At 40.7% G+C, this 121,896-nt stretch overlaps 2 protein-coding genes across 3 annotated transcripts; one reads left to right on the plus strand and one right to left on the minus strand.

Annotated features, from left to right (window-relative positions):
- Positions 1-36,906: 36,906 nt before the first annotated feature.
- Positions 36,907-49,049, plus strand: LOC140480438 (pro-neuropeptide Y-like). Of its 2 annotated transcripts, none has more exons than XM_072575305.1 (4): positions 36,907-37,101; positions 37,801-37,979; positions 46,852-46,932; positions 48,821-49,049. In XM_072575305.1, the coding sequence occupies exons 2-4, from the start codon at positions 37,801-37,803 to the stop codon at positions 48,843-48,845; spliced, it is 285 nt and encodes a 94-aa protein (XP_072431406.1). In that variant the 5' UTR covers positions 36,907-37,101; the 3' UTR covers positions 48,846-49,049. The 2 variants fall into 2 exon arrangements, with proteins under 2 accessions (XP_072431406.1, XP_072431407.1); XM_072575306.1 differs by lacking the exon at positions 36,907-37,101 and adding an exon at positions 37,504-37,628.
- A 21,586-nt stretch (positions 49,050-70,635) lies between these two features.
- gpnmb (glycoprotein (transmembrane) nmb) lies at positions 70,636-114,672 on the minus strand. The gene is made up of 11 exons (XM_072575307.1): positions 114,511-114,672; positions 103,128-103,280; positions 99,367-99,510; positions 96,541-96,714; positions 96,298-96,462; positions 89,632-90,276; positions 84,091-84,219; positions 81,458-81,560; positions 78,920-79,122; positions 72,734-72,824; positions 70,636-71,369 (listed from the first exon to the last, which is right to left on the minus strand). The coding sequence occupies exons 1-11, from the start codon at positions 114,581-114,583 to the stop codon at positions 71,204-71,206; spliced, it is 2,046 nt and encodes a 681-aa protein (XP_072431408.1). The 5' UTR covers positions 114,584-114,672; the 3' UTR covers positions 70,636-71,203.
- Between the last annotated feature and the right edge of the window lie 7,224 nt (positions 114,673-121,896).

Here is a 121,896-nt window from a genome sequence, read left to right on the forward strand (position 1 = left end):
TTGACCTCCCCCCATCACTGTTCTGGTTTCCATCGTCACAAATGTCTCTGCTCCGGCTGCTCCCCCCACCCCCAGCATTGTCTCCTTCAGCCCTTCATGCAGTTACCCTTCCAATGTTCCCCCAACTCTTTAACAATCTTGGACACCTCAAACTGTATTTGCCCCAGCTTGTTAACCAACTTTGGCCAGCAGCCCTAAGACATGATGTACAAGTCCCCTGAGCGCTGTCCTTGCAGATCCATAGCTGATGATACATGACCTCTGACTGCTAGTGCTGGTGCTACAGGATGGATTGTTGCCCACTCTCTGGTACACAGTTGGAATGAGGTCCCCTGACAGCAAGTGTCCCACATGGATGACAAGCAATGGCCAAGGCCTTAGGCTGAGCATGGAATGTGGCCGTGACTGATGATACTGGGTTTGCTGATGGACAACAAGATGGGCTGCTCTGATGACCTAACTGGAAGGATTGCTGAACAAAAAAAAACGCTGGCGTGGATTATCAGGAACATCACATTTTTTTCAATGGAGTAAGATTAAACATAGAGATAGCATCATTTAAATTTTTCAGATTATAAGTGGAACAGACAAGGTCATTCTGAGCAAAATGGTCACATTCACCATGAGTTTACATGCCAGGAGTCAAAATCTAAAACATATTCGTTCAGGGGATGTAGGCTTTGCTCGCTGCTCCAGCATTTATTGCCCATCCCTAACTGCCCATAAGGCAGTTAAGATTTAGCCACATTACTGTGGGTCTGGAGTCACATGTAGGCCAGACTAAATAAGGACAGCAGATTCCTTCCCAAAAAGGACATTAGTGAACCAGAGGTCGGGTTTTTCCTGACAATCATTGTGATGGCCATCATTAGAATCTTAATTCCAGATTTTAATTGAATTCAAATTCTACCATCTGTCATTGGAGGATTTGAACACAACTGTCCAAATGTTATTTAACCTGGTTCTCTGGTTGATAGGGTTGAAAATTCATGGTGAAATAGACTTGTTGGTTTCCTTTTTACAGTATAGCAAAACTGTCAGAAAATAAAAAGCTCCCGATTTTGAAAAAATATAGACTTTTAAGAACATTATTAATCTAAAATCCTAAGGCAAGAATATATCTGGTGGTTTTGGGCTGCAGTCAGGGAAGTTCCTGTACCTCCCAAGAAATAACACAATAATTAAATGAGAATCTGCAAATACTCCTAGTTAGACCACATTGTGGTACCTTCCATCACATAGATGACCCACCTCATCATTAAGATCTATTTCAGCAGACTGTGAATAGTTTCTTGTTTATTTTGTTTTCTATATTGCTTCAGATTCACACTGAGAAAATCCTGAGTGTTTCAGAAGGCAGCTAATTATGCAGCTTTTGAAGGCTTTCTCACCAGTTAGGTTATCTGCCAATTGGTGCTTATTTTGATGCAAAGAGTCATGTTCATATAATTTTACAACAAATCTTTCATTAGTCTAATGCTCCTTATATGTAATGTCAGTAGGACATTGCTTGTCAGTATGATTCGAGCATTCATAGATAGTCTGACAATATTAACACTTCACAACCACATTACAGATTTCAAAAATTGTCAATTTCTGGAGTGTTACTAACAATAATATACTCTTTTTTATGGCGGACTGCATTTATTTGCTGTATACACATGAAAATGTTATTTTTCAATTCGTTTTATGTTCACGTTCATAAATTTTAATAAAACACATTTTGCAAAACACATCTCAAAAAATTACGAGACATGGAATAATTTTTGAAATAGTTCAATACATAATTTTTACGAAAGAATTTCAATAATTATGAAGTAGATCTAACAGTAAAACACATGTTAATCCCTAAATTTAAGATTAAAGTGTAGCTATTTACTGTCTTAAATTCTGACAAGTTGAGAACTGAATGTTTTGTGGTTTTTATTAATAAACAGATAATATTTCTCTTTTGGAAGTTATGTTTGCTGGTAGTAATTATGATTGAAAAGCACCAGAGCTCTTTGGGAACTCAGCAATACCATTTATCAAATTGTGTGCATGCCGTGTGGGGTCACTGTCACTTTCCCATTGGGTCTTTTACTTAATATGAGTTTGCTGGAACCAGAAAGCTGTAAAATGAAAGACTAAACTACAGAGACTCACCAGCGTTACAGAGAGACATGATAGTTTGGCAAGGTAATTTGGTACACTTTCCTTTTTTGGTCAGTGCATTGAGTAGGATTTGGGAGATCATGTTGAGACTGTACAGGACATTGGTTAGGCCACTTTTGGAATACTGCATTCAATTTTGTTCTCCCTGCTATATGAAAGATGTTGTTAACTTGAAAGGGTTCAGAAAAGATTGACAAGGATGTTGCCAGAGTTGGTGAATTTGAACTACAGCAAGAGGCTGAATAGGCTGGGGCTGTTTTCCCTGGAGCATCAGAGGCTGAGGGGTGACCTTACAGAGGTTTATAAAATCATGGGGGGCAAAGTCATGGTCTTTTCCCAGGGTAGGGGAGACCAGAACTAGAGGGCTTAGGTTTAAGGTGAAAGAGTACAGATTTAAAAGGGACCTAATGGGAAATTCTTTCATGCAGATGGTGGTGCGTATATGAAATGAACTACCAGCAGAAGTGTCGGAGGCTGGTACGATTACAACATTTAAAAGTCATCTGGATAGCTGTTTGAATAGGAAGGGTTTAGAGGGAAGTGGTCACATGCTGGCAAATAGAACTAGATTAATTTAGGATTTCTGGTCAGCATGGACGAGTTGGACTGAAGGGTCTGTTTCTGTGCTGTACATCTTTATGACTCTATAGTAAACATGATTTTTCACCTCGTGTGTTTCCTTCAAGATTCTTGGGGATAAATAGTTAATCTGCTTGTGTCTTACAGTCATAGTCATAGAAATGTACAGCAAAGAGACCCTTCCATCCAACACATCCATGCTGACCAGATATCCTAAATTAATGTAGTTCCATTTGCCAGCACTTGGCCAATATCCCTCTGAATCCTCCCAATCATACACCATGCAGGTGCCTTTAAATGCCTTTAATTATACCAGCCTCCACCACTTCATCTGGCTGCCCATTCCACACATGCACCATTCTCTGCATGAAAAAGTTTCCCCTTAGGTCTCTTTTATATCTTTCCGTTCTCATCCTAAACCTTTGCTGTCTAGTTCTGGACTCCCCCACCCCAGGGAAAAAACTCTGTCTATTTATCCTATCCACGCCTCTCATAATTTTATAAACCTCTATAAGGTCACCCCTCAGCCTCCGACGCTCCAGGGAAAATAGCCCCAGCCTATTCAGCTTTTCCTTAAAGCTCAAACCCTCCTTGTAAATCTTTTCTGAACCCTTCCAAGTTTCACAACATCCTTCCTTTAGGAGGGAAACCAGAATTGCACTCAATATTCCAGAAGTGGTGTGTGTGGAACTTTATATGCCAACTGTTCATTATGGGGAATGTGGGTGTATCTCCATTCTTAGTTGAAAGTGTGGTGCTGGAAAAGCACAGCAGGTCAGGCAATGGCTCATTCCTGATTAACAGTTTATACCCGAAACATTGATTCTCCTGTTCCTCGGATGCTGTTTGACTGGCTGCACTTTTCCAGCACCACGCTCTCGACTCTGATCTCCAGCATCTGCAGTCCTCACTTTCTCCTAGTACCTCCATTTTTAGGCCACTACAGGTGCATGAGTGTGATCAATAGCTTTAGTTATTGGTTTGTCCCCGTTCACTGTCGAATATTCTAGAAGTACCAAATTATAGTTAGATGTGCAATTCTTACAGGTGCAAAATAGATCCACTGAGAGCTGCTTTTGGTGATCAATGGCTAATATCTGCAAAACTTTTGATATTCATTCAAGATTTGTGAATAAACGTTCTTTCACATTCGTTAAATCTAGATGAATCTACTTAAAATTGGCGAGAATCCTGTAAACATGAAAGCGATAAGGGGAATAATCTATAATTCTTTCTTATCTCTGTTTTAAATGTCTCACTCCATATTCTGGTTCTAGATTCTCCTACAAGGGGTAAAACTATTCTGAGTCTACCCTGTCAAGTTCCCAAACAATCTTGGACGGTTCAATAAGCCTCGTCTCATTCTTCTAAATTTGAAGACAGGCTCAACCTATTCAACCTCTCCCCATAGTCCCTCCATTCTGACGGGAATCTTAGAGTCATAGAGTCATAGAGATGTACAGCATGGAAAGAGACCCTTCGGTCCAATCTGTCCATGCTGTGCAGATATCACATCCCAATCTAGTCCCACCTGCCAGCACCCAGCCCATATCCCTCCAAACCCTTCCTATTCATATACTCATCCAAATGCCTCTTAAATATTGCAATTGTACGAGTCTCCACCACATCTTCTGGCACCTCATTCCATACACGTACCATCCTCTGTGTGAAAAAGTTGCCCTTAGGTCTCTTTTGTATCTTTAACCTCTCACCCTAAACCTATGCCCTCTAGTTCTGGACTCCCCGACCCTAGGGAAAAGACTTTGTCTATTTATCCTATCCATGCTCTTCATAATTTCGTAAAACTCTATAAGGTCACCCCTCAGCCTCCAACGCTACAGGGAAAACATCCCCAGCCTCTCCCTATAGCTCAAATCCACTAACCCTAGCAACATCCTTGTAAATCTTTTCTGAACCCTTTCAAGTTTCAAAACATCTTTCCGATAGGAAGGAGACCAGAATTACATGCAATATTCCAACAGTGGCCTAACCAATGTCCTATGCAGCTGCAAAATGACCTCCCAACTCCTGGACTCAATACTCTGACCAATAAAGGAAAGCATACCAAACGCATTCTTCACTATCGTATTTACCTGTGACTCCACTTTCAAGGAGCTATGAACCTGCACTCCAAGGTCTCTTTGTTCAGTAACACTCCCTAGGACCTAACCATTAAGTGTTTATGTCCTGCTAAGATTTGCTTTTCCAAAATTCAGCATTTCACATTTATCTGAATTAAACTCCATCTGTCACTTCTCAGCTCTTTGGCCCATCTGGTCCAGGTTCTGTTGTAATCTGAGGTAACCTTGTTCGCTGTCCACTAGACCTCCAATTTTGGTGTCATCTGCAAACTTACTAACTGTACCTCTTATGCTCGCATCCAGATCATTTATGTAAATGACAAAAAGTAGAGGACCCAGCACCGATCCTTGTGGCACTCCACTGGTCACAGGCCTCCAGTCTGAAAAACAACCCTCCACCACCACCCTCTGTCTTCTACCTTTGAGCCAATTCTGTATCCAAATGGCTAGTTCTCCCTGTATTCCATGAGATCTAACCTTGGTAATCAGTCTCCCATGGGGAACCTTGACGAATGTCCATATAGATCACATCTACTGCTCTGCCCTCATCAATCTTCTTTGTTACTTCTTCAAAAAACTCAATCAAGTTTGTGAGACATGATTTCCCACACACAAAGCCATGTTGACTATCCCTAATCAGTCCTTGCCTTTCCAAATACATGTACATCCCATCCCTCAGGATTCCCTTCAACAACTTGCCCACCACTGAGGTCAGGCTCACTGGTCTATAATTCCCTGGCTTGTCTTTACCGCCCTTCTTAAACCTTCTTTGGACTGCCTTCAATGTCAGTATATCTTTCCTTAGATAAGTGGTCCAAAACTGTTCATAGTATTCCAGCTGTAATCTGACTAGCACCTTGTAGTTTTAGCAAAATCTCCCTACCTTTATATTCCATTCCCTTTGGAATAACGGCCTCTGCATCATTTGCCGTCTGCATTGCCCACGGATATTGAATGCTAGGTCTTTCTGATTTGTGGAGAGGACTCCCAAATCCCTGTAAATCATAGCTTTCTGCAGTCTTTTAAATATTCAGCTCCTCCATTCTTTTTGTTAAAGTGCTTAGCCTCACATTTCCCCACGTTTCCCCACATTATCTGCCAAGTTTGGCCCACTCCTTTAACTTGTCTGTATCCCTCTTCATACTCTTTGTTACTTTCTCACCTCTTTCTTTTTCAATTTATGGAAGTTTCCCTAATCTTAAGAAGAACAAGTTCCAGAACTTCCTAACAGAAATATTGATGCATAATTGTTTACTGTATTTGTCGTAAACTCTCCTGATGTTCACATGGAAGACATTGGTTTTGAAGGCTACTTCTCTATCAGCTCGTTTTAAAAAGAATTGCTATGGCTACGGAAATACTTACTAGTTCAACATTAAACCTTTCTGACACACAGGACAATCCGTATGTCACTAATACAAATTTCAAAAAGCAAAACTTAAAATAAACAAAACTAAGTCATTGTACATCAGTGGTTTTAGTTTCATTTAAATTCCGAAATTAATTCTGACAATGGTGACAGTACAGTGACAACAGTTGAAACAAATCACATAAAAGAATAATGGTTTGAATACAATTGTTCTTCTGGATGATATTAAAGAGTTAATGACTGAGAAATGACTCACTCAGTCCATGTTACATGACAAGGCTTAGATTACGATGCTGACATTTGGCAAGTATGTTAGGCTGCAGGCTCACTGCATGACAATTAAAAGCATTTGACCCCTGTTGTTTTGTGAGACACTCTCAGGCTTTTAATCTCCTATTGCAAAGGATACTTCAACTGTAGCAGGCAACAACTTCTGATGCACCAAATCATGTAAGAACAAGGCAAGTTAAATAGGAAGATATTATTTGCTGACATAAACTCTATTCAAGAGTAAGAGGATGGTCGGTGTGAAGTACTGGTGCAACATTGGTTGGTGAAATATTGATTCTGGATTGCTGGTGCTGGAAGAGCACAGCAGTTCAGGTGGCATCAGGTAGCTTCGAAATCGATGTTTTGGGCAAAAAGACCTTAATCAGGAATAAAGGCAGTGAGCCTGAAGCGTGGAGAGATAAGCTAGAGGAGGGTGGGGGTGGGGAGAAAGTAGCATAGAGTACAATGGGTGAGTGGGGGAGGGGATGAAGGTGATAGGTCAAGGAGGAGAGAGTGGAGTGGATAGGTGGAAAAGAAGATAGGCAGGTAGGACAAGTCCGGGCAAGTCAAGGGGACAGTTACTGAGCTGGAAGTTTAGAACTAGGGTGAGGTGGGGGAAGGGGAAATGAGGAAACTGTTGAAGTCTACATTGATACCCTGGGGTTGAAGTGTTCCGAGGCGGAAGATGAGGCGTTCTTCCTCCAGACGTCGGGTGGTGAGGGAGCGGCGGTGAAGGAGGCCCACGACCTCCATGTCCTCGGCAGAGTGGGAGGGGGAGTTGAAATGTTGGGCCACGGGGCGGTTTGGTTGATTGGTGCGGGTGTCCCGGAGATGTTCCCTAAAGCGCTCTGCTAGGAGGCGCCCAGTCTCCCCAATGTAGAGGAGACCGCATCGGGAGCAACGGATACAATAAATGATATTAGTGGATGTGCAAGTAAAACTTTGGATGTGGAAGGTTCCTTTAGGGCCTTGGATAGAGGTGAGGGAGGAGGTGTGGGCGCAGGTTTTACAGTTCCTGCGGTGGCAGGGGAAAGTGCCAGGATTGGAGGGTGGGTTGTTTGGGAGCGTGGACCTGACCAGGTAGTCACGGAGGGAACGGTCTTTGCGGAAGGCAAAAAGGGGTGGGGAGGGAAATATATCCCTGGTAGTGGGGTCTGTTTGGAGGTGGCGGAAATGTCGGTGGATGATTTGGTTTATGCGAAGGTTTGTAGGGTGGAAGGTGAGCACCAGGGGCGTTCTGTCCTTGTTACGGTTGGAGGGGTGGGCTCTGAGGGCGGAGGTGCGGGATGTGGACGAGATGCGTTGGAGGGCATCTTTAACCACGTGGGAAGGGAATTTGTGGTCTCTACAGAAGGAGGCCATCTGGTGTGCTCTGTGGTGGAACTGGTCCTCCTGGGAACAGATCCGGCGGAGGCGGAGAAATTGGGAATACGGGATGGCATTTTTGCAAGAGGTAGGGTGGGAAGAGGTGTAATCCAGGTAGCTGTGGGAGTCGGTGGGTTTGTAAAAAATGTCAGTGTCAAGTCGGTCGTCATTAATGGAGATGGAGAGGTCCAGGAAGTGGAGGGAGGACACCTCCCCCAAACATGCCCCCAAACAACATACCCTCCAATCCTGGCACTTTCCCCTGCCACCGCAGGAACTGTAAAACCTGCGCCCACACCTCCTCCCTCACCTCTATCCAAGGCCCTAAAGGAGCCTTCCACATCCATCAAGGTTTTACTTGCACATCCACTAATATCATTTATTGTATCCGTTGCTCCCGATGCGGTCTCCTCTACATTGGGGAGACTGGGCGCCTCCTAGCAGAGCGCTTTAGGGAACATCTCTGGGACACCCGCACCAATCAACCAAACCGCCCCGTTTGCCCAACATTTCAACTCCCCCTCCCACTCTGCCGAGGACATGGAGGTCGTGGGCCTCCTTCACCGCCGCTCCCTCACCACCAGACGCCTGGAGGAAGAACGCCTCATCTTCCGCCTCGGAACACTTCAACCCCAGGGCATCAATGTAGACTTCAACAGTTTCCTCATTTCCCCTTCCCCCACCTCACCCTAGTTCTAAACTTCCAGCTCAGTAACTCTCCCCTTGACTTGCCCGGACTTGTCCTGCCTGCCTATCTTCTTTTCCACCTATCCACTCCACCCTCTCCTCCTTGACCTATCATCCCCTCCCCCACTCCCCTTCATCCCCTCCCCCACTCACCCATTGTACTCTATGCTACTTTCTCCCCACCCCCACCCTCCTCTAGCTTATCTTTCCACGCTTCAGGCTCACTGCCTTTATTCCTGATGAAGCGCTTTTGCCCGAAACGTCGATTTCGAAGCTACTTGGATGCTGCCTGAACTGCTGTGCTCTTCCAGCACCACTAATCCAGAATCTGGTTTCCAGCATCTGCAGTCATTGTTTTTACCTTGGTGAAATATTGAGTTAACACTACCTACCATTACTAGTGTTAATTCTTAAAATTGGAAAGACTTGGTATAAAAATTATAACTTGCCATTTTTTAAAAACTTAAACAATATAGATTGATAGTTGATCCATAAAGCTCATTAATTGTTTATTTATTCTCATCAATCCTTAATAGAGCTCTTTAAAAATAGCTGTACTACAAATGCTTGAGCCTGATGAAGCCTGATTGCAGGGATCAACAAGCTGCATCCCAAAGCTGCCTGAAGAATGCCCCAAATGAGATCGGGTCAAGCCTCTTTTCAGGAGCCCAGAGGCGCTTCGGACATTCAGATTCTTGCATAGACGAATGAGTAGTTTAATGTTTTTATTAGAAACCCTGAGGAAAACTGAAATGCAGAGACATCAGCTCTGCTCCCAGCTTTAACTGTGAAGGTTTTCAGGACATCCTGAGGTTGTGAAAGTCTTTCTGTTGAGTAACAAATGGAGCCTTGGGCCTTACCCAATGCAATTAAAGCCCATTATCAGAAATGACTTCCTCATTTGATTAAATATTAGGATTGACCACCCAACCTGTTAATTTGGGTAGGGTGGGTTGGTGTCAGTTATAGAGTCATCAAGTCATAGAGATGTACAGCACGGAAACAGACACTTCGGTCCAACTTGTACAGGCTGACCAGGTATCCTAAATTAATTGAGTCCCATTTTCCAGCCATGTCCCTCCATACCCTTCCCATACTTACACCCACCCAGATGTCTTTTAAATGTTGTTATTCTACCAGCCTCCACCACTTCCTCTGGCAGCTCATTCCATACGTGCACCACCCTCTGTGTGCAAAAGTTGCCTCTTAGGTCCATTTTAAAATTTTCCCCTCTCACCCTAAACCTATGCCCTCCAGTTCTGGACTGCCCCACTCCAGGGAAAAGACCTTGTTTATTTACTCTATCCATGCCCCTCATGATTTTATAAACTTCTATAAGGTCACCCCTCAGCCTCTGACGCTCCAGGGAAAACAGCCCCAGCCTAGTTAATCTCTCCCTATAGCTCCAACCCTTGTAAATCTTTTCTGAACCCTTTCAAGGTTCACAACATCCTATCGGAGAGAGACCAGAATTGCACACAATATTCCAAAAGTGGCCTAACCAATGTCCTGTACAGCCGTAACATGACCTCCCAACTTCTATACTCAGTGCTTTGACCAATAAAGGAAAGCATACCAAATGCTTTCTTACTAGTCTATCTACCTGAGACTCCACCTTCAAGGAACTATGAACCTGCACTCCAAGGTCTCTTTGTTCAGTTCTTTCAAGAAAGTGTTTAAACTTACATTTTTTCTTCCAGCACATGTTCTTCAATCCAAGTATTGCAAATTTTATGCTAAAACATGGCTGTTTAAACTAATGTTGTGCTTGGTGCAAATGCCATGTCCAAGTAGAGTGAGCATGCGGCGTGTCATAACCCTATGTCACAGAAACCATAGAAGGAATTGGAGCAGCCAGGCTCTACTGGAAGTGTGAGTAATGGAATTTAAGACTCAGCTTTGATCTCTCTGGTCTGCTGTTGAGGATGAGTAATAGGAATCAGAGGGAGGTGGGGTGTTACCGTATAGTAGCTCCAGCCCTTAGTGTGGTCTCCTGGCTTCAGGCAGGACAACAGCCGCACTGGAATGTGGCTGGAGAGGGCAGGTGCGCTGGCAATCCCAGGGTAAGCCTGTTTGTGCGCTAATGTTCATGAACACACTGCCACATCCTGCTGCCTATCATGGCTAGCCAATTTCATGCACTGTGCCTACATATGTGAAGGGGTCTTGTTCAGGATAGTTACTCTATTGAACTGAAGTGGGGCTGCAAAAGAAGAGTCTGGACATAATATAACATTTGGTATTTCCTGCAAGGAGAGGAGCAGCTGTGAAATAAATCTAGACAATGCCAATAATGCTCTTAACCTGCTGTTGGGGACCAGAGATTCAGAGTTAGAGCTGGAAGCTGAGTCTGTGCTACAAGTCTGTCCAAGCTGTTGAATAATCATACGAACAGATATAGGGTCTTTTCCCTAGCTGCTGGATGAAATCCAAATTCCCACTCTTGGCACCACCATCAGCTCCACCCACATTTCTCCGTGTCGCCAAATGATCTCAAATAAGGAATAGCAAGATAATGCCTACTGTTGGTTCAGAGGAGGAGTAGGACATACTGCTTGTATTGAAAAAGCAACACTCAAAGCTGGTGCCGAATCCTGGGCATTGTGACCTTGATGCACCTGTATAGTACAACCTGCCTGGAAAGCATATAAGACAACACTTTACACTGTAGCTCAGTACATGTGACAACAACCAATAAATCAATAACGCTTGCTAGATTGGGTGGCTATTCTGGAATTATGTTTTTTTGCAATTAAAGCATGAAAATTAGCAGTTCTGCTGGCATTTGCTCTGCTTCTTTGTTTCATTGGTTTAGGTGATGGCAAATTGAACATCACATTGATGAAGTCTCAGATACATTGCTGACATCACTGTGGCATTATTATTTGACATTTTTTGAAGCGTGCATGTGGGCATTGGATGATTACTTGGATAAAAATAATGTGGAGGGCTATGGGGAGAAAGCAGGAGAATGGTAGTTGGTAATGATGTTTATTTAACGATCTGGTGCAGGCATGATGGGCCAAATGGCCTGGTTCTGCCCCATAACACTACTGTGCTTCTGTGATTTGTAGCAATTTGCAGCACAAATGTTACACAATCTGAACAGTGAAGAATAAAGTCCAGTTCATATTTATCACCACAAGATATGCTATTCCAGTGATTTCTGGTCCAGAATCTCTGTTCTTTTGGCAGAGTTATTGCTCCTTTTACAGATTACAAATTTTCCAGGGTATATATTTTCTGACAAATCTAGATAATAAAGGAAGCGTTCTTATGAATAAATTTAAATCATTGTGACGCTAACATTCCTATCTGATCTTACCATCTGACCACCAATACATTTTGCTCTTGCCCACCAATCCCAGTTGGACAAGTCATGAGGCAGCCATTACAAATGTAATTTAAAGAAATCCTTAACCATTGTCAGGGTTCAATTGAATAAACTTTTGGATACTGATTAATTACAGTCTTTCTTTACCTTACTGAATTTGAAAGTGATTGTAAATGATATCATTGGTTCTGAACTTGCAGCAGGTATTGCAGTTATTTCTCAATGGAAGCCTTTCTAGAAATTCCACTGTTGAAGAGGAAGAGAAAGACAAACTAAGAGGGAGCAAAAGAAAACTACAAAGAGAGAAGAGAAAATAAGAAATGAGGCATTCTGAAAGGAATCAGTATCTTTTGCACTGGGTTTGTTGGTCTCTGGACATACCAGAAGCTCTCAAAGAAATAGCAGTAAGGAAGTTTCAATTTTCTTGCAAGGTAACAATAGAGTTGTGCTACATCCAACACAGAGATCTTTGACCAAATGCTACCACCAAATCAGCATTTCCTGCTGTAGTCAAGGTCACTGCAAACCTGAATTTGCCTGATAATCTTCAGTCTATGCTTATCACTCACCAGGACATTCAGTGGCATTTCTTTAACTGAATTGTAGGATAAGCATTGCTTCCTGAGCTGGAAGGTTCATTTTCAGACATTTTGTCACCATACTAGGTAACATTTTCAGTGAGCCTCCGGATAAATCACTGCTGGTGTTTCCTGTGTTCTATTTATATGTTTGGGATTCCTTGGGTTGGCAGTGTCATTTCCTGTGATACTGTCATTTCCTGTGGTAGTGTCCTTCCTTATCCAATGTAGTGTTTGTTACAGTTCTTGCACGGTATTTTGTAATTGTCCAATACATTAGACAAACAGACAGAAAACTAGCCACTAGGATACGTGAACATCAACTAGCCACAAAACGACATGACCCTCTCTCACTAGTATCCTTACATACAGATAAGGAAGGACACCACTTCAACTGAGACAACACATCCATCATAGGACAAGCCAGACAGTTACACGGATGAGAATTCCTAGAAGCATGGCATTCCAACCGGAACTCTATCAATGAACATATTGACTTGGACCCCATTTACCACCGACTGAGAAAAAGAACAGGAAATGATGTCACCACAGGAAATGACATCACCAACCCAAGGAACCCCCACCCCCACCCCAAACATATAAATAGAAAGCAGGAAACACCAGCAGTGCTTTGCCTAGAGGCTCATTGAAGATATTACCTAGTATGGTGATGAAAGATCTGAAAAAAAAAAGAACCTTCCAGCTCAGTGAGCAAATCTACATCCAGAATCTCAACCTGAGCTACAAATCTTCTCAAAACTTGCTAAATTCTGCTGTGAGTAACTTATCTATTGTCCACTGTCTGTAAGGCACAAATTAGCAATATGATAGCCCACTTGTCTGTATGAGCGTAGTCCAAAAACACTCCAGAAGTTTTACTGCATTGAACCAACACAATCCACTTGACATCCACCTTACAAATTCACCGCCACCACAACTGCTGCACCACAGCTGTAATGTGTACCATACACAAGATGCATGGCAGGAACTTACCAATTGTTCAACAGCATCTTCCCAAACCTGTGGCCTCCACCATCTTGAATAACCGAGGTAGAAGAAGCAAGGAGACCACAGCGTCTGCAGGCTCAGCCTGAAGTTACACACCATCCAGACATGGACATATATTGCCGTTGCCTTATCATTTCTGGGTTAAAATCCTAGAGCTCCCTCCAAATGAGACTGTAAACACCTTCATCACAGGCCAAGAAGGCAATTCACCACCAATCCCCTCAATTAGAGATGAGCATTAAATAATGGCCACATTCCATGAACACATTAATGAATTAAAAATTAAAGGGCATGTTACATTCCAATTGCAGTGCTGCGGTTCAGCAAACATTTAGGAAAGCAATAATTTGAATGTCCCTCCTTGCAGGAGAAGGGAGGCTGAACTGAAGTTGTCAGAGATTAGAGGGAGCAGGATGGTAATGTACACCCAGTTGATCTACTGTGAGGGAGATCTTGTTCCAGGAGAGTACAGATATTAGTATCGACTTGTCATGAAAGAACAAATCCTCTGTCTATAGGCTCTGATGTGACGGTCTTGCCTCCTTGGAGCTGGATCTCCATGTCATAGGAACATAGAAACATAGTACAGCACAGCACAGTACAGGCACTTCAGTCCTCAAATTGTGCCGAACTTTTATCCTACTCTAAGATCAGACTAACTTACATACCCTTCATTGTACTATTATCCATGTGCCTATCCAAGAGTCACTTAAATGACCCTAATGTATCTGACTCTCCTACCACTGCTGTCAGTGCACTGCATGCACCCACCACTCTCTGTGTAAAGTACCTACCTCAGACATCTCCCCTAAACCTTCTTCCAATCACCTTAAAATTATGCCCCCTCATGATAGCAATTTCTGCCCTGGGAAAAAGTCTCTGGCTATCCACTCTATCTATGCATCTTATAATCTTGTACACCTCTATCAAGTCACCTCTCATCCTTCTTCATTCCAATGAGAAAAGCCCTATCTCTCTCAACCTTTCTTCATTAGACATGCCCTCCAGTCCAGACAATGTTGTGGGAAATTTCCTCTGCACCCTCTCTAAAAGCTTCCACATCTTTCCTATAATGAGGCAACCGGAACTGAACACAATATTCCAAGTGTGGTCTAACCAGGGTTTACAGAGCTGTAGCGTAACCTCACGGCTCTTAAATTCAATCCCCCTGCCAATGAAAGCCAACACACCATACACCTTTTTTTTGTAAATATATTTATTGGCAATTTTTTTTAACTTTACAAACATATAAAGTTGATGAAAAAATATGACCAATAGCAAATATAAGTATAACAAAAAGAAAAGAACACAAATTACAATACAACTACTGTCTACTAACTACTAACATACCCTATAATACAAAACAAACCCTAACATTGTGCACAGCAACATCAATAAATAAGTAAATAGCTAATAGATCAAAAAAAGAAAGAAAAGCAAAAAAAAAACACAATACAGAACAGCTATGCTCCACACAAAGCTCCCAAACAAAGGAACGGTACCATTGTATATATACCCGTATTAACTCAGGAGCCCCTCCAGGGCCCAGGGCTTGACAAACGTAACCATCCTGGTTAAACAAATGCCCTAATTAAGATAGCTGACAAATCTATGTCCAAATAACTCAAGTAGGGCTGCCATGTCTTATAAAAATGGTCTGTTGTGTAGTCCACCATTTTTGTAAAAAAAGTCCAAGGGAATATGCTCCATAATTAATTTCTGCCATCCCAGCAAGCCTGGCGGGTTCTCAGACACGCAGTTCATCAGATATTCTTCTGTAAGCAAGAATATTAAATAGTTTCTTCCCATGCCTGTCTAAAGATGGTAAATCTGACAGACCTAAGAGGAGAGATATCGGGTCTACTTTGACTTCAGTCCTCAATAACCTCCCTATCTCTCCCACCACAGTGCTCCAATAAACACACATGTCCAAAAGCAATGGGTAAGAGTACCTACACTTATTTTTCATTTGTGGCACATTGAAGATGCCCCTTTTTTAAACTTCACCAGACAATCCAGTGCCAGATGAGCCCTGTGCAGAACGTTTACTGGGTAGCGCATGTCCTATTACTGATTGCGATCTCTTGAGCCTTCTCCCATATGTTCTCCCATCTTTCAGAAGAGATCTCCACTCCTAGCTCTTGGTCCCAGACCTCATATAACCGGTTAAAGTCCTGCCAGGCCCTGCCAGCCAGCAGGCGATAGAGGGCACTAACCGAAAGAGCACTTGTGGAACGTAGCAACAACCTCTCTGTATTGGGCTTATAGGGCTTAGGGAGAAATGTAGTCTTCTTCTGGATGAAATTCCTAACCTGAAAAAAACGGAAAAGATCTCTGCTGGGCAATCCGTATTTACGGCTCAGTTGCTCAAAAGACATCATAACCTCCCTCTCAAACAAGTCTCCCAAACTAGAAACTCCTCTCGCTGCCCATAGTTTGAACCGTGAGTCCATCATCCCTGGTTGGAACCCTGGCATGCCAACTATAGGTGTAGAACAACCCTCACTCTGACACATCGCCTTCCACGCCTTGACTGCACTAATGTCATTGGGGTTCCGGCAGTGTTCAATAACTGTCCTCATCTTATCCATGAACAATAGGTTAATAAGAGGGCACTTTGCTTGGGCGGCCTCAATATCCAGCCATATTGAGTTTGGATCGTTATCTACCCAATCACAGACAAACAACAGCAGGGAACGCAATTGATACCTCCTGATGTCTGTGAAATCAACTCCTCCCCCTCCTTGAGGCAACTGCAATTGAGTAAGTTTGATGAGGGGCCGCCGAAGATGCCAAACAAAGGAATCAAACCATCCGCTGCATTGACATGAGAAACATTATAGGGAGCATATACATGGGATAAAGCAAACGAGGAAGAATATTCATTTTAATGAGATATTCGGCCCAGCCATGAAATTGGAAGCGCCTCCCATCTCTTGAAATCCCGCCTAATATTGTCAAGCAAATGACCAGAGTCTGAAATAACAGATCAAACTTGGGGATAATAAAAATGCCTAGGTATCGGAACCCTGCCCGTGACCACTTAAAAGGGAACTTAGAGCCACCTTCAACTTCTGGCACATCCTTAAGGTTCCCCAAAGACATAGCCTCCGATTTTGCAAAGTTAATCTTATATCCTGAAATAGACTCAAATGAATTGATACATTGTGTCAAATGGGGTGCAGAGGTCATTGGGTCTGATAAAAACAGAAGGACATCTGCACACAGTGTAATCTTGTGTGCCCTCAATCCCACTTCCGGAGCGGTTATGTGGATATTCTGACGAATGGCCTCTGCCAGTGGCTCTATCACTAATGTAAACAACAACGGTGAGAGGGGGCAGCCTATCCCTACCAATCCTAAAATTCCCAGACTTCACACCATTGGTGATGACCGCGGCCAGAGGGTGGTGATATAAAACCTCCACGCCCCGAGCAAAGACCCCACCCAACCCAAACTGTTCTAAGACATAAAAAAGGTACAGCCATTCCACCCAGTCAAATGCTTTCTCTGCATCGAAGGAAATCACCAACCCCTGAATCGATTGTTGTTGACAAACTTGGACCATATTCAGCAACCTTCTAATATTCTTAGAGGACCTGTAGCCCCTTAGGACTGTCTGTCTGCTCCTCTTTAACAATATGGGGTAACATCTTTTCCAATCTCAGCACCAGGATATTCGACAGAATGTTGAAATCTGAATTTAATAGTGAGATGGGCCTGTATGAGGCACAATCCTCAGGAACCTTCCCCTTCTTAAGAATTAGGAAAATATTAGCTTCTCTCAAAGATGGTGGCAGGCATTCATGCATATAGGATTGATTGTACATCTCTAATATCGGCCCTGACAGAATCCCTATAAACTCCTTATAAAACTCACCCAGGAGACCATTAGGGCAGGGCGCTTTCCCACTCTGAAGTTGCCTAGCTTCCTCCTGTATTTCCTGAGCTGTCAAGGGGCCATTAAAGAGAGAGGCCTGTTCTAAGGTTACTCCTGGAAGGTCCAGGTTCTTAAAAAAGGTCTTCATTTTAGCCTCCTGTCCTCGCAACCTTCAGACTGATACAATTCAGAGTAGAAACTCCGAAAAGCCTCATTAATCTTTTCAGCATCGTATGTAAGGACCCCAGCACTGTCTCTGATTGCAATAATGGATTGGGGAGCATGCTTTTTCCTAGTCAGGTATGCTAAATACTTCCCTGGCCTATCCCCATACTTGAACAGCCTCTGTCTAGCAAAAGCAAGTTCTTTCTTTGTGTTTTGTGTCAGTATTGAATTCAAGGCAGCCCTGAGGGCTGTGATCCGCTGTCGCTTAGTCACCGAAGGCCACGCAAAATGTGCCGCCTCGGTGTCTTTCAATTGCGTCTCAAGTAGACGCTGCTGTTCCTCCTTCTGTCATTTCCGGCTAGCCGAATAGAAAATAGCTAATCCCCTCGCAAAGGCCTTAGCAGTCTCACATAGCATGGATGGACTACTAGCCGTGCCTGAGTTGTTAGTCAAGAATTCCTGAAACTCCTTCAAAAGGTATTCCACAAACTTGGAATCCTTAAAGAGAAAAAGGTCCAAATGCCAGTGCCGCAAACCTAGCCCCTCACTCTTGGCCTTAACTTCCAAATAAACTGCCGCGTGATCAGAGATAGCAATATTCCCAATTTTGCAACTCATAATTGAATCCAGAAGGGCTGAGGGAGCCAGAAAGAGATCAATCCTCGTGTGACATTTATGTGGGTTTGAAAAAAAGGTGAAGTCCCTGCCGATTGGGTGAAGCCATCTCCAAATATCCAGCAACCCCAACTCCTCACATAAGTCAGCCACCTGCTTGGCCTGCGAAGATATAGTTGGGGGCCCACTAGCCATCCTGTCCACTGTCAGATCCAAAAGACAATTAAAATCCCCCCCCTATAATAATGTGCTGTGTTCCAAAGGCACTCAGCTTAGAGAAAGCAGTTATCAAAAATTTGAGGGAATGCACCAGAGGACAGTAGGCATTTAAAATGCCATATTCCTCTCCATGTATCAGGGCTTTAGGTATTATAAACCATCCCTGCTCATCTTTCACCTGCTCTAATAATGTGAATGGAAGATTTTTCTGGATAAGCACTGCCGCTCCCCTACTTTTAGTAGTGAAGGATGAAAAGCATACACAGTCATAACCCACTTCTGTTGTAACTTCAGGTGTTCCCCATCACCAAGATGGGTTTCCTGCAACAAAGCGATATCAACCCTTTGCCTCTTAAGGCTAGAAAACACTTTTTTCCCTTTTTAATAGGTGAATTACTTTCCTTGTTATTCCAGGTGCACCATTTAATAAGACACTGAGCCATATCCCCTTTCAGAGACCCTTGGAGCCCTGGGATGGGGAGCCCTGTTTACAAAGCGCCGAGCACAAGTAAATAAAGACTCATAGAGTCGAAGAATTATGTATACAAAAACTATTACTACCAAACGAACTACAAAGAAAACCAAATATAAAGCCTTGAATAGAAGATTCTTCCCCCTGCCCTGCAAGCACCCTACCCATCCCCTCCTTCACAGCTCCTTCAAACCCCACTGTGCCCCAGCCTTAGGCCAGGAGAAAAATAAGGAGATGATCCTTAAATCAACAGAAAAAAGACAAAGTCAGGATGAGCACTCCACCCATCATGTCATCCCTGCTTGTGACTAAAAGAGAAACAGAACAAACAAAAAAAAAGGAGTCACAAAATTTCCCATCAGAAAATCCAGTTATATAACAAAAAGATCAACTTATTCCATGTTTTCATCCCCTTTTCCAAAACATGGGGAAAGAAGGAAAAGAGAACAAACAGTAACTGTATTCTTCAGGCCTGTCTGTCTATTTTAAAGTGTCTACAAAGTTTTTAGTCTTATCCACTGAGTGAAATATATAAACTGAGTTGTCGTGGCTGAAACGGAGCCCTGTGGGGTATCTCATGACGTACTGAATACCCAGGTTCCTCAGCCTCTTTTTAACTTCGTCGAAGGATTTCCTCTTTCAAATTAAAGCTGCTGAGAAATCCTGGAAATACATGATTTTTGACCCCTAGTACAGCAGTGCCTGTGGATCATTTCCCAGTAATCGAGAGGCTTCTAGTACTTTTTGCTTGACCTTATATGAATGGAAGCGCGCTAGGACCGGGCGGGGATGCTGCACCGGCCCTGACCTGTGCACTGTAACCTGATATGCCCTTTCAATCTGTAGCCTGCTGGACTTGATGTGAAGGCCCAAAAACTTCGGCAGCCAACTTTCAAAGAAGCGCACTGGCTGCTCACCTTCCTCACCTTCAGGGAGCTCGACAATTCGTAGATTTATCCTCTGACCTCGATTTTCGAGGTCGTTGATATGGTTTCGCAAGGCCCGCACCTCTCACTCCAGCACCTGGATCCGACTGGATGAGGACTCCATCACAGCTTCCGAGGCCTTAGTTCGACCCTCCACCTCCTCCAGTCTCTTCCCGAGGCCCTGGATCTCCTGCTTGTGCTTCTGCAGCATGGATGCAGTAGGTTGGACCTGGGCACAAATCTCCCCACGGATCTCCTCAATCGCAGCCCCAACTTTCAAGGTAAGTCTCTCCATTGCCACAGCCATTTCCTGTGAGTCTGTCAGGTCCCTGGGGGGTTCAGGAGAGGCTGCTGCTGCTGCAGTCTCTGGTGTACCCAGTGCTGCAGGGGATTATCATCCCTGCTTCTGTTTGCTCACTCCTGTTCCCTTTGGCATCCTTCCCACTCCCAAATATTAACAAATATGTGAAGTGTAAGGTCTTAAACTAGTAATTCCACCACATAATGGGATGGCAAAAAACACCCAGTATGCCTTGGCTATTAGGCAGAGCTGTCCACAGCAGTTCTACAGAATCGCCGCCATCTTGCTGAGTCCCATGCGCCTTCTTAACAACCCTATCAACTTGGGCGGTAACATTGAAGGATCTCTGGACATGAACCTCAAGATCCCTCTGTACCTCCGCACTGCCTTTAACCTTGTATTCTGTATTCAAATTCGACTTTCCAAAGTGAATCACTTCACACTTTTCCAGGTTGAATTCCATCTGCCACTTATCAGCCCAGTTCTGAGTCCTGTCAATGTCCCGTTGCAACCTTCTACAGCCCTCCAGACTATCTATCACTCCATCAACTTTCATGTCATCAGCAAATTTACTAACCCACCCTTCCGCTTCCTTATCCAAGTCATTTATAAAAATCACGAAGAGTAGAGGTCTCAGAACTGATCCCTGCGGAACACCACTGTGTCAATCCTCTTTGTTCTGTCAAAATCCACGTGGCCCAGGGGAAGGCTGCTGGTTTGGCAATGCTGCTGCTCCACCTACAGTTGGTACTGTTGGAGCTACTCCTCTAGTTTCTCACCTAAGTGCAATATGGACCCGTATTAGCTTTTCCCAGGCAGTGATGGGAGATTGGCACCAGCAAGATACAGCAAGCCTGAGAAGAGTGAGGTGCACGACAGATGGATTGATTTAAAAGAAGTTGCTGAGAAATAAGTGGACTATCTCAGAAGAATTCAAAGGAACAGTCTCTCATTGGGACATGGTTGGAGTTATTCAGTTTCACTATCTTAAGGTTTCCCAGTATCATTATTACTTTCACAGAAGAAGTATTCCCAACTCTCCGTTGTCTCACTGAGCCTCGAGATTCTGAACAGCTCAAGAGCTAGCTTTTAAAGCCAGGTGTTGGGATAAATCCTGAGTTAATTGCCTCTTTCCAGCTGCATGGAGGTCCCCTGCTTCCCTGCAAAATCTGCTGGGTTAAACCTGGAAGGAGTATGGTCATTTTTGACCCAATATCACTGTTTGACGCTTTCAGTCCCATGCCTGGATCTGAGCCCAACTTCCCTCAATAGGAAAAGTTCTGTCCCTTCCCCAGCTGAACAGAGTTCATTCGCCGGTTTGGGCTTAGAAAAATGCATCTCCACTTTAAGCTTCAGGTCCAGTCTTCTGACTCAGGCAGTTGAGTTGTCTACAGGGCTCACATTTTAACATGATAGCTCACATCACCATATGTATGAGAGAAGTCTAGAAATTGAGGTGCATACCCTATCAACTCTAATGATTGCTCATTGGTCTTTCTCCATCCATGCTCTCTGGGACCAGAATGACCATCCAGATTTTGAGAGCAATTGGTTCAAAGCAGCTGCACTGGAATATTCCCTGGGAAGAAAGTCTCTGGCTATTCATTCTATCTATGCATCTTATCATTGTGAGTCCAATGACCCCAGCATTTCCTTTGATCCATGCCTGCTTTTACTGATGACAATAAAAGGTGCATACGATTGATTAAGAAATAGAACTCATACGCACAAATATTACTAAACATAACATAAAATGTTTTTCTGGTTCAGAGTGGGTGAATAATCTCCATCTGAATATTCTCAGCCATCTGCCATCATCATTTTTTTCTGCACTTTAAAAAGTGAGGTTAAAGTTACACCAAAAGTCAAATTTCAGTAAAGATGAATACAAAACCATGTTGAGTATAATGATATTCAATCATGCTAAGTTGTTCTGTAGAAATATGAGTGTTTATTTACATAATAAACACTGAATACTCAAATGAACAACTAATTTTAAATGTTATAATGCAAAGCATTAAAAAAAAATCACCCAATGTTTACTGTGATGAAAGAAAGATGTATCTCATTGATAGAGTGGACATTTGCTACTGAAATATTTCATGTGTGTCTGTTCTCTTCTGGATAATTGTTGATTAACATAGAAACTAAGGTGCAGAAGTTTTGATACCAATTTTAAACCGAAAGAACTGCGGATGCTGGAATTCAGAAACAAAAACAGAAATTGCTGTAAAAGCTCAGCAGGTCTGACAGCTTCTGTGGAGAGAAATCAGAGTTAACATTTTGGGTTCAGTGATCCTACCTCAGACCTTCCTCAGAGTGTACGAAACGTTAACTCTGATTTCTCTCCACAGAAGCTGACAGACCTGCTGAATCTTTCCAGCAATTGCTGTTTTTGGTTGTTTGTGTAGAGGTTTTGATTGTATAGCATTCCTGCTTCTTCCAGTGCAATCCACTAGTTATCTTGTTAGGCACTTCTGGTGCTCTGCCTTGCCACTTTAGATTATCATTACTTGTTGTCTTGGACAGTTCTAACTTCATTGATAGGATCTGACACTCAGTCCTGCTAAATAAGTCACAATGAATTAACTTCTCAGGCTGGGCTCAGTGGCAGTAATCTCACGTCTGAGTCAGGAGGTTTTTGGTTAAAGGTCAATTTCTGGACATCAAAGCCGATACTTCATTGAGAGAGTACTGCTCTAACGAAGGAGCTGCCTTTCAACTGGACATTAAGGCATTAACTGGATCTTTATCATTAATAAGCAGATCATCTGATCATTTATCCCACTTGTGGTTACTTGTCATATGCAAACAGGCTGTCACTATTCCTACATTACAAGACAAGCACTAGGGGAGAAGTGTTTAATTGGCTGTACAATATTTGCGATGCCCTATGGTCATAATAAGTGTTATACAAATGCAGCTTTTTTTCCTTTCTCACTAAAATTGTATCCATTGTTACACAACTCGATGCAGTTACGCTATTTTTGAAGATTCATTTTTGTTTACCAATAGCTCAGCAGTTTTCTTGCAATACACCCTCTTCCCAACTTATTCCTTTCACATCCTAATGATCTCTTTGTCAAATCACTCGAATAATTCTCCACCTTTCCTGACAGAACACACTACAGTTGTGGCTTTCTTTGAAAAATGCAGGCCTCCATGGGATGAAGCTGGCCTAAGAAGGACACACATTTTCTCATTTTCCAGTGAGGTTACACTTAATACTGTTCAAATTCATTGTTCTGCTATTATTGAGTAAACTGTTCTGTCTCGCAGATGGATGCCCAAGATAAATTTTTAACAAATTGAAAGTACATGAGATTAAAACATATCAGACTAGATTTCACACAGAGGAGTCAAAAGTACTGAACATAAAATCACAGGACATATCAAAGCAATCTTCCACTTATTTTGGTGGAGTAGCAAATCTCTAAATTTTTGTAGATGAGAAACAATGTCTGTTTTTCTGCTTTGCCATTCAATTTTAACATCAAACACCATCTTACGCAAAGTGGACAATCTCAATCACAGATGTCACAAACATTTCTGATGCAGGACGTGAAACCATTCATATGGGCACAGTATGAAAAGTTCGCCTGAGCTGAATATTGTTGCATGGAATTGTGAAATTCAATTGAGCTATTTGCATAAATTCTTGTTTTTCATCTAAGCTGAGACTTGCAGCAGCTGATACTCTTCAGGATTGGTCCTCCAGGATTTACAAGGCCAGCTCAATTAAATATCCATGGGTGGATCAGGACCACAGCTCACATGAGCCATGCATAGGGCCTTTAATTTCATAGTCTGTAAAAAGCCAAAAATAACTGAAGGTTATAGCAGCTGCTTGGAGTTAGTAGGAAAGTGACTGGTATCAGTGAATTGACTATCAGGGAACTACACTATTCGGTTTAAGATGAGATTTTGTGCTCATTTTGAAGTCATTTTCCAAGTGAAGGATTGAATTTCTGAAGGACACAAGTTTTGTATTAGATCTTTGCAAAATTACAAAAGTTAAAACTAAAAGGAATTGCAGAGGCTGATGAATGATGAGAAGCAAAGGAGTAGGAAAAAAACTGCTGGATTATTTGCACCCCTTGTTGATATGACAGAATAGTGGGGACATGGAGTGGGAGTAGGAACATTGCAAGGTTGGCAAAGTGACCCTTTGGGTAGAAGTGATAGGATACCTACTTTGTAAATATAAACACAAACACAATTTAATTACATTGAGGTATATATTTATCTTTACCACTTGGATATTAGGCACAGCCTCAGGGAAACATGTGAAGGAAAATTGGGTAAAGGGGAATCACTTATTTGTAATGGAATGTGCTTGATTGTCTTACCATCAATATAAATATAAGGAAAATTGGATGGGCTCAACAATCAGCACATAATCCTCCTACCCATCTTCCTTCTCTGTCCACTGCCCGGTGGTAAAGATGAAAATCTATTTACATGTTCCCCTTTAAAAACATAGAAAGGAATGATTGTCAGTTAGGCAGTGTCTGCTTTTTCTCAGGATGTCTCAAAGTGTTTTATAGCCAATGAAATACTTTTTGAAGTATAGTCACTAACTTACGAAGTGCAGCAGCCAATGTGCAGATTTCACAAGTAGCAATGTGATCATTTATTTTTAATATGTCGGTTGAGGGATAAATATTGGCCAAAAAGAACCTGTTCATTGATTACTGCTTTGGGATGTTTAAAATTCACTCAGCAGAGCAGTTGTGGCCTTCGTTTAACAACTCATCTCAAAAACATCACCTCACATTGCTCTTCCTCAACCACCCACAAAGGTAGTGCAGAACCCCCTCAATCTTCCACTGAAGTGAGACTCTAAATGTGGTACTTAGGTTCTTAAAGTAGGAACTTGAAGTAAATCCACAGCCTGTTATCTCAGAGTCAGTGTTACTACCCACAAAAATCACCTCAACAGACCCAGTTACATTAAAGCTGCTCTTAGGACTTAAGGGATATTTAACTAGTCCGTGAAATACTGTTTGCTTTGGTGATACTCTCAGTAAATAACAGTGCCGTCCTATATATGTCACCACATACCTGCAGAGCAATATCCACCAGCTATTAAATGGTGGTCAATATTGGGAAAGTATCAAAGAAACAGTTAAATACAGGAAGTTCCTAGGAGCTTCGTAAGTAGGAATTTCCAAAAAAAAAGGATTTTCCAAAACTTTGTTCTGAACTGGAAAGTGATCAGAATGGAGACCAAGCAATTATGAGGCTACTTTCAGGAGAAGATCCAACATGCCGGCTGGGTATGTACTCCCATGTTAGATCACCAATCTAATTCCACAATATGCCTGTGCTCTATTTGATGTGGAATAAGTATTAAATGGTATAAATTTTAAAAATGTCTGCTACATCTTTAAACCTCAGTTTTCCCATGAAAATACTAGTCTTTTATTTGTGTTGTAATTTCTCCATAAAGTACACAGCCCTGATTTCAATTCCATTCTATCCTATCCAATCACCCTTTGAACTCTGATATCCAATTTACTTGTAGCTTTAGAGTCAAAGAGATGTACAGCATGAAAACAGATCCTTCGGTCCAACCTGTCCATGTCGACCCAATCTAGTTCCACCTGCCAGCACCCGGCCCATATCTCTCCAAATCCTTCCTATTCAAATACCCTTCCAGATGCCTTTTAAATGTTGCAATTGTACTAGCCTCTACCACTTCCTCTGGCAACTCATTCCATACATGTACCACCCTCAGCGTGAAAACATTGCCCCTTATGTCTCTTTTATATCTTTCCCCTCTCACCCTAAACCTATGTCTTCTTGTCTGGACCCCCCACCCCAAGGAAAAGACTTTGTCTATTTATCCTATCCATGTCCCTCATGATTTTAAAAACCTCTCTAAGGTCACCCCTCAGCCTCCAATACTCCAGGGAAAACAGCCCTAGCCTATTCAAACTCTCCCTATAGCTCAAATCCTCCAACCCTGGCAACACCCTTGTAAATCTTTTCTGAACACTTTCAAGTTTCACAACATCCTTCTGATAAGAAGGAGACCAGAATTGCATACAATATTCCAAAAGTGGCCTAACCCATGTCCTGTCCAGCTGCAATATGAACTCCCAACTCCTGTACCCAATACTCTGACCAATAAAGGAAAGCATACCAAACGCCTTCTTCACTATCCTGCGACTCCACTTTCAAGGAGGTATGAAGCTGCACTCCAAGGTCTCTTTGTTCAGCAACACTCCCTAGGACCTTACCATTAAGTGTATATGTCCTGCTAAGATTTGCTTTCCCAAAATGCAGCACCTCACATTTATCTGAATTAAACTCCATCTGCCACTTCTCAGCCCATTGGTCCATCTGATCAAGATCCAGTTGTAATCCGAGGTAACCCTCTTCACTGTCTACTACACCTCCAATTTTGGTGTCATCTGCAAACTTATTAACTATACCTCTTAAGCTCACATCCAAATCATTTATATAAATGACAAAAAGTAGTGGACCCAGCACAGATCCTTGTGGCGCTCCACTGGTCACAAGCCTCCAGTCTGAAAAAACAACCCTCCACCAATGCCCTTTGTCTTCCACCTTTGAGCCAGTTCTGTATCCAAATGGCTACTTCTCCCTGTATTCCATGAGATCTAACCTTGCTAACCAGTCTCCCATGGGGAACCTTGTTGAAAGTCTTACTGAAGTCCATATAGATCACATCTACCACTCTGCCCTCATCAATCCTCTTTGTTACTTCTTTAAAAAACCCTATCAAAGTTTCTGAGATATGATTTCCCACACACAAAGCCATGTTGACTATCCCTAACTAGTCCTTGCCTTTCCGAATACATGTACTTCCTGTCCCTCAGGATTCCCTCCAACAACTTGCCTACCACCGACATCAGGCTCACTGGTCTATAGTTCTCTGGCTTGTCTTACCACCTTTTTAAAACAGTGGCACCACATTAGGCAACGTCCAGTCTTCTGGCACCTCACCTGTGACTATCGATGATACAAATATCTCAGCAAAAAGCCCAGCAATCACTTCCCACCTCCCATAGAGTTCGAGGGTACACCAGATCAGGTCCTGGCGATTAGGTACCTTTCTTCCCCAATAAGTTTTGTATCTAATGGTGGGCATTAATGGGACCATTGCCTTAGAATAGATTGTAGTGAATTTCCACAACTATTGTCAAAACCTACAAGACCCTTAGGATGACATTACATTCAACCCATTGAAAGTGATATTATTTTTCTTGTCAAATGTTTATGGAAAATCTTGCTTTAAATTAATGAAACAACACACTCACTAAAAATAATAAAAATGAATGAAAAATAATTCAGAAATATATTTTTTATTTGTTTTTTCATTATGCTTTTGAACTACTGTACAAAATAACACTAAAAGCAGTTCAATCTCATATTTGATTCAATTTTACTGTTTGGGAACCCACTCATCAATTTTATGATACTTATCTTGGGCTGTAAAACTAAACGGCATTGTCCTTGACCAGTCTAAAAAGACAGTAAACTGTATTTGATGAAATTAACTGCATACATAATGCATTATCACAATGCTTGTTGCTAGGCAAAGATTAGGTCAAGGTGCAATAGCCATATCTCCATAAGCTGCCTCAACTACTTCTCCCAGAGTATGTCCTAAGGCAGGTCACTAATAAAATCAGCTTTGCTGATGGTGTGGACACAAATACACACACTTTTATTCAGTCCCAGATGGTGCTTCACTACACACAATGTAATATGTGCACAGCTTTTACAGTTCACTCATTGTACTAACACTAATCTTTAATCTGACTTTTAAAAAAAGATTATAGACACTTTTCTCACAAGATCATTGCATTTGCACCAGATTGTAACCCTAGAGGCAAAATGCAGATTTCAGGTTATTTTTAAAAGCCAACAGATTCATCAAACTTTTCACTTAACCATTTCCTTCCTCCCTTGATGCTGCCATACTATGGAACAACACTTTGATGTAAATGAGAGAAATATTAACAGACCACTGTCAATTGGCCAGTTTAAGTTTACCAATTTTAATTGTTAAAGCCATATAACAGGAGGAGAAATCAAATTTATAACTCCATTGTTGGAACAGACAGTTCAGTGCATACTTCCAAAAATGATAAAATAAATGCAAATTTCCTGAAGAAAACTGGAACACATTGCAACATAAGCATCTCGGCATGATACCTACCTGTGCATATTGGCAATATTATGTTAAGAGTCTGATACCTAACAGCAAAACAAAAATTAAAGGGACAGAAATAGAATAAAAAGGAATGAAATACATTGAAAGAGAAGTAGAAATGCCACCATCCAGACTCCCTGCTGTTACTGATCTGACCTGTTGACCATTAAAAAGATCACAATGTGCTTCAAATTGTTGCTGAGCCAATAGTTAATGCTACCAATCTATTGAACAGAATCATGTTGAAATGAAAACCAAGTCTGAAAATTAACCCTGATACTCAATAAAGGATTGTGACAATCTCGAGGACAGAGGCACCCTGCGGTTTTCTGCCCTTATTCTCAGTGGAATACACCTCTTGACATTAGTCTGTCATTTGTTGTTAAAAGACAAGTAAATGGAATACAATTTAAAAATAAAATTTGAAGTTTTTGGAGATGTAGAATAGATCCTATTTCTTTGGTTTGTTTCTCTCAAACCTGTTTTGGACCCATCTTTGGGATCTATACCTTTGGTTGCCTGGCCTCTACCTAGTCTGGTCAACCTTACTTGTTCTCCACCTTCTTCTCAAAACCTACCTCCTTTTTATCAAACTTTTAGTCATAACTGCTGCTAATGTTTCCTTCTGCAGTTTCGCATCAATGTTGCTTCTGCTTCTGTCATGTATCTTGTAATGCCTTCCTTCATGAGAACATAATATAAATGCAAATTGTTATAATATGTTGCTCCATTTCCAGAGATATGACAATTACAAATATCAACAAGTGAAAGGAATAATTTTGGGTTATATTCATCACAATATCTAACACTGTACTGCATTCTTCAAGTGACAAATCATGGAACCCTGACATAGAGGGACTAGTACTACTGCTACTTGCTTGTCTTTTTGTACCTATTGACGTGTAAGGCAACACATTTCTTCCAATGCTGCCTGTAAAAGTGCAGGATGTTTGAATTTGATCAAAGTATCATCTTGCCTTATATCCAATTTTTAAATGGTTATCCACAGTTGACATTTATAGATGTAGTTGGTAAGAGGCCTGTCCCGATTCTGGCTTGGCTGTGAAATCAAAAGCAATTTTACTTGGACATCTCATTATCCTGACACATGATGCTCCTCCTTGGGCATTCCTTGCAATGGGTTAAAGGTCACCTTAAGTAAATAATCTATAGGACATCTATCAAAAATGGACTCTGGAGAGTCTGAGCTTTTTGTTTTACATTCATCAGGACAATTCAGAATCTTACCTTTTACAAACCTTCATTCCTCTCAGGTAGATAGCCTCCCCACAGAAGAACTCAGGGAAGTAGAAAAGTGCATATCAGGGTCACATTGGTTATCGAAGAGAAGCCTCTTAATTAACCCTCAAAGCCTATGTTGTGCATGTGCATTGTGCACCGGGGTAGTGTTTGGGAAGGGGGTGTAGTGGGAGTTTATGGTGTGGCTGGTTGTTCAGATCAACCGTAAGAATTCCTCCTGGGGAACGAAGATACTTTCCGAAAATTCTGGACAATTGTAGTGGCAGGATTTAAACTGATACCTTCAAACCAGACTGTTGCGGGTTAGTCATTAAATGTTAATGGGACATAACAATGAGCAATTGAACTAAAGTGGAAAAATACATGGAAAACAGGCCTAATGCAAAAACAGTCTGTTTTGACTGAGAGGTGACCATGTGATACTAAGTTGAAAGATCTGTCCTGTTAGGGTGTCACACAGAGCCACCTGGAGATGTTTTCCTGTATAATGGAATGTCTGGAAAAGTACTGAAAGTACCATGAAATTGTCATATAGCACGTAATCTTAGATTCAGTATTGTATTAATATTAGCGACTTTGGCGAATGCATAGGAATTCACCTCAGGCTGGGATTTGGGGCTGTAAAAAGGCAATGAAACTCGCTGACAACTTAATACATGTGTTAGATGCTGTCTGACTTCATCTTGGACTGGGATCATGAATAGTGCCAGGAATCCTGAGTTTTCCAGACTGGCCATTATAAAGCATGGTCCCTGATGGGCAGAAGGGCATGAGACTCATCAATATATATTTACTGCTTTATATAATATATTAATTGCAGTATATATGAATTTACTGTGACATAGATATATTTCCTGCTTAATATACATGTACCGTTTAATTTATAAATTTACTGCTTAATGTATTTACTGATTAATATCCACGCAATACATATATATATCAGTGCTAATAAATGTGTTAATTTTGATCACTTGACCCATAGAGTTTTTTTTGTCACATCCCACTGAATCCACTATGAACCTTAACGACAATTGAGTGCAACATTGAGTTCAAACATTCTTGCCAGCGAGATCTAATCCAATGTGATGGAATCAGCTGCTGGAATAATTGGAGCTATTCAGAATGATAAATGCTTGAGCTGAAAGTGATAGGTGCTAAACTATTGCTGACAGCATGTAAACTGGAAGGAATGTTAATGCAGGTGAAGACAAGATTGGGTTTGAAGTTTTGCAGCAGCTTACCGAACTCTTACGAACCACTATTTATCTACGATTTACTTTTTAAAATATTGTATAATTTTTAAAAATTCACTTCCAAAATGTGTGAACAAAACTTGATAATATATATCACTTATGAGTAAGATGGTTCATTTTGAGACAGAAATACCAAGTAGTGCCCTTGTGTTCGGCTCATTCACACAATTTTAAATTACAGGCATGGTAATATTCATAGTTATTTACACCAACTATGCACGCTTAACATCCCTGTTTGTCTATATTTTCATGAATTTAGAATCAATTTAACATCAAAACAATTAAACAAGACATGTGATTACATATGATACTTCTCCAATTATTTATATGCAACCATATTCAGACAGAGATGCTCACACACAATTATCAAAAATAAGCAAACATCTTTATTCCCTGTTCATACCAAATATGGGCATCTTTATACACCTTCACACATCACTTATACTTTCGCATCTTCGTTGTCATCACCAGTTAGACATTTCACTGGCACACACTTAGGAACCACATTATGCTGTCACTGCCAATCGACTCCCAGCAATTCCATGTTTGATGTTGTGCTGTGAGAAAGCCTAAATTAACTGATATTTTTTGTGAATCAGAGATTTGGCTACTAAAAACCGTTGTGTGGTTTCTCTACTCAAAGATTTGGGTTTTGAGCTCTGAGCACAAGTGCAATAGACCAAACTGCCTCCTCCTATGCTGAATCATTCTACCAGATACTTCCCAAAGAATGACTCATCAGTATTTTCTTTCAAGTGAGATGGCAATGAATGCTGAGGAGACGGTTAACATGAGAAGCTAGCAATGAAGCACAGGCTGGATTGCTATTCTGAAAACATTGAGATCAGCCAAAAGCTCCAGGTTGAGATATATCCAAAACACTGCTGCTTGTATCTGAACTCATGCTTAGACCATTCATCCACTGAACAACACACTACAACTGTACAACTGTAGCCTTGTCTGTTTTCAATTCCCACTTAGCATTTCATCTCCCTATCTGTAGAGCCTCCTCTAACCCAAAACCTATGAAGATCAATTCATCAATGTTAATCACATCATCAATAATGGCCGAGGCTCCAGCTCCCTAAGACCTAAGTTCTAGTATTTCTTAACTAAAGCTTTGTGACTTTCCAACATCTCTTTTCCTTAAGACTGATGGTTTTGTCCAAGCTTTGGATCACCTATCATCTTATATTGCTTGACATCAAATTTTCTTTGATAACACTCCAGTGCTTGGAGATATTGTTACACTAAAGGTGCTACATAAACATGTGTTGTTGTTTTATTGTGATCATGACATCTCCTCATTATACAGGTAGAATATGCAAACTAGGCAGATGGTACTGTTATTGAGGCAATAATGCCTACCAACTTGCCCCCCATAATCAGCCTGTTCAGATATGTTATGACCCATCCCTGGAGAAGGTGGGACTTGGTCCCAGGCTGTCTGCTCTAATTAACCTTCTTTATCTTGCTCAAAGGCAGCTACTGTATTTAATCAGTGATTTTTCTGGACCACCCCTCCATCACAAGTGTTGTCAGGAAATCAATTTGAGATCTGAGATGTTTGCTTTCATACTGGGGTAAATGAAAGTAATCTTAGATAATGTGCAAGACGGTATAGCTGGGGGGTGGTGGTGGTGTGGAGAAGGTGAAGAGAACAGACAAAAATTAAACAATTTTTAAAAAGGTCATTTAAAGATTTAATTACTGGCTTGGGTCTTTTAGGGAGCAGCAATCAACTTTGCTGCTCTGCTCCTAGTTTTCTGTGGCCAGACACCACAGTGAATGTTTAGCTGGATCATCTAATGCAGACTTCTTCAGAAATGCACTTCACTTTAGAAAATTAGGATGAGTGGAGACAAGGGTCCCACTTTCTTACAACATTAGCTGCTTATGTGGAGTTTAAATGTTCAAAGGTGATTTTATGATAAATGGATGAGTGAATAGTTGAGGGTTGGGGGAAGACAGGATGAGTAAGTGGATGAGGTCAGTGGGTGGGATGACAGGTGGTGTGAGAGTGAGGTGGTGGTTGAGGTGGTAGATAGGTATGGTGGCGGGTGGGTCTAGTGGCGGATGAGATGGTGGGTGAGGTGGTGGGGAGGGGGAGTAGAGTGGTGGTGGTTCTTGTGTAATCACAGAATTATGAAGGTGCAGTCAGAGGCCATTAGGCACATTGTGCCCACACCAGCTCTATGATTCAGTCCACTCTAATATCCAGACTGTCTCTATTGCCCAGTCTGTCTCTGTCACCCAGTCTGTCTCTATTACCCAATCCGGCTGTGTTACCCAGTCCAGCTCTGTTACCAATTCTGTCTCTGTCACCCAGTCTGTCTCTATTACCCAATCCAGCTGTGTTACCCAGTCCAGCTCTGTTACCAATTCTGTCTCTGTCACCCAGTCTGTCTCTATTACCCAATCCAGCTGTGTTACCCAGTCCAGCTCTGTTACCAATTCTGTCTCTGTTACCGAGACTGTCTCTATTACCCAATCCGGCTGTGTCACCCAGTCCATCTCTGTTACCCAGATAATCTCAATTACCCAGGGGGAGGTGGGTGCTACAGATGCTGAAAATTAAAGTCAAGATTAGAGTGGTGCTGGAAAAGCACAGCAGGTCAGGCAGCATCCGGGGAGCAGGAACCTCGACATTTCAGGCATCAGCAGCAAGTTGATGAAGGGGTGTCCAAATAATCGCCTCCTTGAATTGAAGCTGTTTTCGCCACATTTCCAGGCTTTTTATTGCCTGGTTGCAATGTTGGCAGATGAGGGTAGGATGGCAGGAGGGTTAGATGGCAGGAGGGTAGGATGGCAGGAGGGTGGGTAGCTGAGGTAGGTGGTGTTGGTAAGGGGTTGAGTGGGTGGTTGGGTCAGGGAAGAGTCTAGGAGGTTTGGGCTAAGTTAGGGTAGAGAGTTGGTCAGGTTGAGGGGCAATCGGAGCCTCTAGGAGTACAGTTAGGGGTCAGGAAGTAGCTGGAGGTTCCAGGCAGAAGTTCAGGGTCAGTGTGAGTGACTGCCGCGGTGAACTCTAACGCAGATCCCCAGCGCTGAGACAAGTGTGTAATCATCGAGCTCGGTGCCTGGGGACTGTCCACCTCAGCCAGAGACATCTTTCACAGAGTTTCAAGGGAGGGGTGGGGGGGGGGGGGGTATCAGGATTTAAACTCCCCCGGTAAAGGCGACACGGTTCAGCGTGTACCGCGCCGGTTCTCCGCTCTCCAACCGTATATAGACTGAAAGCTCCGATTTCCTGGGAGTCTCTGTCAAAAGTTGGGCTTCAAGGGTGCACTTTCTATTTTCCTCATCCTCATCCTCCCTGTCACTTGGGAATATTTTTAATTTACCCCCGAATGCCAGATAAAAACAGCAAGTCTTTTTTCCCCCTTTTGCACAAAAATCCATTTCGTAACGCCTGTCAGCGTTTTTATTTCTTGCCAAGAATAATCCCCAAACTAATATAATACCGGACTCGCCTTGTGTTTCAAATGTGCATTTACTTTCCTCCATATCTGCAAAAGGTTCCCTCTGACAAAGCGTCAGTCCGTTCACAAATTCTCTCTGTGTGGAGAACTCTCTTCGAACCTCATTCCTTGGGTGATCATTTTCAATTTAAGATCATCTTCCTGCAACTCCCCCAACCAGAGGACAGAGTCTTTTCCAGTCTCTCTATCAATCCTGTTCATAGTGTTAATAACTTGAATTTTAGCTCCTGACAGACTTCCTTGCGAGAGAGAATAATCTTATTCCTCACCTTTCGTTCTAAATAAGCCGTGACCCATGGTTTTGGGGTCCTCAGTATTAGCCTGTGAGCTGCGGAATGTCCTTGTTCTGTAGACACTCATCAATCTACATGTTTGGTGGGAAGATGCAATCAGAAGCAGATTTGAGAGAAGAGTTGCAGAAGATGCTAACATATTTGTATTTCTACCCCTTCAGCCCCTCTATTTCCGACTTGCCCTTTCTTCCAAATATTGAAAATCGGCGCCTGTCATGATCATCAGCTTTTTAACAAATTGCAAGATGCTTTTTAAAATGTATCTCTTTAAAGTAATGATGTCTGAAAGTGCTACTCTTAATGTCAATATGAACCACAGGGGAACACGTGTCCATCCCACTTTAGGGTCCTGACTGACTGACGTCTTTTGACATGAATTGCTGAACTGAGCAATTACGTCTACATTACCTAGTTCAGTGTTTTCCTCTCTCTCTCTCTCTCTCTCTGTAGCTCGCTCTCTAGTTCGCCCACCATTACTTCAGAAAGTCTGGATAGTGTAAAAGCACATCTCACTGCTTAGGCAATGATAACATTTGTGTGCTAGCGTGAAGCAGGAACAGCAAACGCAGTGTACCCCCTCCCACCTCATGTGATTCAGAGATCAGATGTAATTTTCAATAAAACTTTCACACCTTAAATATCCATTAAGCAGAGGGAGCAAGAAGATCCATTTTATCTGCTTTCATTTGTAAACTGGACAGTACGTTCTGAATACTAAATGATTGTGCTCCAACAGCGTTGAATTCCTGTCACCCGCGATCAGGAATATCTGGCGTCCCTCTAGTACTCCAGACATTGAGTTTTAAAGAAGCAAAAGCCTCTACGAAAATGAGGGATGGGGTAATAATCTAGATTGTGGGAGTCCTTGAAAGAATCTTGCATGGTTAATGTTTAAAATGTAACTGGGTTGTGCGGACCCCTACCTCCCACAGTCCGCCGGGAAACAAAAGGATGTGTCAAGTATTGACAGCGGGAGGTTTGCACTGTGGAGCTTTGAGCTCACTGTCATGAGAGTGGAGAGCACTTTTTCTGACGTGTTTCTTGATCTCGAATTTTGTACTAGAGTTACGACAGACATTCCTGCTCACGGGTGACAAAAGTGCAAAGCTTTTGGAGCACAATCGTTCAGTATTGAGAATGATTCTGTTTATGAGGATTTCCCCTGTCGGCGCCGGGTTTGTAGTGATACCTGCAGCAGTATTTGGGTCTTCGCGATCTCCTTTATCCTCCCTCACTGGCACACTCACTCACACACACACCAGCAGTGAACACAAAACTATCACATTATTCAAAGTCAAAGGCAAACCTCACTTCTTGGAAGAAATGCATTTAAACTGAAAAAAATTGATTAATTTTTAAGAATTAAGCAGGGCTGACCATCCAGCCAAAAAGAGCATTTTACTAATAAGAGACTTGCGCCTCTCATATTTAGACCAGGCAGAATGCACCTTTCCAGACTGTAAATACAATACTGGGGCTCTTCCGAGGGTCTCGAATTATTTCAAAGATTTATTTCCAAAGATCTTAGATTACTTAGATTCGTGGGCGGCACGGTGGCACAGTGGTTAGCACTGCTGCCCGGGTTCAGTTCCCGCCTCAGGCGACTGACTGTGTGGAGTTTGCACATTCTCCCCGTGTCTGCGTGGGTTTCCTCCGGGTGCTCCGGTTTCCTCCCACAGTCCAAAGATGTGCAGGTTAGGTGAATTGGCCAGGCTAAATTGCCCGTAGTGTTAGGTTAGGGGTATGGGTGGGTTGCGCTTCGGAGGGTCAGTGTGGACTTGTTGGGCCGAAGGGCCTGTGTCCACACTGTAAGTAATCTAATCTCCTGGTAGATGTTTTGAAGGTGCTGCAGTAGAGCAATGTGTAACGGCCCCCAAATCTGAAACATTATTAACCAAATTGTTATAAGGATCGTTCGTTTTAAACATGCGCCAGTGATACTGTGTTTTATTAAAATCGTTGTTCCTGACAACCGTGAAACATAAAAACAGAATAGAAAAGGATGTGAACGTGTAGAGAAATACGTGCAAATCACCCGAGAAATTTACACTTGAATGTATTGCAGGGGCTCCGAGCTCCCAGATGGGTGATTTTCTGCTTGACACACAGATCAGCAAATATACAGCGTGAGCCATGAAGCAATTTAGCCTTATCTCAGTCGAAGGCACGAGGAGGCTTGCAGACTAAGTGTTCGAGTGTAGAGTGTTATTAATAGATAATAATTGAGAATTGCTAAAGCTTGTTTTAAATACCATTGTGTCGCGAATTCTCCCTTGGGATATTAAAGGGGGAAGGGGTCACAGTAGATAGGACCGAAAGTTTCCTTTGAGTTGGAAGGAAGCAATCAGTGTTATCAATGATATATCAGCAAGTTAGTGACAGGGCTCCAACACCGCCGCTGCTGACGTCGTTTCGCCTTTGCAGGAATGTGATAACGAATTCTGGTCAATTAAGCGTGACCAGGAACCTCCCTCAATTCCTCCAAGGGAACACATAAAAAGCATGACATGTCAGTAGCTTCTCAGACTCAAAAAGACGGCGACCAGCCAGAGACGCACACAGAACAGCGAGAGTTCCTCGTCTGGTTCCCAACAGCTTCCTCTGACCATCTGCTGGACCCGAGATGTGAGTAACATGAACCCGGAACAAGGCTAACACCAAATCGGCTTGTCTCACTGAGGCAGGCTCTCTGTGTAATGTATAGATTACATATGTTATATGCGGAAAATATTCTAGGGGAAAGCGTTGCGTGAAAATCGACCGAGTTTGACCAATTGTGATTTTAGATAGCTGAATGCAACTTAAACTAAGAAATGATCAGCTCGGTGGTGATTTCAGACTAATTTCAGAATAAATGCATGCTTTATCAAACATAGCAGTGAACGTTGGACTTTAGCAAAGTTTCTTGCACCGATATCAAACAGCTTAACCAAAGGATAATGAATAATATAAAACTGGCATCGAGCGAAAATGGGAAGCGCCCGAGGTTGTGTTCCCAGCTGCTGCGCAGAATCATCCAAAGGGATGAGCTTGCGTGTCGGTGTGTTTTGGGAGAATTGCTATGAGCAGGCAATCTGAGTCTGTTTTCAATTTCTCTGCACATAGCGACTTGTGTCACCGTGTCTGTGAGAGACCCCTCAGTGATCGTTCTGGTAAACGGCTGCACTTGGTGCGATGTTTTGTAACGCTGGGGAGTGTCAACCATTACATTTCTCCCCAGTTTAAGAACTGGATTGTTTTTGTTTTAATGCGTATGTCTCAGAAACAGTAGCTTGTCTGGAAGAAAAATGCGCTGCTCAGTTCATTTATTTTTTGTCCTTCCAGATGCAAGGCAACATGAAGTTTTGGCTGGGAGTTGCATTTTGCTTGCTGATCTGCATAGGAACTTTTACCGAGGCTTACCCGCCCAAGCCCGACAACCCAGGAGAAGGCGCTTCTGCTGAGGACCTGGCCAAATACTACTCCGCACTGAGGCACTACATTAACCTCATCACCAGGCAGAGGTGAGGCTACATGCTCCATATCCAATACATTTGGTGACATGAACCCGGGGTATTGCTGGCTGTACCAACATTCAAAGCAAGGGAAGCTAGAGGGAAAAAATAGTTCCAAGACAGTGTAGGGCACCTTTTATAGAGTCAAAACGTTTCAAATTCTGTATTTTTACGAATATTATTTAAGTTAGCTGCTAATAAGCACTCCGGGTTTCAACATTTTAAAATCTCACCCTGAGATAGAGCATAAATGATTGCTGACATTGGGCTCAGCGCCGGATTGGTAACAGTTCAAATGGCACATGGCAACTTCACCACTTCAGTTTAGTCAGTCCATCTCACCATATTGCCCTAATCCTGGTATGATAGAGCTGGATCCAGTTAGGAACGAGATCACTTGCAATACTGTGTTTTCTTAAAAAAAAACTATACACAACATTTCGGGTTATTACAGCAGGATGTCGTTTGTGTGCAGAGACATCTAAGTGTTTATGATATAAATACACGTGTGAAGCGGAATCTGGGAGCATTTCTATGACAATAACTGACTGTCTTAAAGACTGCAGTTTGATGTGATTATCCTCATTAGAGCAGCAAATGTATTCGGTTAGGTAAGTAAGATCCGATAATGTTACTGAGATCAGAACTTCCCATGAAATAATTTATGTCAATTCTCTGATGCGAGAGTTACTTTAAGATTATGTAATGAATTGATGTGAGCCCAGAGAAGCTCCACCTAAAATATTAAGTTGCAGAACACTGTCCCAGTTAAAGGGAAAGACTAAATGCACCGGATTTCTGCTCTGGCTACATTTACAGCATCTTGGTATCCGGTATAAGCGGAGTCCGAGTCAATCAAATCCTTTGGTGGAGTCTGGAAATTTCGATATTAACCAATTCCAACAATAACAGACGAGATTGAACTAACATTGGACAGCACTACACCGAATGAAAGCAGCACTGAATGGCTTTGTTTAAACTCTGTACTAGCAACTTTCAGGAAATCGATATCCCACTCACAAATGGAACACAACTTAATTCTGCCTTTGTGTAGCTTTGACCGAGAGGATACAGTGGGTAAAATATCTGCTGTTTCCAGACTGAATGTCTCACTGCTATAGACGGATTTCAGGCGGTCCTCCTCAAAGGCAGCAAGCCTCAGGAGTTTCGTTCGACTGCCATAATTCTGATTTAAAAATCACACACCACCAGGTTATAATCCAACAGGTTAGTTTGGAAGCACTAGCTTTCGGAGCGTCGCTCCTTCACGTACCCCACAGCCACCTGATGAAGGAGCGGCGCTCCGAAAGCTAGTGCTTCCAAATAAACCCGTTGGACTATAACCTGGTGGTGTGTGATTTTTAACTTTGTACAGCCCAAAATGTGGCCGAACTGTCAGAGTTTGGGTAATGGGGTGTCATTTTCACCAGAATGCCTCTGTCTGCCGTGGTAATGAAAGGTTGCAGAAAGATACTGCTCAATGTTACTGTCATTGAAAAGCATGAAAACAGCAGCACGCACACCACGGACTTTTATGATTTAGATTGAGAGGTGGGATGTTTGCTCTGGAGCAGCCACATTCACTGCAGGACCAAAGGGAACAGTAACCCGCACCCGGTTCAGCGTCAGGGGCAGCGTGTAACCCCTGAAGCGCAGTCCATGGAAAGCGAGCAAGTGGCATGTCATTTACAAAGAGTCCGAGCAACAAGTGAGATAAAGCGCCGCTTTCTAATGGTGTTGGCTGTGAGGGGGAGTTGGATGGAATTAGTGAGGAGAACGTGGCGATTTTTAATCTCCACTTGAAAAGAGAAGGAAACCTCCGTTTTGCTGGTTTTGTGTCTGAAAAGACAGATGAGAGTTGACACACGATCTGAAATGAAAGACCTGCCCCATGACCAAAGGCAAAACTGAAGCCGATACGAATTGATTTTAATTTTACAAAAGCAACAGAGTGCGGATGCTGAAAATCTGAAATAAGTGGAAATTGCTTTTTTTTGGAAAAAAAGCAATGCGGCAGGGCTGATAGCATCTGTGCGGAGAGAGAAATAGAGTTAACGTTTCAGGTCTGCGATTCGTCTAACCGTTTGTTGTCACTTTCTCAGGCCGCCCGGTCCCTGAACCCCCTCCCTGTCCCTCTGTCCAGTTGCTGTTCTCATTAAGTGCCAGGCGGAGCGGAGCGGGGGGTTTAATCGTACATTGCCACCTAGCGATCAAACTCAGGTGCTCGGAACAAATTACTGCAGATTGTTCTGAAAACAACAAATGCTGGAGATCACGGCGGGTCAGAACGTCCATAGACGGCATCAGGTGGACTTCTCTGACTGAATGAATGTTTTAACAATGTCGAACAGTAAATGTGCAGATCCTCGTGAATTTAGAATTAAACATTCTTACAAAAGGAGTACAGGGTAAATGAAGATTTCTTGTATGCGTGTTTTGACAATGCAAGTTCGTGGGTATGGTGTATATACAGAGAGCTAAGTTTATTTGCAGGGTTTTGACCAGAGCGCGAAGGCAGCTAATGGCAGCTATCGGAATGTTATTGTAACCGTATCTTGGCAGAAAACTTGATCAGTTATTTGCTTTTAGTCAACGCGAATTATCGAAGCAAAAGCATTTTAACAGAATGAGTCACTGAGGATAGATTGGCAGCCTACGGGGGTGGGGGTGGGGGGAAGCGTCTAACGCTAAAGGGGAATGGAAGCTGTTAACCCGGCATTTCTCAACCACTTCCTGAAGGAGCTGCCGAAATAGCACACAGTCCTACTCTTCCCTCATACCTCGTTCACCGATTTCTTTTCACGTTTGTGTCCAATTATCTTTAGCTAGTTATAATTCACTGTTTCCGCCACACCTCTGTGGGATGTATTCCAAAGCTAAACACTTATTATTGAAACGAAGTCTGCTTAACCTCTTATCTTGGCATTTCTTTTAACCGCTTTGTCTTTGAAAGTTAAATTGGTAACTCAAATGCACCTATTAATTTCTCTATTTACTATATCAAAATCCCTCATAATTTGCCAATATTAACGTTCCTCTAATGGGAACAAGTCTCATTCCCTCATCCCTGGTATCATTCTGTTAAATTTCTGCTACACCCTTTCCAAGACCTTGGCACCTTCCTAAAGTATGATCCCCAGAATTGGACACAGTAGCAATTTAGAGGTTTACAATAATTTTCTTGTGTTTATACTTTGCCTTTTATGTTTAAACCCAATACCCTATTATGTTTATTCAAGTAGCTTTACCAATTTCTCCTTCCATTTTCCATGATTTGTGTGTGTGAGCTCAGATGTTTCAGCTATGAAGACTGACCAGATAGACTGCAGTTGTCTCCCTCCGAGATGAGAAAGGTGAGGGGTGATCTGGTTAAGAGGTCCAAAATTAGAGGGTAGGTAGGAAGAATTCTTTCCACTTAGTAGAAGCTTCAATAAGCAGAAGGCATAGCTTTAAGATAAGAGATAATAGATTTAGAAGGGATTTGAGGAAAGGTTTTTTTACCTGTAGCTTGATGGGTATTTATAACTCACTGCCTGTAAAGTGATAGAGACAGGAACCATGACAATATTTCAGAAGTGTTTATATAAATACTTGAAATGCCAGAGCATACAAGGCTACAGGCCTCGTTCTGTAAAATGGAACTGGAATAGTTTGGTGCCTGATGACTGGCATGGACATGATGGGCCAGATGTTGTCTTTGTGCTTAAATCTCTGACACTAACCCTTCAATCGCTTTGCTCCTTTCCCAAAAGGAGAAAATATACAGATAGCGGTGTTTCTTTTGTACAAAATAACTAGGAAATCAGTGTGGCTTATTCCTGGGGAATAAAGTTTTGATCATTTTGTTTATTGTCCATCAGCTCGTTTGATATTTCCACTAATAGTTTCTTAAAGTAAACAACACATAATATAATTGCCTCTATGAAGTCATGACTAGGCTCTCAAAATAATTATTAATACTCCTCCAGTGAAAATGAGTTGCATTAGTAATTTTCTAGTATCAGAAATTGCTTATGTAACTTAAATAGAATTCCAGTTACCTCTGGTTCAGTGCATAAAGTATTTAAATTAATCTGCCTTGATCTTCTTTATCCACAAATCACTTGGTTCATGAATTGGAAATCTCTCATTATTTACTCAATACAATTCTGAGAAATCTGCAGCTAGAAAAGCCAGGAGATGGGATCCACCAATCTCACTATAAGCTGACAGTGCAACGTAACCAACAAGAACCAAAGCCTACATCAGTAGCAGTGAAAGTATAATCCACATGAAATGTTTCCAGGATGTCAACTGATCACATACTGTGCTGTATATGCCAAGCATTTTCAATGTATTACAATTGTCATTTTGAAGTTAACCAATTTATTGTTTTTTGGGGGAGAATCTACTAAATGTTCTTATGTTAAGACATAAGTTCTGTTTCTTTCAGTCCTGAAAGAAATATGTTACAAGATAATAACAGATGAGGTTTTAATGATGCAGATAGACACTACAGGCTCTCCATAAAGCATTCAATTGTGAAATGATTCTATGGTTTTCATCCCTGAGTATCTGAATGCCCATTCAATGTCTTGATCACTCTGTGGAAATAAATATCTTTGAACATCAGTCCTTTTCACAAGTTTGAACCTGCATCCAATTGTTCTGCATTCACAAATAAATCCATTTAAAAATCCAGCTCTACCTTTCCCATCAGATTAGCCCAAAAACATTTGCTATCAGGCTACCTGATCCTCGGCACCAGCAATCAGGTTGTATCTTTTCTTCGCATTGCCTCAACACTCACTTGTCGTCTTTGTGCTTCATTGAGCAGAACTGGACACTATATTCTTGGAATAAAGCCAAAATGCTACAGACCTCAGCCAATCAGGCGGCACCGTAGAGAATCAAACAAATGTTAAGGTTTTGGGTTGAAAACCCTTCATCAGATCAGGGAGTCAAGATGTGATCTGACCCTGAGCACTGTACAGTGTGATTATGGCATTCTCTAATTCATTTTCTGTTGTTTTTCTTGTGGTATCCAATATTCTGTTGATTTTTAATGATTATCACTCTCTACATTATTTGTGTATGTTGAGGGTGAAATCAGTTGACAGTAATCGTGCAAAATGGGCTAATAATGAATTGACAGATTACCCCATGACAATTTTCTTTTCCATTTTGTGCTACTGACATCACCAACTTTAACTTTAACTCGGAGTGAGTCTACCATCACATGATATCTATTTTAACTTCGCCCATGACTTTTAAACTCTATTTGTGGAATATGTGTCACTGTCAATTATTCCTCCAACTCCTGTTCAGTATTTACTTTTCAAATATAAGCTGCCATTCTCGAGTCGTGTGTATATATTTTCTCTAACTCCTGCTATTTTTGAGTTATCTTATTTTGATTCCCTTGGTGTCCTAGACTCTGACTAATATGTATTGAGTTTTGAATCCAAGTGATTGTTGTGAATTAGAAACAGCAGTAATGTCAATGAAGGTCTCTGATCTACAACCCTCAATAGTTTTTTTAGAACTTCAGACAATGAGGAAGACATGTACACATTTCCCATGTCTTTGCAACATACTGTTTGCAAGCTTTAAAAGCTTGAATCAGTATGCATCAAAAAGTGAAATCCTTGCCTGAGGAAGATATTGGAGTCACAAAGGGGAAATGTGTGCATGCGCGCACACACACCTTGTGCTGTCATTTGCTGAACAGAGCCCTCCCAACATCGAACATTGCAGTAAAGGCCCTTTGGTTCCACAGGGCCGATGTGAAGCCCATCTGACCTACACTATTCCATTCTTGTCCATGTCTATATCCAATGACCATTTAAATGCCCTTAAATTTGGCGAGTCTACTACTGTTGCAGGCAGTGCATTCCATGCCTCTACTTCTCTCTGTCAAGAAACTACCTCTGACATCTGACCTATATATATAATCACTCCTCAATTTAAATCTATGTCCCCTCGTGCTAGCCATCACCAACCAAGGAAAAAGGCTCTCACTGTCCAACCTATCTAACCCTCTGATTTATCTTGTGTCTCATAAGTCACCTCTCAGCCTTCTCTCTAACAAAAACAGCCTCAAGTCCCTCAAACTTTCCTCTTAAGGCCTTCCCTCATGCGGGGCAACATCCTAGTAAATCTTCTCTGAACCCTTTCCAAAGTTCCATATCCTTCCTATGTGGTGACCAGAAATGTATGCAATACTCCAAATCTGGCTGCACCACAGATTTGTACAGCTGCAACATGTTTATTGAAGCCAATGAGAAGCAGATGCCATATGTAACAAACAAAGCTCTGAATTCTTGATTCTACACAAGGTTTCTGTTGCATGACAAAGCCCTTTTAACTGTGTACAACTTTAGTTCTTTGACTTTGTTTATACCAGACCTGATGCAGGTAATGAATGTTGTTGAGAAACAACAGTTATAATTTAATATCAGCTACTTGTAAATATTCAGTCTTTTTCTGAGAATCTGGATGCAAGGTAGTAAACAGAAGTACATGATTAAGTTTCTTGAGTCTGTTCTACCTTTCCATGAAATGACAGCTGACATAAATCCTAATTCCAAACACTTTCCTTGGCACTATATCCCTTAATATCCACTACTAGCAAAAATCCATCAAGCTTGTGTTTAACATTATTTGTTAAGCTAAAGTTTGCTGTTTCTTTGTAGGACAGAGTTTTATACTTCCCTTTTGGATGAAAATGTTTCCTAACATCTCTTCTGAATGGCTTATCTCTGATTTAAAAATTACATTCTTTGCGGTAGAATAACCCAGAAGTGGAAAAGAAATCTACCACATTTTCCTTTCTCAACCCCCCCCCCCCCCCCCCCCAAAAACCTCAATCAACCCAAATTCCAGGGAAAACATGCCTAGTTATGTAATCTACATTTATTTAATAATGCAATACTATTGCTGAGTGCTGTAGAGTGTGCATAATGGTTTACAAGGATGACACCAGAATTGCAAACTTGTATCCATCATTAAAGGATGGACAGGTCGGGTCACTGTTCCCTTCAAACGAGAAGGTGAGGGGTAACTGTACTGATAGATCAGACACACAGAAAACATTTATCATTTGGAGTATAGAGAAAAACTAGAGGCTATTATATAAGTTCACCACTGATAGGAAATTCAGAACAAATATCTTTACCCACAATATACTCAGTGAGCATATTCTCACCAGGAGTTGTTGAGGGAACTGCTATGGGTACATATCTGGCTTCTCCATAAATCTAAATGTAGGGTTATATTGATAGTTAGATGAGGAGGAGCAAGAGAAGGCAAGAATGGAACACCGACACTGGCATGGACCATTTGGACTGTGTCACCTTGTGCTTTATGGTCTATGTATTTTTCAGTGCAGATGAGTGAGTCTGGTGAGTCTATACTGAGATCTTTGAGACCAGTGTATTTTGTCTTAGTGTCCAGAATTGTAGAGAGCATTCTAGTTGTGGTCTAACCAGCGGTTTGTATAACTGGAACAAAATTTCCTCCCCTTCATATTCTAGCCATCTAAATGCATGGCTAATATCATTTTAACATTTTTGTTTTTTTTATATATCTGGTCGTAAATGTATACACCTAAATTCTTTTAACGTCCACTTGTCCTAGCTATTCACCATTTTTAGAAAGTAAGGTGATGTTTCAGGTGAGGCAGTTTTTGAGCATGGACCAATTTATTAAGCAGATGATTCCTGGCCAATTCTGATGTAGTGTTACACTAACTTTCAGATTCTGATTGACTTCCTGTACACTATTTGGTTTTTATTTCTAACAATGGTTCATTTTATTGTGTTTTTCTTAACCTGATTTGGATCTGTTTAAATGAATCAGAATTTAGAGTCATAAGAGATGTACAGCATGGAAACAGACCCTTCGGTCCGACCCATCCATACCGACCAGATATCCCAACCCAATCTAGTCCCACCTGACAGCATCTGGCCCATATCCCTTCAAACCCTCCTTATTCATATACCCATCCAGATGCCTCTTAAATGTTGCAATTGTACTAGCCTCCACCACTTCCTCTGGCAGCTCATTCCACACATGTACCACCGTCTGCATGAAATATTTGCCCCTTAGGTCTCTTTTATATCTTTTCCCTCTCACCTCAAACCTATGCCCTCTAGTTCTGGACTCTCCCACCCCAGGGAAAAGACTTTGCCTATTTATTTTATCCATGCCCCTCATGATTTTATAAACCTCTGTAAGGTCATCCCTCAGCCTCCAACACTCCAGGGAAAACAGTCCTAGCCTATTCAACCTCTCTCTATAGCTCAAATCCTCCAACTTTGGCAACATCCTTATAAATCTTTCTGAACCCTTTCCAGTTTCACAACATCTTTCCGATAGGAAGGAGACCAGAATTGCACGCAATATTCCAACAGGGGCCTAACCAATGTCCTGTGCAGCTGCAACATGACCTCCCAACTCCTGTACTCAATACTCTGACCAATAAAGGAAAGCATACCAAATGCAGCCTTCACTATCCTATCTACCTGCAACTCCACTTTCAAGGAGCTATGAACCTGCACTCCAAGGTCTCTTTGATCAGCAACATTCCCAAGTACATTCCCATTAAGTGTATAAGTCCTGCTAAGATTTGCTTTCCCAAAATGCATCACCTGGCATTTATCCGCATTAAACTCCATCTGCCACTTCTCAGCCCATTAGCCCATCTGGTCCAGATCCCATTGAATCTGAGATAACCTTCTTCACTGTCCACTACACCTCCAATTTTGTTGTCATCTGCAGAATTTATTTGATGTGCGTACTCCACTTCTTTAAGAAAAACTTATTTAAATATTTGCAGAATGAATGAACTGAACTAGCTTGGTAATTGTATAAAAATGTTTTGGTTATTTGTTTACAACAGGTATGGAAAGCGATCTAACCCTGAAGCTCTGATCACTGATCTGCTGCTGAGGGAGAACTCAGACAGTTTTCCTAAATACAGGTGAATATATTTGGCAATATTTTTTTTGTAACACTAAAGCTTTTCATGATAGCAGCGTACAGCTTAAAGCAATTCGCTAGTGACAGCACCAGATGCAGCATTTGATAGATGGGGGTGGGCATGCATTAATTGACTTCTGCAGCATCATTAAATTTAATTAGTTTAGTCTAGGTTGAAGGCACATATTTAAATAATGGTGTGTTCAATCATCTAAGAATTGATGAGAAATTCCATCAGAGGTTCAGTTCTTTTTTAAATCACACCCACTACATGCAAATATCTAACACCAATTTCTGGAGCCCTGTATAATGATCAGTCTGGAGAACCTTTCATTAATGACTTGTTACATTTCCACTGGTACATGGATTTTAAAGTAAAAGGAATGTTCAAGAAAATTAACACCAAAGCTTAGTTTGGTTGCTAGAAAGAGATTTAAATTCACCTTTGGTGTTCTAACTGGTATGAATAAGAGATTAAGTAAATTTAAGCACAACTCAACACCTGATGGAGTGGCACTCGGAAAGCTAATGTTTCCAAATAAACCTATTGGACTATAACCTGGTGTCATGTGATTTTTAACAATGGCATCAAGAAAGGTAGATATTTTGCTTAAGTGGATCAAATTTATACTTTGAATTTGATACATGACCAGAAATTCCGATTCATTTTTATTCTGCAAGAATTTCACCCAACTGTTGAGTTTGAGGTTGGGGGGTTGGCAGGAAGTAAGGGTGGGGTGGGTGCAGTGGGTGTGTTAGTAGGGAGTGACGCTAGAACTGAACAGGTTAAAGGGTATATCAATGAGAGCTTTCTAACATGAAAGGAAAAGATAAAAGGCTGAAAAGATTGTTATTTTTAATTTTGAACATTACAGTATCCACGCTTGTGTTTAATTTTACAAATTATCTTGTAAGTAGCTTAGCATTGAAAATACAACAAGGTGCAGATTTTCGACTGGGGTGGATACTTCACCTGTTGAAGGAGCATCTCCCAAAAGCTTATGATTTCAAATAAACCTGTAGGACTATAACCTGGTGTTGTGACTTCTGACCCTGTGCAACAAGGACATAATTGATAGAAGCAAAAATGATCACTTTGCCCTTTGAGCCTTCTTGGCAATTCAGTAAAGCTCACTTTATTATAATGCGGTGCATTTGACAAAGATTCCATCAAAAAATGTAAAGTTAATTTACACTCCACTAAAGAAATTGTTAACTAAACTGGTAATGCAAACACTTAGTCATAGAGATATACAGCAGGGGAACAGACCCTTTGGTCCAACTTGTCCATGCTGTCCAGATATCCTAAACCCTTCCGATTCATATACCCATCCAGACACTTTTCAAATGCTGCACTTGTACCAGCCTCCACTACTTCCTCTGGCAGCTCATTCCATACACGTACCACCTTCTGCATGAAAAAAGTTGCCCCTTAGGTCTCTTTTATATCTTCCCTCTCTCACCCTAAACCTGTGCCCTCTAGTTCTGGACTCTCCCACCCCAGGGGAAAGACTTTGTCTATTTATCTTATCCATGCCCCTCATGATTTTTGTAAACCTCTGACGCTCCAGGGAAAGCAGCCCCAGCCTGTTCAGCCTGTCCCAATAACTCAAATCCTCCAACCCTGGCAACATCCTTGTAAATCTTTCCTAACCATTTCAAGTTTCACAACATCCTTCCAATAAGAGGGAGACCAGAATTTTGTCTGGATAAATGTGGTCATGAGTAGAAGTGGTACAAGTTGTCACCTGTGTGACAACTTTTGTTTGTGAAAAGACAAGAAAATGAGGACAGCAGTCAGAAAAAGTCCTTTGCATGTTAAGCATGTCTTTGATATTGAACTAAAAATGTTAGCAGTTGCCTTTACTCATACTTTGTTTCTGTTTCAGGTATGATGCGCCTTCTATGTGGTGATTGGAAATAGAAGTTTTATTTAATGGGATCCACATTTTAACGTCCATTGCTGTGGAAATGCAACATTCTCCATGCTCTAAAGTCCCTCATTTTATATTCAAAGACTGCCAATGCATGAAACCATCATTGAATCTGTAGATTTTGTTTTTCTTGCAGCATATATTGTATATAAAGTTTATTTAAATAAATGATGTCTTCACTGAATATGTAATGCATTATAATGGCTATAAAGAAATTATTCTTTTTATGGGAAGTACTGGTTTGTGCCATTAAAGTTCAGTAATGAAACGATACAATCTAAATGGAAATGTGTATAAACTTACCTAACCAAAACATGAAGTTGAGCAAGAAAACTATGATTTGTCAACATTATATATTAATGGTATTTGAAAACTCTGTAGAATTGTTTTCTATATCACACTACACTTCAACTCTTTTGGATTATAAATGAGTTTTCACAAGAGTGTACTTAACTAACATCAAAATACATAACATAATCCCTAAATACAAAATCCTACATCATCTTCCTTCTTGTGTTGGAAAAAGCCCTAAAAGGAAATCAAGAGGAGCCAATCTCCTTTTATTGTGAAAGTTTATTACGAAGAAAGAAATGAAGTAATTCAGTAGGATGAGTTAACTCAATGTTGGTTGTGCTCAATAGTTTTGAGGACAAGGTGGTAAAATAGAGAAATGTACTTTGATGAACTGCAAAGGACTAACATTTAAGGAAAAGTAGAAATAAAGCTTTTCAACTTCTGAACAAAAGTTGCCAACAGAAGCAATACTAGCCTCCAAGGCTGATTTCGTTGTTATGAGCTGGGCAGATTATGCTTCTAATGAAATTGTTGGTATTTGGCTTTAAATTAATAGGTGGTGCACTTTTCATTTACACAGAATAATTCCTTATCATGAAGATATTGAAATTGCTGTTATTGATTGTGGGAATACTGAAGTTAGTAATGCCTCCTGCATGCGCTTTATCACCTGATATTAACTTCAATGTTTTAGCGATTTAATTGCATGGTTTTAGATCTAAATGTTTTTTGATACTTCTACAGGGATAATAAGTACAAAAGGGAGAAGTGGGGTCAAGAGAGTGATGAGGTGGTGGAGGTCATTGAAGGATCATTTGCAGCTTGTAATCCCAGCAGAAAGGGGTTTTCTGCAGGGCCTGACAAATGTAAAGGCAGGATCTGCTTTAATTGTCCAAGAGATTTCCCTGCTGTAGCCAACCGGACTGATGGTTGTACTGGGTGACAGCCTGGAAATGGAGCAGATGTAAGTCTGCGGAAGGGGAATTGAACAATCTTGAGACCAGTGGGGTGGTGTCAGCTGATCACCTGACTGTAAACTTGGTGGAACATTCCTGCTCCTCCTGGGCTACAGACTATATTGTGAACATATTTTCCGATGAGTCCCTTGCCATCGATGATCAGGCTTCCTGGAGAGTTACAACATCCAGCCTGCAGGCATTAAAATAAAAATGGTTACATTGATTCTCCTAAATTGTTAGCAGCACCTTCACCTGTCCTGAAGAGTGAAAATTACCTCCTTAGACCCATAATTTATTTTATTCTGCCTTAATTATTTAGTTTTAGTTTTTCTTGGGTATAATTAGGATTTGTAATTATAATTCTTGGTATGTTTGAAATAGTCAGTGAGTTGTTGAAATGCTCACAGATGTGAATCCCTTTTTAGCCACTGGTTCAATCTATTTTGATACATTGTGATAATAAAGTTGATTGCTTGGTCTTGGTTGGCTTTGAGCTTCTTGAGTGTTGTTGCAGCTCCACTCAACCAGACAAATGGACAATATTCATTTCATGCCTGGTTTGAGGCCTGTCGATGTGAACAGACCTTAAGATATCAGGAGATGAAATATTTCCTGCAGAATCCCCAGACACCTGATCTACTTTCACAGAGACAGTATTTATAAGGTTGGTCAGTTACATTTCTGATGATCAATGAGGGTTTCCAGGTGGATGCAGCAATGACATTGTTGTTAAATCGTGAGATGGTTCAAACTCTTTCTTGTTGAAAATAGTCATTGCCTGGCACTCGTATGGTGAAAATGTTACTTGCCAGTGATCAGCCCAAACCTGATTGTTGTGCAGATCCTGCTGCATGGAGGTAGGAATTGCTTCCTTTTCTGAGGAGTTGTGAATGGTTGAAAACTACACAATCAGTGAGCTTCCTCGCTTCTGTTTTATAGTGGAGAGAAGGTCATTGTTGAAGTAGTTGAAGATGTTTGAATCAAGGCACCTTTCCATCACATTACTGAGAATTAAGAGTATGTAGAGGGGGTGGTAATTGGCCTGATTGGTTGTATTCTGTCTTCTATGCGAAGAACATACCTCGGTTATGTTCCCATTTGTTGGATTATTACCAATGTGTGGCTGTACTAGAATAGTTTGGTTGGATGTCCTATTGTCTCTGAAAGTCTTCAGCATTCTAAGTACTATGGTGTCGGACCTCAAGAACTTCACTGTATTCAGTGCACGTGGTTGTTTTTTGACACTATGTGGAGTGATTTGACTTTCTGAATAGTGTCATCTGTGATCATGGAAATTCATGAGCAGACTGACATGGATAATCCAATCAGCACTTCTGGTTAAAGTTAGTTACAAATGTTTTCAGTTCTCTTGCACTCAAATGCTTCTCCTTGACAAGATTGAGATGCTCATAGGATCACTTATTATTTGTTTCATTGTTGACCAATATTCACAACTGTAGCAAGACTTAAAGATTTGTCCTAACCTCATCTGTTGGTTATGGGATCACTTACTTGATTATGGGAGTACAGAAATTACTTCTGTCATGAGCATCCTTCTTCCCCATTTAGCCTGTGTTAGTCCCACATTGTAGCTTTATCAGGCTTATCTCCTGCTACTCCTGGCATGCCTTTCAATGTTCTTCATTGAACAGGGTTGATCCTCTGGCATAATGGTAATGTTAGAGTCAGTGATTTGGCAGGCAGTGAGGTTACAGGTTATAGTGGAATATAATTCTGCTGCTGTGGATGGCACAAGGCACTTTATGGATGCCCAGCTTCTAAATCTTTTCTGATTGACAGTATGGAGCTTCTGAATCCTCATTATGAGGATGAAACGTGGTCTCCACAATATCTACCAATACTATCAGATGTGGTAGAGGCAAGTAGATTGAACTATTGATATAAAATAAAGAGCTGCAGATGCTGGAAATCTGAGACAAAAACAGAAATTACTGACAAAGCTCAGCAAGTCTAGTAGCATCTATGGGGAGAAAGCACAGTCAACGTTTCAAGTCTGGTGAGTCTTCATCAGATGAAGACCTGCTGAACTTTGGTAGAAATTTCTGTTTTTTTTCTGGTAATATTGAATTTTCTTTACAAATTGAATTATCATATTTGCAATATTTAATGTAACATAAAGGGCATGGCACAATACCTTGCTGAGGTAATTCACGTAAACCCACTCAGAATCGTTTATTGTAATTGATTATTTTCTACCTGAGCATTTTAAATATCTGCTTTTACCTTTTTGCAAATAAGGTTCTCTTTGATTCAATGTCAAATGAATAAAATAATCTAATCTGTTTAACACATGCATTGATATTACCTTTGATTTTTTTTGGCACTAGATAATCCTGCCTTTAAGTCGATTGTCAATGCCAATAACATTTCTCGGGTTTAGGATTGGAGTTAGAATTTGATAATGGATCTTCCAACAAAAACAAAGGGCTTGGATACAAATGAAATTTCAAACATGAATGGAATCAGATGAAATTTAACTTGCTCCTTTAACACTGGAAGGTGAAACATGTGATCTGGAATTCAAAGTAACCATGAGCAAGAAACATTTATTTTGCTTGAGCCTTTTTACTTCAACTGACTGTGGCAACTTATATAGTCATGGACTCATGCTAATTTATTTTGTCTCCTGAGGGAGATTAACAATTCAAGCAAGAACTTTCAAGTATAATAAGAGGATAAATGCCTAGCCCCCAGTTTAACATTACCATCCATATTATTCAAGTTGCTGGATGGTTTCCACAATGCCAGTACGAGTACATGAAGTATTTGAGGAAGATTTGTAAAATTATTCTTTCAACTTTATTTCTCTTAGAAATTAACATGCAGTATTAAATTATAAAGTACTGTGTTTTCAATACAAAGCTCCATTTTGTTACATTTTACAATGAAAAATGCCATGAAATGCTAAACACTAGTATTATTTAATCAGGATGTATGAATGAGTATCTTAAAAGAACGTTACACTTGGATAAGAAATTTTATAAATAAGGCATAGAACATATCAATTTATACGAAAATCTTTTCATTTTATTTTATTTAATCATTCAGTACATAATGCAAGCGACTTATAAATATGTTAGACACTTTTGACTTCGAGTTCCAAAATTTACTGTGGCCATTAGATCGTAGTTGGACAAATACTAAAAAATTGATAATTGGAAATCATATTCCTGGATCAAGTTTTACATTTAGAAACATGAAGAGCACATGAAGAGACCAGTAGGTCAAACACATATGCACTTAAAACACAACTTAAAATCAGTGAGCTATTTGCTCACTCGATAATCCAATTCTTTTTCTTGGAGTGTGTCTAATTGTAATTTAAGGCTATTTACATATTCCTGTTTAGTGGTTTGTACTGATGGATTATTCTAGAATTTTGTCAGCTTTTGAGTTACTTCCAACTGCTTAATTTTTAGCATTTGTCCAATGTTATTTGAAATTACATCATGATACACAATATCTCATAATATGATCAATTCTCATTAGAATCTTAAAAGTCTCACTCAGGTAAGTTCAGCATCTCTTCTTTACCAAAGAAGAGAAAGTCAATTTTTTTTTACTCAGCTTATTAAGTGCCTGTAATAAACCTGCCTGGTATTCTTGTGCCTATCTGCATTTTCATATGGTCATTAATGGCCAAGGTAATGGGACCATCTCATGCATGGGGTTGAATAGGTGGCTGATCTCTCGCTTCTTTTAGTGTCAGTCTCTTCCTTGAGAACCCAAAGTCTCTGAGTTAGTGGCGGGTGCAAGTGAAAGCCTGGCCAGTGCATCCTTTGAGGGTTCAAAGCAGGGAGCGAATTTTCTTTTCCTCTGAACCTTGTCCTGAATGTTGAGGCTTGAACACCATTCTTTCTTGCACTGTATGGTTTGGTGCGTGCAATTGAGTTCTAATATGATGTGAAAACCAGAAGGCTCCAGCAGTGGCAAACACTTAACCCTCTCCAATAGTTTCATTCCCTGAGAAAGACAGCCAAGAATCTGTTGTATAACTAACAAGGTGAAGAGTGGAAAGTTGTTCTGAGCTGTGGTGTATCAGGCTCCATGTATCCACAATAGGCCAAATTGTTTCCTTCTGGGCTGTATGATTCTAGCAAGTTGCTTTGAATATTGAAATTCTCCTGTAAAGGACATGTAAATGGTCCAGAAAAATATTAAGCTTTAGCTTTTTCCTGAACTATTTCAATATGATTAATTCAATAATTATATTGCTTTCCTCTCCTACTATTGTTGTGAAGACTAACAGTCATCAGTTTAAGGTTAGAGGGGAAAGAATAAAAGGGAATCTGAGGGCCAATTGTTTTACACAGAGGGTGGTCCGCATAAGGACTGAGCTGCCAGCAGAAGTGGTTGAGGTGGGTACATTAACAACATTTAAAAGACATTTGGACAAATACATGGATAGGAAATGTTCAGAAGGATATGGGCCAAGTGCAGGGAAATGGGTTTAGTGCAGATGGACATTTTGGTCAGCATAGACCAGTTTGGGTAAAAGGGTCTGTCTCTGTGCTGTACGTCTCTACGTCTCTATGTCAGATATTAATTTTTAAATGATCAGCCAGAGACAGACATTGGATTTTTTAACCAAAACAAAGATAATGACTGAAAGTAAAACAAATGTGGCATCCAAACTGGCAGAATGGCACGGTCATTGACCTTCTTTCTGCATTGTTTGTGTTACGAAGGTGTAAGGACGACTGTACCTTTAAGAGAGTTGAAAGCTAGCAAAGACTCAGAGAGACACAGAGAGTCTGGAACAAGGTAACAATGTAACACTCGGTCAGAACAGCTAGCACTGGCTGGGTTGCTATGAGACAAAAACAAATTCAAATTCGGCCAATCAGTTTAAATTATGTCCCAAGATACCAAACTCCAATCAACTTTGAATTTAGTACTTTGACAAAATTAAAACCAATCAAACAATCAAATGTTTTGGGGGTTAAAACCGGAAAAGAATTGAACAGTTGGAGGAGAACAGCCAAAAGACCAACAGATATAGACTGCTAGTAAGAACTCTCTGAGAGATACCTGTCTGGAGAAGGAGTTTGCACAGAAATTAATATCAACATTGACCTACACAACAAATCTACAGAGGAAGATACAAAGAGAAGATTCGAAATTTGAATTTTTTGGTAAATCTTAATCCGGGGTTTTATCGGACCAGTATTGTAGAGGGGAAATTAAAAGATAGGTTAGAGAAAGGAGTTGTAAATAGTTGTTAATTAATTATTCTCCGTTAGACTTAAAAATTAAGTTGTTAATTTTTTACAATTAACAACTGTTAATTTTGTTGTTAATTTTTACTTTAAATAGTGACTTTTGGGATAGTTCTTTGCGTCTCGAATTTTAACAGATTACAGCATAGGGTGAATTTTTTCTGTGGGGCTGGTTTAAATTAGTGTGCCATAATATTTGCTACTCCTTTGAACCCTGGAGATGGAACTGAACCAGGTGGCAACCTCAGACCAGGTTGGCAGGGTCTGGTGGTGTGGACACCTCTCCCATCCTCTGGGAAGAAGATCCGTTTCCTTTGTACCACCTCATCCACCAGGAGCTCCTGGTACCTGTCAGACAAATTTAATGTCATCTATCTCTTGTTCACCATGTTCTGCCTCTGTCTGTCAATGTGCAATGCAGTTTCAGAATGCAAGTGCTTCTCTGGGCACAGTGTTGTCTTTAAAGATGTTGTGGCTGCAAGGAATGTCAGTCTTTTTGTGACTATCCACTGAGTGGTGAGATCTTGTCACAAAAGCATGTGGCAAAATGGCTGGGGATCTGACATGAGAGAAGCCATGCAGGGCAAGCTAGGGAACTAATGCAGTAAGCTTGGTAAGATACAATGAGAAAAGTCACAATGTTTCATTGACAAGAAATATTCCAAAAATTTTATGCAACTTGCACTTAGCTCAAAAAATGCAAGGTTCAGTCGAAGCACAATTCATAATGATTTTAAAGGAGAAATAGGTAAATATTTGAAAAATAAAAGTGAAAACTCAAAGGATCTAAGACTATTAATGTAGTTCTTTCAGTGAGCCATCACACATGCAGCAGGCTGAATGGCCTCTTCTATGTAAGTTCTAGAGGATGAATCATCCATTTATTGGCTGTCTGAATTGCATTGAGTTATTTGGAGGCTTTTCTCCATGAGTCCTGGCATGATTTCTTGGGCTATCTTTCCAAATTCTCCTCAGTAACTATCTAGCTTGCCCCTACAGCACCTGTCATATCTGATTCTGGCTGAACTATCACACATCATTCCCAGAACAACTCAGTGGATCTCCACTGGCAAACTTGCATTCCTTGTGTCTGTGCCAATTTTGAACAGCTTCTGGGTACCCAAGTGAGCATTGGTAATCCAGTATTGCCACCACTGCAAGGTCATAGTATTGCAGCCTCCTAGGAGTCACAGATTGCTGCTCTCTGTACCTGACATATGGCTTTTTTTAACCAGAGCCTCAATTTCTCTAGTTATCCAGCATTTCCCACACCCACCAGCCTTGCTCTTCATCTCAACAGGAACATATCTTCTCTGGACACTTGTTATCTCATTTTCAAAGGCTTCCCATTTTCCAGCCGTCCCTTTACCCACGAACACCTGCCCCAATCAACTTTTGAAAGTTCTTGCCCAATACAGTCAAAATTAGCCTTTCTCCAATTTATAATTTAAACTTTTAGATCTGGTCTTTCCTTTTCCATCACTATTTAAAAACTAATAGAATTATGGTTGCTGGCCCCAAAGTGCTCCCCCACTGACACCCCAGTCATCTGCCCTGCCTTATTTCCCAAGAGTAGATGAAAATTTGCTCCTTCTCTGGTACATCCACATACTGAATCAGAAAATTGTCTTGTACACACTTAAATTCCTCTCCATCTAAATCCTTAACACTATGGTAGTCCCAGTCTGTCTGGAAATTTAAAATCCCCTACCACAACCACCCTTATTATTTTTAGGGATAACTGAAATCTCCTTATAAATTTGTTTCTCAATTTCCCACTGACTATTGGGGAAAGTCGATTGTACAATCCCAATCAGGTGAGCATCCTTTTCTTATTTCTCAGTTCCACCCAAATAATGTCCCTGAATGTATTCCCAGGAATATCCTCCTTAAATATAGCTGTAATGTTATTCCTTATCAAAAACCCCTCTTCCTATCCTCTCTTGCCACCGTTTCTATCCTTCCTATAGGCTCAATACCTTGGATGCCAGTCCTGTCCATCCCTGAGCCACATCTCCAATTTGTATGGAATCCCAGTCCCATGTTCCCAACGATGCCTTGAGTTCATTGACCTTACCTGTTAGGCCTCTTGCATTGAAATAAATGCAGTTTGGCAGTTTCACCTCGTTCTTTGTTCCTGCCTGCCCTGACTGTCTGACTTAAGTTCTTTCCCAACTGTACCAATCTCAGACTGATCTATTATCACACTACCTCCTTCGGTCCCACCAACAACCCCCACCTTCCTAGTTTAAAATCCTCCAGAGCAGCTCTAGCAAATCTCCCTAGTTAGTGTATTAGTCCCCTTCTAATTCAGGTACAATCCATCCTTCTTGTATAGATAACCTCTACCCCAGAAGAAATTCCAATGATCCAAAAATATGAATCTTTCTCCCTGCACCAGCTCCTCAGCCACAGACTCATCTTATTTATCTTGCCCTCACTAGCTCATAGCATGGGAAGTAATCCAGATATTACTACCTCCTTTATAAATTCCTGCCCAACTTCCTATATTCTTGCCGCAGAATTTCGTCCTTTTTGTCCTATGCTGTTAGTTCCAATGTGTACAACCTCCCGCTGGTTCCTCTCCCCTTTGAAATATTCTGCATCCTCTCCAAGATACCCTTGATCGTGGCTCCAAAAAGGCTACACACCATTCTGATGTCTTGCCGTTGGCCACAGAAATGTCTGTCTGTACCTCTGACCAGAGTTCCCTATCACAAGTAGATTGCTCAGAACCTGACATACCCCTCATTACACTAAAGACAGTGTTGGTACCAGAAATATGCCTGTCAGTGCTACATTGCGCAGAGAGTCCATCACCCCTCCATTTTCCAAAACAGCCTGTTTGGTTGAGATGGGGATAGCCACAGGAGACTCCTGCACTACCTGTTTCCCTCTCCTACCTTTTGTGGAGGTTACCCATCTACCTGATTAAACCAAAGATACAGGAGCTACAGGGTGTGATGGATGGCAGTTGCAGGGAGGGAGATGTAAATTCCTCATTGCCTCTAACTGCCACTCCAACCGATCCATGTGATCCAATAAGATTCACAACTAATCCATTAGCAGACAGAATCCATCAGCAACATGGAAACTCTCACTAATCTCCCACAGCCAACAGGAAGAGCACATTCTACTAAAGGCCATCTTTGCACCTCAACGTTCTACAGACCCAGAAAAGAGCACAGACTTCCTGCTCTAAAAACACTACCAGGCTAGCTTAGTAAGTAAATATTTTTATACTTTCAAAAGTTCAATCACGATTGATGGGCCAAATAGTCTAATTCTACTCCTATATCTCCAGTCTTAGAAAGTCTTGTTACAACCATACAAAAGGTTTAGTGAGGCCACAGCTAGAAAACCATTTTGGACTTTGTAGTTAAAGAAGAATGTACCGACAGTGGACACAATTTGAAAAAAAGACTGTCGGCAGATTCCTAGAATGGAGAAGTTATCAAGAACTGCCAGGTAAGTTTAGAAGAATGAGGGATGACCTTATTGAAACATACAGGTTGAGTGGAGCCTTGATGGGGTAGCCATCAAGAGTGGAGGCCTGGGACAGATCAGACATGACCTTACTGAATTTCGAAGCTCCTTGGATGCTGCCTGAACTGCTGTGCTCTTCCAGCACCACTAATCCAGAATCTGGTTTCCAGCATCTGCAGTCATTGTTTTACCTTACTGAATGGTAGTCAGACTAGAGGGGTCAAATGGTCTCCTCCTGCTTCTATTCCTTATGTAATGAGATGTTCCTACTTTTGGGACATTGGTATTTGTGCAAAGTTAGTATCTGTGCAGTAACTGTCACATTTCTATTATTACAACAGGGATTACACCGAAAAAGTTCACTGGCCAAGTGGCCCTAAGGTCACAAAAGCTGCTGGACAAAACAAAAATAAAATCAACTTTTTTTTCTTCTTAAAACAGTTCCAAACAAGCAACATTCCCAACAAACGGCATAATGTATTCAACAACAATAATGCAAATATTTTCTAAAAGTGGCCTGTCTAGTGAAGCCCAAACTTTGGCCTTCATGAGCCAGTGCTGTGTAAAAGGAAGAACCATAGCCACAGTTTAAAACATTTTTCCTCCCTAATTAACACACATTTCAATCAGTGGCCCCAAGTCATGATTCAGGATACAGTGACCTAAACTGTGCTAAAGATCAGTCCTTTTAAAAAGCATAGATATCGACAAAAAGAAACGATCATAAAAAGGATCATATTGCTTGAACAGAGGGACTAACATAATACAAGTCAACTATTGTGCAAGGCAACAAGGTTCAAACATTACAGGAGGTAGACAGTTTAAAAAGACGACAATAACTGTGGAATGGAAGCAGAGTTAAGTTTACTATCTGTCAAGAACCCAGCAAAGTTTTTGGCAATTCATACAATATCTATTTATAGCCACTATCCTGGAATGAAGGGAAATCCTCAATGATGTGAGGAAGAAAACTATTTCCATTCCTGAAATGAATTGGCAACAGTGTAAAAGCAAAATGTTCTATCCGACAATCTGGGTTTTAGAACTTCAGATTGACACTTAACTAGAACAAAATTGGAGAGGTGAAGAGAAGAAAATAATCAAGAAAAGAAGGACTAAAAAGAAGGGAGGGGAAGGAAGGGAGAGAGAAAGTTCAAATGGAGCTATTAGGTCATTTTACATTTTGGTGGCTTTACACCAACCAGCCACATTGAATCACTGGTTTCCAGATGTGCAACATTGCAGGACGGAATATTTTCCCCAGCCTTTCCGAATTAATTCCTCTTTCCATATCTACCTTTGAAACTATTCTCATAAATTAATGCAATAAGCACGTATTCTCAGCTGAACCATTTGCACAGTATGTAATTAAATCAAATTGCACCGTAATTCACACAATTAGTTGCAAATATGATAGTAGAAGACTGCTTCTTCTAGTGACAGAGTTCATTTGTAAATTTGGAGTTATATTTATCAACATTTCAGATATAATCAAATCAACCACCACAAACTAATTGGAATAAGCTAACAAATTGAGGTTTAACTTGTCATCACCAGTCCACCACAAGACCAGAAGTAAGAACAGTACTCTTTAACAGGTTCATGACTGAGCTGACATCCCTCACATCCACTTCCTTGCGTTTGCCCATAATTCTTGAATCCTCGACTGATCAAGAATCTCAACCTTAAATATTTTTTTAAAAAACACTCATGGGATGAGGGCATCGCTGGCTGGACCAGCATTTATTGCCCATTCCTAGCGGGTAGTTACGAGTCAACCACATTGCAATGGGTTCAGAGTCACATGAAGGCCTGATCCGAGGGAAAAGGACATCAGTGAATTAGATAGGTTTTAAAGCAAAACTACAATTAACAATGGATTCACGATCATTACAGTCTTAATTCCAGATTTTCATTAAATTCAAGTCTCACAATCCGCCATGGCAAGATTCAACCTGGTTCCTGAGAACATTACCAGGGTCTCTGGATTAACAATCCATTGACAACACCACTGGGCCATTGCCTCCCCTATAAATAAATATACACAAGGACTCTTGCGTCACAGCGCTCTGCCGCGAGAATTTCCAAAGATTCTCCTGTCAGAGAAGAAATTCCTTATCTCAGTCTTAAACTGACCCCCTGTTTCCATGCTGTACATCTCTATGACTCTAAGTAGAACCAGTCTGACTCAAGGTTGGAATATATGGACTCTAACCTCACACCTTTAATGCATTGTCTGAGCTGAGATGTCACTTTTTTTTAACCAAACCTTAAGCTATCTTGGGAATGTGACTTTAAAGAAGTTGTAGGATTTACATATTAATGAATCAAAACCTGCAGCCCATTCTAAAAGATGAAAGTTCGTGGATAAAGAAACAATATATCCAGGTTAAATGAAATTCCAAAGATCAAAAGTCTAGACTACAAGGTGGAAAATTATTTTCTTACAGTCATTTTGATTTTAGCAAATTCAACATGCTGATGTCTGTAGGGTGATGTCCATTCCTCAATTCATTGGTTGATCAAGTGGATCTAGACCTTTTCATGTTTTCGAAAATTTTTTTTCCAAGTTTACTGAAGTTTTTTTCCCATATTAGAGAGGGAGACAAATGGATGCTTTCTGGATATTTCTTCCACTGTCTTGGCACTGCAGCTCAATTAATAAGTGATCGATTGTCAGGCAGAATCTCTTTAACTGATAAGATTCTCTGCACGGCTTAATCTCATGTTTTTCTTCTCACCACTTCAAAAATCAACACTGTATCACACAACTTAAAGTTATGCAACATTTGATTTTTAGTTACAAAACTCACCTAGTATTTCAGTTAAACCAGTCCAAATTCCATTTCAATTTATACTCCCAGATAGGAATATAATATGGTCTCTTACACACTTTCACTCATAAAAAAGTAACACTGTTGCATTAAATGCTTTTAATCACCAGGTGAACACAACACAAAAATGTATATTCCTTTGCCATCTTTCATTCTTTATGCAGGAATTAGGCAATTTCTTGTCATGTACCTCAGAAATTCTTAAACTGAAACTGCATCAGCTTTTTAAAAAAATCATTCTTAGAACGCAGGCATTGCTGGCCGGGCCAGCATTTATTGTCTATCCCCAGTTGCCCTTGAGAAATTGATGGTGAGTTACTTCCTTGAACTGTAGTCCATGTGTCCTAGGTAGATTTTCTCCAGCAATGTGAACGATACTTCTGTTTAATCATTGAATATATTGGAAAGTTTTGCATTTCAAGTATTAAATTTGAAAATGCCAGGAGATTGTGATAAGGTGGACAGCGCGGTGGCACAGTGGTTAGCACTGCTGCCTCACAGTGCCAGATACCCGGGTTCAATTCCCACCTCAGACGACTGACTGTGTGGAATTTGCACATCCTTCCTGTGTCTGTGTGGGTTTCCTCCCACAGTCCAAAAATGTGCAGGCTAGGTGAATCGGCCATGCTAAATTGCCCAAAGTGTAAGATGAAGGGGTAAATGTAGGGTAATGGGTCTGGGTGGGTTGCACTTCGGCAGGTCAGTGTTGGGTTGAAGGGCCTGTTTCCACACTGTAAGTAATCTAAAAAGTATATACTAACAGTTTTGTTGCAACCATGCCAGATTTGAAAAAGCAAATCAGAGCAGGACTTAAACATTTAATGGTAAGGTCCTAGGGAGTGTTGCTGAACAAAGAGACTTTGGAGTGCAGGTAGATAGGATCGTGAAGACGACATTTGGTATGCTTTCCTTCTGTGGACAAAGCATTGAATATAGGAGTTGGGAGGTCATGTTGTGACTGTACAGGACATTGGTTAGGCCACTTTTGGAATTTTGCATGCAATTCTGGTCTCCTTCCTATAGGAAGGGTGTTGTGAAACTTGAAAGGGTTCAGAAAAGATTTACAAGGATGTTGCCAGGTTTGGAGGATTTGGGTTATAGGGAGAGGCTGAATCAGCTGTGGCTGTTTCCCTGGAGTGTCGGAGGCTGAGGGCTGACCTTATAGAGTTTATAACATCATGAGGGACATGGATAGGATAAACAGATAAGGTGATTTCCCTGGGATGGGGGAGTCCAGAACTAGAGGGCAAAGGTTCAGGGTGAGAGGGGAAAGATATAAAAGAGACCTAAGGGGCAATGTTTCCACGCAGAGGGTAGTGTATGTATGGAGTGGTGGAGGAAGTGGTGGAGGCTGGTACAATTACAGCATTTAAAAGGCATCTGGATGGATATATGAATAGGAAGGGTTTAGAGGGACATGGGCTAAGTGCTGGAAAATGGGACTAGATTAGGTTAGGATATCTGGTCGGCCTGGACGAGTTGGACCGAAGGATCTGTTTCCGTCTATATACATCTCCATGACTGTATACAGACTTGAAAATGTTGAAGTGTCACTAATAATCCCAAAGCCTCCTTTTCCACAGAAGAGTTCATCTCTTAGAAATTCTGCCTTCTCTATTCACAATTTATCATCTTGCACCTAAGGGTGCACCTACCTCAATAGCATCAATTGCCATTTTAAACAGTTTTATAATGTTCAGGGTGGCCAAAACTGTTTCAGTTATTAGGATTTCCTTCAGCTTCTCAAACACTGCTTGGTACTCTGCATACAATATTACCTTTGCCTGTTTTTGTAATGATACAGCTATGGGGTGAAGTTAATCACAAATTTTCAATAAAAAACACACATTCCCCAAAACCTCATGACTTCCTGCTTAGTTTTAGGAATAGGGTATTCTACAGAACTATCACTTTTACTTTTCTTGGCAATATTTACCTTTGACCTACAGGATGTCTTTGGTAAGTTACCCTTTGTGAATTAATATTTAGCAAGATTTATTACTCAGCCAGCCAACTATACTTGCTTAAATAAGTCTTCTATTTATGTAAATACCTTTCACATGTTTTACTATGTATTATAGTATTGTCTAAATAAACAACACAGTTTGATACCTGCACCACAACTTGATTCATAAGTCCTTGGAATGTAGCTGGGGCATTTATAAACCCAAATGACATCAGTCAACATTGACATTACTCATTTGATGTATCAAAGGCTGGCATGTACTTATACCCGTCAATAAATCAACTTGAGAAAGAAATGTAGCACTACCAACTCTATCAGTGTAGTCTCCTAACTGAGGATTTGGTTGTGGATCTATGTTTGTTACTACATATACTTTTCTGTAATCTAAGCAGAATCTAGTTGTCTCATCTGGTTTACGTACTAATGCTACCAGTAAATTCCAACTGCTTTGGTTAGGATTAATTAAGTGATTCTAACATATGTTGAATCTCATTTCCACCTGAGCTTAGTTTTCTGGGTTTAACTGAAAAGCATGTTATATAATTGGTATTGATGCCTCTACATCTGCAACATGTGTGACTAACATAAGATATCCTGGTGTGTCATTGAATTCCTTAAGTAACCTTCCTAGATTTTCCCATTGTCCTTCCTCTAAGTATGAAAATAGGATATCTAATTGTCCCAGTATTTCAGAATTAGCTGGCTGAATTGTAGATTTTCTTTGTGAGTTGCCTACCTCTGTTACCATCTCACTCTTACTGTCCATGTCATCCCACACTATCTTATCAACTGACATACTTCTTCTTTCTTATCTTCCTCCCCACGATGACATTGGTTTAACATGTTCCCATGACATAACCATATTTTCTTTCTGTGAATCATGTGTATCTGTCTGATCAGTCATATTACTAACACTCCTATTTACCACTCAATCTCACTTTCAGGGGTTCAACTTATAAAGATAATAAAGCTTCATCTTCTGTTTGAACCATTCATGTTCTAGTACGTTTGCCCATTTCTTACAGCTTTGCCAGTAAAGTATTCCTGTGCTCCATTGCATGATCCTGTGAGTTACTGCAATCACAGTAATTGGATTACTGTGTCCAGACGGATCAGAAAGAGAGAATGATAAACTTTGGGGCCAGGAATGTAAGAACTCTGATGCACCCAGCTAACAGTGATCAACCTGAGAGAAGAACTGCGATCACAGCCAGAGAATTGAAAAGATACCCGATGGACCTAGCTGCTCTTTCCAAAACTCACTTTGCAGACAAAAGGCAGTGAAGGAGGTGAAAGATAGTTCCTTCTGGAAAGGGAAGGCTGCTGATGAGCCCAGAATTCAAGGTGTTGGATTCACAATTCAGAATCAGCTCATCAGTTGCCTCTCTGAACTTTCTATGGGGATCAATGACTGATTCATGATCATCCCCCTAATACTCACCATCAAGCAGATGGCTACAATTGTGAGCACTTATGCCCCAACCATTGACATGGAGGAGGAAGTAAAGGAAATTTTCTATGCCAATCTTGACACACTACTTTCAAGCATCCCCAAGGAAGAGAAGATTTCACTGCCAGGGTTGATCGAGACCACAACCTTTCAAATGGCACCATAGGAAGGGAAGATATTGGCAACATCAACTCAATTGAGGCTTCTCACAAAATGCATTGAGTACAACCTCACCATCACAAACACACTGTTCTGTCAGAAAAACAAATTCAAAGCATCTTGAAGATTCCGACACTCAAAAACAAAGGCAACTCATTGATTATGTCGTTGTTCACTCTAGGGACAGTCGGGACATGAATTTCACCAGGGCTATGATTGGCTCAGATGACTGCTAGACTGATCACCACCTTATCTATTCCACAATGTCCATTGGCTACATAGAAAGGGGAGGTTTCAGAAGAAGCAGACCCGGTCAAGATTCGACATCAACAGCATGGGTAACACAGTTACTACGCAACATCTACAGCCTCATTTGATAAAACCGTACAATGGGAATACATTGGAGAACACTGGAGTCTGCTTAAATCAATACCATTCTCAGTATCTGCAATAACACCCTTGGGTATGACCGGAAGCCATCAGGACTGTTTGACGAGAATGATGTGGAAATTGAACAGCTCATCTCTCAAAAAAGGACAGCCTTCTGTGACTGGCAGAATGACATCAAATGCAATGTTAAAAGAAGGGTTCTATGCCAAAGCAAAGGCTGATGTCAGATGAGGGTAAGGGAGCTCAAAAACAAATGGTGTACTGAAAAGGCCTTGGAAATCTAGTAGTGGGCAGATAGGGGTGACAGAAGAGGTTCCCTCAGCACTATCAAGGCATATACAGTCCAAAGCTACAGTGGTCTAAACCCCCTGCACTCTAAAGATGGACAAAAACTGCTCAAGGGCAATGATGCAATAAACACCCACTGGAGAGAGCATTTCCAATAACTCCTCAACCGTAAAACCAACATTAATTTGGAAATCTTCAACCAAATCCTCAAGAGATCCATGTAAGGTGCAACCGAAGAACAAGATGCCGTAAGGAGCCTAAGAAACAACAAAGGCTGCTGGTCCTGATTCCTGCAGAGATCCTAAAGGAGGATGGCCCACAGTTCCATCAACACATACGTGCTTTGCTCTTGATGATTTGGCTCAAAGAAGAACTCCCCTCATATTCAGAAAAGGCTGACAAGGCTGACTGTGGGAATTACACAGGCACCTCCCTTCTGTCAGCCACTATCAAGCTCCTTGCAGGTGTCTTAGTCAATTGGATTTTTGCCATTTTCTGAGGAAATTCTCCCTGAATTGCAGTGTGGCTTTTGCCAGTCCAAAGGAACAACAGATATGATCTTTACAGCATGTTGATTACAAGAAAAATGTCAGGGACAGAAACAACTGCATTACATTGACCTCAGGTCTTGGACACAGTTAAATTCCACACTGTCTGGCAGATACTGTGACGATGCGGCTGTCCTGACAAGTTCATCAGGATGCTGAGGCTGCTGCATGGTGATATGTTTAGCAACTGTGGATTGGAGTCTCAGCCTTTCATTGTGGAGACAGGAGTCCTCCATGTCCAACATTGTGGCAGAAATACAACACTGTCTGAGCTGTGCCAATGGAACTTATTCCTGATTCAGAAGAATGGTGTTTGAAGACCATGATTAAATTTCTGGTCTACAAAGCCAATGTCTTTCCTCTACTGCTATATGGAGCTGTACTGTAGACTACCTACAGCAGGCACCTTAAAGCACTGGAATAACACCAGCAGAGATCCCTATGAAAAATCCTGTGGATCACCTGGGAAAATGGCACACTAAGACCAATGTCTTGGAGGATGCTAACATAGCCAGCAACACCACCATCACATTTCAACAGCAAGTACGATGGACTGGCCATGTCAATCGAATGCCCAACTCGTGCTTCCAAAAACAGATCATACGCACCCTATAAAAGAATGTCCGGATGCACCTGGTGGCCAAAAGATATGCTTCAAAGATAACCTCCGGACCAACCACAAGAAATTCCATAACAACATCAACAATCCGGAGGACAGGCTGCAGACCAGAACCACTAGAAAACCATCATCCAGCAGGAGCTATATGCCACGAAAATGATTTCTACCGCTCCACTGAACAAACTACACTGAACACAGAACAGAACATCAAGAAGGCCCACCATTATCACCCACCAATGCCCACACTGCAACAGAATCAGTGAATCCCAGATTGGCCTCTTCAGCCATCTGAACACCCACAAATAGACACCCTCATGGACACCAGAATGATCACCGATGATAACGACTATGCTAAGTACTCTTGTATAATGATAAAAGGTGCACACTATTAAACATGGTTACAGTACATACTGAGCTGAAAATGTGTTGCTGGAAAAGCGCAGCAGGTCAGGCAGCATCCAAGGAACAGGAGAATCGATGTTTCGGGCATCAGCCCTTCTTCAGGAATCCTGAAGAAGGGCTGATGCCCGAAACATCGATTCTCCTGTTCCTTGGATGCTGCCTGACCTGCTGCGCTTTTCCAGCAACACATTTTCAGCTCTGATCTCCAGCATCTGCCGTCCTCACTTTCTCCTACAGTACAAACTGAAATAAGTATATGTTAATGATGAGTAAAATTTGACATCCAGAAAGAAAAAAAAATCATCATAAAACATTATGAACTCCCTCTACTATTTCAAATTTGCTTTTCCTCCCAGGATGGGGGATTTCAAGACCGGAGGCACATATTTAAGGTGAAAGGAGAGAGATTTTAAAAAGACATAAGGGGCAAATTTTTGCATACTGGATGGTTTGCGTGTGGAATGAATTTTCCTCAGGAAGTGGTGGAAGTGGGCAGAATTACAACGTTTAAAAGACATTTGGATATGTATATGAGATGGAAAGGCTTGGAGGGATATGGGCCAAGAGCAGGCAGGCGGGACTAGTTTAGTTTGAGATTATGTTCGGCATGGACCAGTTGGACCGAAGGATTTGTTTCCATACTATATGACTGTATATTGAACAGACAGTTCTGTTTGCTTTTATGGAACACTGCTACCTTCCATGGAGTATTGGTTAGCTGCAGCAGGATAGATCTGTGAAGAGAAATCAAAGTTAACATTTGGGGTCAAGTGACCCTTCCTCAGAGGTTCTGAAGAAGGGTCACTTGACCCGAAACATTAACTTCGATTTCTCTTCACAGATACTGCCAGACCTGTGGATTTTTTCCAGCCTACTTCTATTTGTTTCTGATTTACACCATCCACAGTTCTTTCAGTTCTTATCAGGATAGATCTTTTCCTGGTTTTATGCATATGGTTACTGATTGTACAAATTTCATTTACACCGGGCAAAAAATTGAAGTGAAGGAAGTACATACCTTTAAGTAAACCTGCTCAGTTTTACATTCACTTTAATGAACAATAATAAGATGAAATCTAATAAAAGGATACCCTATTCCTTGAAAGAGTTTCCTGTATTACTAAGGTGAACTAAAAATCTCAATCTTGAAATTTCTTTTAACTAGTTTGAACTATTTATCCAATTTGTTTTACTTGGTGTTAACGCTGTTGATCACATTTTATGTAACAAGATAATTTTAAAACAATTAAATTATGGTGTTGGGCTGGCTAAGATACTCCATTATCTTGTGACTCAGTGCACCACCCACAGCAGTTGGCTGTTGAGTATAAAACAGATGAGGATGAAATTCACAAACTAAAACTACAATATGTCTTCATCTAAAGTTGTGATTGTGTTCCAGAAATCACAACTTGCAGTGAAACAATATAAAGTGAATTATAGGTTCGACAGGAATCAATGTTTAAGCAAGAGCTATGTTCCCTCAGACTTCCTTCTGACTGGAAAAAAAACTGTACAAGTTGAATTATTACACTATACATACAGTATATGCATTCCTAGCTGAAATAATTTGAAAACTAGAATACATCACAAAATATAAAAGAAATACAGCACAATATGTAGCTTATACAACATCCAAAAAATGCACTCCCTTGAATTTTTCAGTTAAAAAATCACAACACCAGCTTAAAGTCCCATAGGTTTATTTGGAAGCACTAGCTTTCGGAGCACTGCTCCTTTGTTAGGACCTCACAGCCACCTGATGAAGGAGCAGTGCTCCGAAAGCTAGTGCTTCCAAATGAACTATAACCTGGTGTTGTGTGATTTTTAACTTCGTCCACCCCAGTCTAACACCAGCTCCTCCACATCTTGAATTTTTTAAAATTAATCAGATGTTAGAGATAGCCAGTTACAATGACCTTGCAACTCTATACTGACCAACTTCAGCCACTAGATGAAACCATTTTCTTCTTTAAATTTCTTTAAACTGGGTACTAACCCATTTCAACTTTGTAGGTGTTGTTTTTTGTGTGAGACCCATGTGATTTCACGGAGGCCATTTGCTTGATGTGTTTATTACATTCTTGTGGTAGGGCAGGTAATGAAATTGCTGTGCCTTTCACTCAAATAAACCATGTAATTGCCTCTTTATTGTCTCTGGTGAAAACAATGTACTGCACTTTAATATAGGAAAAGATGTAGCTACAATCTAAAACAAACTTAAACCTTGCTAACTGGGGAGGATGAAAAGAAGGCATCCAATTCACCCTCTTCCCTTGATGGTAACTCTTTCAGCTAACCAGAAACCAAAAGAACTGCAGATACTGAAAATCTGAAGAAAAAACCAACATTTCTAGAAAATCTCAGCATGTCTGGCAGCATCTGTGGAGAGAAATTAGAATTAACATTTTGGGTCCAGTGACCCTTCAGAAGTGACCTTTCTTCAGCATGGTTCTGAAGAAGGATCACTGGACCTAAAATGTCACCATCAACCCAAAGAAACTCAAACATATAAGTAGAAAGCAGGCTATACCACCAGTTCTTCATTTGGAGGCGTATTGAAGATGTTACCTGGTATGGTGACGAAACTCCTGAAAACAAACCTTCCAGCTCAGCAAGCAAACCTACATGCAGAACGTCAAGCTGAGCTACAAATCTTCTCAAAACTCACTAATTCCATCTTGTATATGAGTCACTATAAATTAGCAGACAAATGCAGCAAGAAATTAGGATGGATAATGGTGGCCTTCACTTCAAAACCTGGATATAACCTACACAGAGAATGTTGGAGAAAGTCAGCAAGTTTGGCAGTATTTGTGGACAGAGAAAAATGGCATTAATGTATCAAGTCTTGTGTGACTTCTTCACAACTGAAGAACCTTACTGGACTCAAAGTTGTGATGAGTTTCTTCGGCATGCGCTGTGTTTGTTTCGGATTTACAGCATCTGCAGTATTTTGCTTTTATTGGATACAACCTAATCTATAGACTCAGACAACAGGGCAAAATCACTGATAAATAAACGTTGTGGAGTTTTTGGCTAATTTTTGCACAAGTCAATTCCAGACATTCTTCCCAATTTCAAACTGACAGAAGACAAAAATAAAGCCAGGTTTTGTTTTTTATAATTCATCATTACAATAGTTTATTTGACATTATCTGTTTTAAAGACTTTTGACACAAGTCTGAGAGATACAAGTAGAAAAGTTAGTTTTATGACTATCATATCTAAGCAAATGTGCAGAAACTCAAAAGCTAGTACTTCTAGAAGGGTCTCTGTGAATATCCCTTTTGTATAGATTCTTAACTGAAACGTTTTGGTGTCAATAGAAATCCAGTATGTGCATCCAGGTACTGCCATTTTGCCATCACTGTACCATCTAATGAGAGTCATAGAGATGTACAGCATGGAAACAGACCCTTCGGTTGTAGTGAATGGAATGAACTTTAGAATGGCTTTAAAAAAGTTTATCTCCAACATTTGCAGTTGCTTATAACGTTTATAAATACATATAGACTTATACCCTCAAGCACTGTGAAGGAGAGCTGGATTTCAAGTAATTTATAATGTAATCCACTTGTAAAGAGGAGCTAAGCAGTATAATATAATATTTCTATAATCAAGATTTGCAGAAGCAACACAAGTACTCAGACAGAAAGTTGACTGTTCCTGGAGCACACTTCTGGTTGAGGAGTATCTCTGATTAAATGACTCCAGGTTTCTTCAGTAATGGGCTCTTCTCATCATTCACAAGAAAGAGTTTGTTTCTCAGGTTATTGAAGTACACAGTGGCATCACCATTATTCACCACCAGTTGTTTATTTCTGTCATTCAATCGTCTAACAATTGGTGTATATTCTTTGTAACGCCTGTAAAGTAAGTTTCACATCCTTAATGAATCAAATTGATTGTAGTTCCTACTTCAACTGCTGCCAAAAACATGTACAATGTATTTTATGAATTTGTAAAATATAAAACTTAAGTATGAATTGTTGCAATCCATAATGTGGAAGATTGGAATATCTCCCAACCAGTTATTTCTATTCATTATCATAAATTACATTCTTAGAAACATGTTTTAAAAATAACCTCATACAGCCTCCTTTAAAGATTTTCAATACTTAGATAGTTACTTCCATTTTATTCATTTTCAAGACTCATATCGCTCCTGAGGGACGTCTGCCTTATATTTCATAATTAGGTGAAATTTCCTGACTACATCATGTTACACAACAAGGAAATGTATGACATATTAAGCATAGTTTTCACCTTATTTCTCTAAGCTTCTTTGCATGAGGATATTAAAACTTCAAGTGCTGGACATAGCGGTTACTGAATGGACTCTATTAAAGGCTTTGTCTGCATGCTTCCTTTGTGAAAGAAATTCCCTAAGCTTACAAGAACTTTATTGAGGTTCAGTTTTCTAAAAACATATTTGAATTGATATTTGGTTTCAGGGTCTGGGTAGTCACCTGGCCAGGCTAATCACCTACTCATTGTAGAATCTTCCTAAATTGAGCTCAATGTAGATCAAAATTAGGCATTAGCATCAACAAAGTTGAACCAGAGCTCTCTGTCCTGCAGTGGCAATATCCCCAGCCCTGGACTGTGAGATACAGGTACAAGTCTCACCGGCTCCAAAGGTGTGCAATTATATCTCACAATAGGGAAAAGAGATCCAGCCAATTCCAAACAAAAAGAAACCTTTCAGCATTAGAGCTTCTATTAGAAAACTTTCCCAGAAGATAACTGATCCCCTACAGGAATTATTTATTTTAGCCTGAAAAGTTTTGGGGCTATGTATTGTGCCTAATTGAGATTCATATCATCTCACATCCAGCAACAGTATTTAAAATATAGACAGAGCAGAATTCCCAAGAAAACCAAAATCTTTCCACCCAGGCACAAATACTTGAGATGGGGTAGATACAGTAGAACATTTGGCCATGGAATTTCCTACTGGAATTTAATTTATTGTAGAAATGAAGCAAAATTTCAGTGTAACAAAGGTCTGCTCCACTTTCAAGTCATACAACTGAAAATTAATCCCAGTTACATTTTGGAATTGATCAGAAGGAATTTAAGACTTACATCATAAGAAAAGGAAAGGAATTCAATGTTATTACAACTTCTTAGTATATTTTCCCTATAAATGGCTTGTAATAAATGCATTCAGATTTTTAAAAATCAGTTATTTTTATGCTTCTTTTTCTGATGATCACTCAAAACTTACTTGTAAAGGAAAGAGACAGCACCAATAATAAGAATCACCAGGCAAATGCCAAGTATTAAGACACCATGCAGGCCTGTATTACTGCTGGAACCTGCAAGTAATTCAAAATTGAGTCATCAAATAAAATCTCTTTTTAGAGAACAAGGCATATATAAGACTCAGATATCAATGATCATCATCATCTAGGCAATGTGGTAAAGCAAAGTAAAATAAATTGAAAGCTGGGATATTTAACCAGAAAGCAATATTTGGATTCCTGTAAGACTGGATTGGTCCACTCCATCCTTCTCCCTAGCGACTCTGAGATGAAGGAAGTCAGTTCATACCCTTGGTGTCACAATAATTAAGAGATGAGCTCCCCACTTCATACTGTATCATCTCTAAGACTATCTATTTCCACCTTCATAACATCATCCAACTTCACCCTGTCTCAGTTTATCTGCTGATGAAACTCTCTTACATGTTTTTTTATTGCTTTTATGCTAAAATATTCTAACTCATTCCTGAGTAGTCTTCTACACTGTACCCTCCATATATGGGTCATCTGCCCAAATCTCAACTCACAGCCAGTTCCATTTCCCATCACCTCTGGACTCATAGACCTAAACTGGCTCCCTGTTAAGCAATGTCTTGATTTAGGTTTTCATTCTTGTTTTTAAATCCCCATAGTCTTGCCCCTCCCTAGTTTTATCTCCTTCAACCTCAAAATCTCCCAAGATATCTGTGCTCCTCTGATTCTGGTCTCTTGTGTGTTCCAATCGTAATTGCTCCACCATTAATAGTTGCTTCGCCCAAGACCCAAACTCTCAAATTATCTCTCTACATCTCAATACCACTCTGCCTTCCTTCCTTCTGTGTTTGGTAGGCCATATTGTGTGCAGCAAAAACAGTACACAAGATTGGAGGAGGTACAGGGGAAATGCTGCTTCACCTGGAAAGACTGTTTCAGTCCTTGGATGGTGAGCAGGGAGGAGGTGAAGAGGCAAGTGTTGCACCTTCTGTATTTACATAGCAAGGTGCCATGGAGAGGGGTGTGTTGTTGTTGGTTGTGGAATGGATTCGGTTGTCCCAGAGGGAATGATCCCTACAAAATACAGATGAGGGAGTTATGGGAATTTGACTTTAAACAGTAGCTTGATCTCTCTACATGGATGCTGTCTGACCCACGGTGATCTCCAGAATTTGTGGTTTTCAGTACAGATTCCAGCATCTGCCGTAATTTGTTCCAACATCCTCAGAGTGTTGAGAAAGCTAGCGACAGCGATACTTGATGCATTGGTTGGTTTTCTTTCAAAATTCTGTATCTTCTGGAAAAGTTTCTGCAAACTGCAAAATAGTAAATGTAACCCCACTATTTAAGAAGGAAGATTAGTGGAGGGCGATGGTTAGAATTTTTAAAGGGTATGGTTAAGAACCTACCCAGGCACTAAAAAACATCGACAAAGTTGAGAACATTGGGACAATTGTGAGATGGTCAGCAAGGATCTTGACATCGGGAGGAAAAAAGTCTTATTTTTCAACCATTTGTTAAACAACAAGATGAGATTCTCGCCAGTGAGTGGGAAAAGGCCTATTTGCATACGGAGCATACCTGCCAGATTGAAACTAAGTAGTGACAATTCTTGACATTGTCCTGACATGAAAATCACGGTAGTTACCTGCCAACTCCACTTTACCACTTGCTCATAAGGATATCCATCTTGAACACCAGTCCACAACTTCTCAGTGCACACGCCATGAGCAGTGGCCACATGTATCCCCTGCCATAGATATTGGTATTAGACATGTACCAGCCTCACCACACTCTCATGGCACATCTCTGATCCTCTTGTATAATGGTTCTGCACTTTCATGCTGCATTTTGGAGTGCACCAGCACTTTTCATTGGAATGCTGCTGCCAGGACACTTTACACACAGTTAGATACCGATATCATGGATTTAACCAGATAACATCTCAAGGATTCTCACTTGCTCTCTTTGTACTCACTCACTTTGCACCTGGTTAGATGCTCACAGCATCTCTACTTTGCCTTGTCTGTCTGCATTTTCCCGAATGCCCAAAGTACTTCTTGTTTCGCCTTTTTTTGCAGATACTAAGCCAGACAGCTTCTCAAGGTTGTCAGCAGTCATCAGTCAAGGGGGTGGACATGTTACTTTATGGCATCATGTGACACTAGTCTCACAGCTGCACTATGTGCCAGCGACATACATACCAAACACATGGCATGTGCGTCAATCAAATGGCAATATCTCAACGTCTAAAGAGAGTGGTCCTCAGTCAAGGGAAGGTACCCTTCAGTCAGAGGATCCAGTCCGGGGACTCACAGGAGGTCAGTCAGGGAGCTGCACATAGGTTAGTCAGAGGACTAGACATCATCCAGGGCTGACCATCCAAGTCGGTCATGGGGTGGACCACAGTCAGTCCTGAGAATTCATTTGCTAGATGTCTAGGGGAAATCTTAACAAGGATCACTGACGTGAAAGAGATGGTGAGGAATTCAATTGAGGGGATTGGACGCAGCTTGCTGGGATGCAAAGGGGGTGACAATTGTCAAGGGGGGGGTGACTTTAGCATATAGTGGGAGGAAATGATAATGGTATGGAGGGAAAAGAGATAACGTGGGAGAAGAGTCATCTGTCAACAATACTCTGGTTTTGATGGTGCAATAGTGCATGACTATACTTGGCTTGTTGACACAATATGCCTAGGACTGAGAGGGTAACATGGGGAATTGAACAGTTAGATACTCAAGTTGGATATGGACATAGGGAACAAGAAGTCTCCTGAGTGATATAAACAAGTTAAGTGATTGGGGAAAAATTGGCAGATGGAATATAATGTGGGAAAATGTAAGTTTGTGCACTTTGGCAGGAAGAAAAGAAGAGGTTGATATCATTCAATTTGGTTAGGCTACAGAAAGCAACAGCACAAACAGATATGGTGCTCCTAACATATTACGAAAAAGCTAGCATCCAATTTCATTGGATAACAAAGAAGGCAAATGCAATGTTGGCCTTTCTTTCAAAGGGACTGGAATATAACATAGGGGGATTTTCTTGAAACTATACAAGACATTGGTCAGAACACAGATAGAATACTTTGACAAGTTTGGTCCCTTTATCTAAGGAATGATACACTGGCTTTGGAGGCAGTCCAGAGGTGGTTTACTAGGTTGAACCTGGTTCTGGAGGGATTTTCAAATGAGGAAAGGTTGAGTATTGTATTGGTTGGAGTTTAGAAGAATGAGAAGGGGTTATGATTCATAAGGAGTTTAACAGGGTTGACACAATGATGTTATTTTCCCTTGTGGGAGAGTCTAGGATTAGAAGGCAGAATCTCAAAGTAAGAAGTTGCCCATTTTAGAAAGAGATGAGTCAGACTTTTTCTCTCAGAGGGTGGTGCATCTGTGGAATCTTTTACTGCAGAGGGTTGTCGAGCGTGGATTGGATAGGCAAGGTTGAGATAGGCAAATTTGTAGTCATTGAGAAAATCAAGGATAAGTCAGGAAAGTGGCTGATCAGAGCAGCCTTGATCTATGGAATTTTCTACTGCAGTGGGATATGTGTGTGGATGCTCAATTATTGAGCATATTCAAGACAAATTCAATATATTTCTGGATACATGTGACATCAAGGAACATGGGGATAGTGTGGGAATGTGGTGTTGAGACAAATGATCAGCCATGATCTAAGTGAATGGCAGAGGTTGAATGGTTCAACGCCTGTTCCTACCTCTATAGGTGAAACTTTCTTTTTTGTGAAACTGTATGAAAGTGTGGGAAGGGCTTCCACTTGAGAAAGGTTGGGTTTTCTAATGTAATTATGTTGTTCTCAGCTCATTATATATTCATGCTTGAGTAAAACACCAAATTTTATAGGCAAAAATCTCTGAAGTCCACCAGGACTTTGCAAGTTCCAAAATCCAGGCACTATATTTAAAAGATATCAGAACAATTCATCCTCTGCAACCAAGGAGCATCAGTCAGCCTCTGCGCTTCACCCCTAGAAATGTCAAAGAATAGGTAAAAAGTAGGTCTATATTTTAGTAACACCTCCCTAGAAGTTCTCCTGAAGACTGTCCAAAGAAGAGAACCTCTTTGCTCTATGGATGGCAACAAGAAACCATTCCAACCGATGAAGGCAGCTTGGCTGTTTTGGTCAGCATGTGTGGGTGGTCCAGAAGAAGCTGGTCTCAGTGTCACAAAATGATGAATGATGTGCTCGCTCTGACAGGGTATACACCACTGTCTACTTAAAGCTTCAAGCCCCTAGAAGTGTGAATTCACATAGTAAGGTTGACACAGCCCAGGACTGTCACAGCCAAGATGTTTCCACTCAATGCCTCTTGTACCATCATTGTCACTTAATTGCACCAACTGTATGTCTACTACTTGTACCACAGTGGTATTCCCACTCATTCATCTTCTAGGGTTCACACTTAAAACATAAAAGAAGCTACAACACTCAGCATCTCATACAACATAAAGTCACTGACCCATCTTTACAACTAGGAGAATGTGATCTGATAGCTTCTCATCAAAGACCTGCTTGGGATGAAGGCACAAGCACAAGAGAAAGCTTTTTGAGTTCAGCCGACTTGCAAACCCAAATCAGATTTCTGTCATCAGACTATGTGGTTGCTTCACTTGGGCAGGCTTGTTGGCCTGGTCAGGTTTCATTCCTAACACTTAAAGTATTTAATAACAAATAGTCAGGCTACATAGTACTGAGACTTCTTGCGCTGATCAATGGGAAGAGGCTTCACACTGCTGGCTTCATAATACTGTAAGTGTTTGCACAAAGAAACACCTTAGTTATGAAGTAGTGGAGTAACTATAACATGTTTTTATTCATCAAAGCTTTAAGGAAAGAATCTACTCGTCAGTAAACACCTATATGTAGATGTTGAGTTTGGGAACACGTTTCCGTTTTTGCCAGGAAAATTGTGGCTATGAACATAATTCTATTGTAAAAATACTCAAGTGAACTGCGGATGCTGCAAATCTGAAACAGAAACGGAAATTGCTGGAAATGCTCAGCAGGTCTGCCAGCATCTGTAGAGAGAAACTCTTCCTCAAAACTCAGAACCTCACTTGAATCATTAACCCTAATTTCTATCCATAGATGCTGCCAGACCTGCTAAGTTTTTCCAACAAGATTGGTTTTTGTTTGTGAACATAATTCTACTGGGCTGGGATGCTAATGAGTATTTATGAAATGCAAATTTTTGTAAAACAGGAAGGCGAAAGGGTCTTACAGCCTAACAGCAAAACATTAACCTGTCATGTGCCACCCAATTAAATTCCTCTACCCACCTCTCTAACATCTCTAGGCAGGTAGAGAAAATTCAACCCTATATGCCTAGGGAGGGAATGTGAAACCATTCATTTCAAATGCAAAAAAAGACAAATTGGAATACGTTCTTAATGGCAAGAGACTAGAAACTGTGGAGGAGGAAAGTGGATTAGGTGTTCAGATATGGATAATGTAATGCTTGTGCACATGTTCAAAAAGTAATTAAAATAGTTAGAACATGTTGGCATTTACCAAGTGTTGGAATGCTGAAGGGTGGAAAGTTTACTTCTATTGAGCAGAGTTTTGGTCAGATCTTATCTGGAGTACAGTGCTCAGTTTTGAGCACCACAATTTAGGAAGGATACGTTGGCATTTGAATGGTGTACAGTTCAAATTCATCAGAATTATAAGAAATTAATTTTTGAGAAAAAGGTGCATAAGCTTAACTTGCATTCCTTTCAGTTTATAAGATTGATCTAATTGAAGAGTTTATTTTTAAAAAATCAACTGAAGTGTTAAAATAATTTTATACAAAAAAGAGTGGAAATTTTGAATTTTCTTCCTCCAAAAGGCTGTGTCATTGGAAATTTTCATGATCGGAGATTGGTAAACTTTTACTCAGCAACGTTATCAAGGATATGAATGAAAGGTGGGTAGGTGAGTTACTGTATGTTGTGGTCTATCTGAATGGTGGAATAAGGAATTGAAGAGACTGGTTAGAACGTGTTTCTGCTCACCAAAGTGAAAGAAATACAAATTCAGATCTTAAACCATAATTTCTGTGGATTAGTTAATTTACTGTATTCTTAAATAGCAGGGAAGCTACAATCCAAATGAACCTTGTGTAGTTATTGCTTAAAGAAGTCTAGTCATTGAAAATAAGTGCTTACCTTCAATTGATACCAGAGTACTAGCCACAGCTAAACTGGTATTATCGCTCAATGTGATGTTGACGCAGTAGATGCCAGATTCATTGAAGCGTCTATGAAGGGTCAAATAACATGTATCAACAGCTTCAACAGGGTCACAGATCATGTTTTGCAGCACCATGCATGAACTGTCACCAATTATAGTGCAAACGTCAGTAGGTATACTGCAAGGGAAAAACACAGAAGTCAGGTTACAACTGAGATCTGTGCTGCAATTGCTGAAAGCAAAATTCCATAAAAATAGACCAGAACATTGAACAAGAAAATACTGCAAATTATTGCATCTATCTAAATGGGGAAAAGGTAGGAGAATGACACGGAGTAAAATATTTACTCAGAAAGTTGCTACAGACATGACGTACTAAAATGACTCCTTCTGCAACATAATACTTCTGTGATTCTGAGGTAAGGTTCGACAATATTACCTAAGCAGCTGGATTCTCTACCCACACCTGCAAGTCTTTATAAAGTAGAAGTTCTGCTCAGTCAGAATCTGGTGTACTAACAGTACAGGTACAGCTTGTTTCATTAGGAAAGCCTTTGACAATGGCGATGGTGCAGGGGTTTATAAATCACAGTTAAGGCGCGAGTCTTAACAGATTAAGGTGATCAGTGTATTATTTTTATCAACATTTTGAAATAGTATTCTGATGTAGTCAGCATTCCCTTCAGAGAGGGGAGCAACTTAGTACCCCACTTCAGCTGGTAATCTTAATATGCCATTCCCGTATCTTTGGTGTTCCCCAAACTGAAGGTGCAATCTTTTACCCGTAAAACGCAGTCGACCAATAGCAGAGTTTTGTGGTACATCAATGCATCGGATCTGAGCTCTACAGTCCTGCTTATCTGTGAAGGCAAGCAGCAAAAAAGCAGCCCAACCTCAGCCTATCTAATCTCCTCTCATAGAACAAACCTTCCAGTCTATGGCAGCATGCTAGTGAGTCTTCTCAATACCATCTCTAATGCAATCACATCCTTCTTATAACATATTGACCAGACCTACATGTAGTACTCCAATTGTGGCCCAAGCAGTGTTTTATACAGTTCCCGCATTACCACCCTGCTATCTGATCTGCCTGCCCTGCTACCTTCAGGGAAAGGTGGATATGCACACCAAGGTGCCTCTGATCTTCAGTACTTTCCAAGGTTTTACCATTCATTGTGTAATCCCTAATCCGGTCAGCCTTCCCCAAATGGATTAACTCACTTATCTGGATTAATTCCCATTTGTTCTACCTACCTGTCCAGTCCATTGATATGCTCCTGCAGTTTATGGCTATCCATCTCACTATTTAACACTCCAGCAATTTTAGTGTCTCAATACCTTGATCATGACCCCAATAATTAAATCCAAATCACTAATGTGCGCTGAAACAGCAAGAGTCCCAGCATTGAGCCCAGTAACAGAAATATCCTTCACCCCGTGGTACCTGTATCTCAGCCAATTTTGGATCTAACATCCTACTTTGCCTTGGATTCCACTGGTTCTTACTTTCTTGACCAGTCAGCCATCAGAGACCTATCAAAAACCTTGCTAAAGTCCATGTAGATCACATCAAGTACATTGCTCACATCAACACTCCACCAAAAGAAATTGTTCAGACTTGTTAAATACGACCTCCATTTAACAAATCCATGCTGACTATTCCTCATTAAACTGTGTCTCTTCAAATGCAGATATATTCTATCCCTCAGAATTTTTCTAATAATTTCACCTCCACATAGGTTAGACTGACTGGCCTGTGCTTTCCTAGTCTATCCCTTCCTCATTTTTTTTAGCAAACCTTCAGTCCTCTAGGACCTTACCTGTGGCCAGAGAGGATTTGAAAATAACAGCCAGGGCCTCAGTATCTCCTCTCTTTCTTCCCTCAAATAAAGCCCCCCCCCCACCTCATCAATACCAGCAGCTGCATGTTTCCTACCTGAGCCCTTAGCCAGCTGTGGAGTACTCCTCAACAGTCGGGAGCCAGTTCAAGTAGACTAGCTTCTAGGTGAGGATCTTTTAAAGAGAGTTATTTTGTTTGGAGTTAGAAATCTATGTAATAAACTTCTTGGTTTCTACTCTGAAAATCCACTCATCTGCTGATCAAACCTGGCCTTGTGAACATGGAATGCTCTGGTCCAAATCCAATTACTCATGGTCAGACACACATTCAGCCTTGGAAAGGAAAGCTGCAAAACAATCTAAAAGCAACTTTTTGCTGAGTCAGTGCTCTTGGAAAAAGGCACTTCGAGTTAATTTGAATTTTTTTTTTTACTTAGACAGTTGTGAATATTTTGTATCCCTCAGAGGTTTGGGAATGCTAATTTGTTGACCATATTCAAGGCTGAGATTGATTTAAGATCTTTGGACACCATAGATATGGGAAAAGATATGGGAATCAGGCAGAATAAAAATTGCTGTAGAACACCAGCCATGATTTTACTGAATGATAGAGTAGGCACCATGGCCCCCTATGACTTACTCTAGCTTCTATTTCTTATAAAGTACATACTCACCTGCCCTTACATGTGACAACAAAATTCACCATGGAGTTCTGCTGAAGGTCTGTGGAGATCTGAACACTGGTCACCTCCACAATGCTGACTCCAACAATTCCATCTAACAATGAAAAACAATTCAAAATAATTGACAGTATTAGGCAAGAATGTTCGAAAGCTGATTGGAGGAAGATGTTCGCAGGTAAAGGGACAACTGGAAAATGGGAAGCCTTCAGAAATGAGATAACAAGAGTCCAGAGAAAGTATATTCCTGTCAGGGTGAAAGGGAAGGCTGGTAAGTATAGGGAATGCTGGATGACTAAAGAAATTGGGGTTTGTTTAAGAAAAAGAAGGAAGTATATGTCAGGTATAGACAGGAGAGATTGAGTGAATCCTTAGAAGAGTATAAAGAAAGCAGGAGTATACTTAAGAGGGAAATCAGGAAGGCAAAAAGGGGACATGAGATAGCTTTGGTAAATAGAATTAAGGAGCATCCAAAGGGTTTGTACAAATATATTAAGGACAAAAGGGTAACTAGGGTGAGAATAGGGCCCCTCAAAGATCAGCAAGGCGGCCTTTGTGTGGAGCCACAGAAAATGGGGGAGATACTAAATGAATATTTTCCATCAGTATTTACTGTGGAAAAGGGTATGGAAGATATAGACTGTGGGGAAATAGATGGTGACATCTTGCAAAATGTCCAGATTACAGAGGAGGAAGTGCTGGATGTCTTGAAATGGTTAAAGGTGAATAAATCCCCAGGACCTGATCAGGTGTACCCGAGAACTCTGTGGGAAGCTAGAGAAGTGATTGCTGGGCCTCTTGCTGAGATATTTGTATCATCACTAGTCATAGTTGAGGTGCTGGAAGACTGGAGGTTGGCAAACGTGGTGCCACTGTTTAAGAAGGGAGGTAAAGACAAACCAGGGAACTATAGACCGATGAGCCTGACCTCACTGGTGGGCAAGTTGTTGGAGGGAATCCTGAGGGACAGGATGTATATGTATTTGGAAAGGCAAGGACAGATTCAGGATAGTCAACATGGCTTTGTGTGTGGGAAATCATGTCTCAAAGTTGATTGAGTTTTTTGAAGAAGTAACAAAGAAGATTAATGACAGCAGAGTAGTAGATGTGATCTAAATGGACTTCAGTAAGGCATTCACAAGGTTCCCCATGGGAGACTGATTAGCAAGGTTAGATTTCATGGAATACAGGGAGAACTAGCCATTTGGATACATTTGGTACATCCACAAGCCATTTGGTAGAAGACAGAGGGTGGTAGTGGAGGGTTGTTTTTCAGACTGGAGGCCTGTGACCAGTGGAGTGCCACAAGAATCGGTGCGGGGTCCTCTACTTGTCATCATTTACATATATGATTTGGATGCGAGTATAAGAGGTATCGTTAGTAAGTTTGCAGATTACACCAAAATTGGAGGTGTAGTGGACAGTGAAGAGGATTACCTCAGATTACAACAGGACCTGGACCAGATGGGCCAATGGACTGAGAAGTGACAGATGGAGTTTAATTCAGATAAATGCGAGGTGCTGCATTTTGGAAAAGCAAATCTTAGCAGGACTTATGCACTTAATGGTAAGGTCCTAGGGAGTGTTGCTGAACAAAGAGACCTTGGAGTGCAGGTTCATAGCTCCCTGAAAGTGGAGTCACAGGTAGATAGGATAGTGAAGAATGCATTTGGTATGCTTTCCTTTATTGGTCAGAGTACGGAGTCCAGGAGTTGGGAGGTCATGTTGCGGCTGTACAGGACATTGGTTAGGCCACTGTTGGAATATTGCATGCAATTCTGGTCTCCTTCATATCAGAAAGATGTTGTGAAACTTGAAAGGGTTCAGAAAAGATTTACAAGGACGTTGCCAGGGTTGGAGGATTTGAGATATAGAGAGAGGCTGAACAGGCTGGGGCTGTATTCCCTGGAGCATCGGAGGCTAAGGGTGACCTTATAGAGGTTTACAAAATTACGAGGGGCATGGATAGGATAAATAGACAAAGTCTTTTCCCTGGGTTCGGGGAGTCCAGAACTAGAGGGCATACATTTAGGGTGAGAGGGGAAAGATATAAAAGAGACATAAGGGGCAACTTTTTCACGCAGAGGGTGGTATGTGTATGGAATGAGCTGCCAGAGGGTGTGATGGAAACTGGTACAATTGCAACATTTAAGAGGCATTTGGATGGGTATATGAATAGGAAGGGTTTGGAGGGATATGGGCCAGGCACTGGCAGGTGGGACTAGATTGGGTTGAGATATCTGGTCGGCATGGACAGGTTGGACCAAAGGGTCTGTTTCCATGCTGTACATCTCTATGACTCTATGACTCTAATTATTTTCACTACCATTTCAGAGACATTTATACTCTTGTGTTGTCATATATCTTTTGTATATATTAGTAATTTACTGATTCAACCATGGTAAAGGTTTATTGATGCACTGCACATGTAAACTGAGACTGTGCAGTTAGTTTCTTCAAACAGACTCTACATAGACAGAATATGTTACAATAATTTAAGGTTATGGACAGCAATAGGATCAGGGACTTTTATTAATTCTCCTGCTCATTCAGGAAACTGGGCAGTCAGTCCAGGTTCTCACATAGGATATTTGATTGCAACACAATTTTTAAATAATATTGCATACCCACAACTGTGATGTTTGTTTCAAAGTAACCATATCTGTGAAGATTACAGGCTAATCCTGAGACATCTCTTTTCTCAAGCTGCAGTGGACTGTTTGTACCATTGGTATAAGCAATTGTTGTTGTGGAACCTGGGGAGGAAATAAAATGAATACATTAAATACTACACACGAAGGACAAGTATGTTTTTAACAACACATTGGGGAGATTCTAACTGTGGGAAACAGGGGATTATTAGAGTAGAAATAGAGGTAATTGACTTACAATGATGTCCTCAGAGCCTTAAACTAGGTAGTTGACATATGCACCTGAACTACGCAGAAGTGCTATTCTTTCGCATTCAAGGTTCCATGTCATTCATAGTCTCTGATGCTATTTTAACCACACACAGGGCAGAGAGCATCATGTAATCACTCTGCTCAATCAAACCTGGCTTAAAGCAAAACAGAGACCAGTTCTGACATTATTTTGTTGGCTCAGGTAGAGCAGAAGTGCTCCTGTTTCTCTCTCTGAAAGAATAATGTGGGAAACTGCCATCCTGGGATTCTCCCAACACAGCAACTGTATACAATTTAACACTTTGCGATCCTCCTTCTCAGTTTATTAGCTTGTTGGTAAAATGGGTTTGTGACAGTAATGCCAAATATGCTGCATTTAGAGTGAAGGAGAAGCTGGTCACTGGAGTTTATTCATCCAATGCCATTATGTGCGAGTGTACCCTCCATGCATCACAGTCAATACCAATACTGCCATATAAATAACAACTATCAAAATTCCCGTTCACAAATTCAACCACTTTCTTAAAAAAAATTTTGGATTTGTCAGGCATGACATCCTCTTCATAAATCCCTGCTGGGTCCTCCGAATCACCTAAAAATGTTTACGGTTTTCAGCCACTTTATTCTTCAGCAATTTCCTGACAAAAGATGTTAAGAAATGGACAATAATTCCTTCATCATCTTTCCTAAAAATAACATGTACATGTTTCTAACTTTGAGGAGCAATTCCTGAGTCTAGAGGACTTTGACAGATTATATTTATGGTATCTGCATTGTTCTCACTTTTTGTTTTAATTCAAGGAATGGAAACCAATACTGGGGATTTATCATCATCAATATCATTAGTTTTTTCATTGCGACTAGTTTGTTTACCCTAGTTTTGGTGAATTCTTCAGTAGAACATTGTGATGTTCCTGAGAGTGGGAAATGAGACTGGAGAGGACAGTTAATTCAGCAATGTCAAATTCCCGATTTCAGAATAAAATTTGGTTCTGGTGGACTGACAACAGATTGTGCTTTGCAATGGCAAGTAAAAGAAATCCATCTTTAATATATTAGCATGTTATGAACACTCATTAAAATACAAATCAGAATAATTTGTACATTTGGAATTAAGTATGCAGAATAAGCTAAAGATGTGCTTTCAGTTAAAGCTGGTGTATAGCAAGCCAAGGAGTCACACTGGAGGATTTGGACTGAGTAGTAACTGGTTTCCTTGAATGGGGAGCTTTGTAAACTAGGGGGAGAGGAGGCATCAATGCACTGAAAGCATATGGCAGCTGTGAACAAGGAAGAAAACATGGCTGACCATGGGAAGGAGGGCAGTGGCAGCCCTATCAAAGCTTGTGAGTGACAGAGTGAGAAAATTGGTCTACAACATTGATAGGTGGTAGTTCAAGTAGGATGTGGGGATATCAAGGGATATATTGGGAAAGTCAATGATGAAGACCTAAGAATTTCAGATAACAAAGGGCAAGCATGACAGAAGAAGAGTCGAGGATGACATGTTGCAAAGTCAAAGGTAATCAGACTTGGCAGGGGTGCAGGGTGGGAGGCAGTTGCAGTGAGCTGGCTGATGGTGCCAAAGAAAGCTCTAATGTGATTCAAAATTGGTCAAAAATAAAAGGGGGTCGTGGGTTTAGTGTCACCTTTCAGGGAAAGGGCAATGAAGTGATACAGCAGGAAGGCCTGTGACACCATCCAGTAGGAATAAGGCAATTGTCACTGTATAACTGCCAGTAGATCAATTCTTGCTGGATGGAAAGTGTGCATAGCTATCTCAGTGCTATTCAAATACGGATCTGAATGCTTGCCCCTGTAATGATGGAGCCAGTGACTCCCTGCATGTCTGACCAGGATCTTTGCCCTGCACATCTAATTGTTTGCTAGCTGCCATGTGATTGGGTGTGATTGGACATTCTCCCTCTGAACAGAGACTTCAAGAATACCATTGGGTCACTCAAAATGTGAAGATGATTTTGTCTCCTGACCTTGACTCAGTACTAGTTTGTTTGGGATCTCGAAGGACAGGGTGGTGCAGTGGTCATGTCACTGGAATAGTAATTCAGATCCCCAGACTACTCTCCTGGTTACATAGGATCAAAGCTGGTGGAAGTTAAATTTAATTTCTAAAACTGACCATGATCATTATTGTCATATTGCTTTTCAAATGATTTCAACCCCGACCACCATTGCTACTCCTTTTGCTCAACGTTTTCACTATCTTAACTACTGACCTTATAAATTTGCCTATTTTACCTGTAAGACCTTTTTCTGACAAGGATCAGTATTCCCAACTCATGATCTCTACACCCACACTCTGCCTTCACTTCTATCGCTGATCTCTCTTATCTTCCCATTTCTACTTCTAGCAAAGGATCTGTACTTGAATGATTGCATGTCCTTTGTCCTTTCAGAAACTGATGGACCTGATGTGCATTATCAGCATTTTTGTATTTTTATTTGTCTTTGCACTTTTGGAATTAGATTTTTGTCGATCATTTTTGCTTCATGTGCTGTGTAAACATCTCTACCTTACTTCCTTCCCTTGTCAGTAATAGGAATCTATTGGAGAAGGTGTAGGTCTTGTAGCTTCATGTATCCTTGTGAGGGTGGTTGCTTTTGCTGACATAGAAGCAACAGAAGTAACAAGATGTTGTAACTTTTGAGGGAACAAGGTTAAGAGGAATAAAGAACATTTGAATTGAGCAGAAGCATAATCATTAATACAGTCGCCGTATGTAAGGAAAATTGGAGACAGAAGGAAGACAAAAGGTAGAAGGAAGAAAAGAGAGTTAGAAGGAAGGAAGGAAGGAAGAAGTAGTGAAAGAATTGGTTGAGGTTTGATAGGAAAGGGATAAGGAAATGAGGAGGAATGTGAGGAATTGAGGATGGAAGGTTGAAGAAGAAGCTAAATGGGAATATTTATATTATCCAACCAAATGTGATCTATGCGCTCAACCCTTCTCCACATTTATCCCAATTCCTTTTTCATCCCTTTCTTTCCTCTTTTCTACTTGAATGTTTCCTTCCTTCTCCTTTCACAATAGATTAACTTCCCATTTCCTTTTCCTCTTTCTTTCTCTCTCCTCCTCCCATCCCTCTCCTGTCAACTCCTCTTCTCCCCCTTTCTCCCATTCTTCTCACCACCTCTTTCCTTTTCTCCTGTCCACTTCCACTGCTTCACATCCCATTCCTTCCCTATCTCTCCATTTACCTCGATGTCTCCTCCTTGCTAACTCTTCCGCATGTCCTCCTCTTCATATTCTTCACCCTACTTTCCTGCATCCAGTTCTGTGCTTTCTCTTCATTTCTTTCTATCTTTACATCTACTCCTCATGTCCTTCTCTAGCTGTTTCCACCCCATCCTCCTCTTTGCCACCTCCGTATTCTCACCTTCATCCCCCTTCTCCTACATTCTGTCTTTCCCATTTTCCAACTTCCCTTCACTCCTATTCCCACGTCATACTCCTTTTTCAATTATCTGTCTGAAATTCTACATACAATTATAATTTCCAATTTGTAAGAAGCATGGGTGATTGATTAGGAATATAATAGAAATGTGTTTGTACTTCCTGTTATTATAAACCACTATGTACAGATTTTTAATAGAAACTGCCTCTGTAAACCTATAGTAGACAGGCAGGAGACTGGAAGAACACAGCAAGCCAGGCAGCATCAGGGGGTGTAAAAGTCGACGTTTCGGGTGTAACCCATCTTCAGGACTGGGGGTGGCTGTGGGGATGCTGTAGATAAAGGGAGAGGTGAGGGCAGAGTAGTGAAGTAGGGATAGGTGAAGACAAGTAGAGGATATGACCTAATTGGTCAATGGGAGGAATGAATCCAGTTGGTGGCAGGGAGCAGTGGAAGATAGGGGAAGGGGCTGGGAAGAGAGTCAGGGGATGGAAGGAAGGTTATTTGAAATTGGAGAGCACAATGTTGAGTCTTCCAGGCTGTAGGGTGCAGGTAGAAGATACAATGGTGTTCCTCCAATAGGAGCTGAGGTTTGTTTTAGCAATGGATGAGGCCAAGGATGGTCATGTTGGAAAGGGAGTGGTTGGGGAAATTGAAATGGGCGGTGACTGGGAGGTCCAGTCAGTCCCTGAGTTTATACTTGGTGTCCCCGATTTGGAGAAGACCACATCGGGAGCACCTGCTGCTGTAAATGAGGTTAAAAGAGTCACCACCCATTTTAATTCCCTCAACCACTCCCTTTCCAACATGACCATCCTTAGCCTCCATTGCCAAAGCAAACCACAGCTCCCATTGAAAGAACACTTTATCTTCTGCCTGTGCACCCTACAGCCTGGAGGACTCAATACTGAGTTCTCCAATTTCAAATTACCTCTCTCCCCATCCTCCAACTCCCTTCCCAGACCCTTCCCCTCCCTTCTACCAACTGGATTCATTCCTTCCATTGACTAACCAGGTCATACCCTCGACCTGTCCTCACCTATCCCCACACCTTACACCTTGCTGCCGCCTCCCCCTTTATCTGCAGCTCCCCCACACCCAGTCCTGAAGAAGGATTACACCTGAAACGTCGACTTCTCCACCTCTTGATGCTACCTGGCTTGCTGTGTTCTTCCAGCCTCCTGCCTGTCTATTTTGGATTCCATCATCTGCAGATTTTTTAAAATCTGTAAACCTGTAAGCTGTAATTACATTGGTTTGCCTGTGGGTGTGCTATAGTGTTTCCACAAATAAGTTAACTTGAACAATGCCCATCTAAAAAATGGACAAATGATTCATAACAGAAACAAACAGCAGATGACAGAATAAATGATTTTAAAACAGGCTCAGAATAACAACTACATGTTCAGTTTCAATTATTCTGTATTTTCTAATTCTGCTTTATCTGACTTTTTGACACTTGTTCTTGCGTCCCCATGTACAACACTATTGGAAATAAAGATAGGTAAGTACATGCAAGTATCATAAACAATTGAAAATATTTGGAAATTTCAGATTTCAAGGAGATTTTCCCAGCTGCCCACTGTATCTTTGGCAGAAAAGCTGTGTAAATGCTGGCAAAACGGTGTCAATGTTTTCCCAGCATTTCTGTGTTCATCCTCCAAAGTTGCAGTGGTCTGCCAGGAGACGTTTATCTTCAAACCGGTGTCTCAGAAATAAAATAACATTTTAATTTTACAAAAAATCTTAATTTCAAAAAAAAATTCAATATTAAAAAGCATTGTGTTAAACATTTGACTGCATTACTCCCTCTTGGCACTGTATTGTAAAATTAAAAAAAATCAAACATACCAGTTGTAGCATCTGCATTGGTCACAGTGCTCAGTTTAGTTGCAGAGCTCTGTTCGGTGGTAGGGCTCAGTTCAGTGGTAGGGCTCAGTTCGGTGGTAGGGCTCAGTTCGGTGGTAGGGCTCAGTTCGGTGGTAGGGCTCTGTTCGGTGGTAGGGCTCTGTTCGGTGGTAGGGCTCTGTTCGGTGGTAGGGCTCTGTTCGGTGGTAGGGCTCTGTTCGGTGGTAGGGCTCTGTTCGGTGGTAGGGCTCGATATAATCGTAGTGCTCTGTTTGATCGTGGTGCTCCAATCGGTTGTCATGCTCCCTTTGGTTGGAGTGCTCAATTCAGTTGTAGTGCCCTGTTCTGTAGTTGGGCTCAATGTAGTTGGTATAATGGAGCTACAGGAAACTAATAGAATTGCCTCAACAATCAATTTAGGTTTGAAATTCCCTGAACTAGTGAAGTTGTGAAGAACAGTTGGACTTTTTGATAAAAGCGCATGTCCATCACCAAAATCCCAATTATAGGATATGGCAGCATTTTTCAGATATTCACTGGGATCATGAAGTTTAACTTCAAAGATAACATCTAAGTCCTTGATGTAGATGTTTTTTGTGGTATTGCGATTGTTTTTTTGTGAAATGTGCACATATGTTGGAATATGATCTGAAAAAAAATCATATTTTGCAAAGTCACATATCCTTTCCAAATTTGAAATTCTCACAACTTTGTTTTCTGTGACAGGTAACAGTATTTAGAAAGGAGGTATCATTTGGAAATACAGAATGATATTACCCACCAACACTGAAATTCCCTGCCCTTATAGCCTTGTCAAAGATTTTCATGACCTTCAGTCATAGAGTCATAGAGATGTACAGCATAGAAACAAACCCTTCAGTCCAACCTGTCCATGCTGACCAGATATCCTAACCCAATCTAGTCCCTCTGTGTGAAAATGTTGCCCCTTAGGTCTCTTTTATATCTTTCCCCTCTCACCCTAAACCTATGCCCTCTAGTTCTGGACTCCCTGACCACAGGGAAAAGACTTTGTCTATTTACCCTATCCATGCCCCTTGTAATTTTGTAAACCTCTATAAGGTCACCCTCAACCTCCTAAACTCCAGGGAATACAATCCCAGCCTGTTCAGCTTCTCCCTATAGTTCAAATTCTCCAACCCTGGCAACAGCCTTGTAAATCTTTTCTGAACCCTTTCCAGTTTCACAACATCTTTCCGATAGGAAGGAGAACAGAATTGCATGCAATATTCCAACAGTGGCCTAACCAATGTCCTGTACAGCCGCAACATGACCTCCCAACTCCTGTACTCAATACTCTGACCAATAAAGGAAAGCATACCAAACGTCTTCTTCACTATCCTATCTACCTGTGACTCCACTTTCAAGGAGCTATGAACCTGCACTCCAAGGTCTCTTTGTTCAGCAACACTCCTAGGACCTTACCATTAAGTGCATAAGTCCTGCTAAGATTTGCTTTCCCAAAATGCAGCACCTCTCATTTATTTGAATTTAACTCCATCTGTCACTTCTCAGCCCATTGACCCATCTGATCAAGATCCTGTTGTAATCTGATGTAACCTTCTTCGACGTCCACTGCACCTCCAGTTTTGGTGTCATCTGCAAACTTACTAACTCTTATGCTCACATCCAAATCATTTATATAAATGACAAAAAAAGAGAGGACCCAGCACCAATCCTTGTGGCATTGTCACAGGCCTCCAGTCTGAAAAACAACCCTCCACTACCACCCTCTGTCTCCTATCTTTGATCCAGTTCTGAATCCAAATGCCTAGTTCTCCCTATATTCCATGAGATCTAACCTTGCTGACCAGTCTCCCATGGGGAACCTTGTCAAAAGTCTTACTGAAGTCCATATAGATCACATCTACCCCCGCTCTGCCCTCATCAATCTTTGTTACTTCTTCAAAAAACTCTATCAAGTTTGTGAGAGACATGATTTCCCATGCACAAAGCCATGCTGACTATCCCAAGTCCTTGCCTTTCCAAATACATGTACATCCTGTCCCTCAGGAGTTCCTACAACTTGCCCACCACCGACATCAGGCTCACTGGTCTATAGTTCCCTGGCTTGCCCTTACCACCCTTCTTAAACAGTGGCACCACATCAGCCAACCTCCAGTCTTCGGCACCTCACCTGTGACTATTGATGACTCAAATTTCCATCAGAATATTATCTAGTAATTCTAATGGTTTCACTTAATTATTCCTATTCCTTTAATTATATTTTCATACAAATTTTTGATTACCTTTCAGGGTAATTTTGGCTTGATGGGATTGTGTGAAGCAGGTGATAGCAAATCAACAATCTATTTTGTAGAGACGTCAATGGAAATTAAAATTAAGGGACAGACGTAAATGGAGAGGCATTTGCCATCAGCTTTTGACCAAGTGTGACATCAAAGAGTTCCCGTAAAATTAAGTCACAAGCTATCGGGGCGCACATCATCATTGATTGAATTAATACCTATCACAAATGGAGACAGTTGCGGCTGTTTGAGGTCAATCATCTCAGTCCCAGGAAATAATGCTGGAGTTCCTCAGAGTAGATATTTTCTCCATCAACCTATTCAGAGATATTATGACATCTTCTACAGCAGATGGGACTGAATTTGGGTCTCCGAGCTCTGAGGTAGGAATATTACCACTGTGCAAAAGAGCTCCTAGTTCCTCAGAGTAAAATATTTTCAAGTCAACTTTGCAGAGATATTACTACATACCTTTGGAACAGGTGGAACTTGAACCCCAAGTTTCAATGCTCAGATGTAGGGGCATTACCACTGACATGGGAGTCCCAGTTCCTCAGAGTAGATATTTTCTATATCAACCTGATCAGAGATGTTAAGACACCCTTCTAGAGCAGGTGGCACTTGAACCCATATCATGGCTCTGACTTAGAGACATTACCACTGTTCACAAGAGCCCGGTTCCTCATAAGTCCTAGGTCTAACCATCTTCAGCTACTTTATCAATGATCTCCCCTCCATCAAAAGGTTAGAAGTGAGAAGGTCTGCTAATGATAGTGAGAAAGCTTGTAGCCTTACATGTGACATATCTGCTACAGGATATGCAGGAAAGTGCTTAACACCGGGGGAGGGGGGCACTGTTTAAGAACAATTAAGGACATCTGTTCTTAGAGTCAATGGATCGGTGTGAATAAGGTGATAACATTTGTTCACTTGTGGAATGGGTGGCAATACTTCCTTTTGACCCTGAGGGATGGAAGCTGCACATATCTTATAGTTGGACGTTGGATAACTGAATTTCCGGATTATATTGAAGACTCTTAACAAAACTCATACTCAATAGGAAAAGAACTTGTAATTTAATAAGCTAAGTGGAATATACACGTAATCCTGATACATTTTCATGTATACCACACAGAGGAGATTTGAACTTATGAAGCTCAAATTGGTAAAGTACCTATTCGAAATGGCTCAGGGAATTTTGACTGTTCTGGAGTGTGAACGTCTTATTACCCTTCCAAGCTAGGAAAACACAAAGGCTGAAACTAACACGGTGAGAAAGTTGGAAGATGTTCATATGTGTGAGAAAGAGTAAACATTCTTCTATAAATTACATTCACTGACCTAAGGGTTCAAGGGACACAGTGAGAGGGAGAGACAGGAAGGAAGCTGGTGGAAAAGTTAACTCTTTTGTGGTCTGATTTGAGTGTACACTTGCTTGTCATGGATTAATTGATTGTGTGTTGTTCCCTGGAGCTCATGGTTCAGGAAGGTTATGCATTGAATGTGCATTTTGGAAATCTAAGATTTTTTTATATAAAGCTCTTTTGTCGGATAATGATACTGAGCACGTGAGCAGAGCGAAATTACCTCTTGACCTTTTCCACATAGTTTAGATAGGTCTCTCATTATGCTGTACTGTTAAAAGGGAGCTTATCTAGCTAAAGGCAATTGGCCATTTAGCCTGGCTTGATCAGGGTTTCCCACTTTGATGTGCATGGAGCTTAATTAGTCAAGCACACTCAGACCTGTCAATTAAGTTTGTTTTCCTCTACAAATGTTTGCCATTTTATTGTTACTTATCTGGTTAAGGGCATGTGGTGTTTTTGTAATCTCAGTACTAATTTCTGTATCAAGACAGCTTATTGCAGCAATAAGGGGAGTAGCCTGAGAGAGCTCTTAGGGGGCAAGAGCTGGCACTGCTACTCTACTCATGGTTTTAAAACCTTAGCTCAAGCTTGGCGTGTAGGTATCTATGTTATGGTATAATGTTGACGCCATTGGTAAATAAAGATAATCATTTAAACTAAGCTGTCTATAAGAGTTTTACATTCCAGACTACCAGAGAGTACGATCTCCGGGATGAACCAAGAGAGGCTTACAGGTCGAGTTCATCAGGGATTCCCTGAGCTGTTTTGAATAGGTACTTTAACAATTTGGTGCTGTGAGCAGGGTTCCAACAAGGGATACGTGTGAGTGAAATTGGAAAAGAAGAGCTTCACCTACAGGTCGGACTTGACACCAACGGGCCCACAAGGTAAGGTTATACCTTTGTTACTCTCGGTCTGCATTTTTCTGTGCTTGTTTCCCTCATTTCACTCTCACGTACCCTGACGGACCACTGAATGAGATAGTTTAAATAGGCACTAAAAACAGAAACTTTACGAAGGTACAAGACAAGAGTATGATTTTTGTGAAGGTATACAATAAATTGGATAAAAATGGGTGCGACCCTGGATAAGATAGAGGGCAAATGTCCCTTGTCAGAGATAGTGAGTATGCATCTTAATTACGAGAAACAATTCAGGGGAATATTGGGTGCAGCTACCAAACAGAATAAGGATTGGCCTCTGGGAGGCAGATATAATCTAAATCTACTTATGAAAGTGGAACAAAGGCACACAGTTTCATGTGTAATAAAATGAGACTGATCATACCCGTGTGAAGCAAGCTTCTAGTTTGGCTGAAAAATGGCAAGCAACATTTGAGTGAGGCAAAGACCATCTCCTACAGCAGAGAAGCTGAACACCTCTCCTCAACATTCAACAGGACTTACTGTTGTTGATTCACCTATCATCAACATTCTTTGGGCAAAAGGGTGAATGGGTGTGGCAGTGCCACTGCTGACCAGAAACACAACTTAAAATGGTCATATTACTACAGTGACTATAGGATCTGATCAAAGATTAGGAATTCTGCAGCTTTTAACTCATCTCCTGACTGTTCAAAGCCTTTCAATCATCTACAAAGTATGTCAGGTGTGAGATTAAAAAAAAATTCCTAACATGCCTGGATGAGTTCAGTTCCAATATTCAAGACATTTGATACAGTCCAGGACAAGGCAACCCACTTGGTAAGAATACAATATGCCACTCCTTCCAAATCTGCCAGACTGTGGTAGCAATGTATACCAGCTGCAAAATTGTTGCAGCAATTTACCAAGATTTCGTCAACAGCATTTTCCAAATTCACTCTCTCACCTCGAAGAACAAGGGCAACAGATACATAGGAATATCAGTTCTGAAGAGGGATCACCGGAACCAAAACATGAAATCAGGTTTCTGTCCACAGATGCTGCCAGACATGCTGCACTTTTCTAGCAATTTCTATTTCTGTTCAAAGGAATATGATCCTTGACTTGGAACATTATTACTGTTCCTTCGCCTACTGTTGCTGGATGAATATCTTGGAGTTTCTTTCCTTAGAGCTTTGTGGAATGTGCCGACGTTATACAGTCTGCAGTTGTTCAAAAGGCCAACTCATCACCAATTGGGATAGGTGATAAATATGATCTTACAAATGATACCCACATCCCATGAGCAAATGTAAAAAGGAGTTGCCAATTCACTTTCATACATTGTATATTACAGTTTAGCATAAGAAACAGTGTAAAAGTATTTAAACCTTTGGATCTGTTTCACTATTCTATATGATCACGGTTTATCTTCAATCTCACCTCCGGCTTCCCCAACAAGTCCCACTTCCAAATCTTCCTTTGGCATTCAAAAATGTATCAATTTCTACCGTAGATATTCTCAAGAACACAGCATCAACAGCCATTTGGGATACAGATTTACAAATATTCACAACCCTTGGAAATGAAAAAAAATCTTGATCTCAGTTCTAAATGACTGATCCATATTCTGAGACTTCATCCTTAATTCTCGGTTCATCAGCCGGTGGAAACATCTTCCCTGTGCTGACCATACTAAACTCCTTAAGAGTTTAAAATGATTCAATGATATCTTCTAAATGCTAGGAAATATTAGCCTGCTCAAATCAATCTCTCCTCATTGGACAGTCATTTCTTACAAGGAATCAGATGAATGAATCTTTGTTGCACTCTGTTCAGCAGGTATATCCAATCTTAGATAAGGAGACTAAAACTGTACATCTCATTCTTAGTGGAGTATACATGCTGAACAATATGTATGAAGTGGCCCTGTTCCATTGTTTATAGCTTTTTCATAATCACCACACAAGGCCTTACAAATTTTACAAGCTTTACAAAGTTAAATGAAAAGACATACATCCTCACAACTAGTGCCTCAATTTTATAAAATTGCAATTTGTTTTACACATTCCTCATAAGTATGAACACCAGTTTGTTTCCATTATTTTGTCAGGGTACCAAAACTGCTGAAACTATTGATCAATAGATGGGTTATCCCAAACACAATCTCACCTGTAACTGTGTATGGGCCACTTGCTGTTGCAATTGGAATGTATTTTTTTCTATGGTGATCTCTTCGATAGACAGACACAGTCATCATATGGTCACCCAGTGTGATGTTGGTCGTATTGATAGAAAGAGTCATACTGGATCGCCCAATATTTTGATAGTATTGGCCTATATTTAAAACAGATATGGTCAGCAAAGCCTTTAAAGAAATCTCTTCACATTTGTAGGAAATATTGTTGTACCAACCTTGGGTGTGCCAAATATAGACAAAGTTCTTATGCCTCCAATCCATGTGTCTAGGAAAAGAATGACCATCTGGGAAGACATTATATTTGGTAAACGTGGTGTGGTTAAACCAACCATATTCATCAATCCAGGAACTCCAGTTATATACATATTGACCAGGAAAGAATGAAGATGCTAGAAAATAAACACTGGCATTAGTGACTAAAATTGGAACCATATTTAGAAATGTACATTCTCCTTCCAATAAATGATCATTATTTGAAGATACTATTGAATACATGCAGAAGATTTTAAAATTGTCATTGCAACAGATCAGAACCAAAATAACAGATTAGAAGAGTGTTTTATATGTCAGAATTACGTGGTACGTTTGGTGAATTAAGACTCTACTACATTGCCATATTTCTTATATAAATAATATCCTAAACAATGTGAAGGCTGCCCATTGAAGACTACAATGGACACAAAAATTGGTCTATCAGATTCATAATGTCCATAATACATTATTCCTAGATACTGTACATCTAACCAATATGGAGATAACCATCTTAAAGTATATAATAACCTGAAAAATTGTATAATGCTCAATATATTCATACATATACCATTGATCATCTTACTTGCAGCAGTCCCATATTCGGAGAAGTTGGACATGCCAGTGGATGGAGTTGTCCTACTTCTGAAGAGCCAACTGGATCTTTCAATTTCAAATTTGACTGAAACATTACTTGCCAAATGTAGGAGATGTCACAATTGACAATAGTTAACCTGACTCATGGATCCATGCTGCTACTGACATGAGAAGTGAATGGCAAGTCACCAAGGCAGCCGTTGTCACGAGATCAAGAAACGTCTCAAGCTGTCCTCGTGGAACAACTTACTACTCTAATCATAGGGTAATCTCTGTTCATGCACAAGATTTACTTGAGTTTCAGCATTAAAACAAGTCTTTATCACTTCAATCTGTAATCAGGTGCTCAACTAGGTTCAAGGTCTATTAATCAATGTTAATCCAATCTTACTTTGACTGAAAATCTAAGTCCCTCAAATCACATAACTTATTAGCATCATTTAGTTCAACTTATCGGTCTAGGGGAATATTGTCTTAAAATAATTTGTAACAATCTCAAAATGGCGTATGATAAAAATGTATTTATGATTTTTATTTCAAAAATTGACATTTTCGCTCATGACTGGAGGATGCAGCAAAGGATGCAGAGGTCTTGAGCCCAAATTCATGTTGATGCATTGCTTAGTCAACGCATCATGGTGATTCTTATCATAATCCCAACGTTCAGCTGCTTACTCGATTCAGAGTTGGAAGATTGCTCCTTTAAGGTGCAGCATTTAGGATCACTGGGGAAACCAGTGCTGAAAAATCCGTAATGCCTCAATAGACAACATATTGATGAGTTAAGGGAGAGGGGGAAAGAAAAGGATAGAAAGGGAAGCACAGGAAAGAATAATCTGTTCTCACTAGTAGTGTGTTTAGAGACACATAAAGCATTTCATCATGTGGAAAAATGGCAGCTGAACACACACTGGTGTTCGAGTCCACAACATCCATAGATTGCCTCCCTGCCTGCCATCAATTGAGGTCTTTAGACAATTAAAGACACTTTTAAGAGCCTCATATTCCATTGTTATCGGGAAAGGGGTTTCCTGCTTCAAAAGGGAACCCAGAAGGCTCTGTCCCCTGGGAGAGTGTAGGAAGGGACGAGAAACCACTAACAGCCACCCCATTGGGCATGTTGTCCTTCATGCAATCCTGATACAGTGAAACTCTTCCTGCCATTTACCACCTGCAGCCAGATCATTCTGCAACTTCACTGGCTGTTTGTCGAGATCCTCTCCAATGATGCTATTGAGGAATGGCTCCGGGTCTTTGATTAGCCAGGTAGGCAAGATCTCCCGTAGGGTCATGATCCTAGGGAAAGGGTCACTAGTTGTCTGTCAACTGCCTGATAGGCTTGTGGTTTAGTGGGCACTCTCCAAATAAGGCAACATGGATTTCATGCCAGCTCTCCAGCCAGTAGACCAAAGCCGATCACTTCCTCAAGATTTCACCAATAGGAACAGGAGTAGACATTTAACCCCTCAGGTCTCTTCTGCAATTCAATGAGATTGTGGTTGATTTGCATTTTAACATCACATTTCTGCCTTTTCTCTATAATTTCTAACCTTCGGTTAACAAAAATCTATCAAACTCTGTAATTATCATGTGATTGCCTAAATGTTTCATTTTACTTGATTTATTTTGGTTTAATTGGTCTGCCATTACCAGTTTTAATGTTCTCTTCTTTTTAACTGATGGTATGATATTACCTACTTCCTAGTGCCATTGTTCAACTGATCTTTTTAAAAATGCAGCTAAACCCAACCTATGGTCAATTTCACTTGCCCAGAAGTCAATAATTATGGTTGAAAGAGATTTGTAGTTGTAGTTGAGTGATTAAGGAAATTCATTGAGGCTTCCAAAAGTTTAGAGCTCTTCCATAAATGGCAACTGATATATCAGCAATGACCCAATCTTCAACAATACTTTCCAGCTGAGAATATAATATAATATATGAGTATAATCTCTACGGATTGCCTTCTTCATGAAAGTGAGACACAAGGTTATATATGCCTTGGCTTCATTATTTCAAAGCAGAACCCAGCATTTATCACTCCTTGAGTGTCCAATTCTGGGCACACTTCAATTTCTATCCTTCTCAAATTACACATAATCGTGCAAATAGATTATGTAAATGATTGAATTCACTGAATTTGATCAATTGAGGTTTATCCTACATAGCACACATGCATATGCACACAAAGGTTTACCATTTTTGCAGTTTTTGTCATAAACGATATCACCATTATCATCCTCTTTTTGACATTTAGGTAACTTAAGCACCACGTTAAAAGTTACATTCGCTCTAACCAGTGTAGGCCCATCATTGCCCAAGTGGGCGACGACCTTTCCTCCTGAAAGAGAAAACAAATTAATTGAAAAAGGAAGAAAACAGATACTTTTTGGTATTAAGCATAATACTTGCTCAGAGATATGGTTCAAACTACAAAATAATAATTGAAACTATAAACTGAATTTCAAAGAATATATTCACCATCAAAAGTAAATAGAGGAAACCTTCTCACAGTATCCCATGGGAAATTAAAACGTTTTGGAATTAATTACAAACACAGAGATAAATCAAGTTTTAGCATTAACGGTTAGTAAGTCAGAATTTTCAGTTTACTGTTTTCAATAAAATTTAAGAGGATTATTACTAATGTAACTATTCCTGCCTTTGAAGAACTGAGACATATATTTTAGGATACTGATGCTATCCTGCGACCTGAGAACTCAGGGAAGGAATTGATGTTTTGTTCCAGAAAATAGAGCAAAGTTTCAAATTTTGTAGGATATGTTCTGTGCCCCAAGCATGACTGAAAAATGTGCAATACTATTTTGGTCTTGTATAAATGTCAGATCTTTTGCATATGCTAATAGTGACATTCCAATTTCTTTTGTATAACATCTGAGAAATTAGACTATCCCATGCTGTTCACATTAAAATTTCCCTGCACGAATGAGGCACAAGAACTAGCTGCTTTGATTTTCTAAAATGAAGAACCAAGGGGAGAAGGAAATAAATTATTGGAATGTGTTGCCCAAGGCCCAATTTCAAGCTGGTGTCACTATCCTGGTTGGGGCCTTACTGCATCCACAGTGTTAATTCCTAGTCTAAAAATTGGTTCAAATGAATTTCTTCCCATGATCTCCAAGCTACTGAACTAATTGTAAAACAGTCATACAAACTTGATTTTATCCAAATGTAACAATTTAGCCAATTGTTTTATTATTAATCCAGAGTGATTAATAATATATTCTTGATCATAGATTTAAGTTAATGACTTAATCCGATGCCTGCAAATATTTACTGCATAAACAGAGATGTGTTTTATTGTACTTAGTTGATTTTTTAAAAAAAGTTTAGAGACCCTTTAAAATTTCTTTAGGCAATTGCACGCATGCAGTAACTTAAAGGGAATGACTTGAGTAGTACTTACATGGAAATGCTCATGTTGCTACCAGCTAAGGGCTTAGACAAAACACTGAATATAAATGGTACTCGCTAAATCACCTACAGGCTTTATAAAACATAGATCGAGAATCTGAAAACTGGACATCCTTAAGGAACAGTGACCCATCAACAGCAGCAATGGTATATCATTCACTCTACCAGTACCATCAGATCAGGGGAGATTGCAAGAGGACATGAAAGGAGAATCACAGGCATATCTAAAAAAACAGTCAGGTTTCAATGAGGTCTACGCACATGGTAGGCTATGGAAGGAGCATGCAACAGACATGGCAAAGCAATCCCACAATGAACAGATCATATTGCACTCTGCAGTTCTGCCACATTAGTCATGAATTGTACTAAAAAAAGGAGGACGTATAGTGAATATCCCCAAATTCAACAACGTGATAGCCCACTGTGAGAGTGCAAGAGGCAAGACTGAAGCATTTGAAACTATCTCCAAACAGAAGTGCTAAGGAGATGATCCATCCCAGTTTTCTCCTCAAGCTCTAGCATCACACATAGTATTCTTCAGCAATTCAGTTTACTCCAAGTGATATCAAGAAACTGGACACTGCAGAAGCTTTGGGCCCTGATAATATCACTTCTGAAATCCTGACATCTCATGTTCCAGAACTAGCTATGCTCCTAATCAAGCCATTCCAACATAACTGCATCAATAATGTAGTAAATTGTCCATGCTTGTCATCTCTATAAAAAGGAAAAAAAATCTAACTATGTCAGTTACCACCCTGTCAATCTACCATCAATCATGAGAAACATGGTGGAAGGTGTCAAGAGGCAATGACTCATCAAGATGCTCAATTTGAAGTCAGTGAGGATCACCAGGCTCCAGGCCTCATTATTGATTTGGTGCAAGCATGGACAAGCAGATAAATTCCAGAGGTGAAGTAAGGGTAATAGCACTTGATATCAAGGTAGTGCTTGACTAAGTATGACATCAAGGAGCCCTAGCAAAATTGAAATGAATGGGAATCAGGAGAAAACCACTCCATTGATTAAGGTCATAGCTTGAACAAAAGTAAGGTGGTTGTAGTTTTGGAGGTGAATCATTCCAGCCTTAGAATATCGCGGAACTCCTCAGGAAACTTGCACTCAATTTCAGCTTCATTAATGACCTTCGTTCCACCCTAAGGTCAAAAGTGGAGATGTTCTCTGAAAAGTGCACAGTGCCTTTTGCAATTCCTCACATAATGAAGTAATCCATGCCATATGCAGCAAGACCTGGACAACAATCAGGCTTCATCTGATAAGTAGCACATAGTATTCACTTCATACAGAGCTATGTTACGATTACCTCAAATGGGAGAGAATCTGTCTTCCCTCTTCCCCCCCCCCCCCCCCCCACCCCACCAATGATCAGGGGCATTATCATTACTGAATCCCCTATCATCAACAATCTAGTTATCACTGTCCAGAAACTTAACTCAGGATCAGAATCATTACAGTATGGAAACAGGCCCTTTGGCCCAACAAGTCCACACTGACCCTCCGAAGAGTAACCCACCCAGGGCTATTCCCCTCCCCTATATTTACCCCTGACTAATGCACCTATTCTACATATCCCTGAATATTATGGGCACTTTAGCATGGCCAATTCACCTAACCTGCATATCCGGAGCACCTGGAGGAAACCCACACTGACACAGGGAGAACGTGCAAACTCCACACAGACAGTTGCCCAAGGCTCGGATCTAACCTGGATCCCTGGCGCAGTGAGGCAGCAGTGCTAACCACTGAGCCACTGTGCCGCCCTAAATCAGCAATAGAAATATCATAGCTAATACAGCAGTTCAAAGACTTGGAATTCTGTGGAGAGTAATACATCTCCTGACTCTCAAAGTCTTTGTACCATCTCAAGGCACCAGTAATAAGAGTTATGGAATACTCTCCATTTACCTGAATGGAGGAAGCTCCACCAGCACTCAAGAAGCTCAATACTATCCAGGACAAAGCAAAGGTGAACAGACTTGAAATGCTGCAGTCAATGGACTGTAGATACTAATCATCCACTAACTTAAACATTTAAGTGTTCCACTTCTGACACACAGTAGCAGCAGTGCCTTCTATATCTTGTACTACAACAAGTGGCCAAGGGTCTCTCAACAACACTTTCCAAATTGAAGAACATTATTACTTGGAGCATACGGCAGCAGATGCAAGAAAACACCACTGAATTTACCTTTAAGCCATACATCATCCTGAACTTTATCATCATTTGTTCACTATTGTTATGTTAAAATTCTGGAACCCTCTTCCTAACAGCACTATAGGTGTACCAACAACACATGGACTTCAGAACTCAAAACGCTGTTAATTTCAAATTTCTTGACGGCAATTAGGATGGTCGACCAATATTATCCTTTCCAGCAACACCCAAATCCTATGAATAAATTTAAAAATTCTCTTATAACTAAAGAGAATTCAAAGACCATCTGGACAGAAGGAGGGTCTGCCGTACAAATACTTGGATCGAGATTTCCTTCTGGTTCTTACCTTTCCAGCAGTTTTTCCATCGGATGTCATTTCTCTTCCACTTGGGATAAAGTTTCTCATTCCAGACATTATTGTTAGGATGCCAACCAGCAAGGTGGCCAGAAAGCTGTGAAAGCGATAATTTGCTATCACCAGTGAACGCGTCTTGGAAGCCTGAAAACACAAACACAACTACTCATCAACTAAGATGAGAAACAAGTTTGTTAAACAACTGCCAGGTACTATGGTTACATCATTCAACGACATTAAATATTCTGTGAATGCTCTCCATTCTTATATCTGCACTACAGACCAATTAAAGCATTGAAGGAGGTTATTCAGCCCTTCATATTCATGTCAGTTTTCTGTTAAGAGGAACTATTAGTCCTACTCTCCTCCCCTTTCCTTGTAGCCCTGTATCTTTATTCCTGCAGAAGTTTTTCCAGTTTCCTTGTGCAAGCCATGATTGAATCTTCCTCTAGCACACTCTCACGTAATGCATTCCCAATCCTAACCATGCATTGCATTGTCACGTTTGGTTCTTTTGCTACTCAACTTAAATTGTCCCTGGATTCTCAGCCTATTCATTTTTATCTTCCTTCCCTTCCAATAAATCAGTTTCTTTTTGCAAAAATATACTTTATACATAAAACGTATGAAGATACATTACACAACAGTTCAGATTTTACACTGCATTTCTTTCAATACATTATGAGGTACTCTGAGGTACTTTACTACGCTTCCTACTCTGTGTTATATTTACGACGTGTATTTACATTTCATGTCAAATAAGTTTGGTTGCACACAGCCCAAGGGCTTTACAATCCCTCAGGAGAGAGACCTTAGTCATGGTCTTTCTTCACTGGGCTTTTGCAGCAGCTGCCCTAAGCTTCATTACATCCCCAAACATTAGCATACAACCCTGGGCCCTCGAATATTTCTTTGTTATTCTCTTATAGGGAGAGACTCATATTGTATCTGGTTCTATGAAAATCCACTTACATCAATTGTCTTCCCTTAAGCTGCCTTTCTTCACGTGGGAATCAAGTGTTATGAGCAGACAAGGGGAATCAGTTCCCCTCTCAGTCTGTTAACAACAAATACCTTCATTTCTTTTTAGCACACAGCTGTGAACTTTCAATTTTAACTCATTTAACTAGACCAAATTTAAGGTGCCAATTCCAAGGTTTTCTTGATTAAAAAAAAAATAACCTACAGCCCTGAAATAATAATAAAACACGACATCAAACTCTCATAAACCTAGCTAACAAGTTTACATGAGGAGAGGCAGCAAGTGTCTAGTTTAAACAAAAAGATAATAACAAGTATGCTTTAACAGTTCTTCGAGTGAAAGCTGAGTGTGTGACTCATTTGCTGTGTTCTTGTTTCTCACTAGTGGTGAAATTGTGCAATTCAGTTCTTGGTGAATGGGTGCCTTTAACATGCCATTTATTTTGAGGGGTGTTTAGGCAAAGTGAGAGTGAGCGAGAGATGGTGAGGGAGAGCAAGCCTTCCTGTTCTGTTGTTATGAATCAATTTTCTTCTCTCTTTGCTCTGCCAGCAAACAACTGAGAAATGATTCATTTTGATATTCCCAGAGTCTGGCTCTGTTGTCTTTCCAAGCTGAATAATCCAAAGGGAGAAATGAGGATTGCAGATGCTGAAGATCAAAGTTGAGAGTGTGTTGCTGGAAAAGCACAGCAGATCAGGCAGCGTCCAGGGAGCAGGAGAATCAACATTTCGGGCATAAGCCCTTCATCAACTTCCTGATTTTTGAGAGAAGTAGGGAATTTTCAACCCACCCTCTTGAGAGAAAGGGCAGCCTGGACAATGTATCTGCATATGTGTGTTGTTCCAACTGTCTGTATTTTACATCGTATAAGTGTGTTGAGAGGAGTAGGGCCCATCTCTGAAGCCAAAAATGTGGTGCTGGAAAAGCACAGCAGGTCGGGCAGCATCTGAGGAGCAGGAGGATCAAAGTTTCAGGCAAAAGCCCTTCATCAGGAATGGGGCTGTGAGCCAAGGGGTACAGGAAAATGGGAGGGGGGGGGGAGGGGGGGTGGTGCTGGGCGGGGGGGGAAAAGGTAGCTGAGAGTGCAATAGGTAGATGGAGGTGGGGGTGATAGTGATAGATCAGAGAGGAGGATGGAGTGGATAGGGTGGGAAGGAAGATGGACAGGTAGGACAAGTCATGAGGACAGTGCAGAGTTGGAAGGTTGGAACTTGGATAAGGTGGGGGGAGGTGAAATGAGGAAACTGGACCTCTGAAGCCATCTCATCACCTTTGAGGGAATCCCAGTGTCTGGGCTGAAGATGGGCATGAAAGGGTGAAGATCTGTAAGCAGAACAAAGTGGTGTCCAATAAGTAGTGGCAAAATTTTCTGACATTGAGAATGATACCGAGGGCCTCCTTCTCCAATTGGGCATACCCCATTTCTGCATGACTGAGAGAGCATGAAGTTAAACTAATTGGACTCTTCTCTCCATTGGGTAGAAAGTATGTGACAGCACAGGACCAACACCATAACATAAGGCATCACACGCCAATTGCACGGGCAACCTACCTTGAAGTGAACCAAAACATCTGACCTCTGGAAAAAATGTTTGACACTAAGATACTCTTGTTTACAGTCTGGGTTCCATAGAAGATTGTGTAATGGCTGTCAAGAGGGCCACTAAATTTGGAATGAATATTCCATAGTAATTCACGCGACTCAGAGAAGACCATAATTGGAATACATTAATGAGCTGAGGGACCTCCACGATTGCCTCTATTTTCTTTGGCACCTTGTCAATGATGTGCCTTAAGTATTCATTCAATTTCCGGAGGAAGTAACACTTTTTCTTTTAAACTCATAACCCATGCGTTTGCAGCCATTTGAGGGTCTCCTCCAGATTCCTCGAGTGCTCTTCTTCTGTGGAACTGGTGATCAAGATATCATTAAGGTAGCATTGTACCCCTTTAGGATTCCAAAGCCCTATATAGTGACACAAGCCCCAATGAGTCACTACAGTCAGCAGGTGTTGGATTCAGCAATGACTCCAATCTTCAGCAAAGTCTCCAAAACATCCTCCTTTGTGAATTTTTGCCACCCTTCCTGGCCACTGAGCAGATCTTCGATCAAAGGCAACAGTAGTTATCTGCACATGGCGCTGGTTTAAAAGTAAGTTTCAAATCACCACAAATTCGGATTGATCTGTATTTTACGATTTCTCATAGACTTGTTTAGAATTAACCAATTTGATCATAGCACCCCAGTTCAATTTCCATTTCTGCGGTTACAAACGCACAAATAACGTTGAGTGGAGGGGTATCTCAGTGGCTGGTACCAATACCATTACATACCCTTCGAAGGGTATACCCCCTGCTCTGTATCCTGAGGGAAATGTTAGAATGCCTCAGTGGCAGATGTCACAGCATCTCGGTTGCAAATTGTTTCAGGGATAAATTAAACTGTTGCCTTGGTGTTCATCTCCATCTGATGGGGTTGCCCATCCAATGTAGACAAAACCCAACATCTATGCATTTCACCCTGGACTGCCGAGACAGTCAATTTAAATTCTTTGTTGGACAGCGTCCACATCTTCCTTGTGCTTTCAGCATTGACCTTCTTTCTTGGGTTGAGCTGTTTTTTTTTCTTCGGCAGGGATTTCTCCAGACTGCTCTGCTTTCATTAGGAGGCAATTGCAATGTGGTCTACTTCTTAACAGTTCTTGCATTGGGCCTCCCTGCAACAGCAGTCAGTCTCAGAGTGTTCCCATCTGCCAAACTTGTGCCACTTCTGCTGTTGCAAAGGTTTCTTTTGTCTGGCTGGGCTCTAGCTTTGGTGGCTTACTCCATGTACACTGCAATGTCCAATGCAGTTTTAAGATTTGGATTTATCTCAGTCTTCATTGGATAGTGTCATTTCATAAAAGACAGACTAAACTGTGACCTAAGGCTTCATCTAAAAGATTCCAAAGCTCACTGCAAGGATCATGATAAATTGGGCTTTCACAGTATCCTTCCCAAATAATAGTCCAAACAGATGTGCAAGTAATAGAAGCTACCGAAACTGATCCCTTGAATTTTATTCTACATTTTGCATACATTGCATTTGTTGATGCAAAATTTACTGTTTCATTTTATATGAATTCCACTTAATTTCATATCTGACCATATCTTGAATGGATGGTTTGAAATCTTCAGCTGAATACATGTTCAGCAATCTCATCTATGTATTAGAATCTCTCTCTGATTCAACAATATAGAGAAAGGTTTCAGGAATGAGGCTGGAAATTAACATTGTATAATGTCAAATGTTGAGATCATTATCACAAGGATAAATCAACCCTGATCTCTTCATCTAACTCCCACAACTAAGCAACATGATGTTTAACTCACCTCTACTTTCTACAACTCACTACTTTATTAATCTCACTTGGAAACTGCAACATCGAATATCGACATTGAAAGAAAATTATTAATGTGTACAAAAGGGGATCAGAGATATGGGTATTCCCTAAAAGGAATAAGATATTTTATAAATGAACTTATAAACATGACTGAGTTAAAGATTATCAGATAAAGTCCAACTATGCAAAAGAAAATGCATTAATCATATTCATGTGATTGTCAGATGACTGAGCATCCACAGGATATTAGCAGTGAAATGTTGGCACAGTAACGTGACCAAATGCAAAAGTTTAGCAACGTTTAGAACAGCAGATGTAGTTATGAAGTGCGCGTTATTTTTATAAGTTATGAATTAAATAAAAATCATCAAAAGTTATGGTCTAACTCGGTCCTGAAGTTCTAGTATTTAATTTAATCTTTCTGCCACACCAAGCAGTGATGAAAGAAGTTCTTCAGCAAATTGACATAAAAATGTATATTGCCATAGCAACCTACTCTCCTTCAGAGGTGGGAGGAACCAGTACAGTTCCTTATTAGGTGGTAGATCAGATTTGCACCAAAAACATGCAGTTCAATCCCTGTTCCAGCTGATTTAGGGCATGTCTCCTTGCCCTGCTTGTGGTGGAGGCCGTAGTGCTGTGGGTCAGGCCAACCCTCAGGAAAAGTACTCAAGAAGTGAATATCACAGAGGATAATCAGAGAAGAGTTCTGTTCATTTACACTCAAAACTCTCAAACACAGTATGACTAATTAGCTTTGGACTCAAACTTGCCTTTAACTGTTTGCCTAAAATTTTTGAAAATTGTATTGTACTGAAAAAGAAACAACAATAAAATTAGGCATAGCACTAGCAAGTTACACTGTTCTGATGCAAAACAAATCAAGTCAATGATTTTTCCTGTATCTCCTCTGCTAAGCTTTAGCATCAGCACCAGAAGTTAAGAAGCTAGTGCAATCTCTGATAGTGAAGAACTATTGGAGGGTTTCAGATGGGCAGAAAGTGAACAAAAAGGACAAACAGTAGTGTACAAAATCCCATGCAAGGACTGCAGAAAACACTACATTGGACAAACAGGAAGACAGTTAACGATCCGTATACACGAACACCAACTAGCCACGAAACGACACGACCAGCTATCCTTAGTAGCCACACACACAGATGACAAGCAACATGAATTCGACTGGGACAACACTACCATTATAGGGCAAGCCAAACAGAGAACAGCCAGGGAATTCCTAGAGGCATGGCACTCATCCACAGACTCTATCAACAAACACATCGACCTGGACCCAATATACCGGCCACTACAGTGGACAGCTCGAACTGACAACCGGAAGCGGCAGAGACAGGCCACTATAAATGCCGGAGGAAACAGCACAGAAGCGCTTCACAGGAGGCTCCCAAGCACTGACGATGTCACCTAGACAGGGGACGAAACGTTTGCAAGACAAATTCCCAGCTCGGCGAACAGAACCACAACAATGAACAAACAGGGTTTATTGCATCACCTCAAATTATGATAAACTACAGGAAAACAGGCAATGATGCCAACATTCTAGATGCATCAGCCCTTTTAAACCTGCAAAAATGCTTCTGTTACTGAGCTGACTGAGTTAGAAACAACCGTGCTAAACATAAATAAGGGCAATTACAAGGAATGAGGGCAGACTTGACTGGAATGGGTCTGGGAAAGGAGTTTAACAGAAATGATGATTGAGGATCAATGACAGAGATTAAAGAAAATAGTTCATGATTCATAGCAAATAATCCCCCAGTGAGGAAGAAGGATTCTAGGAAGTGGATAACCAATCATGGTTAACCAAGAATGGTATGAAGTTGAGAGAGAGAGAAAAAAAAAATACAGCATAGCAAAGAATAATGGTAAACTAGAGGATTAGGAAAGTTTTAAAATCCAACAAAAGATAACCAAAAAAAAAAGGGAGAAAATTTATAATAAGATTAAACTAACAAGTAACACAGAATCAGACACAAAGATATTCCTTAAATATTTCAAGAAAAGAGAGATGTCAAAGTTAACATAAGCCCCTTACAGAATGAGGCTCAGGAAATAATAATGGGGTACCAGAAAATGTCACAGGCATTTAATAAATACTTTGCTTCAGTCTTCATGGTAAAGGATACTAATAGCATCCAAAAATACAAAATAATCAAGGGCAAAAAATAGACTAGGGAAATGAATACATCAACTTCCATGAAAGAAAAGGTACCAGGGAAAATAATGGGCTAAAGGCAGTTAGATCCCTTGTATCTGATTGGCTGCATATAAAAATAGTAAGGAAGTGGTTACTCAGAAAGTGGACATATTGGCAGTAATGTTTCAAGAACCCTGGAAAAGTCCTTGAGGATTGGATGTAACACCTTTCTTCAGAAAGGGAGGGAAATAAAAGAAAGACACAGGTAACTACGACCCAGTTCACTTAACATCTGTCACTGGGAAAATATTTTTAGACTAACATTTTCCCAATCAACATGTTCAGATATGCTGTGACACAGCTCCAGAGCAAATGGGACTTGAGTCCAGACCTCCTGGTCCAGAGGTAAGGACACTACCACTGCACCACAAGAGCTCTAAATATTTGCAGGTGATGTTACAGTCTGTATTAAAGGATGTAATAGCAGTACATTTAGAAATAGATGACATGATCAAGGAGAGTCAACATCGATTAATGAAGGGAAAATAATGCCTGACAAATGTATTAATGTTTTTGATAAGATAATAAATACATAAATAAATAAATAGACTAAAATAGATGCAATATATATGACTTCCAAAACACATTTGATAAGATACCTCAAAAGACTACTTAATATGATAACAGCCCATATTGTTGGGGCAGTATATTAGCATAGGTAGAAGACTGGCTAACTAAAAGAAGACAAAGTTTGGATAAAGGGGGCTTTTTCAGGAAAGCAACCTATAACTCATGGAGTGGCACAGGGATTGTATATATTTAATGACACAGAGGAAGAAAATGAATGTCTTGTTCCCAAGTTTGTGAATGACAAAATTAGGTAGAAGGTAAGTGGTGAGTATGACACAGTCCCCAGAGAGATATAGGCAGAGTACGTGAGTGTCCAAAAACTTTGCAGATGGAAAAATACATGGAAGAATGTGAGATTATGCACTTTGGCAGAAGAGCTGAATATTATTTAAATGGAGAGACTGCAGGGGCTGCAACAAAGAGGCAGCACTTATGCAAGAATCACAAAAAAAAACTAACATTCAAAATCAGCAGGTAATGGGAAGACAATTGGACTTTTGGCCTTTATTTCAAACAGGAGTGGAGTATAAAAATAGGGAAATCTTGCTAAAACTATACAAGGTATTAGTCAGGTAGGAGAAAGTGAGGACTACAAATGCTGGAGATCAGAGTTGAAGAGTGTGGTGCTGGAAAAGCACAGCTGGTCAGGCAGCATCTGAGGAGCAGGAGAGTCGACGTTTCAGACATAACCTTTTCATCAGGAATTCCTGGTAAGGAATTAATCAGACCACACCCAGAATACTGTAACCATATAGAGTTGTGGGTCAGGGTGGTGACACAATCCTTTTGAGTTGAAGATCTGGCCAACGATTGGTGATTAACAAGAGAAGGACAGACCAATGTTTCAGATAGCCTAAAAGACCACAGGCCATCTTATTCTCACCTGCTTTGAGACTGAATAAGCTGTGTACAGTCTTAATTTGATTGTTTTCATATCCAAGTTGCTCAGGACTTCCCTGACAGGAAGCCCCCTGATTAGTGCAAAGTATGTGTCTAACGTGCTGGTTTGCCATTCTTCACTTTTGTCTTACAGATTAAATATTAAGTTATTCATGTTTATGTTCAAACTATATTTTCAGCTGAACCAAAGTTACAGTAGCTACACATAATCTGCCCTACATCATCACGAGGGATTAAAAAGCAACATTCCTGCTGCATGGCACTCAAGTTGCATAGTTCTGTAAGGATCCATGACAATGTGACATGTGAGTCATCTATGGTTCTGTTCCAAATGAGAGTCATCAGGTTGACACGAATCTTAAGAAAACTTCATTTTGTTCCTTAATTCATCTCTATTCATTCTAATGTTTTAGAATGCACAAAGACTGTAACTTTGTCGTAATATACTCGATCATCCTTTACATAATTTAGTCTGTGAAAGGCAGTGTTTTGTGCAGTTATCTCAGCAGATCTATGTGCTATGAGGGACAGTAAATATGTGAATTGCCCACTGAACATCAAACATTCTTGAATGCCATTGCACCCCTTGAAAAGCTTCTACATATGAACTATGTGGAATCATCACTGATTTCATACTCCTACACATTAGGTGGATATATATGCTGAAGAATACGTGCCAGGCCAACACCTGGCATATTCCCTGGACTTTACCTTTAGCCCTGATGCATTCCATATTATGGTGCAATGCTATAACTGAAGTTCTCAAAATGAAGGTTCAGGGATTCTTGACATACGAGGCAATCTTCAGTCAAAGATTTGTTACTTGAGAGAGATGAGCAATTGCAACATCTCACATCTTCAAGTTGTATGAAGATTTCGCTCATCTCTCACTTGGGTGTGATATAAAAAGATCTTGTAGTAAAAATAATACTACAGCAAACATTGTGACAGGACAAGCGAGGCCTACTCAACAAAATGCACATTTCAGAGCTGTTGAGAGGGAAAAGAATAGAAGAAAAAATTACATTTATATAGTGCCCCAGAAGTATCCATCGGGGCCCTTACAGGAATGAAATCATTGCCGTCATGTTGGAAGCATGGCAACCAATTTGTACATAGCAAGCACCCTCAAGCATCATGACCAAATACAAGCATGGAAAATGCTAGAGAATATTGGTCTGGCAGCAACAATGGAGAGAGAAACAGGATTCACACTTTGAGTTGGAGATTTGATGACCAGATAATCTGTTTCTTCTCTGTGCTGTTAGTTGGAGGACATATACATTGGGTTTTGTTTTTACTCCATCGTGGATGTAGGTATTGCTAGTTGCACAGCATCTACTGACCGTTCCTGGCTGCCCTTGAGAAGGTGCTGGTGAGCCGCCTTCTTTAACTGCTGAGGTCCCTGTACTGTAGGTAAACCCACTGTGCCATTGGGAGGGAATTACAGAATCTTGATCCAGCGATAGTGAAGGAATGGTGATATATTTCCAAGTCAAGATGGTAAGTGACTTGGAGAAGAACTAGCAGATAGTGGTGTAATTATGTGTCTGCTGCCCTTGTCCTTGTAGGTGGAAATGTCGTAGGTTTGGAAGGTGCTGTCTGAGGATCTTTGTTGAATGAACGATATACATGCCGCCCTCAAGAAGCTTCACCTCAGGACACTTCAGAGGAGCCTGGCCCCACCCTGCTGCCTGTGGATCCCAAAATCTGCAAGCTAAAGACGACGAGGTTGTATCTGGTAGGAAACTCTCAGCAAACAAGGCAACTCTCGGCCAGTAGGCCCCAAAGGCAGATCCCCAAGTATTCCAAGGCAATGGGGCCAAGCACAAAACAGGCTCCCCCACCTCCCCAGCTGGGAAAAGCAGGCTTTCACTAGGTACTGAGAAGATGAGGCAGAAAACAACTCACTGAGGGAGTCACATCACTGAAATTTCACTTACAGTGATTGTCATACAACAGAGAAACAGATCCTTTGGTCCAACTTGTCCTTGCTGGCTAAGTTTCCCAAACCAAACTAGTCCCAATGCTTCCATGTGGCTCATATCCCTCTAAACCTTTTTTTAAATTCATGCACCTTGTCCAAATGTCTTCTAAATGTCTTGTAATAGTACCTGCATATGCCACTTTCTCTGGCTGTTCATTCCACATACAAACCACCCTCTGTGTGAAAAGGTTGACCCTCAGGTCCCTTTTAAATCTTTCTCCTCTCCTTGTTCTATCGAAGGAATCTCGCTCTCTTCAGATTCAGTCCATTCAAACCGATCAGAATTTAACGTGATCTTTGCTCTCGCCTTTTCATCAACCCGGGGTGGCACAGTGGTTAGCACTGATTTTTTTTATTTCAAAAATATACTTTATTCATAGAATGATTTGATGGTCTGTACATTTGATCATGCCATACATATGTCCATATTTACAAACACAGATTCGACTTTATCCTTGTCATTCGCATTTACAGTCCTGTGCATTTTTCAATCTTGCACATATACATATATTTGGCTGAGGCATCAGCAGAGCCCAAAAAACGTCCGCATGGGCCCCCTGTTCTTCTTTAGGCAGGCCGATTTTACACGGTGGTCTTTCCCCACCACGCCTTGGCAGCAGCTGCCCCAAGCTTCAGCGCATCCCTCAGCACGTAGTCTTGGACCTTGGAATGTGCCAGTCTGCAACACTCAGTCGGGGTCAACTCCTTCAGCTGGAAGATCAACAGGTTTCGGACCGCCCACTGATGCCTCACAGCGCCAGGGTTCGATTCCAGCCTCAGGTGACTGCGCGGAGTTTGCACATTCTCCCAGTGTCTGGCGGGTTTCCTCCGGGTGTTCCTCCTGTATAGGTCAGGTGAATTGGCCATGCTCAATTGTCCCATAGTGTTAGGTGCATTAGTCAGGGGGAAACGGGTCTGGGTGGGTTACTCTTAGGAGGGTCGGTGTGGACTGGTTGGGTCGAAGGGCCTGTTTCCACACTGTAGGGAATCTAATCTAAATAACCAAGATCATTTCACTGCAACGAAAGCGTGGCTGCAAATCGAAAAAGCAAATCCTTCACATCACCAGTTCTACAGAAGACTCATACCGGACACAGAAAGTTAATTCTGACTCTCTGATCGCAGACGCTACCAGATCAGTTGAGTTTCTCCAGCCCTTTGTTTTTCACCTCACCTCCCCCTGTCAGGTTAATATCCCAGTTCGAAACACACTGTCTGCATTTTCTTGCAAATCTTTTCAAGGGCGAAACACGAGGGCAATGTTTCAACGAAGGACAACTATGTTAACAGAAAGCTGCCACACAGCAAGATAAAATTTCTTTTTAAAAAAAACTTACGTCTGCGAGCAACTGTTTCGAAGACTGTAATTAGGAAGACGTATCGAAATAGGACCAAAGGGCAACCTCTCATGGTGACCAAGAATTAGCAGGTCCAGTAGACTCTCAGTCGAGATACTGATGAGACTGACTGTAACATTCCTCACACAAACCCATCCTATACACCACCCTCCCCGCCCCCCAACCCGGCCAAATCCTTGACTCCGTGAGCTCGTCATGTGCCCTTGTTGATAAAAGCCACCTATTGCCTATTAAAAACTAAGAGCCACTCCCGCCCAAATCTTGTGGCTCTGAGTCACCCCCCTCCCCCCCGGTGATCGGCATCGATTACTTTATGATTTTACGAGGGGCAAAATATCTGGTGTTAGCGCAGCAAGGGCAGAAAAGTGAGACTCTGCTGCTTTGTGCAAGAACTGAGCAGCACAAACTATTCCCCAAACCCCGAGGCATTTGTAAGTGGGAGTACACAAAGGCATTATTCAGAGATTTGTTTTTAATTGTAGTTGAGAAAACGGGGGGAATGAAAGGAAACGCAATTTAACTTTTCCGGAGCTGATTTTGATCTGGAGCATTTGGCATCACAAGAAAAATAAGTTGAATGTGGCGACATACAGTTTATAAATACTCGAAGGGATGATTTATAAAACGCTTCATCAAACTCCAGGTTTGGAGAAACGGCTTGTCCGTTTGGTTCATTTTAAAATCGCATTGCGAGTGAAGTTTGGGTTTGGAACACATACATTTCAATATACAGAATGCTACAAAATACTAACTACTCAAGAGTCAAATTCCGTGTACGTTGTCATGAAAAGGCATAGTTGGAAGCACTAACTTTCGGAGCGCTGCTCCTTCATCACAACCACCTCTGAAAACTAATGCTTCCAATTAAATCTGTTGGACTATAACCTGGTGTTGTGTGATTTTTAACTTTGTACACCCCAGTCCAACACAGGCATCTCCAAATCATGAAAAGGCATGTTTGCAATAGGTGATATTTCTTTCAGGGTCTAGGAAAATTCTACCTGATGAGTCTAAAACCAAGTTCCTGATTTTCAGAAAACTGCAGAAGAAAGTTTCTGTACTTTTTAGATTAGATCACAGTGTGGAAACAGGCCCTTCGGCCCAATAAGTCCACACCGACCCGCAACCCACCCATACCCCTATATTTACCCATTACCTAACACTACAGGCAATTTAGCATGGCCAATTCACCTGACCTGCACATTTTTGGACTGTGGGAGGAAACCTGAGCACCCGAGGAAACCCACGCAGACACAGGGAGAATGTGCAAACTCCACACAGTCAGTCACCTGAGGCGGGAATTGAACCCGGTCTCAGGTGCTGTGAGGCAGCAGTGCTAACCACTGTGCCACCCAAGTACCCCTTTGTTAAAGAATGTATGGAGGGTGCATATGTCCTTTGAGCCAACATTTTCCTTTGGTTGGCATAGAATGTTGTTTACATAGGAGATTGGTACATGATAACACATGTCATGAACTCAGCGTTTAATTCTTTAATCTCTAAATTGTTGGGGAATCATTTTAAAAATCGATTATAACTTTTATCATAGCTGAATTCCATGATGTGTGCCATGTTCCCTTACATTTCAAAAGGGCTTCTAAAATGCTTCATTGGGCGCAAAGCATTCAAAAATATCTTAGGATTGTAAAAACAATATATAAATACAATGTCTGTCTTTCCTCTCTATCTCTTTCTCTCATCAATGCATGTTCTATTCCACAGTAAAAGGATAATCTTTAAGCAGAGTAGGACTTGAACTAAAAGCCAACAGCAGGATCACTGATCCAAACTGCTGTTAAGAAAACATCCATACAGATAGGTATACCAGACTGAGGCAGTGGAACACATCAAAGGAGCATCCGCAAATAATCTCTCTCTCCCTCTCACATTCTCTATCCCTTGATATCATCTGTTCCACTTCACTGACCTATCACCCTCCACCTACCATCACTGACCTCCATTGTGAGAATGACTATTATATTTCAATTTTATACAGAAATTCAAAATGTATTGGTAAGAAAAAAATTGACTGTAAATAAAACACATTGGTAATCATCCTCATGATGCAAAGGTATCAAATCCTACCCATTATTGAACAATGAACAATTAGTTGATAAAGCTTAAGCTATACTCCGATAGAGTAATATAATCTGACAGATATCAATAGTCCCTCAGCAGTGGTGCATGTTTGGAATGAGCTGCCAAAGGAAGTGATGGAGGCTGGTATGAATACAACATTTAAAATGCATCTGGATGGGCATACGAATAGGAAAGGTTTAGAGGGATATGGGCCAAATGCTGGCAAATGGGACTAGATTTATATGGGATATCTTGTCAGCATGGGCAAATTGGACCAAAGGGTCTGTTTCCATACTGTATATCTCTATAACTCCAAGACTCTATAACTGCAGAAAGTACAATCTGATACATTTTCCTGTGACCATAAAGTTAAAGTATTTTGTCACATGATTCTCATCTATACTTTCTCTTTTATGGTTTTATTATAATCTGGTATCCAAAATTGATTTTTGTCTTCTTTTAGTAAAACTACATTCATATATCAACCAAGATTTGTAAAAAGAAATTGATAAAAATATTTCAAATATGACAATATGTCAAATATGTCAAAAATATGACAAAGCCTTTCAACTTCCACAACTAAATTTTCCCATTTATTTCTGGCAGCTCTTCTCTTGGTAACTATTCTTTTGATTTAAAAAAAAAGTTATAATAGCCTTGCTATTTTCTTTAACACTATTTATGATTTTTCTTATTGTTTCCTTTCAGACCTTCTTACATTTCTCTACAAGTATCTATAATTTTCTTGCACTTTTTAAAAATCATATATTACTCTCTGATGTTTCACCTTAGTTTGAATTTCTCTTCACCTCTTTTCATTGGTGCATCCATTTATCAACTTGCAGCACAATGTGTATTTTGTGCTCTATCTGTCTCCTTTGAAAATCTAGTATCTGAATCATGTAATCACCTCTGGGAATTATTAAATACTTGCACTTTAACAATCATTGTGAGTTGAAATGAAGAAGTACATGTTTGAATATCAGCTACAGTTTCAACAAGGAAAAGTTGTATTTCTTTCAGTTTGGAAAAAAAAATTGGGACTGATCAAATAACTTTGGAATGCATGTAGCTATGCTTTACTGTATACTGTATTTTGTTTTTCTAGATTAAGGTTCATTTGATTATCTGACATTTTAAAATATGTGTAAGTAGTTGCTTGATGGAATCCTCATGAAAGAATAATCACTTTCAGCTGACCAACAATACTATTTGGGTTACTGCTTCATTAAATTAATTCTTGAAGACTGGAGGGTGCGTTAACTCTTTCAAATCCAACCCTCAGGACAACTGATTATCAACCAGTTTCATTGTTTTTACATACTTTTACTTTACAGCATTCTTTATCCTTACTTGAATTGAATCAAAGGCACAGCCAAAAAGTCTGTTCCCTGGTCTCATTGCTTGTAACCATTCATTGGGAAATATTAAGAAGCAAGGCTTTCACAAACTTTCTGAGGAAATCTAGAAAAATTGAAAAATTTGGTGCAATTTTCAGATGAATTAAAAATTGCGCGAAAACTTTAGAGGTACTCTGGGGAAAACGGGTTGAAAAACACTTCTCCACAAAAGGTCAATGTGTAGCTGTGCATGAAAATTGGCACTTAATAAACAAGTAAAATATATGCAATGGCCTATCTATAGAAAATCACTGGGCACAAAATTTAATTTTATAGTGCTGCTTGCAGTGGTGCTACCACTTCACAGTGCTTCTCCAGGGTCAGGTAGGAACAAGCAACTGCTCAGCCAGATGGTGTTTTACAATGATTACTTTTACTCATTCATGAGGTGTGACTGTCACTGACTAGACCAGCATCACTTGTCCATTCCTAATCCCTTGAGAAGATGCTGGTGAGCTGGGTTATTGAACAGCTGCACTCCAATTTCGTTTTCTGAGATTTTTAAGCAGTTGATACAAGAGAGTAGCGTGCTAGCCTATTTCAGAGGGGAGTTAAGTGTCACATTAATTGCTTTGGGTCTGCAGTCACATGTAGGCCAGATCAAGTCGGGACAGCAACTTTCCTTCTCTATGGGGCATTAATGAACCAGATAGGTTTTTATGACAATCAATTCTTGCATTGTCCAAATTTGTAATCTTGCCATCATGTCAGCCACTTTGATTGTGTGATATCAAGGTAAAGGCAATTCAGTATGTTTGGGAACATGCAGGGAGTGTACCTGAGTGTACCATAGGGAGGTTGTGGCATACTGGTATTGTCACTAGGTTAGTAATCCAGAGACCCTGGGAATCTGGGCTTGTAATCCTACCACAGCAGATACTGGAATATGAATTCAATAAAAATTTTGAATTAAAAGTCAAATGATTACCATGCGTAGAGTAGGCAATAAATGCTGGCCCAATCACCTGCACTCATAGCTTATGAATGAATTTTTAAAAATTGTAAAACACCATGCTGACTGAGCAGGTAGCTGCATGCTCCTACCAATACCTGTGTTGTCCGATCTTGAGTCAGGAGGTTTGAAATAGCAGGGATGATCCAGCATTAGTGTTGTTTAATGGGCAAAGCATTCTGATGTTTTTTGATTTGGAAAGTATCCAAAATAACCTGGAGTGTGTTGAAAGCATGTTACTGCATTTGACAGGCAAAGGCTTAAACATGTATAGGGGCTGCAACTGCATGGCCTCTGATTCTGTCTGCAGTTTGACAACCAAATAGAACCAAGGTTGTGGAGAGGGAAGCATCCATGCCATGCCATCTTCCAAGCTGGATTTGAAATATATTCTCTTTGGCAAATGCAGAAAGCTATGTTAACTAGGCCAATTTATGCATTTTAAATCTGCTGCAGTGCTTCCCAAACCTTTTTCTGCTCTAACTCCATTTCACACTTGATAGGATTGCAGGATTAACATTTAGGGAGTGGTCAAGGTGAAGAATTGTCAAGCAGGATGGGTATTCAAGCAACAGGGCAACAAACCTACTGTTCTGCATGCTTTGTTACTGTCAGAGCTCATTCAGTTAAAGCACATTCACAGGCAAAGATCTGTCCATATTTAAAGGGGCCTTGCAGCCAAATCCGAGTCTGTCAAGCCTGAGTCTGTGCACTTTAGCTGCTTGGTAGGTCATGACCCTAGTGGTGTCATGACCCACAGCTTGGGAGCCCTCAGCAATTTTACATGCCTATTCAACACTGACCTACATATTGTGATTTTGCGTGGGCTGACACACATTATTCTTGTCCCCAGGAGGTTGCAGCTCATTTATATCCAGTAACTCGCGATCTAAAGATCCCAAATTTATGTTACTCACTAAAGTAAATGCAGTGCAAGCCTGACCCCAACAAAACCCCAGACCTACCTGGCTATTGGGGTCCATGACTTCACTAGGGTCTGATAGTGCCATGGGGATGTGTGAACTGTCAGCAATTTGAGTCTCACCTTAAGCCAATTAACAATCCAAACAACCATGAGATTTCTGGGTACAAGGCTCAGGGCCATTGCATTCATGAGAAATTCAGGCCAAAGACTTAGCATTTTCTCCAACCCACATCTTGATTTTCTAATCTGATCAAAATTGCTGTGGGAGATATAATGACTGGGATCCAGGGAAGTGATTTTAAAAAGTTTCAGAGTGCTATGGAAGGTAGTGGTTCTGAAAGAGTTAATACTGAAGTTGTGTAAAACTCCACCCAATCAGATAATGCCACACAGTGTCTGTGTGGATAACCAGAGAGTTTTGCATGATATCCCTGTGGGGTCAGAAATGTCACCCCTTGATAGTTTTACGTTTTTATGCCTTTGCCTATCTCGTTAATGTAACTTATTGAAAGTATTGCTTTTATGCAACAAACTACATCTTGTCATTTAGGAGAAGTGCCTCTTGTTAATATTCGCCAGTGGAGTGTGATTGTTAAGCAACTTTGCAGATGGAATGCAGCATAGCTATATCTGGTCAAAGCTTTTTTCCTGTTTGCATTTGTGCATTCACAGTTAGATACACCAATGCAAATCTGGTGTTCTTCTCCGACGACTGCATTCTACTTTCAAGCTGTCACCTACAGGAAGAGGTATGGACAGGGGACATGAAAACTGAACATAAGTTTCCTTACAATAGTAAACATTGAGGAACTCAAAAGGAATTTCAAAGCTTCGAAAATTGTAAAGCCTGTCAGGGTACAGTGGGGTCAATCGGCTGGACATCAAGAGGTTCTTCCTCCTCAAAGGTGTTCAGAAGATCAGAGAGGAACAGCAGGAAATGGGCCAAGTCCAGAAAAGCATGTCAAATCAGCTCTATTTGTATTTGATTAGGTTTGATCGCAAAGGAGACTGTCAAGGAGTGAAAAGAGAGAAAGACTTGCTCTTTGCCTTGGAGACCTCTAAGACCATCTACTAGTTTAGTGTCTGCTCCATGGACCAAGATGAGACATACTCAGGGACCTGGCCAGACTCCCTCAAAACATCTCAAGAAGGCAGCCCAGAACTTAGCTTTTCTAGTTGTTTTAGGCAGGTGCAAGGTGGATATTCCAGGAGTGATGCAGCTGGTCAAACCACTCAGTTTTAAACAAAACAGAATTTATTTACAGACTACTGACTGAAACATAAGCAAAAGAAAACAGAATATAGAATAACGTAACCCATCTGAAAATCCAAGCAACTCTATTGCAACTTAATGATGCTGTCCCAATTTGCTGTAACACTCCATAAACACACCCCCACCTTGGCAAATTCAAACACAGGTTCTTACAGGAGAGGTGTCAGAGAAAGAGTCAGCCAGAAACCCTCTGTTGAATCAGAGAACCTTCCTTTGACCAGCAGTTTCAAACTAAAACTAAACCAAACTAGAAAAATCCCTGAACTGGAAGAACTGGCCATTCCCTTTTCATTGTACAAATATTTTTGTTAAAAAACCAAGCCAAAAATCCCTTTCCCATGATTATCCTGGGCAGTATCTGTTCGCCACAATCAAAGTGGCCTAATCCCAGAAAAAAATTGGAACCTCTGCCATTCATAATTCCTTTTTAAAAAAACCAAGAACAACATAACCTTGCCAAAGAGACAGTGTCACCACACCTGGTAGACAGAGAGAGCTTTGTGATCAGTAGTCTGGAGGAAGAAGATTGCTCAGTAAAGTAATTACAGTCAGAAATTTTTGGATCAGAAAATCCTTTAAGTTGGATTGTGTGAAGGTGAAGCCCACAGACAGCACGGCAGTCCAGTCATTCCTGTCCTCTGTCACTGAGGTCTTAGACAACAGTAAATGAGAGAGCCTGGATGTACCACTAACTCTGGATGAGCTGACTATGACCCTTGTGTTCTTTGAGAGTAAA

This window comes from Chiloscyllium punctatum, chromosome 8, assembly GCF_047496795.1.
Source record: "Chiloscyllium punctatum isolate Juve2018m chromosome 8, sChiPun1.3, whole genome shotgun sequence".
NCBI lineage: Eukaryota > Metazoa > Chordata > Chondrichthyes > Orectolobiformes > Hemiscylliidae > Chiloscyllium > Chiloscyllium punctatum.

Coding starts and splice junctions, on each gene's coding strand:
- gpnmb (XM_072575307.1), bottom strand. CDS start 114,583: ATGAGAGGTTGCCCTTTGGTCCTATTTCGATACGTCTTCCTAATTACA. Junction 103,281..114,510: donor CGAAACAGTTGCTCGCAGAC/GTAAGTTTTTTT, acceptor TTGTGTTTTCAG/GCTTCCAAGACGCGTTCACT. Junction 99,511..103,127: donor ATGGAAAAACTGCTGGAAAG/GTAAGAACCAGA, acceptor TTTCTCTTTCAG/GAGGAAAGGTCGTCGCCCAC.
- LOC140480438 (XM_072575305.1), top strand. CDS start 37,801: ATGCAAGGCAACATGAAGTTTTGGCTGGGAGTTGCATTTTGCTTGCTG. Junction 37,980..46,851: donor AACCTCATCACCAGGCAGAG/GTGAGGCTACAT, acceptor TGTTTACAACAG/GTATGGAAAGCGATCTAACC. Junction 46,933..48,820: donor GACAGTTTTCCTAAATACAG/GTGAATATATTT, acceptor TTTCTGTTTCAG/GTATGATGCGCCTTCTATGT.